Source organism: Rana temporaria, chromosome 12 (genome assembly GCF_905171775.1).
Source record: "Rana temporaria chromosome 12, aRanTem1.1, whole genome shotgun sequence".
Classification (NCBI taxonomy): domain Eukaryota; kingdom Metazoa; phylum Chordata; class Amphibia; order Anura; family Ranidae; genus Rana; species Rana temporaria.
Window position 1 is genome coordinate 10,382,836 of NC_053500.1, and position 129,258 is coordinate 10,512,093.

General features: G+C 45.0%; 3 protein-coding genes across 5 annotated transcripts in view; all 3 read left to right on the forward strand.

The window, feature by feature from the left end:
* The first annotated feature begins 377 nt into the window (after nt 1-377).
* Nucleotides 378-54,997, forward strand: KCNG1 (potassium voltage-gated channel modifier subfamily G member 1). The gene is made up of 3 exons (XM_040330160.1): nt 378-642; nt 41,924-42,725; nt 53,745-54,997. Exons 2-3 carry the CDS (start codon nt 41,967-41,969, stop codon nt 54,513-54,515), a joined length of 1,530 nt encoding a protein of 509 aa, XP_040186094.1. The 5' UTR covers nt 378-642; nt 41,924-41,966; the 3' UTR covers nt 54,516-54,997.
* Nucleotides 54,998-82,138: 27,141 nt separating this feature from the next.
* Nucleotides 82,139-103,411, forward strand: DPM1 (dolichyl-phosphate mannosyltransferase subunit 1, catalytic). The gene is made up of 9 exons (XM_040329777.1): nt 82,139-82,352; nt 84,204-84,303; nt 87,037-87,070; nt 87,225-87,301; nt 88,594-88,619; nt 90,882-90,977; nt 93,801-93,869; nt 95,484-95,598; nt 103,171-103,411. Exons 1-9 carry the CDS (start codon nt 82,228-82,230, stop codon nt 103,273-103,275), a joined length of 747 nt encoding a protein of 248 aa, XP_040185711.1. The 5' UTR covers nt 82,139-82,227; the 3' UTR covers nt 103,276-103,411.
* A 22,279-nt stretch (nt 103,412-125,690) lies between these two features.
* LOC120919053 (activity dependent neuroprotector homeobox) overlaps nt 125,691-129,258 on the forward strand; it is a 41,240-nt gene continuing 37,672 nt past the window's right edge. For 2 of the 3 annotated variants that reach the window (XM_040331015.1, XM_040331018.1), the window contains exon 1: nt 125,691-126,132. The gene's annotated coding sequence lies outside the window, so the exon portion shown is untranslated. The remainder of the gene's footprint in view (nt 126,133-129,258) is intronic. The other variant, XM_040331016.1, reaches the window with a different exon arrangement.

Consider the following 129,258-nt stretch of genomic DNA (forward strand, 5'->3'; position numbering starts at 1 on the left):
AAAGGGCATCAATTTTGTTTGTGTACAGCATCGCACGACCGCGCAATTTACAGTTAAAGTGACGCAGTGCCGTATCGCAGAAAATGGCCTGGTTATTAAGGGGGTAAATCCCTCCGGGGCTCAAGTGGTTAAAGGTTGAGTTTGGGACACTTCAGCCCTGAACAGCAATGATCGTGTTTCTTGAAATAAATGGAAGGGCTGCACCAAGACTGCTGCAGCACCTCTTAGGAAATCTTCCTGCAGCCTGGCTGCTGAATGTTGTGAAAAAAAAAGATTTTACTTTTCTAATATAAATGAAAATAAGATACACATACATTTTATGCATGTCATTTTAAATCTGCTGCAGCACCTCTTAGGAAATCCCAGCTGTCAGTCAGGATGGTGGTGGGAGGCAGCAGTGTGCTTGTCACACAGGGAAATAATCATCAGCTCCCCATCCAGGCTCAGCCCCTCTCCAGTGATGGAGCCTCCTCCTCTCCATTCAGCACACTCAGATGCCTGTGTGCTCTGCTAGCAGCGCTCCTCTTCCCTGGGTACCCGGGCTGCCCTCTCTGGAGCCTGGCATGGGCACACAAATGGACAATGCAGGAGGATTACCGGAGGAGATAGGACTGCACCCTGACAGCTCACCCTCCAGAGCAGGTGAATCTTTTTCCATCACTTCTCATGCAGGAACTTTCCTTGGGACATGGCAGATCTGTGATTTACAGACATTGTCCTGTAGCTGGTTACTATGTACTTTTCTTCTACATTGTTGCTGTGTACTTTATTACACACCCTATATGTTGTTGTCGTGTACTTTATTATACATTGTTGCTGTGTGTGCGGATTGAATGATGTCAGCAGTCACATTGCAGTGTGTTGGAATACTAGGTGTGTGTGTGTGTTATTTAGTTGATTTGTGTTTATTTGGACATGTGTGACAGGTGATTGGCAGCTAACTGAAAACACATGAGAGAAATTATGATAAATAGGAATTGTTCTGATGATAAAAGAAAAAAGCTTTCCCAGTTACCTCTCCCTCCAGCAGATAGAGAAGTGTGCGGGATCCGCAAAATGCAACATGTGTTGTGTGATTGTCAGCGCTGATTAATTCTCCATCACACAGCTGAGCCTACAGGAAGGGAGGGGGGGATCCTGATACACCAACCCTGCATGGATCTGCTGGATCACCCACACAGCTCACTGGGATCTGTCTAGGATTGTATCATCTCTATATCCCACCGAATGATATCAATAAGAAGATCGCTTTACAAACAATGTAGCCAAAACTTTCTCCCAGAGAAACAATAAGCGGTGTGGAGTTTGTTTCTGTCTCCTGCTGTCTTTTTTCCCCTGATGACATTCGCACGTGGTGAAAGGTTCGCTCACTTTTCATGCAGGGAAAAATCTCTGCCTGCCACAAAGTTATTCAGCTGCTTGGAAAGCTGTGCGGCTCCCAGGCATTGCTCGGGTCTGTTGTCTGGCTTGTATGGATTCGGCTGTACATGTTCACCTTTTGCAGCTGAATTGATCTGAACTCAATAGTGTACTTCCTTCTCAATCAGTCAAGTGTTTCTTTTTTTCTTGGGGGGCTAATTTTATTATGGCTTGTCTAAAAGGGATTTTTTTTTTTATTTGTTTTACAGCATTCTTGTAAAAATGGCAATTTGTGAATGTAAGGCATATGCCATAGGCGTGCATCCCAAAGCTCAAACACACATGCACAGTAGAGCAGTGGACATGTCAGTCGTTTTTATTATTATTATATCATTTTTTTTCCAAATAAATAAAAAAAAAAAATATATATATATATATATATATATATATATATATATATATATATATATATATATATATATATATATATATATATAATCGCTATGACCAAGCACTGACATTACAGTGCGAAACGCGTCAGCTTTACACCCCACTGTCTGCTGTGTTTTGTAGTGCTCCATGTCTTTTACCATTAAAGGCCACCTTTTTAAGGATTTCGTGGAAGTGTGGCTGTCCAATCTTTTCTTTTTAAGTGTATATATGTGTATATATATATATATATATATATATATATATATATATATATATATATATATATATAAAAAAGATAAAATGTATATAATAATAATTAATATATATATATATATATATATATATAATTTTTTTTTTTTTTTCAATTTGTTAGGAGCCACATTGAGGGGCTTTGGTGAAATGAAATAGCAGAGCAAGGGACTGAGGACAGAGATTCCCCAGTCCCTTGCTATGTAGCCTCAGCTGCCACGAGGTAGTAAGGGTGTTCAGCAGAGGAAATCTGCATTTCAAAGGGTGATTGGGGGGGGGTGTGCCCAGGTACACCCCGTGCGTGCCCATGCCACAGACACGGATTTAGAAACAGTGGGGTTGATTTAAGCTGGGTTCACACTTATGAGAATTGGATGCAAGTTTTCTGCCGCATCCAATTCGCATGACAGGAGAGTGTAACCAGCTCTCAAATGGAGCCAATTCACACATCTCTGGGGCGGCCGCTGTTTGCATTTGGAAAGGGTCTTGCGCATCTTTGGCTTCAGAATCGAATATGAATTCAGGCAGAAATTCGGACCCGAATCTGTGAACAGGGATGCACGGGAATCCCTGCTGTGAGACATGGCCGCAGCAGGTGTGAACCCAGCCTTACCAAAGCTGGAGTGTGCAAAATCACGGTAGCCAATCAGCTTCTAACTTGAGCTTGTTTAATTCCACTTTGGCAAAAAAAATACCGGAAAGCTGGTTTTTATGCAGCGCTGCACCAGATTTTGCACTCTTTAGTGTGTTGCTTTATCTGAAGAAAATGCACACTAAATGTGATTGTAAGACATTGAAATCTAGCCAAGGTCAATAGAAAGAGCTGGTACAAATGAGGGCAACAGGACACAAGGTGTGTATGGAGGAGCTCCCAGAATCTAACTCTGTAGACTTGGAGGAAGAATTGAATATCTTTTATCAAATCTTGAGTATACGCCGTGTAAGTTGGTACTGAGATAGTCCTTCAAAATGTCCTTTTTATGGGTGACTGGGTAGAGAAACCGATCTCCCTGTCTCTTTCCCTCTGTAGAGGAAGGATGATTTTTACCATTGGGATAGCAAGGATTCTTTATAGTAAGAGCAGTAAAGTTGCATGATGAAGCGTAGATAGAAAAATTATAGCAGACAAAATACTAAGTGGTCCATCCAGTCTGCCTTTTTTTTTATTTTATTTTTTTACAGGATCTTAAATGAATTCCTTTTTGTTAACTCTTCATAGTTGTTGTTACTTGAAGCAAACTATGGGAATATGTTGGTCAATCTGACTACCTTTGCATGCTTAATAAGTGAAGTATTCCCTCTGATTACTGATGCTGCATCCATACTGCTGGAGTTTGTGAGACGTTGAACTTGGTAAACAAGGGAGTCACTTGGTTTTGGTTGGGTGGACCACACGTACCCCAGTCCCTGCCTGGAGCCAGGGTCCTTTCTCTTGTGAGGAGGACCATGGGTACCCCCTGTGCTCTTTTATGAGTGCATTACTTTTTGTGCGACCACTTTTTTTTTTCTTTATGCGTCTGTTGTTAAATTGTGTTTGCTTAGCACTTCGGCCTGGCAGCACCGGGATCATTGGTTTGAATCCCAACCATGGCACTGCCTGCCTGGAGTTTGCCTGTTCTCCCTGTGCCTGTGTGGGTTTCCTTAGGGTACTCCCGTTTTCTCCTACACTATAAGGACTTGCTGCTAGGTTAATTGACTCCTGTCTAAATTGGCCCTAGTATGTGTGTGTGTGTATTAGCCTACGTTCACAATGGGCCACTTCAACATGTCAAATCGGTGGCTATTGCCAGTGTTCTGATGAAAAATGCCCCGTCGAGAAATGCCCGCCCAGTACTGCGCATGTGCAGTATGGAGCCGCCGAACATTGGAATTTACGATCAGCTTTAGACGGCGCCGGCGCACAATATCCGATGCTCATGCAACTCTTCAAGGGGGGATGGCACAATGTTGGCCATTGTGCGCAGGCACCTGTCTACAGCTGATCGTAAATTTCGAAGTTTGGAGGCTCTGTATTTCTCATGCGCTGTGCATGCGCAGTACCGGGCGGTCATTTCTCGTCAGGACACCGGCACCATTGCCAACGGTATGATGCCAACTTTGCGGCGCCGCACTGATTCCCAAAAGTAGTTTCTGCACTACTTTTGGCGACTCCAGGGGGGGGCATTTGAATAGACATCTGTGCATGAACCCGTCCTCAATGTGAACCTGAGCTGCATGCGACTGCGAGTCAGGGACCAAAGATTGTGAGCTCCCTTAGGGGCAAGGACTGATGTGAATGTACAATGTAAAGCACCGCGTAAATTGATGGCACTACTACTATTACAGTACCGTAGTACTGTACGTAGTAATAAATAAATCGTTTTGAGTATGTTCACTGCACCATGGAGCTTAAAATAAAAATAAAAAATCTAAACCAGTTAACAAAATATTAGTAACAAGCAGTGTGCGGTGTCCCATAGAAATCATCATTTTACTGGTGTGATCCACTGAAGTGGAATCTGGTTGCTGCGCTTTGTTTTATGACACCTGTACGTGGGTTATAATCTTTGTTCTACCACTAGGGAAAACCAACTATTTCCACCTCATTTGACTGGATGATGTGAACCATGCAGAGAGACCATGACTTGCTTTGCATAAGTGTGAATAATTTTCCTGTAGAGAAGCCAGGTGCGGGAGTAATAAGGACAGGGGGGGGGGATGCAATGTCACTGAGGACTTCTCTCCTGTCCCCCCTGTGTGTGCAGTATGTATGTTATCAGATTGACTTCATCCGCTTACAGTGTAGAGATCTCTGCTCCCCCAAGCTCTGAGGGTTTAGAAGTGACAATGGGTTTTGACCACAAAAAGGACCTGTGTGTACTGAGGCCAGAGATGGACAAATCCCAGGAGCTGGGTAAAAGCTTTTCACAAATCTGCTGGCTTTAATATTTAGCTATGTGGTGTGATAGCGCTGGGGTCCTGGATCCATTTCCTACCACAATTGGCAGGTATTCCCTGAGCATATGTGCCTTGTGTATGAAAAACATAGGTGTGGGTTGATCATCTTCTGCCCACCTTGGGCCCCAATGTGTGACGGTGAATGTGTAGAGCAATATAAATATATACATGCATGTGACTATGGTGGGGACATTAGAGTGTAAGCTCACCTGGTGCAGAGAATGGTGTGAATGGCTGTGTTTTTTTTTACAGCCCTACAGAATATATCAGAGCTATATAAATGTATGATGGTGTGCCTGAAGTGGACATAAATGTATAATAATAATGTGTGGCTGTGTGTAAGCTCCTGGTGTGACCGGCTCAATGTTCTCTGTACAGCACTGTGGTATATGTCAGAGCTATATGAATGTATAATAATAATAGTGTGACTGAGGGGGGATATTAGAGTGTAAGCTCCTTTTGGTACAGAGACTGATGTGACTGGCGCAGTGTTCTCTATACAGCACTGTGGTATATGTCAGAGCTATATAAATGTATAATAGTGAGGGAGGGCATTAGAGTGTAAGCTCCTATGGAAACTGATGTGGCTGGCTTAGTATTCCGTGCACAGCTCCGTGGTATGTGTCAGAGCTATAAAAATGCATTATAACAGTGTGCACAGAGGTTGTGTAAGCTCCTTTTTGCAGCAGAGGAATAGGCGTCTAATTTGAAAGTTCTCGTCATTGGCTGTTTTTTTTTTTTTTTTTAACCAGGACTGTCAAACAGCACAGAGTTACTAGTGTATATAACTTTCCAAACCCGTTACTGTTCAGTGCTGGTTTACACCAGTGCAAGATTGCATGTGATTCGCACCGCACTGCAGTGCAAATCACATGCGATTTCAGCCAAACAAATAGTATGGCTGAATTCACATTGCATTCGGACCAAACTAGCACAGGACCCTTTTTTTTTGGTCCGCACCAGAATCGGATCGCAAAAGGGGTTCACACCCATGTGATCCGATTCATGTCCGAACTGTCAGTTTTCAGTGCGATGTGCAAGCTGAAATGGGGGGGTCAATGACATTGTATTGACACTCCCGGCAGTTCACATATGGCAGTGTGAACTGCCTTGCAAGTCGGGTGCTGATGCGGGAACCTGCAGTGCGATGCGGGAACCTTGCGAATCCACAAGTGTGAACCGGCACTTAATGAATGTCCCAGAGGCTGGACTAGGCCTTTGTGGCACAGTACAGCCCACACTGGCAACTGCTGGGACATTTGGGGGGGGGACAATCATGGTTGCCGAGTGGTGCAGCCCAAGAGCTGTTTGCCAGTGCTTATTGGTCAAAGATTAATGGCAGTTGGGAAGGGGGCGAGTGTACTGGTTTCCCACTAAAAGCTTAAACACAACTGTATTTTCGCATCTGCAACAAAAAGGATCATCATCTCAGTTTAGAGAAATGTCTCTCTTTGATAGAAAACTGGATGACTAAGAGTTATCTTAAACTCAACAGTTCCAAAACAGAACTTCTCATGTTTCACGCCAGCCGTAAGAGTCAACTGGCAACAACTTGGACACCGCCGCCCATTCTGGGCCAAATCATCACCCCTAGCTCCAAAGTCAAAAGTCTCGGGGTCATCTTCGACACCTACATGACAATGGATGCACAAATAGGGTCAGTAGTCAGCGGATCTCACCATCTGCTGCGCCTACTACGCAGACTTATTCCATTTATCCCCAAAGAAGACGTAGCAGTCGTGGTGGGAACAATTGTAAATTTCAGACTGGACTATGCAAATGCCCTTTACCTCGGACTCCCAAAGTACCAAATCTCTCGTCTGCAAGTCGTTCAGAATACGGCCGCCAGACTTGTGACTGGGGAAAAAACATGGGAATCAATCTCACCTTCGCTGAGAACCCTTCACTGGTTGCCAGTAAAAGACAGAATTGCATTTAAAGCACTCTGTCTGACCCATAAGTGCATCCATGGGAAGGCTCCGCAATATCTTTGCGACAAGATAGAACCCCACAATTCCAATTGCGTTCTGCGATCCACCGACCAAAATCTGGTCAAGGTACCCAAAGCAAGATACAAGTCCAAAGGAGAAAGAAGGTTTGCTTTCCAAGGTCCTAGACTATGGAACGCTTTACCAACCAGCATTCGGTTGGAGGAAAACCACCTGGCCTTCAGAAGACAGATTAAAACTCTGCTCTTTTGATGTCAAGAGACAGGAACAACAAGCGCCCAGAGGCGATTCAGTTTACATGTGCCGCGCTATATACGTTTTTCATTCATTCATTCATTCACACTATAAGAAAATCATTCGAATATTTTCATCCGAGGAACGATTGTAACATTTTTCTGATAGTGTTGTACAGAATTTTTTCGAAAGCCGATTCTGACCTTCCGAATAAAAATTTCCAAAGGGACAAATTTTTCGAGAACAGAATGATCAATTTTTATTTAATGTGTACCATTTTCAATAGAGAAAAATCAGAAATAAAAGACTCTACATGATCAGAAACCATAAAAAAACAAAAAAGTAGCCTTTGTCTGAGAATTTTCATACATTATTTGCTTCCTCGGTACCGACTTGCTGTGAAACAATGAGGAAAATAGGACGATCATTCACTCGATAATTTTTTTTATTATAGTATGTACCCCACTATAGTGTGCATGGAGCTCTCCACACACCAGATTTTGCACATTTCGCCCAGGTTCACACTGGGCTGCGGGAGTGAAGCCGTGCGAGTTCAGCTGAACTCGCACGATTTCACTCCCGCTGGCAGTCCTGATTTCGTCCACGATTTAAGAGACACAGATGCCACAGATGTCAATGTAAATTGTGGCCCAAAATCGCAAAAAGTAGTACAGGAACTACTTTTTGAAATCGGTGCAGCGCCGCAGATGCGGCGTCGCACCGATTAGGACGGTGTCATTGCCGGCAAATGCCGCCGATTTGACATGCGATTAGACATGTGAAATCGCATCTCAAATCGTACCCAGTGTGAACCTGGGCTCCCAGTCAGTTGCAAGGCAGTGGAGGCTGTAAGTGTACACAGGCATCAGACACAGAAGCAAGTAAGATTCACGTGCAGTAATACCTGCATTGAGACATTTTCAGCCAAAAATTGATTTGTCTGTGACGCATTTGTGTTACATTTATGACGTTTTTTTCTATTGATTTCCATTTAGGGAAATTAATTTGACAGACGTATAAACAAATTAAATTGAAAACAACACTGTGTATGCGTCATAAATTACATTGTTCTATCTTACATCAAGATCAGACTTCAAACACTACACTAAAGATTCCACCATATCTCTTCACAAATACATGAAAGGAGCAAAACCTAAAACACCCGTTTATGAAAAGCCAAAAAAGCTAAACTGACTGTCTTCTATATCGCAGAGTCTCTATTGGTGAGAGCCCTGTGCAAGTTACTATATCTGCACACCTGCTGTGTCCATTATGAGGGGTTCCCACCATCCCTGTGCAAGTTACTATATCTGCACACCTGCTGTGCCCATTATGAGGGGTTCACACCATCCCTGTGCTGAGCTCTCAGGTCTATACACCTGCTATGCCCATTATGAGGGGTTCCTATTATCCCTCTGCTGAGTTCCTGGGTCTGTACACCTGCTGTGCCCATTATAAGGGGTTCCCACCATCCCTGTGCTGAGTTCCCAGGTCTGTACACCTGCTGTGCTTATTATGAGGGGTTCCCACTATCCCTGTGCTGAGTTCCCAGGTCTGTACACCTGCTGTGCTTATTATGAGGGGTTCCCACTATCCCTGTGCTGAGTTCCCGGGTCTGTAAACCTGCTGTGCCCATTATGAGGGGTTCCCACCATCCCTGTGCTGAGTCCCCGGGTCTGTACACCTGCTGTGCCCATTATGAGGGGTTGTCACCATCCCTGTGATGAGTTTCCGGGGCTGTACACCTGCTATTATGAGGGGTTTTCCACCATTAATGTGCCAAGGTGAACTGTAGGCAACTTCACTAGGTGAAAATAAAGGAAAAAAAACCTAAACAGAAAACGTGCAGCCATAAAATCTAATGCCGCGTACACACGACCGTTTTTCGGGTTGTAAAAAATACATTTTTAATGGTCTAGAAAAAAGTTTTTTTTAACCCGATCGTTAAAATGGCCTTGCCTACACACGATCGTGAAGAAAAAAATGCTCCAGCAAAGCACGGTGACGTACGACGGCACTATAAAGGGGAAGTTCCATTCGGATGGCGCCACCCTTTGGGCTGCTTTAGCTGATTTAGTGTTCGTAAAAGCCGATTAGCGCTTTTCTGTCTGTTACAAACGTTAGTTTTACCAGAACGAGGGCTCCCGTCTCATAACTTGCTTCTGAGCATGCACGTTTTTTTCACGTTGTTAAAGCCCATACACGACCATTTTTTACGATGTTAAAAACGACGTGAAAAATTAGAGCATGTACGAAATTTTTAATGCCCATTTTTTACATCGTGAAAAATGCTCTGGAGCCCACACACAATCGTTTTTAATGACATAAAAAAACCCGTAATTTTTTACAACCCGAAAAACGGTCGTGTGTATGCGGTATAAGAATTGGTATGCTGCAATATATTAAATTTTTGCTTTTGCTTTTAATACTACTTTTAATGGCTGTAGCTCCACCCTTACAAACATTCTTTTAATTCCTACTGGTTAGTTAGGCTGCCATGACATCGATGTGCTAATAGGAAAGCTCAGGAGCAGGTTGCTCTTTGTATATAAATGCACCATGACCCGTTTTCCAAGATCCTGGCGTTTCAAGAGAAAATTAAGGTGACCTTCAGGAACTTGGAGTAAGTCTTCTGTTGGACCTCTTTTCACACTGAGGCGCTTTACAGGCGCTAAAAATGGCGCCTGCAAAACGCCCTAGAAGAGCCGCTCATTTGACTCCAGTGTAAAAGCCCCAAGGGCTTTCACACTGGAGTGGTGTGCTGGCAGGACGTTAAAAAAAAATGTCCTGCAAGCAGCATCTTTGGAGCGATGTGAAGGAGTGGTGTGTGTGTGTGTATACCGCTCCTGCCCATTGAAATGAATATGCACTGCAGCGGCACTTTGCGGGTGGTTTTAACCCTTTACCGGCCGCTAGTGGGGGTTAAAAGCGCCCCGCTAGTGGCCGAATACCTCCACAAACATGACAGTAAAGCGCCACTAAAATTAGCAGCGCTTTACTGCAGACGCCCCAGTGTGAAAGGGGCCTTAGTGGTAGTTTCTTACATTAATTCACCACCCAGGTTCACCTTAAAGCAAAATCCAAACAACATAACCCCACTATCCTTTCTGAAAAAAGGGTACAGGCTCTTGGCTATATAAAATTACTGCAACTAGTATGTAAGATCCTGCTGGCAGCTTTGTACACATATAGCATTTGAGAAATGTTTATCAGCCTCTGTTGCTAGGAAATGGGTAGCCACAAGCCTGAATCTAGTGGGGGAGCCCCCCAGATTTTAGTTGTAACCCCACCCCTGCCCAGACCCAGGTCTCAGAGTCAGTGCTGAGACAAGGTCACCTAGGGCAAAGATGCCAAACTGCGACCCCCCCCCCCCCCCTTCATGATGTACAAGTTTAGGGAAACCTACGCCCAGCAGTTGCTTGCTTTTCAAAATTGCTGCCGCCGTTGCAGCCTTGTAACAGAAGGAGGGCGTCCCTACAGCAAACCAGGTCAGTTGCCCCTCCCACCCGCCCCATGTCCCAGCCCTGTTCAGAGTGCATTCACTGATTCACGGGCCAATCTGGTAGGGATAATTGATATAAGGTGGCACTCTGATGGGTACAATTGATGTAAGGGGGCACTCTGTTGGAGACACCTGATGTATGGCTGCACTCTTATGGGGACCATTATGTAAAGGGAGACGATTATGTAAAGGGGGACTCTGAAAGGGACCCTGACGTAAAAGGGGACTTTGATAAGGATACTTGATATAATGGACCACAGGTTCTATTTATTCATCACCCTAATCTAATGATAGCCTGATACATGATCGTGTTCCCTGTTTGCCCCTGCATTGCCTCTGCACTACCAGGCAGACACTACTTCCAGATCATGACTCGTGATACAGAAGTGTGCCGAGTGAACAACTAAATACTGGCTTCCTGCACTTGTGACAGACTGTGTCGACGGTATGCCCCCATACATTTTTTTTTTTTTTTTTTTTTTTTTTTTTTTTCTGCACCACCAGATCAGATTGGCTAGATCTGGCCCTGGTTGGCTATTGCCTCCTAGTAGCATCTTCCGTTGCTAGGATGCAGGTGGCTTCTGAAGGAAGGATCCTTCTGTTACTAGGTCGCAGATGGGTTTTCTATTTTTTTTTTATCCCTTTTCTGATCATTATGCGGCTGTGTGCATTGGGCCTATAGATAGAAAAAACATATGTGCATTCAGACCTGTAAAGTAAAAAAATGGTATTGCCACATTTGTAAGTTATTTAGGAAACGCAAATCCACTTTGCACTACAAGTGCAAACTACACTTGAAATTGCACTGAAAATGCACTTGGAAGTGCAGTCGCTGTAAATCTGAGGGGTAGATCTGAAATGAGGGGAAGCTCTGCTGATTTCATTATCCAATCATGTGTTTGCTAAAATGCTGTTTTTTTTTTTTCCCTTGCATCCCTCTCGGATCTACAGCGACTGCACTTCCAAGTGAAATTTTAAGTGCACTTCGCCTTTCGTAAATAACCCCCTCTGTCTCTGTGTGTGGCCATTTCTTCATCCCCCCTCACCTCATAGCAAGCAAGCTGAATCAGGATAAGTTCAGCTGGTAGCCAGAGGTTCTTTAACCACTTAAGGACCCCTTCGCCGATATACGTCGGCAGAATGGCCCGCGACCTGGTCCGAAGCTCCGTGACCGCGGGACTCGCGGACCTGATCGCCGCTGGAGTCCCGCGATCGGTCCCCGGAGCTAAAGAACGGGGAGAGCCGCGTGTAAACACGGCTTCCCCGTTCTTCACTGTGGCGGCGTCATCGATTGTGTGATCCCTTTTATAGGGGGACACAATCGAAGACGTCACACCTACAGCCACACCCCCCTACAGTTGTAAACACACTTCAGGTCACACATAACCCCATCAGCGCCCCCTAGTGGTTAACTCCCAAACGGCAACTGTAATTTTCACAATAAACAATGCATTTTTTGCTGTGAAAATGACAATGGTCCCAAAAATTTGTCAAAATTGTCCAAAGTGTCCGCCATAATGTCGCAGTCACGAAAAAAATCGCTGATCGCCGCCATTAGTAGTAAAAAAATAAATGAATAAAAATGCAATAAAACTATCCCCTATTTTGTAAACGCTACAAATTTGGCGCAAACCATTCGATAAACGCTTATAGGTAGAAGAATACGTATCGGCCTAAACTGATGAAAAACATTTTTTTTTATATATTTTTGGGGGATATTTATTACAGCAAAAAGTAAAAAATAGTTTTTTTCCTCAAAATTGTCGCTCTATTTTGGTTTATAGCGCAAAAAATAAAAACCGCAGAGGTGATCAAATACCACCAAAAGAAAGCTCTATCTGTGGGGAAAAAAAGGACGCCAATTTTGTTTGGGAGCCACGTCGCACGACCGCGCAATTGTCAGTTAAATTGAAGCAGTGCCGAATCGCAAAAAGGGGCAAGGTCCTTTAGCTGCATTTTGGTCCGGGTCTTAAGTGGTTAATCAATTCTCTCTACCTACAGCCATCTCTTCAGCTGTCCCTGTGCGCCTTCTCTTGTTTATCTTTTCCATACTTGTTTAATAATGTCATTTGCCTAAAGAGTGAACAAAAAAAAGAAGAAGAAGAGTTGGTTTTTGAGTCTCCTCCGTTAATCTTCACGGCTGCTGTGCGCTCTGTTTAAACACTCTTGTCCTATCTGCTCTCTTCATCTTGAAGCTGTCTTCCAGTTTATAATAATTCACCACTGTACTTGAGATCCAGTAAACACGGCCGGGCCATGATGACTGCACGCTGCAGTCAAATTCTAGGGTGGCTGTTCATGGGAATCATCACCTTTCCGGATGACGTGATTCCAATAAAGCAAAAATGAAACGACAATCTTTTTCTTTCAACCAACTAGCTGAAGAAACCCGACACTGACCAGAAGGTAGCGGCGTGGGATCCATGAGGCCATCGGATAAACCATAATGCCCTGTACACACGATCGGTTCGTCTGATGAAAACGGTCCGATGGACCTTTTTCATGATCGTGTGTGGGCCCCATCGTTTTTTTTCCCCATCGGTGAAAAAACTTAGGACCTGTTTTAAAATTATCTGATGGTAAAAAAAAAAACGATAGAAAAAAACGGTCGTCTGTGGGGAAATCCATTGGTCAAAAAACCATGCATGCTCAGAATCAAGTCGACGCATGCTCGGAAGCATTGAACTTCATTTTTCTCAGCACGTCGTAGTGTTTTACGTCACCGCGTTGGACACGATCGGATTTTTAACTGATGGTGTGTAGGCAAGACTGATGAAGGTCAGCCTCATCGGATATCTGATAAAAAAATCCATCGGTCCGTTTTCATCGGATGAACCGATCGTGTGTACAGGGCATCACAGATCCTTGTTGTATGTAAGTATAGAATATAGAATTTTTATATAATTATTTTTCCCACAAATAGAGCTTTCTTTTGGTGGTATTTGATCACCTCTGTTTTTTATTTTTTGTGCTATAAAAAAAAAAATGCCAACAATTTTGAAAAAAACAAAACGATTTTTTTAATTTTATTTTTTAAATCAAATTTCTTCATAAATTTAGGCCAATATGTATTCTTCTATATGTTTTTGGTACAAAAAATCCCAATAAGCGTATATTAATTGGTTTACGCAAAAGTTTTATAGCGTCTCCAAACTGTGGTGTGTGTGTGTGTGTGTGTGTGTGTGTGTGTGTGTGTATATACTAGAGTTTTTATTTTTTTATATTGGTAATGGGGGTGATCAGCCACTTTAAAGCAAGACTGTGATATTGCGGCAGAATAAAGATTCTCTATGGGGTTTAGGTCAAGCGAGTTTTGCTGGCCAATCAAACACAGTGATCCCATGATCATTAAACCAGATATTGGTACTTTTGGCAGTGTGGGAGGTGCCAAGTCCTGCTGGAAAATGAAATCACCGTCTCCATAAAGCTGGTCAGCAGAGGGAAGCGTGAAGTGCTCTAGAATCTCCTGATAGAGGGCTGCGCTGACTTTGGACTTGATAAAACACAAGCAGATGACACGGCTCCCCAAATCATCACTGAAAACTTCACACTGGACCTCATGCAGGATTCTGTGCCTCTCCACTCTTCCTCCAGACTCTGGAACCTTTTATTTCCAAATGCAATGCAAAATGTACCTTCATCTGAAAAGAGGACTTTAGACCACTCAACAGCCCAGTCCCTTTTCTCCTTAGTCCAGTTAAGACGCTTCTGATATTGTATTTGGTTCAGGAGTGGCTTGTTGCAAGGAATGCGACGGTTGTAGCCCATGTCCTGGATACGTCTGTGTGTGGTGACTCTTAAAGCACTGACACCAGCCTCAGTCCACTCCATGTAAATCTTCCCCCGAATTCTTGAATGGCCTTTGCTTCACAATCCTCTCAAGGCTGTGGTTATCACTGTTGCTTGTGCACCTTTTTTTTACCAAACTTTTTCCTTCCACTCAACCTTACATTAATGTGCTTGGATACAGCACTCTGTGAACAGCCAGCTTCTTTAGCAATGACCTTGTGTGACTTACCCTCCTTGTGGAGGGTGTCAATGACTGTCTTCTGGAACTCTATCAAGTCAGCAGTCTTCCCCCATGATTGTGTAACCTACTGAACCCGACCAAGAGACCATTTAAAGCAGTGGTTCTCAACCTGGGGGTCGGGACCCCCTCGGGGGTCGAATGATGATTTGCCAGGGGTCACCAAATCCTGGGCTGTTCCTGAAGCCCGCAGCGCTCTCCTGGCCTTTTTGCGACCGCTCAGCAGGGCTGTCCCTTGAGCCTGTGGCTGCCCAGCTGGGCTGTTCCTGGAGCCCCGCAGCCGCCCACTCAAGCTTTTTTGCAGCCGCCCATTCAGTCCATGGCATGGCTGTGACTAGAGGTCAGCTGACTGGTGAGGAATGTGAAGTGGGAGGGGCTGGAGGAGACCCTATCTCCTGATTTCGGGCATAGGTGACACAACAAAGTCAGAGACGCAGAGTGTAAAATTACCTGTGATTATAGTTGCCATTAAAAGTCCCCACTACAGTTCTCAGATCAGCAAATGATCTTCATCAAGAACACCTAAGTTGGCCGATCAGAACTCCCCCCAGCACATCATTCCATGGCTTAGGGGCGCAAATTACTTTTCTTACCTTGGGTGCTGACAACCCATGCTACAAAAATAATTTTACTGTTGGGGGTCCCCACAACTTGGGAAATGTTATCAAGGGGTCACGGCACTAATAAGGTTGAGAACCACTGATTTAAAGGCTCAGGAAAGCTTTACAGGTGTTTTGCGTTAATTGGCTGATTAGAGTGTGACACCACGAGTCTACAATATTCAACTTTTTCACAATATTCAAATTTTCTGAGATACCGAATTTTGGGTTTTTTCACTAGCTGTAAGCCATAATTGTCAAAATTAAAATAAATAAATGCAAACATGCACTCCTGGGTGGCAGGATAGCGGAAGCCTCTAGGGCCCAAAGGCGACTCCTTACATTTATTTTTATTTCAGCAAAGATAACGATTGCCAGAAACTGGAGGTCTGCTGCCCTGCCATTCAATCAGCTTAAACACAAATTGTCGTGGCTAATGCTAAACGAACGGTTAACTGCATTAGTACAAGACAAGATGAAGTTCTTTCACAAAATATGGGATCCATGGATTAATTACCTGACAAACGACCCCAGGACGCTCGCTGTTTAGATTTTATTGACTAGAGATGGGTCGTCAAGCACAGAGTCGCACTCTAGTTCTAGTTCTTTTTCTTTCTTTTTTTTTTTACCCGATGGAAACATTTTAGAGTTTTTTTATTTTTGACTAGGGAAGTATTTTAGGCACCAATATTGTACAAAGCCTTAGATCAATCCGACACAGAATTATTATACACAGTATGCGTTAATAAAACCACTTGGAAGAACACCTAAGGTAAGTGATAATCATAATCGCTGAATAACACATCCAGTCCCTGAATATTTTCAAGCCTCTTTGTCTTCGGAATGAGGCTGATTATTATTATTATTATTATTATTATTATTATTCAGCAATGGAATCCAGGCATGAAAAGGCTTGTGCCTTTTCATGCCTGGATTCCATTGCTGAATAATAGGCACACTTTTAGCGATTTCTAAACACTATTGTGTTTTTTTAGTCATCACACTGTGTTCTAGAATTTGGGAATCAGTCTTCTTTCAATCCTGTGTATTATTTAAAGATTCAGATAAAGAGGAGGAAGCAAATATCCTGTAGCTGCTGACTTTTAATAAAAGGACACTTACCTGTCCAGAGATCCAGCTCCACCTTCACCCGGGCCAGTTCTTCACTAGGCTTCGGGTTCCCGGCGCTGATTATAACTGTGGGCTATGCTGGATTTTGGCTTCACATCCGGTTGCCTGCTGCACATTAGCGAGACGGGCTGTGCTTTTGAGAATGGTCCCACAGTCTTCTGGAACATGTGACCCAGGAGACTGTGGGGAGGGAGGGGCAGAGGAGAATGTCCGCTGGGATCGCCTAGGCAATCCGAGCAGAAGTGGGCCTGGGTACTTGTCAAAACTAGGTACCCCCCAATAGAAATGACATGTTAAATGTGGCATGAGAGGAGGCGAAGGGGACGTAAACCACAACTTCCCCTTCTGGGTGGAGTCCGGCTTTAAATTAATAATCAAGCCTTATCTTTGGCAGCACTGTAAGGGCTCATGCACACCATGTGGTGCACTGCACAAAAACGCTCTGCACTTTTGCGGACAAGTGTGGGTGCCGTTAATTCCTAATGGCACCCCTACGCATCGACCAAATATGTAAATGCAAAGCCAAGGAAAGTTCTTGCTTCCTCATGTGTCCTATTACCTTGCCAAGGGGACACCTGGGAGGACTTCTCTCACTCTTTCAGGTGAATGGCATCTGAGCTCTGGGGAGTTAATTTTCACAGAGAGAGTGGAGGATTTGTGCTGTGCTACTGACCCCTGCACTCTGTGTTATATACTGCTAATGCCTGCACTCTGTGTTACTACAACTTTTTACACATTGCATTACTTACTCCCAGGCCCGGACTGGGACAAAAAATAGGCCCGGGCATTTTAGACTGAGCAGCATGGGGGGGCGTGGTGGCAGCGATTCGCGGCTGCGGTTAATGATGGGATGTGGGGTTCCAGCATCTTGTACCTCTGGACCCCTTTACATTACACAGCACCTTGCACCTCTGGGCCCCTTTACATTACACAGCACCTTGCACCTCTGGGCCCCTTTACATTACACAGGACCTTGCACCTCTGGGCCCCTTTACATTACACAGCACCCTGCACCTCTGGGCCCCTTTACATTACACAGCACCTTGCACCTCTGGGCCCCTTTACATTACACAGGACCTTGCACCTCTGGGCCCCTTTACATTACACGGCACCTTGCACCTCTGGGCCCCTTTACATTACACAGCACCTCTGGACCCGTTTACATTACACAGCACCCTGCACCTCTGGACCCTTTTACATTACACAGCACCCTGCACTTCTGGACTTTTTTACATTACACAGCACCCTGCACCTCTGGACCCTTTTACATTACACAGCACCCTGCACCTCTGGATCACTTTACATTACACAGCACCTTGCACATTTGGACCCCTTTACATTACAAAGCTCCACACCTCTGGACCCCTTTACATTACACAGCCCCCCACAGTTTGTTACACAGACACCCCCCTAACAGTTTTGGACCCCCTGCATGTAACACTGGGGGAGACGTGACATGCGGCCCGCGGGCCGTCGCGGCCAACCAGGCATATGCCCAGTATGCCCTATGGCCAGTCCGGGCCTGCTTACTCCTGACCCCTGAACTTTGCGTTGCATACTTCAGACCTAAAAACTCTGCCTTACTTACCACTGACCTCTGTTTTACTTACTATTGACCTCTACACTCTGCAATACATACTACTGACTCATGCACTCTGCAATACTACTGATCCCTGCACTCTGCAATACATACCACTGACCCGGGGCCGCCATCAGGGGGGTACAAGCAGTACACCTGTTAGGGGCCCGGTGGTTCCCAGGGGCCCGGATGGCATCCCCCCTTTTTTTTTTTTACATAAAAAAAAATAAATACAATTCTCATCAGCACCCAAAGCCCCGGTGGTCCCCAGGGCCCGAATGGCATTTTTTGCTTGTCTACACCCAAAGCCCACCCCACCCTTAATATCCCTCTGAAGCTGTGTAAGGGGCCCCAAAATTCCTGATGGTGGCCCTGCACTCTGTGTGTGTTACTGGCTATTAATTTGTACACTCTGCGTTACTTACTGCTGACCCCTGTACTCTGCATTACATGCTACAGATCTCTCAACTCTATTATTTACCACTGAACTCTGCACTACTTACCACTGACCTCTAAACTCTGCATTACTTACTCCTGACCTCTGCAATTCATACTATTGACCCCTGCCATATGCGTAACTTGCTACTGACCTCAGCGCTGTGAATGAAAGTGAATACCAAGTTTCTCACTGAAGCTAAAAAGGTAGGCTATGCAAGTTCAGAAAGAACTGGATTCAAAATATTAGTATAACAGGAAAATAAACAACATTTGGGAAAAAAAGATCACCAAGATAATTATAGTCTCCATCGTGTGAACAGAAAGATTGGATGTTTTTGCCCATTCAGAGCCTGGTGTAATAGTGATGTCGTGTTGAGCACATTTAAATGAACGGGTTGGCAAAGCACCGTAACAGTCAAAAAAAAAAAGAATACGCGAAACGCACAAATGCTTGCCAATGTAGCATTGTCTTAGTGGGTTGATGTGACATTCAAAATGAACGGGACTGCAATGAGCAAACGTGTGTAACCCGTATTAACATGTGTTATCGAATCACATCAGGGAGGTGTGAACAGGCCTGGGTTATCCTGGGTGACTAGTAAAGTCAGGGTAAAAATATTTTAGGTGCTTCGGCTACTTCTCTGCTGGGTTTATCACCCTCTCTAGTCTAACTGACCTCTTCTTGCGATGTGCGGAATGCTCCCAACAGTAAATAATGGGCGTTGTATTCCCAACATAAGAGCATAAGGACGATCCTGACATGAAAGGGTAAAATCTGAGTATTAATTTTGCTTGTGATGAAGATAGTTGCCATGGAGACAAGAAAAACACTGACAAGAAAATCAGAACATGCTATTAAGTATCTGCCTATGTAACAGAGTAGCATTATCTTTCAGAATAGTTTTTTTTTTGTGTTTGTCACACCCAGTCAGCAAAACCTTCCCCACAATAAGGGGGAGAGTTACTAAAATGGGTGCACACAGAATCTGGTGCAGCTGTGTATAGTAACTAAATGGCTGCCAGGTTTTAGCCCCCCCGTTCACATCGACGCGGTTCGACATGCGTCAAATTGGAACCTATTGCCGGCAATAGGATTGTCCCAATTGGTGTGACGCAGACTTTGCGGCGGCGCACCTATTTCCAGAAGTAGTTCCTGCACTCCTTTTGGCGACTTTAGGGGCGATTTCAAAAGACACCTGTGCATGAACCGGCAGAAATATCTCTCAAATTGCGCCCCCAAAGTCAGACTGAAATGCCGGTTTCAAATTGTGTGCGTTCAGCTGAACTTCAAACCTGCATTCGGTGTGAACCTAGGCTTATTGTCAGAGCTTAAAGCGGTTGTAAACCGCATAAACATTTATTTTTTTTCAAACCTGCAAGGCAAAAGGCATAATCAGCCAGTATGCACCGCATACTGGCTGAATATGAAATACTTACCTCGGAACGAGGTGAAGAACACTTACCTGGTCCACACCGAGCGAGATGTCATCTTGCTCCAGCGTGTCTTCCGGGTATTGCCGCTCCAGCGCTGTGATTGGCTGGAGCGGCAATGACGTCACTCCCGTGCGTGCGCGCGGGAGATTTAAATTCGGCAAGGTCCGGCGGCTGCAAAGATCGCCGCAAAGATCCTTGGCGCTACCATCTTCACCCGGCCTTCCTTAAGGGTTTATGGCCTTCAGAGGGGGAGTGGTGGGGGTTGGTAAATGTTTACCAGCCCCCTCCCTTTCCTTGAATGGACAAAGTCAGCGATCACTACCGATTGCTCCATTGATAACTGAGCATAGTGAACACGGTTTACTATGTGTCAGCTTATGAATGAATAGGAGTCTATATACAGACTCCTTATTCATTCATGTAATGTGCAGCTCAGGCTGTAGAGAAAGTGACTGTCCTCCGTTCTTTTCTCTGTCTCAAAAAAAGAGATATCAGGGATCTATTTTGATGTCTGATATCTCACAAAAGCCCCCCCCCAACCCAGGAAAAAAAAAAATATAAAATAATAAAAAAGATGTAAAAAAAAAAACAACATCGTAAGGCCATGTTCACACAGGGGCCATACACACCCCTGCAGGGCTGTGTTTACCTGTGCAGGTATTCAGTGCATCCCTGTGCAGTCAGTCCCATTGATGTAATTTGGGATGTAGCGACGAATTTGACATCCACGTGGGTCCGGAGGTAGCACCAGGGCTTTTTTTCAGGGGGAACTTGGGGGAACTGAGTTTCACCACCTCTGGCTCAGACCTGGTGCCTGCTCACCACAATCACTTGTAAACACAGAAGTCCGGTTTCTGTCACAGCTCTGAACTCTGTGTGTAAAGCAATCCTGGTATTTAATGCCCCTTTAAGACCCTTCTACTGTTTGTGAAATCTGAAAGGGGTTGTGGTTGAGTTCCTGCACCTATTTTCTGAGAAAAAAAGCTCTGGGTAGCACCTTCCTGTTATTATACTGGTCCTATGCTTTTAGAAAATGTATGGTTTGGGGGGGTCTTTTACAAACTCTGAAAGCTGTAAGAGAAAACCAAAGGGTTCTTTTAGACAGATGGTAAAGCAGCTTACCATTCTCTGAAAAGTGATCCAGGGTGGTTCACTTTTTCAGAAAGAACAGCAGCAACAGTAGCTGACAGGCCTTCAGATGCAAAGCAACAAATTGAGGCGACAACATGTGTACAGCACTGTAAGACCCCATTCACACCTAAGCGACAAAACGCGGGACGCTTCTGTCGCTAGAGGGGAGAATTCACATTGCCGTCTATGGAGATGGTTCACATCTCATAGACGCGCAACGCCTGTCGCCTGAAAAAAAGTCCCGGACCCTTTTTTTCACGCGACAGGCGCGTTTTCCCATAGACAGCAATGGGAATACTTTAGAAAAAAAAAAAAATAAACATTTGTAATCGCGGCAAATCTGCCGCTACACGCGAACGCGGCTGTCGCTTAGGTGTGAATGCAGCCTTAGCCTGTAATGTTAGAATTCAGGTTGGTGGCTGGGTGGTCTAAAAAAAATATGGTAAATAATGTTTTTATCAATCGATCAAAAAAATTTAAGATTAATCGATTAATTAAAAGTTAATTTGCACAGCCCTAATATATATATATATATATATATATATATATATATATATATATATATATATAATATAATCATGAAGTTAAAGCAGAGTTCCAGCTGCAATCAAACGCTGTAGCTACTGACTTTTTATAAGGACACTTACCTGTCCACGGAGCCCACGATGTCCATCGGATCGGATCCAAGCGCTGCCATTCCAACTAAGGGAAACTGGCAGTGGAGCCTTCAGGAAGCGAGCCGCACGGCACTTCCTGAATGGCCCTGTCATCTTCTGGGACACACAAAGATCCCAGAAGGCATTGGAGGAGAAGAGGACATGACGCACTGGGCCGCAGCGAAGCCGGGGCAGAAGTACACAAGGTACTTTATAAAAGGTAAGTAAGGAGGAGGAAAAAAAAAATATATATATATATATATATATATATATATATATATATATTTTTTTTTTTAAATCGAGTGGTGGAGGGGTTGTCATTTCTTTAAGATAAATTTGTAACCGTGGGTGGAACTCCACTTTGAATAAATATGAACTTATTTACGATTATTGGCATCATTTTGGCTGATAATTTTCGGCAGCCATTATTGCCACTTTTTTTTTTATATCGGCAAAACGCAAATAACCCAATTTTCGGGCAATCATTTTCGTCGACTGATATATCGGTGCATCCCTACTTGAAACTGATGAATGGGTAATATGGCTGCAGCTATGTCTTTGTTTGCATTGTGCCTCCGGTTAGGAGCAGTGCTTCTCTATCTTGGTGCCTTTTAAAAGACAGCTTATATGTACACAACCCATAGAATAGACAGGACGGGAGTGCCAACTATGCAGCATTCATATGTCGTGTGAGAGATTATACAAACCATATGGGGAAAATTCTTCTACCATGCTGCAATACAAGCTATTAAAAAGTGTATTTAAACAGTGGCAGCTGGACAGACCGACTTTCTGAGGTTGCAATATTTATGATGGGGAAACCTCCTGTATGCCAGTAGATATACATTGTAAGTCATCTGTCTGGACTAAGTTGGTGTCATTAGTGGTTTAGATTCACTTCTGTTCGCCATTTATTGTGCTCAGATAAGCTATATTACCAAAAGTATTGGGACGCCTGCCTTTACACGCAGTAGAAGAAGGAAAATCACCGCTCAAGGTGGGTCTGCTATAGGGTCATGCACAGGTGTAGGATTCCAAGGGTGCTGGCAGTGCACTAGGCAAGCATGGGCGTAAAATGAAGGATGGATGGCCGCACTCCAAACCAAACAGGTTGTCTTTATTGAAACGAACAGCAAAACATACCAGATCACAGCAACAGAAACAGGAGGATAACCGACGTTTCGCACTGACTTAGTGCTTATTCATGGCTAAGTCAGTGCGAAACGTCGGTTATCCTCCTGTTTCTGTTGCTGTGATCTGGTATGTTTTGCTGTTCGTTTCAATAAAGACAACCTGTTTGGTTTGGAGTGCGGCCATCCATCCTTCATTTTACGCCCATGCTTGCCTTTACACGCACATGAACTTTAATGGATCCCAGTCTTAGTCCGTAGGGTTCAATATTGAGTTGGCCCCGCCCTTTGCAGCTATAACAGCTTCAACTCTTCTGGGGAGGCCGTCCACAAGGTTTCGGAGTGTGTCTATGGGAATGTCTGACCATTCTTCCAGAAGAGCATTTGTGAGGTCAGGCACTGATGTTGGATCTGGCTCTATTTCATCCCAAAGGTGTTGTTTCAAGTTGAGCTCAGGACTCTGTGCAGACCAGTCAAGTTCCTCCACCCCAAACTCACTCGTCCATCGGGGCGCAATTTTTAGTACGATTGTCGTCTGACAAGGTAAAATCGCGCAAGCAGAATCGCGGGACTCGTGTCGCCCCAAAAGAAGTACGAAAGTACGAGAACTTCTTTTGGAGTGACAGGCGTCCAGTACCTCACTCGCCTGACGAAGAGGTCCTGCGTGGCCTCGAAACATTGCACTTTTGTGATGCTTCTTTTGCAATTCATTTTTGGACGTAATCTACGATCCATGGTGTGCTGGCGAATATGTTCATGAGGCGTCCAGTAAATCCTGTTTCTCTTATCGTCCATGGACGGACACAGCTCCTTAAATCTTGACAAGTGGGTTATGTTCCCTGTTTACAGGAGAGGACTAGGCAGAAACATGTTAAATAGTTAAATACATGTTACATTAACAGAGTTGAACAGCCCCGCCCAGGGGGCGGTCCCTCCAGACATAACCCTCCTCACTGCAGCTTGCAGCCTCAGTTTCGTTCTGCCTAGCAAAGGAGAAGGACGTATGGCTCCCTTTGGGCCCAGCGCCCTGAGGAGAAATTTTATTTTATTTTACTTTTTCTTGAAGAATCTTCTTTCAACTGTTGGCTGAGAGACAGGCTGGATAATATAGATCCTTGTAGTCTACTCAGTCCGACCAGCAAGCGTGGGCACACCTTTGCAAAGAGGCTTGGTCTGCCACGCCATACCTCATGACTCCTGAGGTGGCCGGTGAGCTTTGCTCCGAGGTCCACATATGACTGGGCTGTGGTGTTGTCTCACTCACAGTGGACCGGGCCGACAGCTACCTCCATTTCGGTTGTAGTTCTGTCAGGAATGCGTCAGCGAGTCCTCGCTTGGACGGGTAAGTACAGTCCCTCCTGCTTCGGTGGGTTGGCACGGCTGGGCATTCCTGGGGTTCGGGGGTCCCTTCCCCTTACTTCCCTGCTCCTTTCCCTTGCTGCATTGCTAACATTGCCGCTGTCAGGGGGGAGGGGGCCTTCCTGAGGGGACTGTTATCTGGCCTGTGTTTTTTCTTTTTTGTATTGGGCTTTCCTGTGAGGGATTTTTCACTGTCAAAAAGCCCTGTGATGAGCACAGGTGTTTATGATTATACTTCAGCAGACGCTGACTGATTGGTGACACCTGTAATGGTTTTGCTTTTTATGATGTATCTGTGTCTTATCCTTTAATAAAACAGCCCTAGGGGGCTTTTCCTGTTAAAACACAGGTCCCTGCAAAAGTTACCTCACGGTTCTTTTCCTCACAGGCAGCGCTGTGCAGTCTCCTCCTGAGGGAGTCCCCTGGTTACCCCTGGTCAGCGCAGCAAGTGGGTGAGAGGCTCTGAATAGGGCTCTAGGAGCTTTTGTCTATTTGTATGGACAGGTGTGCATATTATAATACACACTATATGTAAATATTGGAGTCAGTATCTGGGTCCTTCCCCACATGCTGGTGGTGGCAGCAGGTGTTAGCACCTGGGATTCCCACAGAGTTTTTATTGTTAGTCCTGGACACAGTTTGTGCCAGGGTGGGGGTGGACTGCGGGCGGGCGGTAAAAGAGTGCCCCCTTCCCCGTTATCCCCTGGGGAATGCTCTGTTATGGAGCCATGGACCAGGTACCTAGTTAAAAAAAAAAAAAAAGGCAGAATAAGGCATTTATGGGTGCGCTTTTTACTGCTGCAAGGGACTCTCCTAAGCTGCATAGTGCAGATGGGTTTCCACCGAGGGCTCGGTCTTTTTTGGATCACACAAATCAGACCGCTGTGTAGGTTTTTTCCTTCTGTGCCCTTCTTTGATAATTTCTGAGATGCGGAATGAGAAAAGCCACTGAGAGCTTTTGTAGTCCCTCACCGCCGGGCGGGAACCCCCGCTTGTATGGATCTGACTGATAGAAGATCCGAAGTACTGACCCGTTCCATGTTTACCATGCTGGGGTCTGGCTTGCGGCCTATTGTGGCCACTACACTGGGGTCTCAGTGGTCGCTGGCGCTATTTTTTTTGGGAGGTTTTTCAATTACATTGAAAACTCCCATTGGTGCCCATTTTGTCGTAGCCACGCTATGGCGCAGCTTACATTGTGCTGGCCATTTTCCTGTGGCCGCGTTCTGAACGCTCGGCGGCCATCTTGGAGTAGTCCTGACCCCTAGTGCTGTATACAACTCACAGAGTGAGCATTTTGCACCAGACAGTGGAGGAGCACCGACTCTCTCCTGAGGTTATTAGCCTAGCGGACCAGCTGGTCCAGGGCCTCATATAGGTCTGTGATGCTTCATTGAATGCTGCGCCCTTGTTATCCAGGGCGTCTGTTTCAGAATGGTTTTATGCACACGGTGGTGTAGTGCTTAACTCCATTACTTGGCAGCAAAAGAGTCATTGGTTCGAATCTGCACACTGACGCCAATCTGCCTGGAGCTTGCATTGTCGCTCCCTGTGTCTGCGTGGGTTTCCTCCGGGTACTCCGGTTTCCTCCAAAGACATGTGTGCATACACCTACATAATATACATACACACGATGTGTGTGTATTATTTAGGGGCAACCCTCCCAGGCCGTCAAAGGCCCAGCTGGGGGACTAATCTGTCCCTGGGTGCATAAGCCGATCACGCCGGCACCCAAATCCTGCCAATGTATATAGCCTTCCCTCCCTGTCTCTAGGTGGGAGGGGCGGCTTGCAGGTTCACAATTCAGTGAAACCTCCCTGCTCTCCGACTAGTGGGTCTGCGAGGTGGTCTCTTCGGAGTACTAGATAGGGTTTCCTCCTATCCACAGAACAAAGTTCTGTCCTTGTGTCTTCCCCTCCCGGCCCGTCGGTCTGCCTTGGGCAGTGTGGGATTTGCTAAGCTGCAAGGTAATTTTACCTTTCCTGCAGGACGAGAGTTTTGGGGTTTTCTATGGGCCTCAGGCCCTAAATACCTTTGTGAACGTCGGGTAGTTCCGCATGGAATCCATTTGTTCGGTGGTAGCTGCGCTTCATCCGGGGGATGTCCTGACGTCCTCGGACATCAGGGACGCATACATGCATGTCCCGTTTTGCACATGTCACAGTGTTTTTTTCTGTGCTTCGTGATGAGAGAAGGGTCTCTGTCAGCCTGTGGCCCTCCCTTTTGATCTGGCGTCGGCACCATGGGTTTTCAGCTAGGAGCTCGCACTTATTTGAATTTTGTTGGGACAGCGAGGCTTTGCCTCATTGGCTACTTTGACGACTTTCTTCTGAGAGCAGCTTCTGTCTCCGACCTAGTGGATGGGTTATTCCCATTCAGACCCTCAGAAGATTCGGGTGGATGTTAAACGTTTAGGCCAGAAAGTGTAGCTCAGTGGCAGCAAGCCTGCCCTCCATGTGTGCGACCCAGGGTTCAAATTATGGGCATGCTGGGTTCCGACTCAGCGTTGGAGTATCTAGTGTTGATCCAGACTCCTCAGTGGCAAAGGTCCTTCTTCCCCTGGAGAAATTGCAGACTCTTCAGTCTGCGGAGAAGGAATTGGCATCACGCAATCGGTCTTCTCTCCGGGCGCCTGCTGGTTCGCGGTCTGTGGGTAGCCTCCTTCAAGGTGGTACTGTATGCCCAGTTCCACACCCTGGTTTTCCAGTGGAACTACTGTCCAGGTGGTAAAAATCTCTTGTCTCTGAAATCATTAGATTCCTGTGCGCCACCTAGTCAGAGTCTCTCTGAGTTGGTGACAGAGATTCCCGACTCTTCGGTCCGGGAAGTTGTTCCTTCCTTCCAGTGGTCGGTGTTTACGACGGATGCCAGCTCACGGGTTGTGAACCTGGAGGTTCACAAAACTGGGGGGTCCAGTCGGCCCTGAGTCGCTGCACTTGCGTGAACCTATGACCACACCTCCTTGAATGTGTCTGGTCTCGGTAGCTACCCAGGGTCGGGCCTGGCTAGTGCCTGGTGGGAGACCGCCTGGAAATACCAGGTGCTGTCTACTGTTCATTGTCCTACTATTTTAGGCGATCAGGCTATGCTTCTCCTTGTGGTCGACCGATCTGGTTTCAGCCGGACAACGCCACGGCCGTGGCTTCAGTCTACCATCAGGTATGCCGGCAGGCGGACTACTGGAGTCGCCAGATGCTGGACCAGGGCGACTGGTCTTTGTGCTTGGGGTGTTTCGGCTCCCTTGCAGGAGGTGAGCCTCACATGGCATGGATCTCCTGGCAGCTTGTCTCCGCCGCAAGGGTGTCAGTTAGTGGCCAGGTCTAGTGATCTTGTACAGACGCGTCAGTCGCGCTGGTGGCCCTGTGTTGTCTGTATCAGTGATTTTTTGCCATTCCTCCATGGTAGTTGCTTCCTCGGCCGCTCCACAGAGTGGATGCTGAGGAGATCCCGATGATTCTAATCGCTCCAGATTAATCTTGGCGTCCTTGGTACGCTGATATCGGGCGCCTGGTAGCGGAGGCACCCTGGCGATTGCCAGGGCAGGAGGTTCCTGTCTCAAGGTCCCATACTTCCTCCTGTTGTACAGTCACTGACTTGCTTAACATGGTTATTGGAAGCCAGACTTTAGGTGACCAGGGTCTGTCTGACTCGGTCATCTCAACAGGGCACCGTAGTCTTCTTCCGGAGGATCTACCGTCGCACCTCTCTTGGTGCGAAGGGATGGAGTGACGTCCACGGGCGTACTCTCGGTGTCCAGGGTCCTGCTGTTTTTAAAGCTTGGATTGGATCTAAAAATTGCTTAAAGCACCGTTTGGGGGGCAGATTTCAGCCTTGGCTGTGTTCTTTTAGTGGCCTTTTTGCGGCCCGTTCCCTGGTGGGTCCCCTTTTTTTGTGTGCAAGGGGTTTGTCATATACTTTCCCCTCTTGGCCCATCTCTTCCTCCATGAGTTTTGACTCTGGTGCTCTCGGTTCTTTAGGAACCTTCCTTTTGGAAACATCAGAGAGATTTTCTCTTGACACTATCTCAGAAGGTGGCCCCTTTAGTGGCCTTTACCTCTGTTAGAAGAGTTTCTGAGTTGGCGGTCTTGTCTTGCAAGCCGCCATGCTTGATCCCCCATAAGGATTAGGTGATGGTGCGCCCGCAAACTTCCCTTCTTCCGAAGGAGGTTTCGGCCTTTTATACTTTAGGCGTGGTACGCGCTTTGCGGGTATACCAGCCTACTACGGCTCCATTTCGGAGCTTCTGACTCTCTTTTGTGTCGGTGTCTGGTCCACAAAAGGGCCTGGCGGTCTCGTCGACCACCATTTCTCGGTGGATCGGTCAGGCCGTCATACAGGCCTATGCTCCTAAGGGCGGGCCCCCCTTTCCGGTCACGGCACTTTCGACCAGGGCAATTGGTGCTTCCTGGGTTTTTTTTTTTTTTTTTTTTTGTTTTTTTGTTTTTTTCGACATCATGCGTCGGTCTCACAGGTGTGCGAGGCGGCGATTTGCTTGTCCGTTCACGCTTTTTCCAGAATTTACATGGTTGCTGTGAGTGCATCTTATGATGTTTTTTTCAGCCGCTAGTTTTTGCCGGCGGCTGTTTAAAGTTGCACCTCCTCCGTTGAGGAGCTCTGCTTGTTTTGGGGTGAAGTTAAAATTGTTTTTACTGATATATTTCCCACCCCTCGTTTTTTGACACTGCTTGGGGACGTCCCACTTGTCAAGATTTAAGGAGCTGTGTCCGTCCATGGACGATAAGAGAAAATAGGATTTTTTGTACTCACCGTAAAATCCTTTTCTCTGAAGTCCATGGACGGACACAGCTCCCACCCCTCCTTTTTAGGTTTGTACTGCTTGTTACGAACTGAGGCTGCAAGCTGCAGTGAGGAGGGTTATGTCTGGAGGGACCGCCCCCTGGGCGGGGCTGTTCAACTCTGTTAATGTAACATGTATTTAACTATTTAACATGTTTCTGCCTAGTCCTCTCCTGTAAACAGGGAACATAACCCACTTGTCAAGATTTAAGGAGCTGTGTCCGTCCATGGACTTCAGAGAAAAGGATTTTACGGTGAGTACAAAAAATCCTATTTTACACAGTTTTACCACAATTGTCACTCGCCGAATCGCGGTAAAATATCGCCGCGATTGGGGTGCCGTTGGAAGTGACGGGGATCGCAAGGGCGTCCCACGATTTGCCCATGATTCGGAATAGCGACGATTCTGCCCACGATCCGAAAACACCAAGATGTGAACAGAGCCTTGGTAAAAGGACAACACAGTACACATAAACACTGGTACACAGTTAACCCTTTGATCACCCTAGATGTTAACCCCTTCGCTGCCAGTGTCATTAGTACAGTGAAAGTGCATATTTTTAGCACCGAACGTTGTATTGGTGTCACTGGTCCCCACAAAGTGTCGATTGGTGTCAGACTGCCAGCTGCAATATCGCAGTCCTGCTATAAGTTGCTGAATTGCTATTAAAAAAATAAAATAATTTAAATTCCAATATAACTACCATAGTATGTAGACGCTGTAAATTTCACGCAAAATCAATCAATATACGCTTATACTGATCTTGTTTTTACGAAGTAGGAACACTGATCTCTCTTCCCCTAGTCAGTCCCATCCCCCCTACAGTTGGAACACACCCAAGGAACACAGTTAACGCCTTTATCCCCTTCCCTGCCAGTGACATTTATACAGTAATCAGTGCATTTTTACAGCACTGATCGCTGCATAATTGTTAATGGTCTCAGAAATGTGTCAAAAGTGTCTGATCTGTACAACGCAATATCGCAGTCCCGAAAGAAATCGCAGAACACCTCCAGGTGGCCATATTGCATTCTCAGAAAATTACAGCGGCTGCAGATTGAAAAGGAAAGGTAATTTTTCATAACATATAATTACAATTTGACTTGTGTCGCAATTGTATGTTATTTTTTTCTTTTATTTGCAATTCCCCCCCCCCCCCCTCACAAAAGTGGAGTTACCCTTCAAATGTAATGCAGCTCCCTGGTGTTCTTTATATTTGTTATATTCCAGGTCTTTTGTGAATCATAGCAGAGCAAATCTGTGGTACAGCCATCTACGTACACATATCCCACACACTGGACTAACGTGTCTTACTATACAGATACAAAATGTATCCTATTAGCCATACAAACAGGGCCGCCATCAGGGGGGGGTACAGGCAGTACACCTGTAAGGGGTCTGGAGGTTTCCAGGGGCCCGGAGGCCCATAAAAAAAAATATATTTTTTTAATATATTTTTATTTTATTTTTTATGAAAGGGACATTTTTTTTAGGGGTCCGGAGGTTCCCAGGGGCCCCCAGGGCCCTGGATGACAACCCCCCTTTTTTTATAAAAAAAAATATCTTTTTTTTAATATATCTTTTTATTTCTTTTATTTTTGATTTTATATATATATATATATATATATATATATATATATATATATATATATATATATATATATATATATATATATATATATATATATATATATATATATATATATATATATATATATATTATTTTTTTTTTTATCAAAGGGCCCAGAGGTTTCTTTTTTTTTTAATTAAAGGACCCAGAGGTCCCCAGGGCCCCAGATGGCAACCCCCCTTTTAAAAAAAAAAGAATATATATATATATTTTTTACATTTATTTTGTTCTTTTTATTAAAGAGCCCAGAGGTCCCCCGCTTGTCAATTCACAGCAGCACCCCCCCCCCCCGCTTCTTAATTTCAGGTGGCAGCACCCTCCCCCAGGTTCTCTGCTCCAGGAGGGCTCATGCCTGAAGCTGTGTAAGGGGCCCCATAATTCCTGATGGTGGCCCTGCATACAAATAATAGATAATAAAAGGGGAGAAGTCGGTGTCCTTTTAAGCAGAAAGCTTTTTGAATGTTGTCTTTTTAGCTTCTTACAGAAGATGTGATTTGTTACAGATGTGTCTTGTGTTGAAATAATCTATATATATATATATATATATATATATATATATATATATATATATATATATATATATATATATATATATATATATATATATATATATATATATATAATCTTGCTTTCCCTGCCAAGGGTTAATATACTGTGTTATATACCTGCTATTGTGAGTGGTCTGTATTATAAATCAAGCTATTCTTGAAAGCATGGCCATCATCACCTCTTGCCCATTTCCATTAACTAAGTCCATTGTGAGGAGCCAGGCAATCAGACCGGCCTGCAGAGAACTCAATTTACTGCTGGTGTGGTGGGGACAAAGCGTCCCACACAGAGCCCCATTCTTCTTCTCCTCTTTGGCTCTCACTTGATTGCGCCGCATCCTTCATTTCCCCACATCTCCGATCATCGTCGGCTTCTTTTTGTAATCTTGACATTCTGTGTCAAGGACAGAGAAGGTCTGCCATTTTTTTTAAAGTGTCTTTTCGGCCTCCAGAATTACTTTAGCTTCTTGGATTCCCTTCCCCGTCTGCAGTGTAAATTAATTCTTTTTTATGTTCTTGTTTACTTTTTTTTTTTTTTGTTGTTGTCTAGCCCCGTCCCAGGGCTGTCTTTAACACACAAAAGAAAAGAGAAGAAAAAGGTGCACCAGCCTAGTGTGTTACCGTTGACAATTTAATAGAATAAAAATAGAATAAAAAACTACTCACAAGGAGAGCAACATAGTAGGCTTATCGACAACGCTGTGATGGATACCCCTCAAACCACACTCCAAATAGGGGGGATAAAGGCGTGTCACTGCCAGCTGACGCGTTTCGAGGCTACAAAGACCTCTTCATCAGAGCCCAGCAGTGTAAACCCTGCCAAAGGCTCCCCTTATATACACATGAGCACTCATGCAAATACAACCCAACTGCAGGCCGCGGAGGACCTTCCAGAGGCCACCCAGGCACCTCCCACCTAAGTGGGTGGTCCTAGAAACCTCCCACTAATCAAAAGAAAAGGTGAGAGTGGTGGTAAAAATATTGATGGTAATAAAAATGTTCAATATAGGAATGGAAGTGGATATAAAAATGGGATTAAAAAAAAAAAATGAAAATAAAATGAGAATAAGATGACTAATATAATAGAATATACGGTAATATAGTGTGATGCAATATAGTATAATATAATATGAAATAAAAAAAAAACTCAAAATCAGTAGATGACAGCGGTATAGACAGTTGCCACTGTTTTATATATATATCACTGCTAGAACCAGATGAATGAATATATATATATATATATATATATATATATATATATATATATATATACACAATTACAAATGAAAAATGGCAAAAACAAATGAATGTCTTTAACACAGGACGAAAGGGGAAGTTGTCCTGGGCCCAGTCATTGTGTTGTGGGGACCAAAGCATCCGCCCCTTGAGCCCGCACTACCCACAAACAGTTGAAAAGTAGATTCAGGAGGGCCCAAGAAAATGTTTGCCCAGGGTCCAATCAATATTAAAGCCCCTTGCCACCTTTCTCGCCTAGGCAAGTATGACTTGTCCCTGCTCCTGCATTCTCCTGGGATTACTCCATAACATATATCCCAGGAAGCTGCAGGAGCAGGGACTGACGGCCGCCATAGAGTGGAGTAGACATGTGCTGTTCGTTTCGCAAATTTTTCGTTATTTAGAGATTCGGATATATCCAAATTTACAATATAAACAAATTTTACCTAAATGCTCCGAATAACGAAACAAAATCCGGACTGAAATTTTAAATTGAATTTTACATTGAACTCCATTCGAATTCTAACTGTACACATTGCTAAAATCAAAGACTGGGGAGGGTATTTACTAAAGGCAAATCCACTTTGCACTACAAGTGCACTTGAAATTACACTGAAAGTGCACTTGGAAGTGCAGTTGCTGTAGATCTGAAATGAGGGGGAGGCTCTGCTGATTTTATTATCCAATCATGTGCAAGCTAAAATGCTGTTTTTTATTTTCCTTGCGTGTCCCCCTCGGATCTACAGCACTTCAAGTACAATTTCAGTGCAATTTTAAGTGCAGTTTGCACTTGTAGTGCAAAGTGGATTTGCCTTTAGTAAATAAGCCCCTTTGTGTGTTATTGGAGTACTATAATTACATTTTTTGTTAAGCCAAAGGTGATTTAAAAAGTCATTATTCACTTTGCCACATTCGAATAGAAAATAAATAAATCAATAAAGTATTCAATTTGACTAATTCAAAATCTATTGATTCAAACATTTCAAATAGAAAAAAAAAATTGTAAAATCGAAAAAGACATAAAAAGAATTGCGAATACTAATTGAACTAATCAACTGAATTTAACAAAACAAAATAACTAGATTAACAAATCGGAACATATTTTTTTCATTGTGCACATGTCTAGGGTGGAGCTGGCGAGCATTTTCAGGGGTCAGCTTGTAGGCAGGTGCAGTGCAGCCTCCCTGCAAGGGTGGCGCTATCTGTGCAGAGAGAGTGAAAGACAAGGAGGAACCAGGTCCCTCCTAGGTCTCTTCAGGGAAGCCAAAGGAGAAAGGACAAGTGCCTTTAAAGTGGTTGTAAACCCCCCAAAAATTAGCTAGTATTACTTACCTCAGATCGAAGCCCCCACAGCTGTCCTCGTCTCCCCCTCCGGCCACCGACATCTCTCCCGGGGGTTACTCCAGGTATCGTGGCTCCAGCCGGAGCCGCGATACCCGGAAGTAAGCCCCAGGAGAGATGTCGTGGGAGACGCCGGTAATGACACATACATGCCATTGCTTCAGTTTGTCCCAGTGCGCATGTGCCGATCACATTGGCACATGCAGGGGACATCTAAACCGTGAAGGTTTAGGAGATATCCTGGGTAGCCTTAATCTAGGCTTACCTGTAGGATAAAGTGGTTGTAAAGGGTTTACAACCACTTTAAGTGTAGTTTCTTTAATACATGAGATAAAGGCAATACAATTATCCACTTACAGGCGTGCAATGGTTAACAACCATTTTAGGAAATGGAGGATATCCGTGAGGGCACAAGACCCCCTGAATGCCAAACGTAATCTCTACATGCCATTCACCAAAGGAAGGCTGGTAAATTGGGAAGCAGCTGTCCGATTGGACGCTTCACATCATAGAAAGTCTGTGATTTGGCCACTCAGGACAAAACCATTGCAAGTTTTTATCGATTTTTTTTATTTTTTACGAAAAAAAAAAATGTGTAAACATCTATTATAACTTTCCTGACTGGCATTCAGTTGGTGGTTAAACTGAAGGAGCGAAATGTCTCCGCATCGAATAATAACCACCTGCGGCAATGCAGACATGGATACGCTCATAATTGTTTTCCATGGTAATACTCCACTATTTGCAATTACTTTGTAAAAGGAGCCAATGATTTCGGGAACAGATGAAAGCTTTAAATCAACCGATGTGAAGATCTTTAATCCCAAAGCCTGCATCTCTTCACAGTCAGGAGCCAATTTGCTGGCTGTACAGTGCAGCGTCCGTTCCCTGCTGCACGAGACTTCGGATTAGAATAATAAGAGTTTTGGCGGAATCGGTTATGTAGCCTCATTAAACATTACATTCTAACAATGGAGCGCTGACAGTGGGATCTGAGTCTGTTGACATCCTAGGTGGTAAATTAAGGATCTGCATGGCATGCAATTCCGGACACAGTGTAGATCAGGGGTACCCAACCTTTTGAAGAGCCGGGGCCACTTAAACGACTTGGTAACCGGTCGCGGGCCACAATGAGCGAAGCAGGTGGATGGCAGCCCACTCTACTGAAACTCGCAGGTAATAGAGGTCTATGGCTGAGTCCAGGTAATCAGTTTAAAAGCAGCCCAGTAACCACTGCAGAACAGATATGCCCAGAAACTTACCTTTAACTACTTGCCTACTGGGCACATACACCCCCTTCCTGCCCAGACGAAATTTTAGCTTTCGGCACTGCGTCTCTTTAACTGACAATTGCGCAGTCGTGCGAAGTGGCATCCAAACAAAATTGACGTCCTTTTTTTTTTCCCACAAATAGAGCTTTATTTTGGTGGTATTTGATCGTGTGTGCGGTTTTTATTTTTTGGGCTATAAACAAAAAGAGTGTACATTTTGAAAAAAACACAATATTTTTTACTTTTTGCTATAATAAATATCCAATTTAAAAAAATAAAATAAAAAAAATGTATCTCAGTTTAGGCCGATACGTATTCTTCTACATATTTTTGGTAAAAAAATAAATAAATCGCAATAACCGTATAGTGACTGGTTTGCGCAAAAGTTATATTGTCTACAAAATACGGGACATAATTTTTATTTTATTTTTTACTAGGAATGGCGGCGATCTGCGATTTTTTTTTTTCGGGACTGCAACATTATAGCGGACACATCGGACACTTTTGACACATTTTTGGGACCATTCACATTTATACAGTGAACAGTGCTATAAATATGCATTGATTACTGTATAAATGTGACTGGCAGGGAAGGGGTTAACCACTAGGGGGCGGGGAAGGGGTTAAATGTGTAGCCTAGTGAGTGGTCTAACTGTAGGTGGAGGTGACCGATCTGTGTCCCTATGTACAAGGGACACAGCATCGGTCTCCTCTCCCTGACCGGACATGGATCTCTGTTTACACACAGAGATCCACGGTCCTGCTCAGTTACTGGGCAATCGCAGGTGCCTGGCGGCCGCCGGGCACGCGCATTGTGTTCCCAGTAACGCGACGGGTGTGCGCACGCGCCCCCTAGCGGCTTTAAATGACAGGACGTCATATGACGTCTTGTCAGAATAACTCAGCTACTTTGCCGCCATCATTTGACGGCGGCTGGTAGTAGAGCGGTTAATAACAGTGCTCTATTCTATTGTATTCCATCCCAGAGCAGGAGGTCGCGGGTCACATCAGAGGGCTCCACGGGTCACAGGTTGGGCACCCCTGGTGTAGATGCTGGAGATCATCTCACAGTCTGCAATACCCCCAGCTGATCAGTCAAACATGGTATTATAAGAACAGTTATCCAACAGGAGAAAGCAATGAACCTAAAAGGATGCATTAGGGAAAGTTGATGATATCTAAAGAGAAAGCATTTGTTTTGCTTCCCCATAGGCATACCTGTAGCAAAAAGTGGTTTGTAAGGGTTTACAACCACTTTAATTTACATTCATCTGTCTATCCAGGCTGCCCCAAAGTCCAGATCTGCCTGGGAGGGCAGGAGACCTGATTTTTGTCTACTATAATTAAGTAATGCAGTTAGGTCTTGTCCCTCCCCAATCCCTGGAAAGGGAAAGGAGAAGCAGCAGACAGATGAGCACATCTTTCTGACTCTTTGGCCCAGATTCTCATAGGACTTATGACGGTGCAGCGCCATGTGCGCCGTCGTAATTCCTAATCTGAGCCGTCGTATCTATGCGACTGATTCTTAGAATCAGTTACGCATAGCTATCCATTAGATCCGACAGGCGTAAGTCTCTTACGCCGTCGGATCTAAACTGCAAAACATTTTTGACCGCTAGGTGGCGCTTCCGTCGGATTCCCCGTCGAGTATTCAAATTAGCTAGATACGTGAATTCCCGAACATACGTGCGGCCGACGCAGTAAAGTTCCGACGTTTACGTTAGGCTTTTCACGGCGTAAAGTTGCCCCTGCTATATGAGGCGCAGCCAATGTTAAGTATGGCCGTCGTTCCCGCGTCAAAATTTTAAAAAGTTACGTCGTTTGTGTAAGTCGTCCGTGAATGGGGCTGGACGTCATTTACGTTCACGTCGAAACCAATGACGTTCTTGCGACGTCATTTGGAGCAGTGCACACTGGGATATTTTACGGACGGCGCATGCGCAGTTCGTTCAGCGCGGGGACGCACTTAATTTAAATGATACACGCCCCCTACCCGCCGAATTTGAATTCCGCCGCGTGATTTACGCTACGCCGCCACAACTTTACAGGTAAGTGCTTTGTGAATAAAGCACTTGCCTGAAAAACTTGCTGCGGCATAACGTAAATCGGATACGTTACGCCGCTGCATAGATATGCCATTCTACGAGAATCTGGCCCTTTGCTTTCTTTCTATTGTTTTTTGTTGGCATATGAGCAATTCAGCACAACTGATAGCTCCCTTTTTCTTTTTCTCCCTCTAATACCTCATACACACTATACAACTTTTGTTGTCTGATTTCCTTTAGATTTACGAAAACCATGTAGTGCAAGGGCCTGCCTGATTGCATACAAATAAAAAAACGCTTAAGGTTTGACCTCAGATTTACCAAAACGATATAATATGAAGACAAAAATCTGCAGAAAATTGAATATTGTGTAGGGGGCTTTGGTCTGCGCTGTGATGCATGTGAACTACACAAGGCTGCTACCTGGTACAATTAGGTAATTGCTAGGGATGCATCGATATCAGTGCCAATACCAATCATTTGCATGAGTACCGTTACTCTCCCAAATGCTCCCTATACCAATACCAATACTTTACTATGCGATTTGTGTCAATACAAAACGAATGGGCGCAAAACGCACTGAAAAAGATTTGCATGCAATTTTTCCTCCACTGATCCTGTGTGTGTGTGTATAGAAAGAGATTAAAGTGCCATCTAGTGGACAGTTTAATTTTTTTTTAAACTCACAGTACATAGAGCCTGCATGCACATCATCAGCGAGTACTTGACCAAAAACTAACAATACACGTACTCGCCGATAAAAAAGTGGTATTGGTGCAATCCTAGTACTTGTATTTAAAAATTACATTTTATTGGGGTATTGCATGATTACAGAACTGTATCAAGTTGTGTATTTATTTTTATATTTTTTTGTTATCTCCTAAATGCATTTATTATAAAAAAAAAATTCAGGTAATTATATAGCGACATCATTTTACGCAGCGCTTTTACATATATATTATAGATTCACATCAGCGCTCGCCCTCAGGGAGCTTACAATCTAAGGTTCCTAATGCATATTCATTATGGCCAATTTATTAGACAGGAGCCAATAAACCTACCAGCATGTTTGTGGATTATGGGAGGAAACCGGAGTACCCAGAGGAAACCCACACAGGCACAGGGAGGACATGCAAACTCCATGCAGGTAGTGCTGTTGTTCGAATTCGAACCGACAACCCTAGTGGTGCTCAGGGGAAGTGCTAACCACTTAGCCACTGTGTTGAACATACAGGCAGTCCCCGAGTTACGAACGCAATAAGGCTTGTAGGTTTGTTCGTAAGTCGAAGCTGTTTGTAAGTCTCAACACTGCCATTGTAAGGGTAACTTCCGGTTGGAACACTGCATTCGTAAGTGTAACTGCCGCCTGTGCATGGATGTGGGATGTTCCAGGCAATTGTTATTTTAGCTGGGGCGTAGTACCGCAGTGTGGGATGTGTCTCTGGAGGTGCTCAAAAGGTATCCAGGACCAGCCTGGAGCACAAGTGGCCGTCATTTGAGGCTGTTCATAAGTAGGAGTCGTTCGTAACTCGGGTGTTCGTAACTTGAGGACTGCCTTTAATAGGCTGGCAAATTAAGATACTACATTGGACTTCCAAGCTGGTAAGGCAATTTAAAGCCCTCGCCCCCCACCCGAAAAAAAAAAACCTCTGGGGACCCATTGAGGGTTTGGATCCATGATGTGGGAAGATATTTGATAAAGAGCATAGTCTGTTCTTTATTACAGGCCGTATGTTCCTCTGCTGATGTATGCAGCCTACCCATAATGTCTTGGGTTTAGTGGCTATCGCCCAAAATTTCTTGGCTTACTTTATAGGTATAATAAACAGATTCATCTCTGGACTGTAATACTTTGTGCTCAATTTGAGCATTTCCTTTTATCTGTATAATTAGAGTGCTTTATCAACAAGGCTTTTACATCTCCTGCTTGGCAATAATTTACTTTTATGACCTGCAGCTATCTCCATCTCTTTTGCGTCACTGTTTTGGTCAATAAACGGTCAGAATCCTCGCCCCTGGCCTGGTGCTGCAGTGTTTGTGCTGCTTTCTTTGATGTTATTGATGGCGAGAAACTTCTCCAGCCATAGACAGAGGATAAATGAGATTACATTATATTTCCCAAAGTAGCAAAGGAGTAAAATATATATTTTCCTTTTTATATAGGTGGTGCTGGTATGTTGACTCACAAGCTGGCCTCTAACTAAGAGTGACAATAACGACAGCCACACTTTCCATAATGCTATGCATACTTGTGTAGCACTACCCCCGAAGGAGCTGCTGATTAGTTTTGGGTGGCATGTTACCTCTATTCCTCCGCCGTCTAGGGTGTATGATGAGAGCTGAGAAGAACTGCAATGTCCACACTTTAGGTGCCTTTTTCTGTGCTTTATTACCCAACGGGGTAAAATAATAAAAGTAGTAGTAGAAGAGGTAGGAAGAATAGTAAGTAGTAGGTTTAGGCGTAATTATTATTGTTCGTAAACAGTCCTGCTTCCAGCGATAAACTTTCGTCGCCACTCTAGCCAGAGTGGGTATTGTGCACCTGGATAGGCCTCTCTCACCAACCTGGCAGCCAGAGTGTCACACGGAACTTTAGAAAAGTCTCTGCCACAGACCTTCCCAAAGATGGAGATATTTTCGGTCCAGAATCCTTCTCAACTCAGGATTAAGCACCCGGATCTCTCTTGAATAAACTTTGGTCAATTCAGAACTGACAGGCGAACATCATCCAGCCTCTCAGTAATGGTGTGTCCTTCGATGAAGTCTAAGGCCTCTCCTGAGATACCAGCCTCGTGCTCGGTATTCCCCCAGACAGGTTCTTTATTGGGCGGCTTCCTCCCTCAGGATGCACAGCACAGGACCACTCTGCAACTGCAGACCCAGTCTGACTACTGGGCCTACAAGGTAGATTACAACCCCGGACCAACGTTGTCCCGGAGCCAGGAACACTTGAACACGCACTTCTTCCTGTGCAAAATGATCTCCGTTGTCGCTGCTGCTCTCCTTTCCACTGCTTCTTGATTATATCATTTCTGTGCACTCCTGGTAGAGTTGCACCTTCTGTACACCTGGTTCCATTCTTGGTATTCTACAGATCCTGGGAGCCTGGAGGGTACACTGCACTGCATATATATAGGAAGCACACACCAAAATAAACAATAGAAAACAGAGGGATGTTCTATCAAACAAAAAAAAAATCTTCTTCCTAGAAGTTTTACTTTATTTTTCTAGCAAAGTATACTGTATATATGTAGCATCCTCCCAGTTTGCCTGCTAGGATTTGGTTAGGCAAGTTTTAGTTCTGTGAATCGGCAGGGCAGCATGTGATTGCTTTAGGCTCTGCAGGCTGCAAGTTTGATTGCTTCAACCTGTTTTCTGAAGATTTCCAGAACATAGTGGGTGGGAGAGTCAAATGGGCAATCTGAATATTTATGCAGTTCCAGCCAATCCTTGGGGAGGTGTGCCCTGATGTTGGTTGGGGAGTTCATAAATTAGTTTGGAGCAGGGTTCTTTTCCCAGGAGGAGAGGTTGCCAGCCATAAGGGTTGGGTGGCTGTCCTGCTACATGTCTTTTGGGAGCCAAAAGAGGTGCCACCGAGGATCTGATCTGGGAGGTCTACAGAGAAGCTTGCCTGCCTGCCTGAGTTTGAAGGAGACATTGAAGCCCTGGGGATACTGTGAGTACAGACTTAAAGCGGAGGTTCACCCTCAAAATGAACTTTCCAGCATCCTTAAAGCGGAAGTAAACCCATCAATTTAACAGTTTGAAAAAGCAGTTACATTCCTGGCATGCCGGAAATGCTAACTGTCACATTGGTTGTGCTCTCAACCAAACTGTCAAACCATCCAATAGCTGGTGTCATAACTGATCACATGTGCAGCATCATGGCAGTTGAAGATTAAACAGAGGCCAAGACGCCCCTTAGCAGCCGTCAATCAACTCCTCTTCGCTTAGAAACACCCATTCCCCGCAGGATTCCCCGCTCGGAGCCGGAAAACAAGGGCTCATATAACGATAAGTACAAGTAAAAAAAAAAAAACGGCATACTGCAGATGTTAGCAGTATGCTACAGCTAATGTCAAAAAGTGGATTTTTGGGTGAACCTCTGCTTTAAGGGAGGAAAGATCTCAGTGACTGTTGCTAACCCTTGATATACTGAGTTTAAAGTTTGTTAACGCAAATGTTATTTTCACTGCCAGCCCCTTTAATTAGAGGCTGGCATACCACACTATGCAAGCAAATGAGCATTCTAAATACCTCTTTAGAGCTGTCTTAAGGCCGGTCACATGACTCGTGGCCGCTTTACAACCACGAGACATTGCTGCTGCGGGAGGGGATGTGATCTGCCTCTGATGTCACCTACCACAGAAGCAATGTCTCGGAGCTGTAAAGTGGCCACGAGTCAGGTGACCAGCCTGAAGACAGCTCTAATGAGGTATTTAGAAGGCTCATTTTTACAAAGGACTTGCATAGTGTGATATGCCAGCGTCTAATAGAGGGGCTGGCAGTGACCATTGTAGGGTTTTTATTTTTAATAGTAGCAGCAGGGCAGAGTCAGGGACACAGCTGACAGGCAAGAAGAAGGGGGTGAGGGGGAGAGAGGAGAGGAGAGGAGAGCAGAGCAGGGCAGCGTATAACGGAGGGACGCGCTTTGACCTTGGTGATCAGGGTTGAGCAGCCCTGGTTATTGTGGTCTGTACAGAGAGGGCATACAGGAAGTGTGCTACATACAATATATTATCAAAGTGTTGTGAACTCCTCTGAGGCAGGGATTGTGAAATCCAGAATCCTCTGGGGCTGGGACTAATGTGAATGTCGGTCTATATGTTCTATAAAGCATTGCTGAGTATTTTGGCTCTGTACAAATATCCAACGCAACATTAACTGTGTTTCTATTTTCTGTTTCAGAATTCTCCCCAAAAAATCTCCACAGGATGTGATTCTCGGCATTATGACTCTTCTTGGAGGGGAAAATTCGGACTATGACTACAGTGCGCTGAGTTGCGCCTCTGACGCTTCGTTCAACCAAAACTTCTTTACCGAGACTGAATCCTTGAAAGGGATATTTTACAAAAGGGCTAAGCTCATACAGCCAGGGGAGGACCTCTTTAATAGCATACACCCGGAGGACCGCAAGCACCATGCCATTATTAATGTCGGTGGCATTAGGTATCTGCTCCCATGGACCACTTTGGAGGAGTTCCCGTTGACGCGGCTGGGACAGCTAAAGTTGTGCAACAACTTTGATGAGATCCTGAGCATATGTGATGATTATGACGTTACTTGCAATGAGTTTTTTTTCGATCGGAACCCTGGAGCCTTCAGGACTATTTTGACATTCCTGCGTGTAGGAAAACTGCGTCTCTTGCGCGAGATGTGCGCACTTTCCTTCCAGGAGGAGCTCCTCTATTGGGGGATTGAAGAGAACAGCCTGGAATGGTGCTGTAAAAGACGGTATATTCAAAAGATGGAAGAGTTTGCTGAGCTCAACCTCCAGGAGGATGAGTTGATTGAAAGTGAAAATGTTTCTGAGCCAGAGGATGAGAGCCGGTCAGACAAGTGCATGCGTCATCTCAGGGACATGGTGGAGAAACCGCAGTCCGGACTTCCGGGGAAAATCTTTGCTTGCTTGTCAGTCTTATTTGTGACAATCACAGCGGTGAATCTCTCTATCAGCACCATGCCCGAGTTGAGGGAAGAAGAGGAAAAAGTAAGAACTCCTGGGTTTGGTCATAATTCAACAATTTCATAAAAAAAAATCACTGCTTGAAAGAAATTTGGTGTAATCCTGCTTCACGTTCCAAGACTTGAGTGACTTTCAGTTGGATTACTAAAAACCTAACCCATCCTCAGTAATACCTGGTCAGAGCCAGCGTTTAAAGGAATAAGGCAAAAAAAAATTTGGGGTAAAATAACAAACATGTTATACTTACCTCCACTGTGCAGCTCGTTTTGCACAGAGTGTCCCCGAACCCGGTCTTCTGGGGTCCCTCAGCGGCTCCTCCTCGCAAGAGCTTTCCACCTTCATGCGAGCTCCCTCGCATGGTGGAAAGCTCTTCCGAGCGTGCTCCCGTGATACAGCGGCGGCCATGGCCGCCGAATGTATAACTCGGCCCCGCCCCCCGGCACGCCACGTCATTGGATGTGATTGACAGCAGCGCCAGCCAATGGCTGCGCTGCTGTCAATCTGTCCAACCTAGCCAATCAATGGCCAGGCTGGGAAACGAACAGGATGACGGGAACGCACGCGGGACTTTCGAGGGGTGACGCAAGTAAAACGGGGGCTCGGGGGACGGTGCTGTAGGATGTTTTTTCACCTTAATGCATAGGATACATTAAGGTGAAAAAACATTTACCTTTACAACCCCTTTAATATCATTAACAAAATTTAACATTGGTACTGGAGGTTTTAGTCTACTAACATAGGACTAAAACTAAAATGGCATTTTAATCAAAAAAGACTATGACTAATACTAAATCGAAAATTTGATGTAAAATGCTGCTCTGCTGGCCTTTTCTAGATCGGCAACACAATTTCATCCCCAGCCTATAATAATAGCGCATAAAATTGTAACCGCTTGCCGACCAGCTGCCGCAGTTATACTCTTTCAGGTTGACTCGGTTGCACAATTTGCCGTAGGTTTACGTTTTTTTTTAAATAAATAAAAATGGCATAAATCTATCCCCTATTTTGTAGACGCTATTATTTTTGTGCAAACCAATTAAGATGCGCTTATAGTTTTTTTTTTTTTACCAAAAATATGTAGCAGAATACAAATTGGCCTCAATTGTTTGGGTACAATGTCGCACGACTGCACAAATGTCAGTTAAAGCCATGCAGTGCGTATCACAAAAAATGGCCTGGTCATTAAGGGTAAATCCTTTCGGGGCTCAAGTGGTTAAAGAGGAACTGCAGTCATTTGTAATAAAAACATCTGTGCTATTCTGAAAATTCTAGGTGCAAAGTGTGGGCCAACTCAATATTGAACCCTACGGACTAATACTGGGATGCCATTAAAGAGTGTGTGTGTAAAGGCAGGCGTCCCGATACTTTTGGTAATATAGCGTAACTGATACCCAGAACCTGTACTATAAAGATGACATGGCAGGTGCCAAAGTAATTGTACTATGGGCAGGGCCCTCCGATTCCTCCTGTATTGAATTGTATTGTAATTGTACTGTCTGCCCTCACGTTGTAAAGTGCTGCCCAAACCGTTGGCACTATATAAATCCTGTATAGCAGTGGTTCTCAACCTTGCTAGTGCCGTGACCCCTTGATAAAATTTCCCATGCTGTGGGGACCCCTAACAGTAAAATTTTGTAGCGTGACTTTTCGGGCAAGACAAGTAATTTGCGCCCCTAACCCACGGACATTTAGCGCTCTGAATCCCTTTCACTTGTACAGTATTAACCACTTAAGCCCCGGACCATATTGCTGCCTAAAGACCCAAGGTGTTTTTACAGTTTGGGACTGCGTCGCTTTAACAGACAATTGCGCGGTCGTGCGACGTGGCTCCCAAACAAAATTGGCGTCCTTTTTTCCCCACAAATAGAGCTTTCTTTTGGTGGTATTTGATCACCTCGGCGGTTTTTATTTTTTGCGCTATAAACAAAAATAGAGCGACAATAGACAATAGAGCGATCGCGACGGAGCGGCTAGAAACAAATAGCCACGCCGTCGTCCCGGATCGCTCCCCGAGGGAACCCGACCGCCGCAAGTCGCGGGGGGGGGGGGTCCCGATCGGACCCCCAACCCACGTCTAGGCAGGGACGTACAGGTACGCCAATGTGCCTGTACGTGCCATTCTGCTGACGTATATGTACATGCGGCGGTCGGGAAGGGGTTAAAACCACTTATGGTACATTTTAGGATGTACCACTCTCTCTTTGTTCTCCTTTCTTTCCCTTTTATCTCTCTCTATCGGCTGCGAAAAGGCTGGGAAAGCGGTGCAGGCTTCAGGAACAGCCCAGGATTCGGTGACCCCTGGCAAATTGTTATTCGACTCCCAAGGGGGTCCCGACCCCGAGGTTGAGAACCACTGCTGTATAGTATTAATAAGAATACTATTTGATCAGTTCCTGTTCAGGCTCCAAGGGAAGTCGGAGTGCACACGCTGCAAACAAACAATGCTGTTGGGCTAGCTCATGGGAAACCAGTATGATCGCTACCCCCTTCCCAGAGTGCAGTAGTACATAGGCTTTTACTTTTCCATTTTTTGCTGACTGGGTGTTTTTAAGGTTTTATATTATGTCAATTATAGGGCTGACATGTTCCACAATGCATTCCATGAAACAAGCAACTGATTTCATCAGACCCTGCCACTTTATACAGATGGTGACAGTAATAAATAGAGCCACGGCTATGCTTTGTACTGTGGGAGTAAACCGCAACACCCGCATGACATTCACACCAGCAAGAAGAGCTAAAAAAAAAAAAAAAAATCCATAATGTTCACTGTAGGGATGAAACCCCAGATCTCATTAACCACCCGCTTGCCGACCGCCGCACTCCGATGTACGTCGGCAGAATGGCACGGCTGCGCATATTGGCGTACAGGTATGTCCCCTTTAATATGCACAGCCGTGGGTCGCACGCGCACTGCCAGCGGAGCTCTTGCGACCTGGTCGGGTACTCCGTGACCGCGGACCTGACCTCACCTGATACTGCTCCCTGTCATCGGGAGCAGTGATCGCTGTCATGTCACAGGTAGCCCAGTGTCACTATCTAGGACACACTTAACCCCTTCATTGTCCCCTAGTGTTTAACCCCTTTCCCGCCAGTGTATTTTTCACAGTAATCAGTGCATTTTTATAGCACTGCTCGCTGTATAAATGACAATGGTCCCAAAATAGTGTTAAAAGTGTCCGATGTGTCCGCCATAATGTCGCAGTCACGATAAAAATCGCTGATCGCCGCCATTACTAAAAAAAAAAAATCATTAATAAAAATGCCATAAAACTATCCCCTATTTTGTAGACGCTATGGGCTAGATTCTCAAAGAGATACGACGGTGTATCTCCTGATACACCGTCGTATCTCTGAGTTAGGACGGTCGTATCTATGCGACTGATTCATAGAATCAGTTACGCATAGATATCCCTAAGATCCGACAGGTGTAACTGTGTTACACCGTCGGATCTTAACTGCAATTTAAAAATGGCCGCTGGGGGCGTTCTCGCTGATTTACGCCGAGAATATGTAAATCAGCGAGATACGCCAATTCACAAACGTACGCAGGCCCGACGCAGTGATTTTACGACGTTTACGTAAGGGTTTTCCCGTCGCATAGTTACCCCTGCTTCTATGAGGCGCAGCCAATGTTAAGTATGGCCGTCGTTCCCGCGACAAAATTTGAATTTTTTACGTCATTTGCGTAAGTCGTTCGCGAATACGGATGGACGTCATTTACGTAAGCGTCGAAACCAATGACGTCGTTGCGACGTCATTTGGAGCAATGCACGCTGGGAAAATTTCCGGACGGCGCATGTGTTATTCGATCGGCGCGGGGACGCGCCTGATTTGAATAGTACACTCCCCCTAGCCGCAGAATTTGAATTCCGCCGGAGAAGTTACGATCCGCAAGTTTGGAGGTAAGTGTTTTGTGAATTACCCACTTGCCTCTAAAACTTGCGGCGGCGGATCATAAATCAGATAGATTACGCGGATCTAAAGATCCGCTGATCTATCTGAATCTGGCCTTATAACTTTTGTGCAAACCAATCAATAAGCGGTCATTGCGATTTTTTTTTTTTTTTTTTTTTTTTTTTTAACAAAAATATGTAGAAGAATACGTATCGGCCTAAACTGAGGAAAAAAATATTTTTTTATATACTTTTTGGGGGATATTTATTATAGCAAAAAGAAAAAAATATTGCATTTTTTTTTCAAAATTGTCGCTCCTATTTTTGTTTTATAGCGCAAAAAATTAAAACCGCAGAGGTGACCAAATACCACCAAAATAAAGCTCTATTTGTGGGAAAAAGGACATAATTTTTTGTGTGGGAGCCACGTCGCACGACCGCGCAATTGTCACTTAAAGCGACGCAGTGACGAACCGCAAAAAGGGGCCTGGTCCTTTAGCAACAAAATGGTCCGGGGCTTAAGTGGTTAATGTGGATTACTGGGCTTTTGTACGTTGCTTTTTTTGTCTTGCTCCCACTAGCGTGAATACGTTGGTCTCAGATCAGTTATGCTATATTTTCCAAACACACCAAATAAATGTTCAAATATTTTTATAATCACTCCCCACAAATTGTATAGCATGAGCATTTTCGATGCCAACGCTTGATTGGGGTTATTGGCAGGTCTAAGCTGTGGATAATGGCTGTAGCTCGGCGGATGTTCCCATTCCTCTCTGGCTCAACCAGGCAATGACAATTAATCACACTGTACAGAGTACAGAGAAAAAAAACATCATTTATTGCCTGTACATAAACTGCAGCCATCTGTCTTTAATTAATTGAAATAACAAAGCCGTGAAAGCCAATATTATACCAGCATACAGTTACCTGGAATGGGAGAGTACATCAGTGCCCAACGTCATCGTCAGGCTGAAGATTCGCCTTTTTGTTCCTTTTTGTTCATTGTTCAGTCTTCTGCACATGTTAAATGTGTGAAAACTGAGCTACGAGAATCAGACTAAAAATTCTAAATGCACTTTGCTACACTGCCCTAATCGCAATCTCGATTGAAGCCCCCTCACAATCTTTATTGCAGAGTTTCCCGATTCTTTCATGTAACAAGTGTAGAGACTTCTCTGCTCACTCTGGCAGTCTGCCAAGTTTTTAACAACATTGTCTGTGTTAGTAGATAAGTAGAAACATTGTAACTCTTCCTTCTTAGATCAATAGATCAGGGATAAAACTTCTGTGTCTAAATAGCTGTAAGTTTAACCGCTTGCCGACCAGCAGCCACAGTTTTACGGCGGCAGGTCGGCTCTGCTGGGCGAGATCATGTAATATTAAGTCATCTCGCCGAGCAGCCAATAGGGGCGCGCGCCCCCCTGACGCCGACGCGCGTGCCCGGTGGGCGCGAACACCGCCGGGCACCTGCAATCACTCGTTACAGAGCGAGAACCGGGAGCCCGGTCCTGTCAGGGGGAGAAATGCCTGATTGTCTGTTCATACAATGTATGAACAGCGATCAGTCATTTCCCCTAGTCAGTCCACCCCCCCCCCCTTTAGTTAGAACACACCCAGGGAACATACTTAACCCCTTCCTCGTCCCCTAGTGTTAACCCCTTCCCTGCCAGTGGCATTTTTATAGTAATCAATGCATTTTTATAGCACTGATCGCTATAAAAATGTCAATGGTCCCAAAAAATGTGTCAAAAGTGTCCGCCATATTGTCGCAGTACCGATAAAAATCGCTGATCGCCGCCATTACTAGAAAAAAAAAATATTAATAAAAATGCCATAAAACTATCCCCTATTTTGTAAACGCTATAACTTTTGCGCAAACCAATCAATAAACGCTTATTGCGATTTTTTTTATTTTTTTTACGAAAAATATGTAGAAGAATACGTATCGGCCTAAACTGAGGAAAAAAATATATATTTTTTATATATTTTTGGGGGATATTTATTACAGCAAAAAGTAAAAAATATAAAAAAAAATCAAAATTGTCGCTCTATTTTTGTTTATAGCGCAAAAAATAAAAACCGCAGAGGTGATCAAATACCACCAAAAGAAAGCTCTATTTGTGGGGAAAAAAGGACGCCAATTTTGTTTGGGAGCCACGTCGCACGACCGCGCAATTGTCAGTTAAAGCGACGCAGTGCCGAATCGCAAAAAGTGGCCTGGTCTTTGACCAGCATTATGGTCCGGGGCTAAAGTGATTAACCACTTGCTTACTGGGCACATAAACCCCCTTCGTTCCCAGGCGAAATTTCAGCTTACGGCACTGCGTCGCTTTAACTGACATTTGCGCAGTCGTGCTACGTGGCTCCCAAACAAAATTGACATCCTTTCTTCCCCACAAATAGAGCTTTATTTTGGTGGTATTTGATCACCTCTGCGGTTTTTATTTTTTGCGCTATAAACAAAAAAAGAGCGACAATTTTAAAAAAATATATATATTTTTTACTTGTTGCTATAATAAATATCCCAATTTATTTTTTAAATGACGTCCAAAGACGTCCAGTTGGCACTTGAGAGCCGCGCTGTTGACGTTTTTTGTCAATAGCGCGGGTCTCAAGTGGTTAAAGGGGTTGTAAAGGTTCCTCTTTTTTTCTTAACATAACAAACATGTTATACTTACCTCCACTCTGCGCTTTGCACAAAGTGGCCCCGATACTCGTCTTCTGGGGTCCCTCGGCGGCTGTCTCAGCTCCTCCCTGCATCAGCTAACCCCCTTTATGGTAAGCGGTCGCCCAAGGGGGTTCGCTTTTGGGTGCGTTCCCGTGATGCAGTCGGCGACCACAGACGCCAACTGTACCACTCGGCCCCGCCCTCCGGCGCAGTGCGTCATTAACTTGATTGACAGCAGCGGGAGCCAATGGCTGCGCTGCTATCGATCATCCAATATATGAGCCGAGAAGCCAGCGCGTTCACGACGCGGGACTTTTAAGGGCTCAGGTAAGTAAACGGGGGGGGGGCACTAATCGTCGGATGTTTTTTCAACTTGATGCATAGAATGCATTAAAGCGGGGGTTCACCCAAAAAAAATAATTGTAACATTACATTCAGGCGAGTTGTTAGAATGACAATCGGCTGTTTTTTTTTAAAATCCTTGCCGCACATACCGTTATATATATATATATATATATATATATAAATATGTTCACCGCGGCTTCCGGGTATAATCTGCGGGACTGGGCATTCCTAATTGATTGACATGCTTCCGAATGGCGCATACAGCGCGTCACGAGTTACTGAAAGAAGCCGAACATCGGTGCGCAGGCGCCGTATAGAGCCGACTCGCAGTCCGGCTTCTTTCGGCAACTCGTGACGTGCTGTTGGAAGCATGTGAATCAATTAGGAACGCCCAGTCCCGCAGATTATACCCGAAAGCCGCGGTGAACATATATATATAAAACGGTATGTACGGCAAGGATTTAAAAAAAAAAACAGCCGATTGTCATTCCAACAACTCGCCTGAATGTATGAAAATTTGGGGTGAACCCCCGATTTAAGGTGAATAAACATGTACCTTTACAACCCCTTTTTACCACTTAAATTCTAAAAAAAATTCTGACACTTTTATTTCTTACAAAATTAAAATCGGAATCTTTTTCTAGAAAATTACTTGGAACTCCCAAACATTTACATTTAATTTATTTAGCAGAGACCCTATGGAATAAAATAGCATTTGTTGCAATGTTTTATGTCACACTGTATTTGCCCAGTGGTCTCTTAAACGCAATTATTTGGGAAAAAATACACTTGAATGAATGAATGAGTAACTTATATTGCGCTACAAGTGCGAACTTAATTCGCCTTAAGATTAAGATTAAAAATTCTTTTGATGTTTTTTAATTTTTGCGGTATAAACAAAAACAGCCTTTCAATTTAGAAAAAAAAAAAAAAAAGTTTTTCACTTAATTTAAAAATATCATGCTGTCTATTGAGAGAGCCGTGCCGTGGGCGTAACTCCGGCGCACATGCGCGGGAGTTATGTCTTTGCGGCTAGGCCATTCAAACAGCCGAAGCCCGCAAACCTGTAAGGAAGATCGGGTGAAGATGGAAGCCCTGTCAGCAGTGACAGTACACCGCTGGAGAGCTTCATTTCAAGGTAAGTCCTTTATATTGTGCTAGTATGCGATGCATACTAGCACATGATGCTATTATGCTGCAGGGGATAAGTTTTTTTTTTTTTTTATTGTGGTTTACTACCGCTTTAAGATGCCTCCCCTTCCTCAGCACACAGCAGGTTAATGTAAGCCTTAGCAGTGCATATTTCCCTATGAGACAGTGTAGAGGGGGTGTGTCCTTTTCCTCCACTCAGGTCTCAGATTACAATCAGCTCTCTACTTGTATGCTGTTCACTGTGTGATGTCAGATCCCTGCCCCTTGCTCGTTGAAACTGTGAAATAGCCTTTGATATGCGTGTTTTAGAAGACTGTAGAGAAGAGAAGGCTGCACATAAACCGGTACATCTTATGTAGGAGGATTTGTTTCATCTCTGTGGCTTGAGGCTTGCCACTTTAGTAGGTATGTGTAAGGGTTTACAACCACTTTAATGGCAAAATACATATTTAAATGAATAAATACAGCTCTTTTTTTTTCCCTACTGGCTTGGCTCTGTGGAGAAAATTCTTGGTTTAATAAACATTTTTAAAAGTTTGAAGGCCTGCCAGTCTGGCTCAGATGTCTGAAAACAGTCCTGGGTAGTTTAGTACCCGTGGTGACAGTCTTGTTTTGAAAATCTTGAGCTGGACAACCTTAGCATTTTAGTACATGAGGTAGAGAGTCGCTACCCATTTGGCAAAGGCCATCACATATTTACAATGTGAATGTGGAAGTATATGACACATTTCTGGCTGACTAGGTTCCCCGACCTTTATCGCTACGGGTCTTGGTTTTAATTATTTTTTCACACACTGACAAGAACATTATTCATAAATGGGGAACTTGATCCTTTAATGTGTTTCACCCGGTGTGCTATTCAGGAGTCAGTGGGGCAAGACTGCCTTCCACAGGGTCAACTGATGCTTCATGATGAGGGCTTATTTTATATTCTGTGTGTGAGATAGATATACATACACACACACACACACAAACATATATATATATATGTGTGTGTGTGTGTGTGTGTGTGTGTGTGTGTGTATATATTATAATTTTTGGTGTGTATATGTGTATATATCAGTACAGACCAAAAGTTTGGACACACCTTCTCATTCAAAGAGTTTTCTTTATTTTCATGACTATGAAAATTGTAGATTCACACTGAAGGCATGAAAACTATGAATGAACACATGTGGAATTATACATAACAAAAAAGTGTGAAACAACTGAAAATATATTTCAGATTCTAGGTTCTTCAAAGTAGCCACCTTTTGCTTTGATTACTGCTTGGCACACTCTTGGCATTCTCTTGATGAGCTTCAAGAGGTAGTCACCTGGCGCAGCACCCCATCACTCTCCTTCTTGGTCAAATAGCCCTTACACAGCCTGGAGGTGTGTTTGGGGTCATTGTCCTGTTGAAAAATAAATGATGGTCCAACTAAACGCAAACCGGATGGAATAGCATGCCGCTGCAAGATGCTGTGGTAGCCATGCTGGTTCAGTATGCCTTCATTTTTGAATAAATCCCCAACAGTGTCACCAGCAAAGCACCCCCACACCATCACACCTCCTCCTCCATGCTTCATGGTGGGAACCAGGCATGTAGAGTCCATCCGTTCACCTTTTCTGCGTCGCACAAAGACACGGTGTTTGGAACCAAAGATCTCAAGTTTGGACTCATCAGACCAAAGCACAGATTTCCATTGGTCTAATGTCCATCCCTTGTGTTCTTTAGCCCAAACAAGTCTCTTCTGCTTGTTGCCTTTCTTTAGCAGTGGTTTCCTAGCAGATATTCTACCATGAAGGCCGGATTCACACAGTCTCCTCTTACCACTTCTAGAGATGTGTCTGCTGCAAAAGGTGGAAGAACCTAGAATATGAAATATATTTTCAGTTGTTTCACACTTTTTTGTTATGTATAATTCCACATGTGGTAATTCTTAGTTTTGATGCCTTCAGTGTGAATCTACAATTTTCATAGTCATGAAAATAAAGAAAACTCTTTGAATGAGAAGGTGTGTCCAAACTTTTGGTCTGTACTGTATATACTATAATGTTTTCTTTCTTCTTTCCTTTCCTTCCTCTTTCCTTTCCTTCCTCTTTCCTTCATCTTTCCTTTCCTTTCCTTTCCTTCCTCTTTCCTTTCCTTTCCTTTCTCTTTCCTTCCTCTTTCCTTTCCTTTCCTTCCTTTTTCCTTTCCTTTCCTTCCTCTTTCCTTTCCTTTCCTCTCCTTTCCTTTCTCTTTCCTTCCTCTTTCCTTTCCTTTCCTTCCTCTATCCTTTCCTTTCCTTCCTCTTTCCTTTCCTTCCTCTTTCCTTTCCTTTCCTCTTTCCTTTCCTCTTTCCTTTCCTTTCCTTTCCTTTCCTTTCCTCTTTCCTTTCCTCTTTCCTTTCCTCTTTCCTTTCCTCTTTCCTTTCCTCTTTCCTTTCCTCTTTCCTTTCCTCTGTCCTTTCCTTTCCTCTTTCCTTTCCTTTCCTCTTTCCTTTCCTCTTTCCTTTCCTTTCCTCTGTCCTTTCCTTTCCTCTGTCCTTTCCTTTCCTCTGTCCTTTCCTTTCCTCTGTCCTTTCCTTTCCTCTTTCCTTTCCTCTTTCCTTCCCTTTCCTCTTTCCTTTCCTTTCCTCTGTCCTTTCCTTTCCTCTTTCCTTTCCTCTTTCCTTTCCTTTCCTCTTTTTCCTTTCCTCTTTTTCCTTTCCTCTTTTTCCTTTCCTCTTTCCTTTCCTCTTTCCTTTCCTTCCTCTTTCCTTTCCTTCCTCTTTCCTTTCCTTCCTCTTTCCTTTCCTTCCTCTTTCCTTTCCTTCCTCTTTCCTTTCCTTCCTCTTTCCTTTCCTTCCTCTTTCCTTTCCTTCCTCTTTCCTTTCCTTCCTTTTTTCTTTTCCTTCCTCTTTCCTTCATTCATTCTTTCCTTTTTATATTTACCCAGTTTTCTTCACAATACAGCTTGACATTGAAATGTAATATTTGAAAATCTGTTTCTGACCTAGTCATATATTTCTTTTCCAGGGGGAATGCTCCACCATGTGCTACAACATCTTTATTGTGGAGTCGGTCTGCGTGGGTTGGTTCTCTCTGGAATTTGTCTTGCGCTTCATCCAGGCGCCCAGTAAGTTTGCATTCTTGCGGCAGCCACTGAACCTAATAGACGTGGTGGCCATCCTGCCCTACTATATCGCGCTGGTCGTGGACAACACTTCAGGGGGGCAGAAGAAATCAGGAACTGGGAACATCTACCTGGATAAAGTGGGCCTTGTGCTGCGCATACTTCGTGCCTTGAGGATCCTGTATGTCATGCGTCTGGCTAGGCACTCCCTAGGGCTACAGACATTGGGCCTCACTGCCCGCCGTTGCACCCGCGAGTTTGGCCTGCTGCTCCTCTTCCTATGTGTAGCCATTGCCCTTTTTGCCCCGCTGCTTTACTTGATTGAGAACGAGATGGCGGACTCGCAGGAGTTCACAAGCATCCCTGCTTGCTATTGGTGGGCTGTTATCACCATGACGACGGTAGGGTATGGTGACATGGTGCCTAGGAGCATACCAGGCCAGGTAGTAGCCCTCAGCAGCATCCTAAGTGGAATTTTACTGATGGCTTTCCCTGTGACCTCAATCTTCCATACTTTTTCCCGGTCCTACATCGAGCTAAAGCAGGAACAAGAGAGACTCATCTGCAGGAGGGCGCAGCTGCTGATGAAGACCAAGTCGGAGCTAATCAATAACTTGCACGGAAGTGACATACTTTTTGAGAGCATGTCTTCTGAGTCAAAAGACAATGACTGAGAGGGGGACATGGCACTGGTAAATGGGCTTGTCTGACCATTGGGTAGAATGGTCTCGTCTGCCTCCACCCTCCAAAAAAAAGTGCTACCCCCCAATAATAATAATACTGAGTATTGCCATACATATCCAGCTCACATAAATCAACTGGCCAAGTTAAAAAATGGTTTTCCTCTAGTGCAGAACTGATGGCGCATTAGAAGTGTAAATCTTTAGCAGAAACCCATTCTCTAGAGACGGCAGGAAGAACATCAGCAGAGTGATCATCCAACAGCCTTGATGTATGGGCTCCAGGGTATTTTTGGAAATGGGGTATACTTTTTGGACACCAACTCTCAGAATGTAGGGATGAAAATGAAGGCTTGTAAGGAAAATCGGGAAGATGTGAGTTATCCACAAGCTCACACTCTTGCCGCGTACACACGGTCGGAATTTCCGACAAGAAAAATTTGATGTGAGCTTTTGGTCGGAAATTACGACCGTGTGTAGGCCCCATCGGACTTTTTCTGTCTGAATATTTGACAACAAAAATTTGAGAGTTCGTTCTCAAATTTTCAGACGGGAAAAGTTCTTGTCGGAAATTCCGATCGTCTGTATGCACAAAAAAACACGCATGCTCGGAATCATTGAACTTCCCTTTTCTTGGCTCGTTGTAGTGTTGTACATCACCATGTTCTTGACGGTCGGAAATTTTGTGACTGTGTGTATGCAACACAAGTTTGAGCCAAAATTCCATCGGAAAAAAATCCAGTATTGTTGTCGGAATTTCCAGTTTGTCTTCAAACTGTTAAATTGTGAAGTAACATCTACTAAAGATGAAGTATGGGTGTAGAGGTGTAGATGGGTAATTTTTAATAGGTGGTGGCTTCAGTTTTTGCTCCTAGATTGTAAATCATTTTGCTCAGTGGCAGAATTTTATGGTACTGTACCACCAAGTCTCTCCATAAAAAGATACAGCTTCAAATTAAATGCCATTTTTACACGGTTGTACGATAAGTCGGATGTCGAAAGCAGCCTCTCTTAGCTTTTTACTCTGGAGGAACCCTTGAAATAGTTTTCGGGTTTCAGGGGACCCCTGCTAAATATTATTTCTACCTACATCTCATGACATGTTGGCCGGATCAGTAAGTTGTGTAATGTTTTAAATAAAAGAATAAGGAATGTGGCATAGCTACAGAATTGGCACCCAGAGCAGGGCTCTTTACAACATTCCCTGCTCTTTAACACAATATAAATCTTACTATAAAACAAATAATAATGGCTAAAAATAAAATGCAGACCTCCAAAGGTGTATTATCTCCTTACACTAGTGATCAGTAGATAAGTGCCTCTTGAATTGGTGGTGATTAAGAAAGCCCCTTTACATTGGCAGTCAGTGTAGAGTAGGGGGTCTGTCAGCCAGTGATTGCGATCTACCCGTCGACCGCTGGCAGCTGATGGGTAGATCGCGAACACGTCCCCGTTTTCACCTATCCTTTCTTTCTGCGTCCACCGCTCTCGTCTTCACTGCAGAGTGGACAGCGGGTGACCTAGCAACCAATCACCAGCTTGTTACTATGAAGAGTTAACTCCGTCCGTTTCTCTGCTCACCATTATTCCAGTACTGTGCTGCCTTCAGCTCTCCACTCTGCTGTACATCCGCTGTAAGGTAGGAAAGTGCTACCAACACACGGCAATGTGGTTGTGAAGGGTGCAAAGGACACTGCTGGGGGACAGCGGACACTACTGTAGGGGCAAAGAAAACTGCAATAGGGCCAGAGGACATTAGTGGGCGAGGGTAAGGGGCACAGGACACTATGGAAAGGTTGATTCGAAGGGGGCAGAGGACACTGCTATGGGGGTGGCAGAGGACACTGCTATGGGGGGACAGGCGACACTACAGTGGAGGGTGGGTGATGTGAAGGGGGACATGGGACATTACTGTTGGGGGGGGTTAGAGGATACTGCTATGGGGGGGAAGAGGCAGAGAACACTACAGTGGAGGGGGGGGCAGAGGACACTGCTAGGGAGCACCACACCCCCCACGGATCTTTGATTTCCTCCATGTTGTCCAGCATAAGAAAGGTGGCCTACACCTGGTGTAGAGGCATTGGTTTACATAGTATGTCAGTGGAACATTGCCCCCTTACATTGGTGGTCACTGTTAAAAGGAGATGTATCTGTCACTACCTGAAGCACCCCTAGAAACCCCTCAAGAAACCCTAGAGGTCTACAGAACCCTGGTAAAGAAAGCCTGGTCTAGAGTATTGCACTGCATTTTTTTGAACCAGCCTCATCTCCAGACTGCAATAAGTGATGCTCCAAACACCAAAGTAAAGCAATCCGTTGCCATATAAAAGCAGTTTGTTCAGAAGACGTCCATTCTCCCTTGGAGCAGCTCACTTGCATACATTTGCCAAATTGCCATGAAACATTTCTTGAACCCCGTCTACCTGTACTATTGTACTTTATTGATCTAGTGATTTCGTGGCTGCTTGTAGCACCCCTAGCCACAGATGCCTCCTGAATAAACATGTCACAAGAAGAGCTGTGTTTTCCTTCGCAACCAGGTTGTTACTTTCATTATTTAAATCGGCCCTTAAATGAATTCTCTAGGGACTTACCCAAGCAGACATTCTTTTTCTTTATGTCTGTAGTGTTCAGATACTGTATGTACGGTATAGAGGACCAGAGCTGGATTTCTACATAGGCATTACCAAAGGTAGCAAGACTGCCACAACCACCCACTTATGCTGCCAAGCCATGAGGACATTCCTGCGTGTAATAAAAGGTACCGGCCTCCTTCTAATGTATGGGTCATCGCTGCTGCCGTTCTTCTACAGTTTGAACATTATTTTGGTAGAATATTGTACTGTGTAATAAGGCATCACCCGTTCTGGGTCTATATACACAGAACCTAGAACCAATGACTAGAAGAGTAGGACAAATTGTTGCTCCACTCTGCTAGCAATTTGGTTCCAATTCCATGACCAGACTGTCTTTTTTCACAGCCTTGGCATGACCCTGTGTGACTATAACAACTAGTTTTAGTAGAGTAATACTCGGGATAGCCAGCTAATATGGATAAGTGGGGGGGGGGGTGACACAAGGATGTGTCCCTAGGGCAGTGATGGCGAACCTTGGCACCCCAGATGTTTTGGAACTACATTTCCCATGATACTCATGCACTCTGCAGTGTAGATGAGCATCATGGGAAATGTAGTTCCAAAACATCTGGGGTGCCAAGGTTCGCCATCACTGCCCTAGGGGGACAGAAAGTACACTATATTAACAAAAGTATTGGGACGCCTGCCTTTACACATGCATTACCTTTAATAGCATCCCAGTCTTAGTCCATAGGGTTCAGTATTGAGTTGGCCCGCCCTTTGCAGCTATAACAGCTTCAACTCTTCTGGGAAGGCTGTCCACAAGGTTTAGGAGTAAGTGAACCAACAATGCACTACCTTAAGAGCTGGTTCACACAGGGGCGACCAGTCGGCGACTCAGCTGCCTGACAAGTCGCGGTCTGTAGTAGTCAATGGAACCATTCAAATAGGAGCGACGCAAGAAAAAGGTTCCTGTATGACTTTGGGGGCGACTTGCATTGACTTCAATACAGAAGTCATTTTGCAAGTTGCCTCTCAAGTCGCCTTGAGATCGCTTTGCCGAGTCGCCCCCAAAGTCATGCCGCCTGTGTGTGAACCAGCTCTTAAGGAACCTATTTAGAAAATAAAAAATTAACTTTTACAACCCCTTTAGTTAGCCAGAGCACTGACTACTCTACACACCATCTATACTATATAGCGGTAGAGCTTGGGTGAGTTTTCCTCTTGCCAGTTGTATGAAGTTTTGCAGAACTTGTTGCTTCTTCCTCAGGAGTATGGAACAGGCTGCCTCTCATTTCTGACTAGTCAAGGTTATCCTGCAGCATGTAATCCCTCAGGGCTGGAGCCCAAATTTCCATAGCTAAGCATGGTAAATTAAGCTGATCTCCTGTAAGGGTTTCATTTATATATCCCTACAATGAACCGCCCAGAAGAACTCATTTACCGCTGCAATGAAATGCTGTTCTGCGGATGGAAGAATTTAAAGACTACCGTTAATCCTTTGTCCACAATTTTTTGCTAAAGAAGAAAACCTGATCAATCAGAGTCTGGTCTCTGAGAAGTCAATAGCTTTAATATAGCCTATTTTTTTTTTTGCTTCAGGACATAAAGAATCCTACTGCGTTGAAAAAAAAACCCAACATATTTTTGCCATAAATACTTTTATTTATAAGAGATTATTTGTAAATAGATGTACATATGTGGAAACACGAACCATGTTCAAATAAAATGGTAAAAATGAAGGTATTCCTGTGTTGTGTGTGTAAATAATCCACCCTGGGCAGTCAGAATGCAGCGTTGGACTGCAGTGCAGTTTCCCTTTGAAGATCCTGCGGTGCGTTCTTCAGTACACAGGCCTCCATATGGAGAATTAGAAGCCAGAGTGAGTCATTTGAAAACACAGATGTTCACTAACTGGTTAGCAGGGGGATTGGAATGTTTGTGACAGTTGCGACAATAAGTGGAATGTTTGTTTCACCAGATTGAAAGGGGCTTTGTGCTATAAGAAATGGTTTTCAAACCTTCCATGAATTACTGTCAGCAATATTAAAGAGGAACTGCAGCCAACACTTTTTTTTTATTTTTATTTTTTTCGAGAGAGCGGAGAAGGGTTCAAGTTTTTATTTCAGTCTCTGTTTAGGAGGTTTCCCCTTACCAATGGTTCTCGCCATTCTATACTGCTTAAAGCGGGGGTTCACCCAAAAAAAATGTTTTAACATTACATTCAGCCGAGTTGTCATAATGACAATCGGCTGTTTGTTTTAATGTTATCCCCGTACAAACCGTATTTTCACCGCCGCTTCCGGGTATGTCTTCTGCGGGACTGGGTTTGCCTTATTGAGTGACAGGCTTCCGACCGTCGCATACAGCACGTCACGAGTTGCCGAAAGAACCTGAACGTCGGTGCGGCTCTATACGGCCCCTGCGCACCGACGTTCGGCTTCTTTCGGCAACTTGTGACGCGCAGTATGCCACGGTCGGAAGCCTGTCAATCAATTAGGAACGCCCAGTCCCGCAGAAGACGTACCCGGAAGCGGCGGTGAAAATACGGTATGTACGGGGATAAAATAAAAAAAAACAGCCGAATGTCATTATGACAACTCGACTGAATGTGTAATGTTAAAAATTTATTTTTTGGGTGAACCATTGCTTTAACCTCTTCAACACCTTTTCCCCCCTATCTGCCCAGGCCAATTTTCAGCTTTCAGGCGCTGTCACACTTTGACAAGTGCGCTGTCATGTAACACTGTAGTACTGTATGACATTCACACGCAAATAGAGCTTTCTTTTGGTGGTATTTAACCCCCTTCATACCTAAGCGTAAAACAAATCTAAAAACCTAAGCTCAATTTTGCAACTTTGACATAGGTTAGTAAAACTCTACATATCGTCACAACCAATGCCGATCCTGACCTCCCTGGGGACCTAAGCAAAACGATGGGTGTTCTGCTGTCGGAAATGACATCTTACATTATTAAGGCAGAACATTTCTAAATACATTGTTTTCAATGAGGCTGGTTCACATATGTGCGATGCATTCGCACTGCGCATTGCCGAAAAAACGTGTGTGTATTTTAGGCATTGCGGTGCGGCTCAGGTGAGAATTCAGGCCCATTATCTTCTATGGGTACGCAGCTGACTCGCAGATGTGTTCATTTCTCTTCAGGATTTGTCTCATTCAGCTCAATACACTTCCCCCTTCCCCTCTCCCAGGTCTCCAAATTCGCACCTGATCCGCAGCTAAAACGCAGTTGATCCGCAGAACACCTTATAGAGAAATTCGCAAAGACAACGGAGCTCCAAAACGCAACGCACTAGTGTGATTCCGGCCTAAAGTGAGAAGCGGGGGGTGCTGACTTCTTACCGCTTCTCCTATGCAGACAGCGAGTTGAGAAGCGAGGTGAGGGGCGAAAATTACTTCTCACCAGGCGGGGCCTCTAGTAATTTGTGGGGCCCTCCTAAGCGGCTTGCATAATGAGCCTATAGGGCGGATCGGCCCTGGTCACAACTACTTAGTGTATCCAGGTGAATTATACCGGACAAATTGGGATTTTTGTAATAGAAAAAAAGCATGACAGGACCTCTTAAATATGAGATCAAAAAGACCTCAGATCTCATATTTACACTAAAATGCAATAATAAATTAATAAAAAATAAAAATCCCTTTAAGAGCTATGGGCGGAAGTGATGTTTTGACCTTGCTGCTGCCGTGCAATTGTATGAAGCCGAGCGGGGGCCATCTTCCCCTCACTCAGCTCCATGCCAAGCAGGGCAGAGGACACGGCAGAGGATCCCCCCCTCTCCTGCCACTGTTGAAGTGATATCACGGCGAATCCGCCGCTGAGACCACTTTTATCTTGAAGCAGAGAGCCCGCTGAAGAAGTGGATACCGAGGTTATGGCAGCTAGCTGCTGCCATAACAACGGTATTACACTTCAAAGTGCCGCCCGTATAATGACGGCGGGCGGTCCGTAAGTGGTTAATTTACATTGTCCCTTCTATTTCTGTATGTGGATGATGGCACTGAAATTATTTTAATAAAAAAATGTAAAATCTAAGTACCGTGATGGACCGCCTGGCACCCCGCCTGAGTGCTTCCACCAAACTGTGGTTCCTGCCGTCCAATCCCTTTCAGCAGACCGATAGCGGAAGGAATGACTATTGAACAGAAATACAGGGTTTTAGACACTTCAAAAATAGAGGCAGTCACCAAATGAACAAAATAGTACACATTGGGGTAAACATCCTGCAATGGTTAGGTAACGAGGTAAAACTGACACAAGACTAATCACATCTCTAAAGCCCTGTACGCACGATCGGATATCTGATGGAATCTAATCCGATGGATTTTTTTCGGATATCCGATGAAGCGGACTTTCATTAGTCTTGCATACACGCCATCAGACTAAATTTCGACCGTGCCAAAACACGGTGACGTACAACACTACGACGAGCTGAAAAAAATGAAGTTCAATGCTTCTGAGGATGCGTCGACTTGATCCTGAGCATGCGTGGTTTTTTCTCTGATGGAGTTCCACACAGACGATCTGATTTTTCTATCGTTTTTTTTATCCATAGGAAAAATTTAAAACATGTTCTATTTTTAACACCGATGGGAAAAAAAGACCGATGGGGCCCACACACGATCGGTTTGTTCGATGAAAACAGTCCATCGGTCTGTTTTCATTGGACAAACCGATCGTGTGTATAGGGATTAAGAGGATTAGCAGACAGATAAACACTAGGTGACTGAATTAACCCAATTAAAAAATGGGATTGTACACCTCGGAGGCACACATTGGGAGAAAGACACTTAACAGTAATCACATAACACCTTAATAAACAGATTACAGCAGGAGACCCCAGCATCAGGTTGTTTTGAGCTGAATGTAATCATCCGCTTTGAGTCCCTCCCAAAGAATAGAGCCCCCCCCCCCCCCCAAACACCAGGGCCCATAGTCAGTAGGCAAGAGGCCTAGCCTAAACTCCCCTTCAAAAGCCCCTGTCCTGGTTGGGTTTGTCACAAGTACCTTTTTCCTAATTGATATACAGCTGTCACATGACTCAGCTCTCTCCCAGCCTGTCTGCAGGGAAACATAAGCAGGAGGGGCTTCTAGTCCTCTGCTGCTGGTCACATGTTAAAAAAAAACAGCCGTTGGGATACAGATTAAAAATGTATAATTTGAATTAATACACTATTTTAAATTGTCATATAAAAATATATTTGTAATGAAATCTGCAGTATTTTTTTGGGCAATAGCATGGTGTGGGCAGGATTTCTGCCAGTCACAGGCTGTGTCACGCCTCTCCAGCCAAGGGAGGTGAAGCCTCCATCAATCGAGATGAAATATCCCACCCCAATTGTGTTTAACTGGTTAGTGGGCATGGAGAAGGAGGAAGGAGAGAGTGGGCTGCCATTTACCACTGTGTATACTCCCATATGTGTGACTCTATAGTCACATGGGCTGCTCAGATTTGACTTGCAGGGATGTAGTTCCAAGGGAGGGGGCGAGCACGCTGACTAACCCCCAGCCAGAACGGCTTGGATGATGGGGGCAAGCTTACTGAGGGGAAACAAGAAGTGAGAAATTCAGACAAAGAAAAAAAACATTTAGAAGGGAAATCAAAGGAAAGGGTAAGCGAATTAACAATGCACAAGCTTAAAGGAACCTATTTAGAAAATAAAAAAACAAACCTTTACAACCCCTTTAAGCGACTTTGTACTATTATCCCATAATGAATTGCATTCTGTGAATGGACAGTTGAGAACCTGTCTTTCCCCCACTCCTTTGTTCACAGAATGTGATGCATCGTGTGATAATAGTAATACAAGGTCTCTGAATGATGGAGAGGGCAGAAGGGAGTAGGCCAGCAGTGGCTGCTGCTAACCCATACAGCACCAGAAAACAGCCACTCAGGGCAATATTTGACGGCATTAAGGAAAACTTTGTACAGGAAGCAGCAGCCTACAAGTAATGTGCTGTATGCCAAAAAATAATTACTAAACTTCAAGTTTAATTCTGTTCTGGAGCCAAATAATAATTAAAGAAGAGCGTTGAGTGATTCATGTGAACATATTGGATTCACGTTACATGACTTGGAGCCAAAAGCCTATGGCACTTGCTGGATCCATCAGACAGCTAAAAATCTTGAGTTTTAAAGGGGTTGTAAAGTCTTAAGCCCTGTACACACGATCAGTTCATCTGATGAGAACGTTGGACTTTGTTTTCAAATCCTGGATCCAAATGTCAAACACAAATGCAAATATGAAGCTTTTTCAAATTTGATCTTATTGCACTCCCAAAAGAAAAGACTAAGCCTTTTGGATGCAGGATTTGAAAGCAATGTTCCAAGGTAGGAAATGTTGACGCTTTTCAGCCTATAAGGCCTGGTTATGACTAAGGCCTTATAGGCTGAAACGCGTCAATCTTTACTATTTGCGTTTGTCTACTGTGGCTTGTCAATTCCCTGTGATACTGGTATCACAGGGAATCATGTGACTGGACCGGAGCGGGCTGAAAATAGTTAAGTATATATATCTTCCTTACATAGGTTAGTTAGCATAGGTGTTAGGGGGGAAGAGGGAGCGTTTTTAAGACTAGTTAGGTTTTCCGCGGAGTATTTTTGTTTGCTGAAATTAAGTATGTGGCCCACAGTACCTCAAAGTCAATGGATCCAAGACAGACGTTCTCCTCCTCCACGCAAACCAATAGACAAAAGCTGAGACTTCATGGACACCACCCACCATCCTCGGACAGATGATCACCCCAAGCACCAAAGTCAAAAGTCTCAGAGTCATCTTTGACTCTGAAATGACGATGGATGCACAAATAGGATCAGTAGTCAGCAGATCCCTCCAACTGCTGCGTAAACTCATCCCCTTCACCCCAGAAGAAGACATAGCAGTAGTAGTTGAAACTATCATCAATTCCAGACTCAACTACGCAAACCCCCCCTATATTGGACTACCTAAATATCAGATTTCGCGTCTACAAGTCGTCCAGAACACGGCAGCCAGACTGGTAACAGGGAAAAAACCCTGGGAATCCATCACCCCATTCACTGAGAAACCTTCATTGGCTAACCGTAAAGGATAGGGTCACATTCAAGACCCTCTGTCTTACCCACAAATGCACACCAGGAAACGATCCTCAATACTTGTGCGAGAAAATAAAGCATTACAACACCAATCGCATTCTCCAATCAACCAATCAAAACCTCCTCCACATTCCCAAGTCCCGCTACAAATCAAAGGGAGAACTAAGATTTGCAGTCCAAGGAACAGGGCTATGGAACGCTCTGCCCATAAACCATCGGGACTTCAGGAAAAAACTTAAGACCCATCTCTTCTGAAGGATCAGGACGACACTGGATGGAAATAAGCGCCTTGAGGCGATTCAGTTCGCATTTGTAGCGCTTCACAAGTTATTCAATCACTTACTAATTTCTGTCTCCTGTATTGAATTTTACATGTTTAAAGTAGATACAGTTAGGTCCATATATATTTGGACACAGGCACAATTTTCATACTTTTGGGTCTGTATGTCACCAGAATAAAATTTCAACAATGGGCATGTGTAGAGGTGCCCATTTTCCTTCCACTTCACAATTATGTGCCACTTTGTGTTGGTCTATCACATAAAATCCCAATAAAATACATTTATGTTTTTGGTTGTAACATGACAAAATGTGGAAAATGTAAAAGGGTATGAATACTTTTTCAAGGCACTGTATATGGACCTAACTGTATACTCCTGGAATATAGGGAGCAATAAAATGTGACTTCCCTGTTAGGTATGTATGCAGCTTTCAGATCTGCTGCTGGGCTTAAACAATAGATTTCTAAGGCTTCAGATGTAGTAGAACATCCAAAGAATGTTACAGTTTATTATTGAATTCTTTCTGCAAAGACACTGATGTACAATAGAAGACAATGCATGAAATCAAATTGCATAAAAAAAAGAGCACTTTATAAATCTGTCTATGGGGTATTTCCATTAATGCTGCCAAAAAGAACAAAAACAAAATTTTGCAACATTTCGGAGATAAATTATTACCAGATGTAACACGTTCAAGGAAGCTCCATGTTACAGGCAGCTTTGGTTAAACTCTGAGGAGGTGGTCATAACCCCATAGAGCTGATTATTATGTGATTGGCCACTGGCAAAGTCGCCTGTCCTGGAGGTGACTTGAAGTCGCTCCAAGTAGCGCTGAAGTCGCGCTCAAGTCGTCTCCTAGTTGCCTTGTAAAGTCGCGCTGGAAGTCGTGTTGCCCCAGTGTGAACCGGCACTTAGCGAAAGATCAGAGCACAAAGGAGCTCTTCCTACCAGCATGATTATATTGAGACTCACAGCATGAATATTCTTCACTGAATTGATGATCTCTGCATCATCTCAGTGTGGAAGTCAATGGGAAGCACTCTGATGCGGACAGGTACAATCTATTTTTTGGGGGGAAAGGTTCTCTCATCTGACAGGGCAACAAACACATTGATACCCATTGGAGTTTGTGGACTGCAGTGCTGCCTGCATTGAATTTTCATGGTCAGAGAATTTGTAAAAAAAAAAAAAAAAAAAAAGTAACATGTATTTTATCAGCATATAAAATAAATTGTTAGGGTTATGGCTTCTTCATGTTCTTCTTTTATGAGCGATAAAGGAGATTGCTGCCATCTTGTGGTGATTACAAGAACTGCACACAGTATGTAAACTACACAAACACACGTACAAGATTTGACATAAGTACAAAAGGGGTCAATTTACTAGAACTGGAGAGTGCAAAATCTGGTGCAGCTGTACATGGTGGCCAATCAGCTTCTAACTTTAGCTTGACAAATAAGAAACACAAAAAAATCCACTTTGCACTACAAGTGCAAAGTGCACTTGGAATTGCACTAAAAGAAAACTTGGAAGTCCAATTGCTGTAGATCCGCGGGGGACATGCAAGGAAAATAAAAAACAGCATTTTAGCTTGCACATGATTGGATGATAAAATCAGCAGAGTTTCCCCTCATTTCAGATCTACCCCTCAGATTTACAGAGACTGCACTTCTAAGTGCACTTTCAGTGCAATTTCAAGTGCACTTTGCACTTGTAGGGCCAGATTCACGTACTTGCGCTGCGGCGTAACGTATGTCATTTACGTTACACCGCCGCAAGTTTTAAGTGTAAGTGCTTGATTCACAAAGCACTTGCCTGTAAACTTGCGGCGGCGTAACGTAAATCAGTCCGGCGCAAGCCCGCCTAATTCAAATATGGCGTGTGTCATTTAAATGAGGCGCGCTCCCGCGCCGAACGTTCTGCGCATGCTCCGTGTGAAAATTTCCCACCGCGCTTTGCGCGAAATTACGGTGCCCCGACGTGTTTTTTGAACCGCGACGTGTGTTACGTACTTTTGTATTCCCGGACGTCTTACGCAAAAAAAAAAATGTAAAACTCGACGCGGGAACGACGCCCATACTTTAACATGGCTGGTCTAAATCTAAGCCATGAAATAGCACTCGTAACTTTACAACGGGAAAAGCCGACTAGCAACGACGTAAGAAAAAATCCGGCGAACGCGCGTACCTTTGTGGATCGCCGTAAACAGCTAATTTGCATACCCGACACAGGAAAACGATGCGAACTCCACCCAGCGGCCGCCGGAGAATTACAGCCGTACGCCTGTCGGATCGAAGCCTAAAGCCGTCGTAAATTGTTTTGAGGATTCAAAACAACGCTACGACGCGGCAAATTTGATACGCCGGCGTATTTCAACTGTGAATCTGGCCCGTAGTTTGCACTTGTAGTGCAAAGTGGATTTGCCTTTCGTAAATAACCCCCAAAGTGTTTATAATTATTTTCTTTTCCTATTATTGCAGATCAATTAAAGAGGAGCTCCGAGCTCCTTCAGAAAGAAGTAAAAGTCAGCAGCTACAAAAAGTATAGGTTGCTGATCACCGCCATTACTAGTAAAAAAAAGAATTTAAAAAAGTTCAATAAAACTATCCCCTATTTTGTAGACGTTATAACCAATCAATAAACGCTTATTGGGATTATTTTTTTACCAAAATACATATTGGCATATTGGCCTAAATTAACCGCTTAACCACTTAAGGACCACCTCCTGCACATATACGTCGGCAGAATGTCACGGCTGGGCACAGGCACGTACCTGTACATCGCCTTTAAGAGCCCAGCCGTGGGTCCGAAGCTCCGTGACCATGCCTGCGGGACCCGATCGCCGCCGATGTCCCGCGATCGGGTCACAGGAGCTGAAGAACGGGGAGAGGTGAGTGTAAACACACCTTCCCCGTTCTTCTGTGTGGCAGTGTCACTGATCGTCTGTTCCCTGTTATAGGGAACGCCGATCAGTGACGTCATACCTACAGCCACGCCCCCCTACAGTAAGAATCACTCCCTTAGGGCACACTTAACCCCTTAGCGCCACCTAGTGGTTAACCCCTTCACTGCCATTGTCATTTTCACAGTAATCAGTGCATTTTTATAGCACTTTTTGCTGTGAAAATGACAATGGTCCCAAAAATGTGTCAAAAGTGTTCGAAGTGTCCGCCATAATGTCTCAGTCACGAAAAAAAAATCACTGATCGCCGCCATTACTAGTAAAAAAAACGGACTTGATCGCAGCGGGGATCCCCGCGATCGTCTCACGGAGGTATAGAGCAGGGAAATGCTTGTGTAAACATGTGTCCGCCATATTGTCGCAGTGAAAAAAAAAATCACTGATCGCCGCCATTTTACTAGTAAAAAAAAAAAAAATGTATAAAAATGCCATAAAAAACTATCCCCTATTTTGGAAACGCTATAACTTTTGCGCAAACCAATCAATAAACGCTTAATGCGATTTTTTTTTAAACCAAAAATATGTAGACGAATACGTTTCGGCCTAAATTGAGGAAAAATACATTTTTATATATTTGAGGATATTTATTATAGCAAAAAAATTAAATATAGAATTTTTTTCAAAATTGTCGCTCTATTTTTGTTTATAGCGCAAAAAATAAAAACCGCAGAGGTGATCAAATACCACCAAAGGAAATCTCTATTTGTAGGAAAAAAAGGACGTCAATTTTGTTTGGGAGCCGCCCAGAGGCGATTCAGTTTGCATGTGTTGCGCTTTACAAGTCTCTCTCTCTCTCTCACGTCACACAACCGCGCAATTGTCATTTAAAGCGACGCAGTGCCGAATCGAATAAAGTGGCCTGGTCTTTGATCACCCAAATGGTATGGGGCTGAAGTGGTTAAAAAAGAAATGTTTTTTTTTATTGGATATGTTTTATAGCAGAAAGTAAGAAATATTTTTTTTTTTTCTTTTTCAAAAGTTTCAGTCTTTTTTTTCTTTATAGCGCAAAAAAAACAAAAACGCAGAGGTGATCAAATACCACCAAAAGAAAGGTATATTTGTGGGGGGGAAAGGACATACATTTTATTTGGGTACAGGGTCGCACGACAGCGCAATTGTCAGTTGAAGTAACGCAGTGACGTAAAAAATGTACCTGTTCGGGGGGGGGGGGGGGTAAATCTTTCGGAGTTGAAGAGGATAGAGATTTGCCCGAGTTTGTTTGTGCGATTGGTCTTGTTGGATAAATATCCTCGGTGGTCACTGAGCGGAGAAAGCATGCGGTTCTCTGCTGTGTCCTGAGAGCAGAGGACAAATGCAGCCAAAGACGGGACAACGTATAGAAAACGGCCTCAAACAGCACAGACTGCAGAGAAGCAAAAAAAAAAAACTTCTCTAAAAGAGTTTCTGCAGCTCAGGTTTTTCGGCGGAGGGTAGACGTGGAACTGTGAATGTATTATTTATGGCATAAGCACAGAACAAGCTGTGAAATAAATCTCTCTTGTAGGAAGGAGTCGGACACGGCGTGTACTCTTACAGGAACAGCGAGATGTTCTGACAGCCATATAAATGATCCATTTTTCTCTCTTCGCATTTTCAGTAAACTGCTGGCACGTGCACAACGCTAGGGCACAATTCTCAGCTTTTTTTACAATTTCCAGGCCCCTCAGCAAAAAAGGCTTAAAGGTAAACTGCAGTCAGATGTGAGGATACCGAAGGGCAATTGTCCACTTTGCATTCTAGAATTTATCTTCGTCAAATCTGCCGACTCACCGAATTCTTATGTAGCACCCTTCCTAGAATAGGTTGCTAGAGAGGTTCGGGTAAATCTAGTTCTTTGGCTCCTCTGTAAACATTGGAGCGGTGTGTGATTGTTTTTGGCTGTATGGGTTTCACAGGATGCATTCTTCGGCTGGGGGGAGAATGTCCAGTAGGTGGTTGAGGGACATATAAATAGTTTAAGGCCTAAAGAAGCAGTTTTCTTGTCAGAGACGTAACTAGATCCCCAGTGCAAGAACCCATTAAGGGCCCCTCTTCCCTCCGAGCCCAGGGCCCTTCCCATTGATTTGGTGGCCCTTTACTCCCATTTCGGGACCTTTTATTATGGTCCCACAGCAGACCCCCTTTTTCTGCTATCTTGGGTAGGGTTTACATAGTTACATAGTAGGTAGTGGTGCAATGGATCACAGTTGATCCGTGAGCCGAAGGGGTCACCCCATTCGGATCGGCACACACTGTGACCCGCGGATTGCCGCGGCTCCGGAGCTAGGCCGAAGCCGCGGCCTTTCCTAATGTTATGGCCGCGGCTCCGGAGCTAGGCCGAGGCCGCACCCTTTCCTAATGTTATGGCCGCGTCTCCGGAGCTAGGCCGAAGCCGCGGCCTTTCCTAATGTTATGGCCGTGGCTTCCGGAGCTAGGCCGAGGCCGCACCCTTTCCTAATGTTATGGCCGCGGCTCCGGAGCTAGGCCGAAGCCGCGGCCTTTCCTAATGTTATGGCCGCGGCTCCGGAGCTAGGCCGAAGCAGCGACCTTTCCTAATGTTATGGCCGTGGCTCCGGAGCTAGGCCGAAGCCGCGGCCATAACATTAGGAAAGGCTTCGGCCTAGCTCCGGAGCCGCGGCCATCTTGGTACACCCGGCGGAGGCCCTCCTCTCTGTTTACACCCACAGGAGCCAGCACTCGTGGGACACACCGCTGGGAGTCATACTACCTGGGGGGGGGGGTCTGTCTGCCTGTTACTACCCGGGGGGTGTCTGTCTGCCTGTTACTACCTGGGGGGTGTCTGGCTGCCTGTTACTACCTGGGGGGTGTCTGGCTGCCTGTTACTACCTGGGGGATGTCTGGCTGCCTGTTACTACCTGGGGGGTGTCTGGCTGCCTGTTACTACCTGGGGGATGTCTGGCTGCCTGTTACGACCTGGGAGTTGTCTGCCTGTTACTACCTGGGGGGGGTGTCTGCACCGAGGGGGTTCTTTACTACCTGGGGGGTGTCTGCCTGCCTGTCACTACCTGGGGGGTGTCTGCCTGCCTGTTACTACCTGGGGGGGGGGTCTGCACTGAGGGGGCTCTTTACTGAGGGGGGACTATAGTTGGTGGGAGTGACACAATTTTTTTCTTCACTGGGTGACACCAACCCTAGTGACGCCACTGCAGTGGAGGAGATGTGGATATTACAGTTGGGGGGATGTGGATAATACAGTGGGGGAGAGGAGATGTGGATATTACAGTGGGGGATAATTTTTTTTTTTTTTTTTGTCGATCCGAAAAATTATCCGATCCGTGACTCCTGATCCGAGGAATGATCCGAACCGTGAGTTTTTTGATCCGTTGCACCCCTAATAGTAGGTGAGGTAGAAAAAAGACACAAGTCCATCAACTCCAACGAATGTGTGTGTGATTATAGGTCAGTATTACCTTGTATATCCCTCTATGTTGCGGTTGTTCAGGTGCTTCTCGTTTTATCCCAATTGTGGGGTCACCAGTACGGTATTTGTAAATTGAAACCATATCCCCTCTCAAGCGTCTCTTCTCCAGAGAGAATAAGTTCAGTGCTCGCAACCTTTCCTCATAACAAATATCCTCCAGACCCTTTATTATCTTTGTTGCCCTTCTTTGTACTCGCTCCATTTCCAGTACATCTTTCCTGAGGGCTGGTGCCCAGAACTGGACGGCATACTCCAGGTGCGGCCGGACCAGAGTCTTGTGGTTCGGAAGAATTATCTCTGCATGCCAATATTCTGTTTGCTTTGTTAGCAGCATCTTGGCATTGCATGTCATTGCTGAGCCTGTCATCTACTAGGACCCCTAGTTCCTTTTCCATCCTAGATTCCCCCAGAGGCTCTCCCCCCAGTGTATAGATTACATTTGTATTTTTGCCACCCAAATGCATTATTTTAAAATGTTTCTACATTGAACCTAATTTGCCATGTATTTTCCCACCCCATTAATTTATTCAGAACTTTTTGCAAGGTTTTCACATCCTGCAGAGAAGTTATTGTCCTGCTTAGCTTAGTATTGTCCGCAAATACAGAGATTGAACTGCTTACCCCATCCTCCAGGTCGTTTATGACCAAATTAAACAGGATTGGTCCCAGCACAGAACCCTGCCACATTTCTTCAAGCCAAACTAAAACACTTTCGCTGACCATGGCAATTTTGTTTCTGTATATACACTATACATACACTTTTTGATTAAATAAAATCATATCCAATCATATGGATTTAACCACTTAAGGACCAAAAGATTTCCCCCTTCCTGACCAGGCCATTGTTTGCGATACGGCACTGCATCATTTTAACTGACAATTGCGCGGTCGTGTGACGCTGTACCCAAACAAAATTGACGTCCTCCTTTTCCCACTAATAGAGCTTTCTTTTGGTGGTATTTGCTCACCTCTGCGGTTTTTATTTTTTGAGCTTTGTACAAAAAAGGGCGACAATTTTGAAAAAAAAAAGCAATATTTTTTACTGTTTGCTATAATAAATATCCCCCCAAAAATAAAAAATAAATGAATTTCTTCCTCAGTTAAGGCCGATATATATCCTACATATTTTTGTAAAAATAAAAAAACGCAATAAGCGTGTATATATATATATATATATGATTGTTTTTATGTATTATGAATTGTTATGAATTATATTCATGATTTTATTGGCGCCACATACTTGGCTTCTCAGGCCGCGTACACACGATCAGTCAAAACTGATGAAAACGGACTGAAGGACCGTTTCATTGGTCCAAACCGTTTGTGTGTGGGCCCCACCGGTCAATTATCCTACGCTGAAAAAAAGGAGAACTTGCTTTAAAATTTGACCAATGGACGCATAACCAATGGGTCAAAACCGATCGTTAGTATGCAAAAGCATCGGTCAAAAGGCCGCGCATGCTCAGAATCAAGTCGACGCATGCTTGGAAGCATTGAACTTCGTTTTCTTTTAGCACGTCGTGTGTTTTACGTCACCGCGTTCTGACACGGTTGGTTTTTTAACCGATGATGTGTAGGCACATCAGACCATCAGTCAGCTTCATCGGTTAACCGATGAAATGGTCCTTCAGTCCGTTTTCATCGGTTTTGACTGATCGTGTGTACGCGGCCTTAGACATTTATACGATAATTAAACCTTTTTCAACATTATCATCTTTGTTATTTTTGCCTTTAAAGCCCCAACCCCTTGTCAGGGGGACACCCTTCTTTTTTGTTCTTGATCACCTCTGCGGTTTTCATTTTTTGCGCTATAAACAAAAAAAAAAGAGCGACAATTTTGAAAAAATATATAATATTTTGTACTTTTTGCTATAATAAATATCCCCATTTTTCTTTTTTTTTAAAAGCAATTTTTTTCCTCAGTTTGGGCCGATATGTATTCTTCTACATATTTTTGTTAATAAAAAACAATAAGCGTTTATTGATTGCTTTGCGCAAAAGTTATAGCGTCTACAAACTATGGGAAAGATTTATGGCATTTTAATTATTATTATTATTTTCTTTTTTACTAGTTATGGCGGTGATCTGCATTTTTTTATCGGGACTGCGACATTATGGCGGACAGATCGGAAAACTCTTTTGACACATTGACTTTTATACAGCGATCAGTGCTATAAAAATGCACTGATTACCGTGTAAATGTCACTGGCAAGGAAGGGGTTAATACTAGGGGCCGATCAAGGGGTTAACTGTGTCCCCCCAGTGTGTTCTAACTGTAGGGGGGATGGAATGGACTAGAGGAGTTGACAGATCGTTGTTCCTAGCTAGTAGAAATAAACGATCTGTCTCTCCTCTCCTCACAGAACAGGGATTTGTGTGTTTATACGCGTCCCTGTTCTGGCTCTCGCGCCGCCGGCCACACGCATCAGCACCCCCGCAGTGCAGCTATCCCCGTTTAAAGGGCAGATGTACAGCTACGACAGCTCGTGGGAAAATACCGACCTGCCGCAGAAATTTATATATTCATATATTCCAGTCACTAGTTGCCACTATAAGCCCTGGATAACCAATATCCAGAGAGGGCAATGTATCAGGATAAAAAGGAATTCAACTACAACTGAGGAATTTGAAAAGCAATCAGAAAGACTAACCAACATGTTTAAAGATAAGGGGTATCAGGAGGGATTTCTGGAAGGAGAGAAATAAAATAAGAGATGTGGAAAGGGACATGTTATTGGTGGATAAAGGAAAATGGGATATAAATGAGGATATGGGTATTAGCATGGCTTTAAACTATAATCTACAGTTTAGGGATGTGGAAAAACATTGTCACTAAATATTGGCAAGACGAACAATTATAGCCGGTTCACACAGGGGGCGACCTGTCAGGCGACTCAGCCGCCTGACAAGTCGCGGTCTGCTCTATTCTACTTAGAAAAAGGTTCCTGTACGACTTTGGGGGCGACTCGGGCGACTTGCATTGACTTCAATACAGAAGTCCTTTTGCAAGTTGCCTCTCAAGTCGTCTTGAGATCGCCTTGCCGAGTCGCCCCCAAAGTCGTAACGCCTGTGTGTGAACCGGCTCTTAGGAGGAACTTTACCTGAGGTTTGTACTAGAGGTCGACCGATATATCGGCCGATATTTGGTGTTTTTAAATTAATCGGCATCGGCCGATTTTGCTGGGAAAGACAGCCGATTTTAACTTTAGCGCGACTTGCTAAAAAGCTTCTGTAATAGAAGTCAATGCAAGTTGCCTGAGAAGTTTCCCCTGGAAGCGACTGCCAAGTCCGAGATAAGAATACAATTAGGTAGATTCAGAGAGATTGGATTAAATTTAGGGCGGCGTAGCCTAGCCTGTTTAGGCTACACCGCCGTAAATTAGCTAGGCTAGTAGTGATTTTCAATCTACTTACCTGCTAATCTACGGCGGCGTTGCCTCAAACAAGCGGGCGTAGGGGCGCCTAATTCAAATTGGTTGGAGGGGGGCGTGTTGTATGGAAATGAGGCTTGACCTCATGTTTTTTGACGTTATTTGCTACTGCGCATGCGCCTACATTTCCCAGTGCGCATTGCGGCTAAGTATGCCGTACGGGCCTATTGATTTTGACGTGTACGTAAACTACGTAACTCCCAATTCGCGGACGACTTGCGCAAACGACGTAAAAAATTCGAACCTCGCGGCGGGAACGGCGGCCATACTTTAACATTGTTATTCCACTTCATAGGTGGAATAACTTTAGGCCGCCTAAGGCCTTACGGAAACAACGTAATTCGACTACGGCGGCCGCGCGTACATTCGTGAATCGGCGTACAAGCTCATTTACATAATCTACGCCGGCCGCAATGGAAGCGCCACCTAGCGGTCAGCCAAAACATTGCAATCTAAGATAGGACGGCGCAAGCCGTCCTATCTTAGATATGTTTAAGTGTATCTCTGTTAGAGAATACACTTAAACATAGGTCGGTGCAGATTCAGAGTTAGGTCGGCTTATCTGTAGATAAGCCGGCCTAACTCTTTCTGAATCTACCTAAAAATATTTCAACTTCAATGAACTAAACTCTGTGTAGAAGAAGTTCTCAGTTTAACCATTTAAAGACTAGGGGGTAGATTCAAAAAGGAGATACGACGGCATATCTCCAGATACGCTGTCGTATCTCTGAGTCTGGCCGGTCGTATCTATGCGCCTGATTCATAAAATCAGTTACGCATAGATTTCTATTAGATCCGTCCGGCGTAAGTCTCTTACGCCGTCGGATCTTAACTGCATATTTACGCTGGCCACTAGGGGCGTGTACGCTGATTTACACCTAGAATATGTAAATCAGCTAGATACGCGAATTCACGAACGTATGCCCGGCCGACGCAGTACAGTTACGCCGTTTACGTTAGGCTTTTCTCGGCTTAAAGTTACCCCTGCTATATGAGGCGTATATGCGGCTTACCAATGTTAAGTATGGCCGTCGTTCCTGCCACCAAATTTGAAAAATTTACGTTGTTTGCGTAAGTCGTCCGTGAATGGGGCTGGACGTCATTTACGTTCACGTCGAAACCACTGACGTCCTTGCGGAGTACTTTGCAGCAATGCACACTGGAAAATTCCACGGACGGCGCATGCGCCGTTTGTGAAAAACGTCAATCACGTTGGGTCAGGGTTAATCACGCGATCGGTCCCCGGAGCTGAAGAATGGGGAGAGCTGTGTGTAAACCCGGCTTCCCCGTTCTTCACTGTGGCGCTGTCATCGATCGTGTGATCCCTTTTATAGGGATACACAATCGATGACGTCACACCTACAGCCACACCCCCCTACAGTTAGAAACACATATTAGGCCACCCTTCAGCGCCCCCTTGTGGTTATCTCCCAAACTGCAATTGTCATTTTCACAGTAAAACAATGCATTTTAAATTAATAAAAAGGCAATAAAACTATCCCCTATTTTGTAAACGCTATAAATTTTGCGCAAACCAACCGATAAACACTTATTGCGATTTCTTTTACCAAAAATAGGTAGAAGAATACGTATCGGCCTAAACTGAGGGGGGAAAAAATTATTTATTTTTTGGGGATATTTATTATAGAAAAAAGTAAAAAATATTGCATTTTGTTCAAAATTGTCGCTCTATTTTTGTTTATAGCGCAAAAAATAAAAACCGCAGAGGTGATCAAATACCACCAAAAGAAAGCTCTATTTGTGGGGAAAAAAGAACGCCAATTTTGTTTGGGAGCCACGTCGCACGACCGCGCAATTGTCTGTTAAAGCGACGCAGTGCCGAATCGCAAAACCTGGCCGGGTCCTTTAGCTGCCTAAAGGTCCGGGTTTTAAGTGGTTAATTGAGCCAAGGAGAGGCTCTCCAGTGCTGTTTGATCAAACTTAATTCTTAGGTCACACTCCCTGAGGTCAGGATAACACCATTGGTGGGAGGGGGGGGGGGGGTATGTTACGAGTCTGGTGGCACATGGTTTTTGATTTTGGAGCATGATCGTATAGATTAATCAGATCAAGAAGCCTTTATGGGATTTGATTTGCTGATAAACTCGCGTTTTTAGACACATATGAACCGCACCCCGGTTGGATTTTCATTTATTGCGTGGAAAACATTTTTCACACACACACATACATTTAATATATTATAGGAGTTGATCTTTATTGTTTAAATATATTTCACATTTATTTTTTGGATGGAGGGCAGAGAGCGGCACTTAGGCTACTTTCACACTGGGGCTCCGCTATTTTTACCGTAATTTTTGCGGCGCTATTCGGCCGCTAGGGGAGCACTTTTAACCCCCGCCAGAAACCTGTATAACAGGGAAGGTAAGCGATACTCTCTATTACAGCTTTGGAGAGATTCTTCTTCATTACCTGGTCTGGCAGCGTCACCTGGAGAGGAAGTGAGGTGAGACTTCAGCAAATTGAAAGAGATGCTAACCCTTCTCCATGCTACAGAAAAAAAAAATTGGACCAAGGTTGGGGTTTAAACTGCAATCAAGTGTTCAAATATAACTGAAAGTGTAGTTTTAGTTACACTATTCCTGTGTATTTGCCGCCCTCAAGTGTTCAGTTTCTTGAATTACAAGCAATAGACAACTCTAAGTAAACCAACACTTGTTATACTGCCACCAGGTGGTTGCTTTTTGCTAATGCAGTACATATATAATATCCATTGCAAGCTAATACCATGTATTATACTGCCACCAAGTGTTTTTTTTTTTTTTTTTTTTTTTTAACCACTTCAGCCCTGGACCATTTGGATGGTCAAAGACCGGAGCACTTTTTGCGATTCGGCACAGCGTCGCTTCAACTGACAATTGCAAAGTCGTGCGACGTGGCTCCCAAACAAAATTGACGTTCTTTTTTTCCCACAAATAGAGCTTTCTTTTGTGGGTATTTGATCACTTCTGCACTTTTGCGCTATAATCAAATATAGAGCGACAATTTGGGGGAAAAAAACAATATTTTATACTTTTTGCTATAATAAATATCCCTAAAAAATATATAAAAAAACATTTTTTTTCCCTCGGTTTAGGCCGATACGTATTCTTCTACATATTTGTGGTAAAAAAAAAATCGCAATAAGCATTTTGTATGCGCAAAAGTTATAGCGTTTATAAAATAGGGGATAGTTTTATGGCATTTTTATAATTTTTTTTTTTTTACTAGTAATGGCAACGATCAGCGATTTTTTTCCTGACTGCGACAATATGGCGGACACATCGGACACTTCTGACACATTTTTGGGACCGTTGTCATTTTCACAGCGATCAGTGCTATAATAATGCACTGATTACTGTGAAAATTACACTGGCAGTGAAAGGGTTAACCACTAGGTGGCGCTGTAGGGGTTAAGTGTTCCCCGCATTGTGTTTCTAACTGTAGGGGGGATGGGCTCTGTGTCACATGCCACTGATCTCCGCTCCGAGTACACGGAGCCAAGATCAGTGTCATTGTCACTAGGCAGAGCAAAGAGATGCTTGTTTACACAAACATCTCCCCGCTCTATACCTCCGTGACACGATCGCAGGGATCCCTGCGGCGATCGAGTCCGTGGGACTCGCGGTCCGACTCACAAGGAAGGCGGCAGGGTCGCAAGCTCACGACAGGCATTTAAAGGGCCACGTACAGGTACGTTATAATGCCTGTCCGTGCCATTCTGCCACCGTACATATGGCGTGGGCGGTCCTTAAGCGGTTAAATAATGCATTGAACACGTCATTTCTATTGTAAACTAATTTAATTGAATATACTACCACCATGTGGTTGCTTTTTATTAACCACTTCAGCAACTCCAGAAGATTTACACAATCCCCCCCCCCCCCCGACCAGGAAATTTATTGCGATACGCCACTACGTTATTTTAACTGACAATTGCACCGTTGTGCGGTTCTGTACCCAAGCAAAATGTATGTCCTTTTTTTCCCCCACAAATACAGCTTTCTTTTTGTGGTGTCTGATCGTCTCTGCAGTTTTTATTTTTTGCGCAATAAACAAAACAAAACGAAAATTTTGCAAAAAATAAATAAAGAAAAAAAAATACTTTCTGCTATAAAACATCCAGTAAAAAAAAAAAAATCGAATTTCTTCATCTTCTTAGGCCAATTTGTATTCTGCTACATGTTTTTGATTTTAAAAAAATCCGAATACATCTATATTGATTGGTTTGTTCAAAAGTTATAACGTCTACAAACTATGGGATATTTTTATGGATTTTTTATTTATTTTTTAATTGTTTTTTACTTGTAATTGTGGTGACCAGCGATTTTTAGTGGGACTGCGACACTGCGGTGGACAGATCTGACGCTAATGCCGCGTTCAACCGATGAGAATGGTCTGATGGACTGTTTTCATTGGTCAAAACCGATCGTGTGTGGGCGCCATCGGTTATTTAACCATCGGTTAAAAAAAAAAGGCAACTTGTTTTAAATTTAACCGATGGATTCCTAACCGATAGGACAAAACCGATCGTTAGTAGGTACAACCATCGGTTAAAAATCCACGCATGCTCAGAATCAAGTCGACGCATGCTTGGAAGCATTGAACTTCGTTTTTTTACAGCACGTCGTGTGTTTTACGTCACCGCGTTCTGACACGATCGGTTTTTTAACCGATGGTGTGTAGGCGCGACGGACCATCAGTCAGCTTCATCGGTTAACCGATGAAAGCGGTCCATCGGTACGCGGCATCAGTGGCACTTTTTGGGGACCACTGACACCAATACAGTGATCAGTGCTAAAAAATGCACTGTCACTGTATAAATGACACTGGCAGGGAAGGGGTTAACATCATGGTCGATCAAGGGGTTAAGTGTGCTCCTAGGGAGTGCTTTCTAACTGTGGGAGGGTGGATGCACTGGAGGAATAGAGAGATCCGTGTTTCTGATTAGCAGGAACACAAACTTTCTCTTTTACTCCCTAACAGACCGCCGTTCTGCCTTTCCGCCGAACGATTTTCAGTCAGTTTGTGGCTCTATAGCAGGGATGGACTACACGTAAATGAAAAGGGTAAAGCTGTGTTGGAAGAGAGGATAGCCAGAAAGTTGGATAAAATGTTAAATCCACCACTATGTGATGTTCGCATTGAGACTCCAGAAGAATGTGACATACACACTGAGACTCTACCAGAATGTAGTGTTCACAGTAAGACCCCTCCAGAATGTGACATTCATTTTGAGACTCCACCAGAATGTGAAGCTCACGTTCAGACTCCACCAGAATGTGGCACTCACATTGAGACCCCAATCGAGTGTGACGTTCACATGGAGACTCCACCAGAATGTGACATTCATGCTGAGACATCCTCAAAATGCCAGGGGAACCAGTGAAGATGGGGCCAAGGTTACAAGAAAGGATAGGCAAATATTGGTAGGGGATTTATTATAAAAATAATAGAGAGAAATCTGTCAAAAAGCCAGTTATCGCTGAACAGTATGTTGTTTACCAGGCACTCGAGTTCGGGACATTACAGATTGCATGGACAAATTGTTGGATGGGTTTGGGGGGTACTTAAAAGGGCAGGGTGCTGCTCTACTGGGAGAGAAGATGACTGAAAAGCTGGAAGAAATTCAGGTTGACATTCCATCAAAATGTGAAGTTCATATTGAGAACCCACCAGAATGTGACTCTTGCGCTTTCATGGGAGTGGGAAAATGGCCAAAGCGTTGGAAGAGATTTTTAACTAAGTGGTAAGAGGAAGGATCAGAAGGTGATTTGTTAGTAAATATAAGGGAGCCACGCCCATTTAAGCCATGCCCACAATTCGCGTAAACCACGCCCTTTTTTCTTTTTCCTCTTACACTATGCCATGCCTGCAAATGGATGCCCCGCCCCTAAATTATAGCAAGGCTCCACCTACATCCAAAAATGTGCCAAATTTTTTTCTTTTGCAATGTTGGCAACTATGCAAGGCCAGGATAAACATCACTGTGGTTGGCTAAATTGTGGATTTGTTTTTAAGATTATTTTATCTTTAATAAAATTGTTATATTTTTATATAAACGTTATGAGTCTGTGTCTAATACATACAAGGAGGTACATTTAAAGTCCCAAACATTTTTGGGTTCTAGTAAGTATTTTTTCTGCAGGCATACATCAAACAGGCTATGAAGGGAGGTTGGAGGCGGGTTGGGGGCCAGTATTTTTTCAGGTGTGTGGTGGACAGGTTATGAGGGGAGGTTGGAGGCCAATATTTTTTTCAGGGTGTGTGGTGGACTAGCTATGAGGGGAGGTTGGAGGCCGGTATTTTTTCCCCGGTGTGTGGTGGACCGGCTATGAGTGGAGGTTGGGGGCCGGTATTTTTCCCGGTGTGTGGTGGACCGGTTATGAGTGGAGGTTGGGGGTCGGTATTTTTTTCAGGTGTGTGTTGGACCAGTTATGAGTGGAGGTTGGGGGCCGGTATTTTTTCAGGTGTGTGTTGGACCGGCTATGGGGGGAGGTTGGAGGCCGGTATTTTTTCAGGTGTGTGTTGGACCGGCTATGAATGGAGGTTGGGGCTGGTATTTTTTTCAGGTGCGTGTTGGGTCGGCTATGAGTGGAGGTTGGGGCCGGTATTTTTTTCCCGGTGTGGTGGACCGGCTATGAGTGGAGGTTAGGGGCCAATATTTTTTTCCTGGTGTGTGGTGGACCGGCTATGAGTGGAGGTTGGGGGCGGGTATTTTTGTTCAGGTGTGTGTTGGACCGGCTATGAGTGGAGGTTGGGGGGGGGGTATTTTTGTTCAGGTGTGTGTTGGACCGGCTATGAATAGAGGTTGGGGGCCGGTATTTTTTTCAGGTGTGTGGTGGACCGGCTATGAGGGGAGGTTGGGGGCCGGTATTTTTTTCCCGGTGTGTGGTGGACCGGCTATGAGTGGAGGTTGGAGGCCAGGATTTTTTTCCCGATGTGTGGTGGACCGGTTATGAGTGGAAGTTGGAGGCCGGGATTTTTCCCCCGGTGTGTGGTGGACCGGCTATGAGTGGAGGTTGGGGGCCGGTATTTTTTTCAGGTGTGTGTTGGACCGGCTATGGTCCAGGTGTGCAGGATGAGGGGCGTGACATCTTCCGCTTCTTCTCGTGTGTGCGCAGTGTGACAGAATCGTGATGTGAATTTTCAAAATGGCGGCACCAGACAGCCTGGAAACTGAGCCACCCCCACTTCCTGTTTTGTCTGCACCCTATTTCCTGTACGGGTGTCACCAGGACAGGAAGTGGCAGGAAATCTCCTTCGACTGACTCTTTCCAAACTAAAAAACAAACAGTTGGCATTGTGAATGTCGCCCTCTTCTGTAGAAATCTCCTCAGGGTGAATGTTCTCCGTCTTAGTAAATAAGGTGAAAATGCGTTCACTCCTGAGCAGCAATATTCCTTTGCCTTGCAGAATATTTGTCTGATAAGTTTTATCTTATTTACTAACATTCAGTTTTCTATGCATACACCCAGCACAGGCCTGACAATGGGGTACCTACTGAACTATTCCAATGCAATAATGTAAACAGAACACAATTACCTTCTTCTTCCAGTGTGTCCCTCCCTATAGAACTCTCATACACTACACTGGGCATACAAGAGGCATTGGTGGTCAATCATCAGGCTATTGACTGACTCAATCACGTGACAGGAACACAGCGACCCCCGCCTCCACGTGTTCTCCTCAGCTGTTGTGTGAGGAGATCTGACTGATTTTCCCGCCCGCCAAAGCAGGAAGCCACGCTGGACACACCCCCCACTCACTGGCGAGCGCAGCCAATAGGCGCCCGTTCTAGGCTCTACATTTACATCCCGGGTTCGATTGGCTGAGCCGTCGCTCTTCTCCCCGGGAGGTGACAGCGCGTTGTGATTGGTGGAGGGAGAGGGGGAAATGACGTATTGGTTGTTTGATGAGTTGTCACTTCCGTGTTAGCCATGGCGGCTGTCAGAGAGAGAAGGGAGCGAGGAGGAGACGTGTATTCGGTGCTGCTTCCCACCTATAACGAGAGGGAGAATCTACCAATCATCGTCTGGCTGCTGGTCAAGTACTTCGGAGAAAGGTGACTGGCTGTCAGAGGAGGACCTATCACCTCAACCAGTGCTGGAGACATGTGATTGGATATGATCAGTACAGGAGACATGTGATTGGGTATGATCAATACAGGAGACGTGATTGGATATGATCAGTACAGCAGACATGTGATTGGATATGATCAGTACAGGAGACATGTGATTGGATATGATTAGTACAAATTACCTCGCTTTCCTTTTGTCGCACACGTAAAAAAACAAAACAACCTATAGAATAAAAATATTAGTGCACACAAACACAATGTATAAATGTTTTTGGTGAATCGTATGTCTCCTGCACTGATCATATGTCTCCTGTACTGATCATATCTAATCATAAGTCTCCTGCACTGATCATAAGTCTCCTGCACTGATCATATCTAATCATAAGTCTCCTGCACTGATCATATCTAATCATAAGTCTCCTGCACTGATCATATCCAATCATAAGTCTCCTGCACTGATCATATCCAATCATATGTCTCCTGCACTGATCACATGTCTCCTGTACTGATCATATCCAATCATATGTCTCCTGTACTGATCATATCCAATCATATGTCTCCTGTACTGATCATATCCAATCATATGTCTCCTGTACTGATCATATGTCTCCTGCACGGATCATATGTCCCCTATACTGATCATATGTCTCCTGCACTGATCATATCCAATCATATGTCTCCTGCACTGATCATATGTCTCCTGTACTGATCATATCCAATCATATGTCTCCTGCACTGATCATATGTCTCCTGTACTGATGATATCCAATCATATGTCTCCTGCACGGATCATATGTCCCCTATACTGATCATATGTCTCCTGTACTGATCATATCCAATCATAAGTCTCCTGCACTGATCATAAGTCTCCTGCACTGATCATATCCAATCATATGTCCCCTGTACTGATCATATCCCCTCGTATGTCTCCTGTACTGATCATATCCCCTCGTATGTCTCCTGTACTGATCATATCCCCTCGTATGTCTCCTGTACTGATCATATCCCCTCGTATGTCTCCTGTACTGATCATATCCCCTCGTATGTCTCCTGTACTGATCATATCCCCTCGTATGTCTCCTGTACTGATCATATCCCCTCGTATGTCTCCTGTACTGATCATATCCCCTCGTATGTCTCCTGTACTGATCATATCCCCTCGTATGTCTCCTGCACTGATCATATCCCCTCGTATGTCTCCTGCACTGATCATATCCCCTCTTGTGTCTCCTGCACTGATCATATCCCCTCTTGTGTCTCCTGCACTGATCATATCCCCTCTTGTGTCTCCTGCACTGATCATATGTCTCCTGCACTGATCATATCCAATCATATGTCCCCTGTACTGATCATATGTCTCCTGTACTGATCATATCCCCTCGTATGTCTCCTGCACTGATCATATCCGATCATATGTCTCCTGCACTGATCGTATCCCCCTCGTATGTCTCCTGCACTGATCAGGGATCTATTAGACACCAGTGTCTCCCATGCACTCCACAGATCATGCTTTACTAGCTGCTCCCAGCTACAGTAGCCGGCGGGGTAGTACAACTCTGAACCTGGAAGTGATGTAATACTTGTCACTCCTGGGTTCATTAGTCTCCCGGGGGGTAGATACTCTGTGTTAGTTTATTGTGGTTCAGGAAGCCAGAGGATCAGGAGAGCCCAGGAGCCACCTTGTGCAGGAGGCCACAACTTCAGAGCTGCCGGGAATACTTTTACCTGAAAGGCCATCGGAGGCTCTAAACATCCATACCAGGCTCCTATAACCCACCACAACTCCTATTCAGTCGCTTGCTATTTTACTAAATAAAACGTATTTTGTCTCTTCAGTGGCTATAAATATGAGATTATCATCATTGACGATGGAAGCCCAGATGGGACATTGGAGGTAGCCAAGCAGTTGCAGAAGATCTATGGGGGCGACAAAATAGTAAGTGATCTCATATTATCCCTGAGGTTGTTATAAACCTGTCTGGTTGTGCTGAGTGGGTATGAATGTATGGTTTACTCTCCTTTTAGGCTACTTTCACACTGGGGCGGGGAGCATAAGCGGTAAAGCGCCGGTGGTTTTAACGGTGCCTTTTGGCTGCTGGCGGTGGGGCTTTTAACCCCCGCTAGTGGCTGAAAAAGGGTTCAAATGGCCGTGGTGTTTAGGAGTGGTGTATTCACCGCTCCCCCAATGCCCCAAAGATGCTGCTTGCAGGACTTTTTTGTTTCCCGTCCTGCAAGCAGCACCACCCCAGTGTGAAAACATATTAATTGTGCCCCTTTGTTGGGGGTCTGTGGGAGGATTGAGTGCCCCCCTCGTTGGGGGTCTGTGGGAGGATTGAGTGCCCCCCTCGTTGGGGGTCTGTGGGAGGATTAAGTGCCCCCCTCGTTGGGGGTCTGTGGGAGGATTAAGTGCCCCCCTCGTTGGGGGTCTGTGGGAGGATTAAGTGCCCCCCTCGTTGGGGGTCTGTGGGAGGATTAAGTGCCCCCCTCGTTGGGGGTCTGTGGGAGGATTAAGTGCCCCCCTCGTTGGGGGTCTGTGGGAGGATTAAGTGCCCCCCTCGTTGGGGGTCTGTGGGAGGATTAAGTGCCCCCCTCGTTGGGGGTCTGTGGGAGGATTAAGTGCCCCCCTCGTTGGGGGTCTGTGGGAGGATTAAGTGCCCCCCTCGTTGGGGGTCTGTGGGAGGATTAAGTGCCCCCCTCGTTGGGGGTCTGTGGGAGGATTAAGTGCCCCCCTCGTTGGGGGTCTGTGGGAGGATTAAGTGCCCCCCTCGTTGGGGGTCTGTGGGAGGATTAAGTGCCCCCCTCGTTGGGGGTCTGTGGGAGGATTAAGTGCCCCCCTCGTTGGGGGTCTGTGGGAGGATTAAGTGCCCCCCTCGTTGGGGGTCTGTGGGAGGATTAAGTGCCCCCCTCGTTGGGGGTCTGTGGGAGGATTAAGTGCCCCCCTCGTTGGGGGTCTGTGGGAGGATTAAGTGCCCCCCTCGTTGGGGGTCTGTGGGAGGATTAAGTGCCCCCCTCGTTGGGGGTCTGTGGGAGGATTAAGTGCCCCCCTCGTTGGGGGTCTGTGGGAGGATTAAGTGCCCCCCTCGTTGGGGGTCTGTGGGAGGATTAAGTGCCCCCCTCGTTGGGGGTCTGTGGGAGGATTAAGTGCCCCCCTCGTTGGGGGTCTGTGGGAGGATTAAGTGCCCCCCTCGTTGGGGGTCTGTGGGAGGATTAAGTGCCCCCCTCGTTGGGGGTCTGTGGGAGGATTAAGTGCCCCCCTCGTTGGGGGTCTGTGGGAGGATTAAGTGCCCCCCTCGTTGGGGGTCTGTGGGAGGATTAAGTGCCCCCCTCGTTGGGGGTCTGTGGGAGGATTAAGTGCCCCCCTCGTTGGGGGTCTGTGGGAGGATTAAGTGCCCCCCTCGTTGGGGGTCTGTGGGAGGATTAAGTGCCCCCCTCGTTGGGGGTCTGTGGGAGGATTAAGTGCCCCCCTCGTTGGGGGTCTGTGGGAGGATTAAGTGCCCCCCTCGTTGGGGGTCTGTGGGAGGATTAAGTGCCCCCCTCGTTGGGGGTCTGTGGGAGGATTAAGTGCCCCCCTCGTTGGGGGTCTGTGGGAGGATTAAGTGCCCCCCTCGTTGGGGGTCTGTGGGAGGATTAAGTGCCCCCCTCGTTGGGGGTCTGTGGGAGGATTAAGTGCCCCCCTCGTTGGGGGTCTGTGGGAGGATTAAGTGCCCCCCTCGTTGGGGGTCTGTGGGAGGATTAAGTGCCCCCCTCGTTGGGGGTCTGTGGGAGGATTAAGTGCCCCCCTCGTTGGGGGTCTGTGGGAGGATTAAGTGCCCCCCTCGTTGGGGGTCTGTGGGAGGATTAAGTGCCCCCCTCGTTGGGGGTCTGTGGGAGGATTAAGTGCCCCCCTCGTTGGGGGTCTGTGGGAGGATTAAGTGCCCCCCTCGTTGGGGGTCTGTGGGAGGATTAAGTGCCCCCTCGTTGGGGGTCTGTGGGAGGATTAAGTGCCCCCCTCGTTGGGGGTCTGTGGGAGGATTAAGTGCCCCAAGGGTGGGAGTAGAAGTAAGCAATAGACTGCAGTTTAAAGTGGAGTTCCACCCAAAAGTGGAACTTCCCCTTAAACCACTCCTTGCCCCCTTACATACCACATTTGGCATGTAATTTTTTGGGGAGGGGGGGCTTCGTTAGGAGTGGGACTTCCACCCAGGGACCGTTAGGTGGCCCCTCCCTGTAGGCGTTCACCAGGGACACGTCACAGGTCCCAGGCGTTCGCCTGTCCACTCCTAGTGCGCAGTGCCGCTCGTGCAGGGATTGCCCGGGGCCGTGAAGCCGAAAGCTGCCGCAGCCGGGTGCCCACAGTCTAAATGGAGGCGCTTACGAAGTGGGGGGGTTGAGAGACGCTCCGTGCGGCTGTGTCGCTGGACAGTGGAGCAGGTAAGTGTTTATTAAATTCCAGCAGCTACACTTTTTGTAGCTGCTGACTTTTAATAAACAAAGGCTGGAACTCCCCTTTTTAAAGAACATCGGATTAAAGTGGCATATGGGACCCTCCCAATAACTCTGAATGGATGATACAGCTGTGTAAGTCTTGTCAGTGTTTTTGTCTGTGTCCAAGTTGAATGCATGACAGGGAGATGTATCTTCATCTATTTTGAAATGTTGTCATCAGTCTTTATTTTTATTTTTTTCTCAGCTACTCCGACCCAGGGAAAAGAAACTGGGACTAGGTAAGTCTGTATTTGTAGGTCATGTCGAAACCCACGGACCTCTAACACCCGATCACAGTTGGCTATGATCTGTGTTGGTCCTGTAGATGTGGGATTTGCCGCCTTACTCTGGTTATGTTGCATAATTTTTTGTTTTTAAACGTTTGTTTTGCAGGAACAGCCTATGTACACGGTATGCAGCACGCATCGGGAAACTTTATCATCATTATGGATGCAGATCTCTCCCACCACGTATGTGTCTCCAAATATTTGGTTTGCCATATCACAAAAATAAATGTTAATGCAGGGTGACCTAAAGCCTAAGAAAAAAAATGTATTTTATTGCAGCCTATCAATCCTTAGATGTGGTGGCTGCATTTTGGGTTTTATTTTTTGCACCTAGTGATCCTCACAGTAGCACACTTCCTGTACAAGGGTGAGGGCACTCACTCGGCATTGTCACCTGGGGATAGGATGTGTCATCACAGAACCTCCTTTATCAGCAGGGCTGATAATAGTGCTTAGTTATGCCAATGGGTGCTATGTAAATTAGGGCTGCGGAAATTAACGATTAATTCCTTGATTAATCGTTAATTTGTTTTGGATCGGTACTACTGGTGCAACGGATCGTAAATGATCTGTGATCCGAACGGGTCACCATAAGCGGATCAGCACACCACGTGATCCGCGGAGCTCCGCTGCTGCCTTGGCCATTGCAAAGGCCGCGGCTTTGTCCTAGCTCCCAGAGCGGTGGCCTAGGTGAGCCTAGAGCAGCGCGCTGACATCACCCAGCCCCAGCTGCTCGTGTTCGGCCAGCTTCTCTGGTAAGACTAAGCTAGCACTAATCTTCCTATACAGTGGGGGAGATGTCTGTGGACCATATTTCAGTGGGGGAGATGTGTCTGGACCATATTTCAGTGGGGAATATGTCTGTGGACCATATTGCAGTGGGGACTATATATGGTGGTGGTCCGAAAAATGTATGTGCATTATAAGCGAAATTAGTCGATTAATCGAACACGGAACTTTTAATCAGTAACGGCCCTAATGTAAATCCAATGCTATGTGGCACAGGGATGGTGGGAACCCCCTCATAATGGGCACAGCAGGTGTACAGACCCAGGAACTCAGCACAGTTTAAAAAAAATAATAATAATTAAACTGCGTGAAGTAAAAAAAAGACCTATTTGCGTAGAGGGTGATGGCATCTCCTGACAATTTTCCACCCCCAAAGTATAACTCGCCAATCCATGCACCCTCATCGCCTCCCATGGGTAGGAGTCGGTTAATGGTATTCAAGCCTGGAGATTGGCTGCTAAGGCTCGCAAACTGTTACTTTTGGTCTGTCGCAAGCTTCATTATGTTTGGAAGCAATGTAGCAGGGAAGAGGCAATAGAGCTCAGATGTGATGGTGGTGGGGATTTAATATAGTTGCTGGGAATAGTGGGGTATCGGGATGAACTGTCGTTGTACTCTTAATGGACCTAAGTAACGGCTTCTTTAGATTGTTGTTTTAATTAACTTCTGTTTTCTTCTTTTTGTAGCCCAAATTCATCCCAGAGTTTATAAAGTAAGTATTCTAATCTATCATGCTGGATCAAATTATTATTTTCATACTAGTAATAAGTGTTCCCTTAAAAAAAAAAAGGATGTATGAGATTAAGCGGTGTCTGCAGAATGATAGGTGTCTCCTCCAGTAGAGTTCCAATGAGGGGGGATATTGCATTGTTTGAGAGATTTGTGTCTCTGGCACAGGGAGTGAAGGGTAATCGTTCCATTGGAACACAGAGGAAAGAAGTCCTGACAGGCTTTGGAAGAGGAGACGCAAACGATGTAGTTTTTATAGCTGAAAATTACAATCTCTACTTTCTGGCGCCCAACCTGCAGTTCTTTAGCCCCTGCAGACGTTGGTCTGTTTTAGTGCTTACTTAACTAGTTCCAGATTCTGGGCGTGCTACACATGCCCAAAAAAGTCATCATTGTACAGCGGATGTCTGTCGCACGTCCAGTTTCTCTGCCCTTCTGGGACCCCTAGTATGCAATAATTGCCAGCTTTGATTAATCAAAGCTGGAATCACTGTATAGTTGAAGGTTTCTACTGCTTCAGCTGTCAGTCTGACTATTTACGAATGACATTTGCTTAGACAAATCTGGAAAGATGCAATGTAATGTATTGACCTTGGGTTGTAAGCTCCTTGAGGGTAGGGGTCTGATGTGAATGTACAATGTATATGTAAAGCACTGCGTAAATTGACGACGCAATATAAGTACCCTTAAATAAATTGAATAATATTGTCACTTTTTGTATCTTTCTGTTCATCTGCAGATCAATGTGCTGAACTTAAATCTGCAGATGTCAGTTAAAGCGGGGGTTCACCCAAAAAAAACATTTTTAACTTTACAATCAGCAGGGTTGTCAGAATGACAATCGGCTGTTTTTTTTGTTTTTTTTTTATTTTATCCCCGTACACACCGTATTTTCACAGCCGCTTGCGGGTATGTCTTCTGCGGGACTGGGCGTTCCTAATTGATTGACGGGCTTCCGACGTCGCATACTGCGCGTCACGAGTCGTGCCGAAAGAAGCCGAACGTCGGTGCGCAGGCGCCGTATAGAGCCGACTCGCAGTCCGGCTTCTTTCGGCAACTCGTGATGCGCTGTATGCTCCGGTCGGAAGCCTGTCAATCAGTTGGGAACGCCCAGAAGACATACCCGGAAGGGGCGGTGAAAATATGGTATGTACAGGGATTTTTTTTGTTTTTGGGTGAACCCTCGCTTTAAAGTGAACTGACAAGTCCAAATAATTTTTTTTCTAATCATAGCTAAAAACTCCTTATTCTACTTCTCTAATTATTTTATTTTTCTGTTTTGTTAACTATTCATATTTAAACTTAATTTGTTTGTTAATATTTTTACATATTTAACTTTAAAAAAAGCGCTAAATTAAAATAAAAAATAAACACGATTTTGTTTATAATTAACTTTGCAATGTTTAGTACCAGAATCCTAACTTTATTGTCATTTTAAACAAAACAAAGTACAGAATAAAATGCACACTTTGTGTGTATTAGTGCACTATACATTTTTTAACAAGCCCTGTTTAAAAAAAATTGTTGCAATACATAATCATTAAAAGTAAATATGTATTACCATGTGCAGTTTGTTCTGCACTCCTGTGACCAGTTTTCAGCAGACCGTGTGCTAAAGCCCGCTGTCGGCTGACATTGGGGCCGGTACAGGCTCAGGCAAGATCGCGGCAATGAAGTCTGGATGCACACACATGCCTGGACCGACAACCGGCTCAGCCTCTCAGCAAGCCGCTAAGAGCCTAAGCCGGCTGCGGTTGTCAGAGCAGAGAGCCCCATACTTCTTTGTAATTCACCTTCCATATATAACTTTTTGCCCTGGGGTGTTTGTTTGTTTTTCTTTCTCTTTTACAATTGATCACGCTGAAAGAAAAGTAAATCGAACATTGATATTATAATGGGGCTGTTGATTTCTTGCGGTCTCTGTAGGTTAAGATGGTCTCCTGAAGCATGTACCCAGTCTCCAACCAATCCCATGGCATATCCCAACTCTCTGACCATCTCTTGTTGCATGTATCCGACAGTTTTCTTTAGCAATATAACAATTAAAAATGAAATGCAGCGTGGATCATGGTCAGGGCTGCACTTGGGGTGGCGGTGTGTATCAAATGGGTTGAAAATCACTGCTCTACGTTTTTTGTACTTGTACCATAAAAATGTCTTCCTCTTTTGTGTTATTTAGATTGATGGCAGCACGATACCTGTAGTTTTTGGTATGTTTTTCAATTTTTTTTTTTTCCTATCACAGTAAACAGAAAGAAGGGGACTTTGATGTGGTTTCTGGCACTCGCTACGCTGGAAATGGTGGTGTTTATGGCTGGGATTTAAAAAGGAAATTAATCAGGTTTGTAATAAAAAAAAAAAAAAATGGTTTTAAGGTGTGTGTTCCTCTACTTTCCATACAAAGATCTGTGTGAATTCTTATTCGTCCGCCAGCCCAAAACTGGCCATACACTGCAGGATTTCTCTCTTAAGCTCTGTACACATGGCCGGGAATCCCGTCAGGAAAAAAACGTCAGTTTTAGGCTGTGGAGTCGGTAGATAAATGTTCCGACTCCTCAGTTTTTTTGTGACTCCGACTCCTCTGTATTAATATGCGAATGTATTTTTCATACATTCCTTGAAGGAAAGAAAGGCAACATGCATGTCATTACCACAGGAGTTTTTATAGCCTTAGCTGAATGACAGCAGTTTTTTCTGCACTCCTGTGACCAGTTTTCAGCAGACCGTGTGCTTCAGTCTTGAACTATTGACCCTCCATTCCCTTCACGTATACAAGTGTCTCTAGTCCTGCAAAAAACATATTTATTTAATCCCTTATAAGTGAGAGGCTAGGTTACCCATGGGCGCTGCGTTCCCTGTAACAGCAGAACACAACACTATGGAAAGTATAAGTATTGCCGCTCCTAATTGTGCGTTGCGTGCCATATAGTGAAGCACATGAAAAGCATGCTTTTTCACGGTCACTTAACGTGTTTGTTTTGCGTTTACGTGAGGCACTGCATGCATTGGTCTTCTTACAGTAGAGAAGTCATTAATTATAACTTTTTGTGGGAGCTGCGGTGGCTCAACGCGATTGGCACTGCGCTGACAAGCCATTCACCTCTGCAGCTAGGGGTTCGGATCCCGGTCTCGGCTGCATGTGAATTGAGTTTGGTGGTCTCAGCCCGGCTCCCAGTGGGTGTGCTATGCGAGGTAAGCCTGCGCTTAGTACACCCACCCCCCTCCCACAAAAACCACCACACTTACACGCACTCGAAATTGGGTTACATGCACGCACTTTGACCACGCGGTCTCTAAAAAGAGGCGGAGGACTAACGGGGCTGGTTGAGCGGGCTAGGTCCTCTCACTCCCTTGTAGGGAGTCCCTCTGCCCCGTTGGGCTTCAAAGCGGAGCAGGTAGGGTGGGCTGTGTGGGAGGACCCCCTCACACACCCGCCATTGCCACCCAGGGCATGGAGAAAGGTGGCAGATTGCCTCTGGGGGAGGCCTGCCTACTCCCAACTCCTGCAGTCCGGCTCCTCTCTCTCGAGTACACGCACAAAATACACTTTTAAAAAAAAAAAAAAAAAATTCTAACTTTTTGTGAATTGGGACATTTAAACTTGCTTTTTTAATTCCAATCTAAATTTAGTAGGAGTCGGTGCATTGTTTGCCGACTCCGACTTCCTGATGGTATTCCTGGCAAGAACGCGGTGACGTCATAAACTACGACGAGCCAGCGCTCGTCACATTGTTTCCTGCCGGGAATCCTGACGAGAAAATGGAGAGCCAGGTTCTCTTATTTTCCCGTCGGTATTCCCGGCTGTTTTCCTGATGGGAAAACTAATAGGGAGCATACACGGCCGGGTATTTCCGGCCAAATGCTCTCCTGGCAGTTTTCCTGCTGGGAAAACCAGTCGTGTGTACGAGGCTTTAGCCCCACAAGCTAAATAGGAAGAAATCTTTGCTTCCCATATCTTTGCTAGACAGCGTGGATGGATGAATCTGCAGTGCCGGTGATTCAATTCTTGACAGTTGAAATCCTCAGCTGTCAGAATACCTAAACAGTTACTGCATCCGATTTGTATATAGCTGCTGTCCAGCCGACCATTTTCCAGTAAACACCTTTTTTGATTTTCAGATTGCAGAATATTAGGTAGACGACTATGCCATAGGACCACCCACAGTGAATTTTAGTAGATTCACTGGGAACAGGACAACATTTTCTGTGTATGGGCTGCTTTATAGCGACCGTCTTCTCCTGCTCAGATTCTGGTCATTGGTTCTTACTGATTGACAGCATCAATGTCTGTTTCCTTTGGGGAAATATCCCTTTATATCCTATTGTGTCATTGAGACAGGCAACCAGAATCTCTAGCAGAGGACACAGTAAAAAAAAAAAAGCATTTGAATTGGGGGTGTGGGGAAGGGCTTGACCCACTGCAATGTATTTTACTTCCTGTCGTGTCACCAAGACAGGAAATGCATGGAAGTGTCTACAGTCTGGCAGCTTTCTGTAGTATTAAAGTGATTGTAAACCCAGATTTTTTTTTTTTTTATAAAAATCTGCAAGACAAAGGCATAATGAGCTAGAATGACTAGCATACTTGCTCAATATGAATTACTTGCCTTGGATTGAAGCCGTCCTCGTCTCCCCCTCCGGCCACAGACATCTCTCCGGAAGGTTAATTCCGGGTATTGCCGCTCCGGCGCTGTGATTGGCCAGAGAGGCGATGACGTCGCTCTGCGCATGCATTATCGATTCATAAAGCCGACATTTTCAGTGCGCCTGCGCCGATGTCTATGGCGCGCATGCGCCGTAGACACTGGTGTATTCTTTTTGGCAAATATCTCCTAAACCGTGTACAGGTAAGCCTTAATCTAGGCTTACCTGTAGGTGTAACTTCCCTCTGAGGGTTTACAACCACTTTAAGGCCCGTACACACGATCGGATTTTCTGACGGGAATTGTGTGGTGGCTTTTGTCTGAAAATCCGACTGTATGCTCCATCGGACAATTGTCGGATTTGTCTGTATGGTGTTTATATGCCTACATAAACTGTGAAATAAGCCGAGGCTGCTGGATATGAGGGTTTCATAACAAGTGACGGTTGTGTGATTATTGGTGACACTAACCTGCCTTTGTGTGTGTTTTTTATTTTATTTTTTTATTTATTTTTTTGACAGCCGAGGTGCAAACTATCTGAGCCAGGTATTGCTGCGTCCCGGGGCTTCTGACTTAACAGGAAGTTTCAGGTGAGTCAAACCTCCCCAATTCTCTTCCTGTGAATATAGGTGGAACAGCTTGGATAAGTGCAGGTTATACCTCGACTCCTGGATTGCCGAGCAGGGATGCCATTTTATATATGTGCGTGAGGGGTGTGTTTTTTTTATTTTAATTTATTTTTTTGTGAGGGAGGGGTGTCCGCATCCACTATAATTGCCTAATCCTTTGTGGTTGGTTAGGAAAGTGGTAGACCCTCCCCCTTTTATATACCAATTTCCTCTTTTACTGTTGTGGTTGTGTTTTATTTTTTCTCTCCTTCCTGTACTACCACGCTCCTATCGCACTCCTACCTAGATATACCTATGGAGCTGCATCCTATGCTTATGCACCATTTTTGTGGGTCTGGGTTTGTAGTATGTAAAAGGGTTTTGCTCACTGATACACTTTTACAACTCCATGCCACCCGGACAAGGCCCCGTACTTTTGTGTAAAAGCTAAAAAAAAGACCGACAATTTTGGGGGAAGAGAGAATTTTTTGCTTTCTGCTATAAAACCTATCAACTTTCTTTATCAATTCAGCTCTTATGTATTCTGCTAGATATTTTTGGTAAAAAAAAATCCCAATAAGCGTATATGGGTTTGCACAATAGTTATAGCGTTTTATAATGTATGTGATAAGTAATGGGGGCGATCAGCGACTTAAAGTGGGACTGCGATATTTCTTCAGAAATATCGGACACTGACGCTTTTTGGAGACCAGTGACTCTAATATAGTGATCTGTGATTAAAATCTGCACTATCACTGTACTAATGAAGATGGACTTCACGGCTGTGCATAGAAACCATCGGCTTTCAGGGTTTTGTGTATTTTTTTTTTCTTTTTTTTTGTCAAAGCTTAATTGAACAAGCTGATGTTAGAAGCTGATTGGCTAATAAGCACAGCTGCACCATATTTTTGCCCCCCCCATGTTGGTGAGGGTGTCCTGTTCACAGTACTCTGGTGATTCATAGGTGACACCAGACGAAGGAAAATGTCCTCCAGATTACTGCTTAATCCTTCAATGACGGGTAAAGTCCTCCTTCAGCCAAAACCTTTTGGAGTTTGATTGTTTTAGGAAAGCCTAGAGCAGGGATCCTCAAACTACGGCCCTCCAGCTGTTGTAGAACTACACGTCCCATGAGGCATTGTAATACTCTGACATTCACAGACATGACTAGGCATGGTGGGAATTGTAGTTCCTGAACAACTGGAGGGCCGTAGTTTGAAGACTTATGACCTAGAGCCTCTGTCAGGGTTTTACTGTCTGGTTCCTGTAGGGAAGGTTTCCTCACGTCCCGTCTATTTTTATGGATGTATGAACAAGAATTGGAGGAAGTCTCCCACATGGGTATAGACGGCAAAAAAAAATTTAAAATATTTTTCTAGCAGAGGAAGGAAGAATTGGAACCTTAATGCTGCCATTTCCATTAGGAGGATTTCCCACCCAGGTGACAGAACAGGAAGTGAGGGAGATCTGTCCAAAGGAGACAATGTAGTTCTTTGGATTTGATGTCATCCTATTGGCACCACATTCATATTACTGGAAAATGGTAAACTGAACTTGTAATTGAAGGCAGTGTGTTATGTATTTTCTGTCGCTCAGGTTATACAAGAGATCTGTCCTGCAGAAACTGGTGGAGAACTGCGTATCCAAAGGCTATGTCTTCCAGATGGAGATGATCGTCAGAGCCCGACAGTTTAATTACACTATCGGAGAGGTAAAATTATTCCTGAAATCTAAGAGATCTCCACCAAGGCGCCTATTTAACTTTTTCATATTATCGGTGGCCTGCTCCGGTCTTTACTCCTCCGCCCTTGGCCTAAAATCTTCTCCAGCGCTGGAATGTATGTGTAGTGAGTCCCCATTGAGTTGAATGGGGCTGTTCCCCTATCATTTATATTATAGGGGTGCTACTGTATTTAACCACTTGCCCCCCCCCCTTCATGACCAGGCCATTTTTTGCGGTACAGCACTGCATTATTTTAACTGATAATTGCGCGGTCGTGTGACACTGTGCCCACATTTTATGTTTTTATTTTTTTTTCCCACAAATACTAGATGGACATTTTATTTATTTATTTATTTATTTATTTATTTATTATATCTATCGTATTTTCCGGCGTATCAGACGACCCCCTATTTTTCCAGTGAAAACTTGGGTTTTGGGCTATACTCGCCGTATAAGACTACCCCCTTCTGAGACAACACCACCATTTAAAAAAAAAAATCGGAAACCTAAAACATCAGATTTGATTTAAAGGTACCATAAAACTTTTGATGTAGGACTTTATACTTGTAGTAGAAGACTGCAGTATATGATAATACGGTGTGTGTGTGTGTGTGTATATATACATACATACATACATACATACATACATACATACATACATACATACATACATACATACATACATACATTTATTTTAATTTTTATGTATATAATTTTTTTTTTTTTTTTTTTTTTTTAAACCTAATTATATAAATAAAGCTTTCCTTTGGTGGTGGTTCGATCACCACTGCGATCCCACTTCAGAAAAGGTTCCTGTCCTACTTCAAGGTGACTTCTAGACCACTTGTACCCATTGATCGGATCAGTGTCTTAACTGAAGCAACTTTACAGGAAGAGAAAATTTGTTTTCTCAGGCAAGCCCCTCCCTCCCACAGAGCTGATTATTGTTTGCTTGGCCACTGGCAAACTTGCCTGTTCTGGAGGCGACCTGAAGTTTGCCTCGCAACGTCGTGACGACTTTCATGTCGCTGTAGTGTGAACCGGCACTGAAAGAAAAAAACTAAATTTTTATTACTTTCTGCTATAAAACGTATCTGAAAAATAACGCCTTCATAAATTTAGGCCAATATGTATTCTGCTACATGTCTTTGTAAACAAAAAATAAATTTTAAACGTACAGTACAGACCAAAAGTTTGGACACACCTTCTCATTTAAAGAGTTTTCTTTATTTTCATCAGACTTCCACTGGTCTAATGTCCATCCCTTGTGTTCTTTACCCAAACAAGTCTCTTCTGCTTGTTGCCTTTCTTTAGCAGTGGTTTCCTAGCAGATATTCTACCATGAAGGCCGGATTCACACAGTCTCCTCTTACCAGTCCTAGAGATGTGTCTGCTGCAAAAGGTGGAAGAACCTAGAATATGAAATATATTTTCAGTTGTTTCACACTTTTTTGTTATGTATAATTCCACATGTGTTACTTCATAGTTTTCATGCCTTCAGTGTGAATCTACAGTTTTCATAGTCATGAAAATAAAGAAAACTCTTTGAGAAGGTGTGTCCAAACTTTTGGTCTGTACTGTATATAGATTTGTTTGCGCAAAAATTGGTGTCTACAAACCTATGGGATATTTTTATTTGGTTACTAGTAATGGAGGCGATTAGCGACTTGTAGAGGGATACTGTGATATTGCGGCAGACAAATCGGACCCAAACTCGCCACTTTTTACACTTTGTGGGGACCAGTGACACTAAGGGCCTTTTCACACGGGGCGGATTAGTAATGATCCGCCTCCGTGTGTCCGTAAGCTCAGCGGGGATCGCTCCGTATATCCCCGCTGAGCCGGGGGCTGACAGGGCGGTCCCGGGCAACACTGTGCAGAGACCGCCCTGTCTTTTTTCCGCTCTCCTCAATGGGGGATCAGATGAACCACGGACCGTGTGTCAGTGTTCATTCGATGCGCAGACGGAAGAAAAAATAGGGTTTTCTTCCATCCGCAAAATGTTTATCCGCTGACACCCGCAATCACATAGGGACCAATGTATGTCCCTTTTTTATTCGCAAACGGATAGATGAAAAAGCTGGCCGCACGTCTGAAAGGGCCTTAATAGTTATAAGTGCTAAAAATATGCACTCTCACTGTACTAATGACACTGGCTGAGAAGGAGTTGACATCAGGGGCGAGCAAAGGGTTAACTGTGTGCCTAGCCTGTGTGTTTTATTTTTTTCTTACCATGGGAGGGGGGTGCTTGTACTAGGGGAAGGGCATTGATCAGTGCCCCTGCTTTGCAGGAACACAGGATCCATTCCTTGACTGACAGAATGGCGATTCTGCCTTGTTTACATAGACACATCGTCACTCTCCCTCTGCACCAAAGAGTCGGCGGACATCAAGTCCGTGTAACCTGCAGATCAGTGGGCCGGTGGCACGGGCACGCCCTAGACCTGGAAGTATCAGATCACATACTGGGTATGTGATCCGGCGCAGCTGTGCCACTTTCCTGCCGTATATCTAAGTTGTACGGTTGGCAATTGGGTTAAAGTGTAACTACAGGCTAAACTTATTTTTTTTGTTTTAAGTTCTGGACAGAGTGGAGATGGGATTAGAACCCCCGTCAGGTTTTTATTGCTGTCTGTGCCCCCGTTAAGGAGATTCACCCTCTCTATTTGTCCTGTTTACCATTATCATTGAAAGTAAAAAAAAAAAAGGTTGTCCCCAGAAAAGTAAGAGGGGAAATCTTACAATGGGGACACTAGTTCTGGTGACCTGGGGGGTCCCAAGGAATTCCCATATTTTGCAGGGATTTCCTCACTTCCTGTTTTGGTTATGGGAAAGGAAGTGAAGGGAAATTTCATCAATAGGACACAGATGCCAAAAAAGACAGGGGGTTATAACCCTCCCTTGCTCTATCCAAAATTAAAGTGGAGGTTCACCCTCCAAAAAAATTCTGACATCACACGGAGTCGCGCCATCCTACCGACAGAATGCCGGTGTTTTTTTTTTTTCTCAGCACATACCTCTTAATCCCGATTTTCACCTCACGGCAATCCTGCGGGAGTGGGCGTTCCCAAGCAATCCTGCGGGAGTGGGCGTTCCCAAGCACTGCCTGTGATTGACAGGCTTCCGAACGGCGCATACTGGGCGTCACAGGTTGCCGAAAAAACCCGAACGTCGGTGCGGCTCTATACGGCGCCTGCGCACCGACGTTCGGGTTCTGTCGGCAACCTGTGACGCTCAGTATGCGCCGTTCGGAAGCCTGTTAATCACAGGCAGTGCTTGGGAACGCCCACTCCCGCGGGATTGCCGTGAGGTGAAAATCGGGATTAAGAGGTATGTGCTGAGAAAAAAAAAAAAAACACCGGCATTCTGTCGGTAGGATAGCGCGACTCCGTGTGATGTCAGAACCTCCACTTTAAGAAAGGTTTTGCCCGTAGTTACACTTTAAAGCGGTGGTTCACCCTGCTGAACAACATTTCAGCATACAATTCGGCATCATAGCGCGAGCTACAGTATGCCGGTCTTACATTTTTTTTAACCCCGTACTCACTGTTTAATCGTACATAGACGATTCCGTCTGCTGCGGGGAATGGGCGTTCCTAGCAAGAGGGAGGGTGATTGACGGCCGGCTCTGGCACGTCACGCTCCCCGAAGACAGCCGGAGTAGGTCTCTGCTCTTCACGGCGCCTGCGCGCAGGCGCCGTGAAGAGCCAAGCCTATTTCGGCTATTTCCGGAGAAGCGTGACGCTCCAGAGCCGGCCGTCAATCACTTTCCGTCTGGATTGGAACGCCCATTCCCCGTGGGCAGACGGAATCGTCTAGGTCGGATTAAACAGTGAGTACGGGGATAAAAAATGTAAGACCGGCATACTGTAGCTCGCGCTACGATGCCGAATTTTATGATAGAATAAAAAAAAAAATTTTTTTTTGTTTTTTAATAGGGTGAACCCCCGCTTTAAGTCTACGGGGGGCTTGCATTACACAGGAGGAGCAGAAGTAGGCAGGGGGTGTTTGTTATATTAGCTTAGGGGGAAGGTGGGTTGGTAGGGGTTTTGTGAAAACCCCAACTTGTCCTTTAGTGCCATAGGTCTGCTTAAATGAGGCTGTTATAAAGATGATCTCCATCCAAAAATTTTTTTTGAAGTAGGTGAGGGTCAGAACCTCTGCCATGTTTTTTTATTGTTATTGCCCCCAGTGGGGTGATGAGCTGCACTATCTGTACAGGAAGTGAAGAGATCGATGAGGAAGAATGGAGCCTTTTCTAGAAGGTGATCCCACCCACAATGTTGCAGTATTGGTCTAGGCCTGCTCCGGTGCATTACTATGTACAGCCTGCAGGTGGCAGCATTCAGATCATAAATCAAATCTTGCACAGACGCAACGGCCATGTTTTTTTTCTAGTCATACACAGAAAGATTTGTCAGATAAATAGTTTCTTCCCTCCTCCATATTAGCTGCTGCAGATATGGATGGTACAGTTTTGGATTGAGTCAGTGGGACAAATTGAGATATTTATACTTCTGACGCTTCCTGTGTGCCCTGCGCCCACCACTCCATTCTGGGAATTCCCCTCTCAGTGGGAGGTGATTTGAATGTATTATGTGAAATGGTGCTACCAAATGGTTACAGCAACAGGCTGCCTTGTGTCAACCGCTGCATGCTTCCCAAGAGGCTCGTGTTACATTTTAGCATGTTAATAAGCTTTGTATACGGGACAAAGTGACAGGTTTACTGAATAGTCAGCTCATAGGGGAGTGAGGACTGAGTGGCCGATCAGCAGACCTGAGGCCGTCCACAAGGTTTAGGAGTGTGTCTATGGGAATGTTTGACCATTCTTCCAGAAGTGCATTTGTGAGGTCAGGCGCTGATGTTGGACGAGAAGGCCTGGCTTGCAGTACCCATTCTAATTCATCTCAAAGGTGTTCTATTGGGTTGTGGTCAGGCGTCTGTGCAGGCCAGTCAAGTTCCTCCACCCCAAACTCGCTCATCCATGTCTTTATGGACCTTGCTTTGTGCTCACATGTAACAGTAATGGGGCCGTCCCCCAAACTGTTCCCACAAAGTTGGGAGCATGAAATTGTCCAAGATTTCTTGGTATGCTGATGCCTTAAAGCCTCGTAAACACGATCTGATTTCCATCGGACAAATCGGTGGAATTTTGTGTAAAGGACGTTGGCCGTGAACTTGTTCTGTGTACAGACGGCAGAACCTTTTCAGCCAACATACACGAGACTACGTGGTTTTTCTTCTCTTTAGCACCACTAGGGTGACCACATTTCCAAACTACCATTCAGGGACACCCTCCCTTCTCAAAAAATAAGCTTGTGCTGTAACGAATCACAGCACAGTGATTGGACACAAGAGGCAGGATTTATGATTTCTCCAATCACAAGCAGGGGGCGGGGATTGTGCTCTTCCAGGCATCCCCGGCCAGGGCAAGTACTGTCAGTGAGTAAAGCGGTGATGTGGTGGCCTTTTTTGGGGGCATCAGATTGGCCCGGGGGGGGGGGGGGGGGGTGGCTGTGTCAGGTTCATTTCGGGACACTGTATTGTCCTGGAATGAAGGTGCCCGGGACAGACCTGCAAAATGCGGGACTATCCCGGGCAATCCGGGACTCGTGGTCGCCCTAAGCACCACCCTTTTGGGCAACTTCTGCTAATGTCTTATGGTTATGGCTTCTGAGCATGCTTGTTTGTACTTTGGATTTTTTTTTTTTTCGACAGACTTGCACACGATCTGATAATCTGAGAAGATACATTTGTTGTCGGACAGTTTTATACATGCTATCCCATAATTGTCCGATGGAGCTTCCAAAGGTCGGATTATCTGACAAAACCCTTCCATTGCACAATTGTTGTCGGAAAATCTGATCGTGTGTACAAGCTTTTGGAGTTCCCTTCACTGGAGCTCAAGCCTCGTACACAGGATCAGATTGTTGGCAGGGAATTGTCTGACAGACTGTTGTCCTAAAATCAGACCGTTGGTACGCTCCTTTTGACAATTGTTGTTCAACTATTAGCCAACAAATGTTGACAGGCTAGTACATTTTCGGCAGGAAACGTTTTGTCAGATTTTCTGATAGTGCACAAATCCATCACACAAGTCGAAAGGTATTAATGCTCACCAAACATGAAATTAGCAGAAGGGGCCCAAAGGGTGGCGCTCAAGAGCTGAAATTCTTTGTAGTACGTCACTACGTTCGTATTTGTGGCATGACAATTGTGTGTCATTCGTATGCAAGACAAGATCCAGGCACATGTCCTATTGACAAAAATCAGACACTCGGTTGGCCGCCATAATCCCCCCTCTACCAAATGATTTGGATCAGTGCACAAAGCAAAGTACATAAAGACATTGAGCGAGTTTGGGGTGGAGGAACTTGACTGGCCTACACAGAGTCCTGACCTCAACCCAATAGTAGACCGTTGGGATGAATTGGAGCGGAGACTGTGAGCCAAGCCTTCAATGCTTGACCTTACAAATGTGCTTCTGGAAGAATGGTCAAACATTCCCATAGACACACTCCTAAACCTTGTGGACGGCCTTCCCAGAAGAGTTGAAGCTGTTATAGCTGCAAAGGGCGGGGCCAACTCAATATTGAACCCTACGGACTAATAGGTGGATTCAGAGAGAGTTAGGCCGGTGTAGATCAGTAGATACGCTGACCTAACTCGGAATCTGCGCCGTCCTAAGTTTAAGTGTATTCTCAAACTGAGATACACTTAAACCTAGCTAAGATACGACAGCCTGCGCCGTCGTATCTTGGGGTGCAATATTTAGGATGGCCGCTAGGTGGCGCTTCCATTGAGTTCGGCGTAGAATATGTAAAGGACTAGATACGCCTATTCATGAACTTGCGTGCGCACGTCGCAGTAAAGATACGCCGTTTACGTAAGGTGTTTTTAGGCGTAAAGTTATTCCATCAAATAGCTGGACTAGTCGGTGTTAAGTATGGCCGTCGTTCCTGCGTCGAAATTTGAAAATTTAACGTAGTTTGCGTAAGTCGACCGTGAATGGGGCTGGACGTAATTTACGTTCACGTCGAAACCAATACGTCCTTGCGGCGTACTTTGGCGCAATGCACACTGGGATATGTACACGGACGGCGCATGCGCCGTTCGTAAAAAAAACAGTCAATCACGTCGGGTCACACCACATTAACATAAAACATGCCCCCTCATCCTAATTTGAATTGGGCGCGTAGGCCGGCCCTTTTTACGCTACACCGCCGTAAGTTAGGAGGCAAGTACTTTGTGAATACAGTATTTGCCTCTCTGACTTAAGGCGGCGTAGCGTAAATACGATACGCTGCCTTAAAGTTGTGCGCCTCTACCTGAATCTAGCTATGTGACTGGGATGTCGTTAAAGTTCAAGTGAGTGTGAAGGCAGGTGTCCCAATACTTTTGGTAATATAGTGTATCCGTAAATGTGACTTTTACTAAGCAATCAATGCTGGTGAACCAATCACATGCACCCAGAAAGATTGGAAGATTGACCTGCATTATAAGTCCAGTTCTGTGCAGAGTAGCCTAACATTCCTGATCTGCTTAATTCCCCAACAGGTTCCGATCTCGTTTGTAGACCGTGTGTATGGAGAGTCCAAGCTGGGAGGAAATGAGATCGTCTCCTTCTTGAAGGGCCTGTTAACGCTATTCGCAACCACATGACCCCCGGAGCGTGACACCCACCCAATCATCAATCGGTTCCTCCCTCCCTGCAATGATATCCGACGTTCAAACAATTGTTATGGTTTTGTAGAAAAGGACTACAGAAGTAATAAACTTTTTTTTGTATATAAGTTTAGTCGGTTCTTGCGCCTTTTTATTACACTAATACAAAAAGTGTTACAAGAAATCTTCAGAGATGCTGAGATTTCCACATGGGGGGGGGCCATTTCCCTGCGCACGGCTCACTTCCTGTCATTTTTCCATTGAAGAATATTGGTATCCTGGTAAGTCTTTTAAATGTTTTGGTTGTCTCCAGAAATGTAAGAGGGGAAATCTTCCAATGGGGTCACTAGTTCTGGTGTTTTGGAGGTCGCCGACGGACATTTCTGGCTGCTTTTATCTGATATGTCTGAGAATTTGCCAGGAGTGATCAAGCTGATAACAGAGGAACGGTTCAGGAGAGAGCTATGGGACTTGGCTCATTGAAGAGAGATAAAATACTGTGGGGTGGATTCAGGTAGATTTGCGCCCTCTTACGGAGGCGCAGCGTACCGTTTACGCTACGCCTCCGTAAATTACGTGCGCTACGCTTCATTCACGAAGCAGTAGCTCCGTAATTTGCGCGGGCGCTCCATAAAACTGCCCGGCGTAAGCGCGCGTAATTTAAATGATCCCGTAGGGATCATTTAAATTGGGCGCGTTCCCGCACCGAACGTAGTGCGCATGCTCCGTCGGGAAACTTTCCCGACGTGCATTGCGGTAAATGACGTCGCAAGGACGTCATTTGCTTCAACGTGAACGTAAATGGCGTCCAGCGCCATTCACGATTCACTTAGGCAAACGACGTAATTTTTGAACGACGGGTATACTTGGCATTGGCTGCCCCTGCTAATAGCAGGAGCAGCCTTACGCAGAAACCGACGAACGCAAACAATGTAAAATGCGAACGCAGGGCGCGCGTACGGTTGTGAATCGGCGTGAGTATGCAATTTGCATACTCTATGCTGACCACTACGGGAACGCCACCTAGCGGCCATCGTAAGAATGCAGCCTACGATACGACGGCATAAGAGCCTTATGCCAGTCATATCTTAGGCTGCAGTCGGCGTATCGAGCTTTCTGAATACAGAAAAGTCGATACGCCGGCGCAACTAAGCAATTGCGCTGCGTATCTATGGATACGCAGACGCAATTTCTTACTGAATCTACCCCTGTAGGTATATGTGCCCAGCTCAAATTTCATGAATCGGGTTTACATCCACTTTAAAGTCGAGTTCCACCCATTTCTGTGTTAAAAGTTAGTAGCTGCAAAAAGCGTAGCTGCTGACTCTCAAACACAACTCGCCTGTCCCACGTTCAAGCGATGCGGCCGCCCGAAGCCTCTGTTTTCTCCCACGCTGGCATCACTAGTGTGGGCACTGGGCTTTGACAGCTTGCGGCTTCACAGCCGGGGTGCGCACTGTGCATGCGTGAGTCCTGAATGGTGGAGCAAGCTTTTGGGACCTGTGATGTGTCCCAGAAGATGGCAGGGATTGTATTGTTTTCAATAGGGCTTCCTGACGGCGCCTCGCTGGATCCCCTGTATCTAATCGCAGGGAACCTCGCTGGGTCTCCTGTATGTAATCGCAGGGAACCTCGCTGGGTCTCCTGTATGTAATCGCAGGGAACCTCGCTGGGTCTCCTGTATGTAATCGCAGGGAACCTCGCTGGGTCTCCTGTATGTAATCGCAGGGAACCTCGCTGGGCCTCCTGTATGTAATCGCAGGGAACCTCGCTGGGTCTCCTGTATGTAATCGCAGGGAACCTCGCTGGGTCTCCTGTATGTAATCGCAGGGAACCTCGCTGGGTCTCCTGTATCTAATTGCAGGGAACCTCGCTGGGCCTCCTGTATCTAATTGCAGGGAACCTCGCTGGGCCTCCTGTATCTAATTGCAGGGAACCTCGCTGGGCCTCCTGTATCTAATTGCAGGGAACCTCGCTGGGCCTCCTGTATCTAATTGCAGGGAACCTCGCTGGGCCTCCTGTATCTAATTGCAGGGAACCTCGCTGGGCCTCCTGTATCTAATTGCAGGGAACCTCGCTGGGCCTCCTGTATCTAATTGCAGGGAACCTCGCTGGGCCTCCTGTATCTAATTGCAGGGAACCTCGCTGGGCCTCCTGTATCTAATTGCAGGGAACCTTGCTGGGTCTCCTGTATCTAATTGCAGGGAACCTCGCTGGGTCTCCTGTATGTAATCGCAGGGAACCTCGCTGGGCCTCCTGTATGTAATGGCAGGGAACCTCGCTGGGCCTCCTGTATCTAATTGCAGGGAACCCCGCTGGGCCTCCTGTATCTAATCGCAGGGAACCTCGCTGGGTCTCCTGTATCTAATCGCAGGGAACCTCGCTGCGTCTCCTGTATCTTAATCGCAAGCTGTCTTATTCGCAAGTGTGAATGTGGACTAAACTAATGTTTGTTTTTGTTGGTTCCAAACATGAATGCTGCTCATCCAAACCCCTAATGTATTGTAGCTAGCTGTTTCGTAGAGTATAAGAGCACCCCAACTATAATTATTTTTAAAATGGTTCCTCCCCCCTACCTATCCTGCCTACCCTGTTTGAAAATGGGTAAAATCACAGATATACTCTGGTCCACTCATATCATCCAGCAGCTCAGTGTAAAGGGAGCTCTTGAATTCCGGCAGTTGTGACATCACCCATAGGCTCCTATGGCCCAGCCTCTCCCCTGCAGCAGCTGCTTACTCACACAAAGGAGCTGGAGTTGCAGGATCATGTGACTGGACCAGCGTGGCCTAAAAATAGGTGTGTACACATCTTTAAACAGGTTGGGCAGGATAGGTGAGAGGAGGGAAAAGAATAGGTAAAGCTAGGCTTTTCTTCCACTTGCCTAGTCACACGCCTGTTTTATTGCAGCAAAATTTGCATATAAAAAATATCAAGTAGAAATCCTATTTCTTAAATTGATAAAGGCAAATGTTTTTTTTTTTTTTTAAAACAAACATGTCATTGTCATACTTGCCTTCTCTGTGCAGTGGTTTTGCACAGAGTAGCCTCAATTTTCTTCCGGTGCTCCTCCCTCCTGCAAAGTGCCCCCAGAGCAAACGGCTTGCTGTGGGGGCACCAAAGTCACTGCTCTGCCTGTCCATTCTCACACACAGCCACGACTATCCCTCCCCCCCCCACCTCTCTCCTTTTCTCCCCCTCTCTCCGCACATCAACATTGCTAAACCAGTCCTTCATTTGTTTTAACACGCCCTGCTAAGACGTGTGCTTTGTTGCTAAACTCACCCCCGCCCCTTGCAGAGTAGCACTGGCATCATGAGCGTCCGGCATGTGTCATAGTCCTTCTGCATGTGCCATGTAGAGCTGACTTTCAGCTCTACATGTTCGGCTATTTTCGGAGGCTCGTTTGAGGTTCTTACTGTGCAGGCGCCATGCTTGCGCAGTACAGGGGGGTCCTTATCGGCCGGGCGGAACTTATTCAGCAGAACACTGGGTCATCTGCTGAGCAGAAGGGTCAGCTTTACTGTTTTATTGCAGACACCAATCATCTTCTGCCTTCCCCCTGCCAGCTTCTCTTCTTTCTCCCTCCCGCTGCACTGCATGTGGGGATTGGTTCTAGCACATGCGCCACTTCCATCTCTTGTCCACGATCCCCTGTGTGCAACTCCCCCCCCCCCCCCCCCCCCCCAGCGTGCTGCCGACTTACCACCTCTCCCAATGGCAGCTGCTGCGGGCACGCAAGGGGATGTTTCAGGATGGAGAGCGGGGCAAGGAGATGGTAAATGTGTCATTTTCTGGCCCCTTCCTTTACTGAATGAACACAGTGAACGATGATTGATACCAATCACTCCTGTGTACATTCATCACTGACGCATAGTAAACTGTATTTACTGTGCTTCAGTTTGTGAATGAACAAGAAGCACCAGAGTGCTTCCTAATCATTCATCTGTGCAGTTGGGGTTGCAGAGGAAGCGACTGAAAAATGGATGCCCTCAGTCTCTTCGGGCTGGGGGGGGGGGGGGGGGACCCCATCAGGTAGGCTGAACAAGGCCCTGTGATTTCTAACAGCAGCCCTGACTGTCAGTGTTGAATCGAACGGGTCATGTGACCAACTCAAACCAATCAAAACATTTGTATCCTTTTAAACAGATTAAATGCGTTTTTTGCTGCGTCTTTCAATTGAAGGGTTCTGGAAATCTGTCTATTTTTTTTACAAAAACATTTAAAAAGGTTTAGCCATGGTGCTGTGGTGGGTTTGCTGATCCTCTCATAGACCCTAAGAAGGATCTGCCCTGCTGTAAAGTAATTTGGAGTCAGAAGGAGGAGTTCGTGTCTGTGTCGTCCTCCGTTATGATATAATTGGGAGGATGAGTGGGATGCATTTTTGTTACATTTGTTGAAATGTTACTTTAGCTTTTATGAGATGACCCCAAGGTCACATCATAGGGCAGATTTACATGCAATCATTGGTTATCATAATGTAAATAATGCCATGGTGCTATTAACGTACACCTGGGTGATTCCACCCTTCTAACGTTCCTCTGCTGTTCCCGCAGGAGCGCTCCCACTAGGGGGGGGTCATGCTATCCCTGCAGGCCCATACAGTAAGTGTGCACAGGGGGAGGGGCTTTGCTATAACGGAAGGTGGGAATTGGGACGTGTCCTATTTTCTATGCTCCCATCTCCGAGCAACTGTCTCTAGGAGCTCAGGAAGCAAAACACGGCTCAGCCATGATGGAGTGTATAGAAGCATAACATCTCATTAGTGTCTCATTAAAGGGAGGATGCACCGGGGTCCTGGATTTGCTTCTGGGGCCCTACACTATCCGCATGAAGTTTGCATGTTCTCCCTGTGTATATGTGGGTTTCCTTTGTATACTCCATTCTCATCCCACACCCCATTATTATTCAGGATTTATATAGCGCCAACAATTTATCCATCACTTTACAACATGATCCCAGAAATTACAATACAACTTAATACAGGAGGAATCAGAGGGCCCTGCTCGTTAGAGCTTACAACAGTGGCGGTGCGTCCATAGAGGGCACAGGAGCGCCGTCCCCTCTCGCTCCTGCACCGCCACTGAAAACAATACATTGATTCATGCATTGTCGCCGCTGCCGCCCTCTGTTCAGATGGCCGGCCCCCTGGCGAGCGCCGGCCATCTGAATAATGGCAGCTGGTTGGCCTTTGGAAGTGTCTATCAGAGCCAGTGGCTCTGCTGTAATCGGCTCCCAAATCGTTAACCAGGGGACGCACAGGGTGTGCGTTCCCTGGTTAACACTGACACGCATCTCGGGCAATTGGGTTCATCGGATCTGGTTACCGGTAACCTGATTGGCTGAAGCGACATCGAGGGATCATGGAGGAGGATCTGAGGATGGCTGACCGAGAAACGTAAGGGCCGGGCGGCAATCTGGCGGCATTTTAGGGACAAACTGGCGGCAATTGATGGGCACAGTGGCGACAATGGCATAGCACAGTGGCGACAATTGATGAAGGTGCCGCATACCCCAATTAATCATAAATAGGAAAAGATTCCCAGGGGGTTTTAATTTGTAGCCAGGAATAAATACTATATATTGTATCAAAAAGTATTTTTATTGAAAAAAGTTCCACACAGAGAACTGTTTAGAACTTTAGATCAAAACATGAGCTCTGGAATTTGAATTAAAGAGGAAGTAAACCCTCTTGGGAAAAAAAGGCATAATGAGCTAGAATGCCCTAGAGCTAGAAAGAGGCGGAGACCAAAGACACAAAGCCAACCTAGGCGCACATAGCTGTTAAAATGTATAATAGTAAAGAGATTAAGACCCCTTTCACACTGAGGCGTTTTTAAGGCCCTATAACGGTAAAAATAGCGCCTGCAAAGCGCCCTGAAAGAGCCGCTGCTGTCTCTCCAATGTGAAAGCCCTGAGGGCTTTCACACTGGAGCGGTGCGCTGGCAGGACAGTAAAAAAAAAGTCCTGCTAGAAGCATCTTGGGAGCGGTGAAGGAACGGTGTGTATACTGCTCCTCCACCACTAGCAGGGGTTAAAAATGCCCCGCTAGCGTCCGAATAGCGCAGCGGAATTGACGGTAAAGTGCCGCTAAAAATAGCAGCACTTTACTGCTGACGCACCCACCGCCCCAGTGTGAAAGGGACCTTAGGCAATACTCATATGTTCTTAATGATTTTACAGTGAAATAAGTAAATGGTGTAATTGTAATGAAATGAAGTGCAAAAGATGAAAATAAATAAAAATGCTAATAAATAAAAAATATATGGAAATAAATTTAAATAAAGTGATGAAAATGAAAAATGCTGGTGTAGGGTAAATGATGAGTAATGAAGGGGAGTGCGTGGGAAAATGATAAATGGATATGTAGTGAACGTGTATAAGGACAAAAAGGGGAAAAAGTGAAGGGAAATAAAACACTGAAGAATTTTATGTATATTTGTTCGTGTAGAATGAAAAAAATATTAATACATTATATGTGCAAAAATTATAAGTGCTGAACCATGGGACTAAACTCATGGGGGCAGATCCACATACATCCGCGCCGGGCGCAGCGTATGTAAGATACGCTACGCCGCTGTAACTTACTTTGAGTTGGTTTGAATCCTCAACGAATTTGCGACGTAAGTAATCTCTCGTGGCGAAAGGGCAGGGAATTCAAATGCGGCGGGTAGGGGTGTGTTTCATTTAAATGAAGCACGTCCCCGCACCGAACGAACTGCGCATGCGCTGTCCCTAAAATTTCCCGCCGTGCATTGCGCTAAATGACGTCGCAAGGACGTCATCGGTTTTGACGTGAACAGCGTCCAGCCCCATTCACGGACGACTTACGCAAACGACGTAAAATTTTCAAATTTATACGCGGGAACGATGGCCATACTTAACATTGAGTACGCCACCATATAGCAGCTTTAACTATACGCCGGAAAAAGCCGAACGGAAACGATGCAACAAAATGCGCCGGCCGCTCGTACGTTCGTGGATCGTCGGAAATAGCTAATTTGTATACTCTACGTGGATTACGACGGGAACGCCACCTAGCGGCCGCCGAAACATTGCATCTAAGATACGCCGGCGTCATTTCTTTGTGGATCTACCCCATGGTAAGGCTAGTTAGATGCTACCACTAGGAAAACTAGGCGGCCGCTGGTTTCCCTACTCTCCGTCTGTGCTATGTAAGTTTTTCGGTGCTGTATTATAAATATCTCTGTAATCAATGTTATGACCTCTAGTGGGCGCTGCTGGGATAAAGCGTGCACATCTAGGGGGGTGCAGGGGATGCCTCTGCTGCATGGTACTCAGACAGCCGCTCTGTAGTGTCATTATAGAGGCACAGCACTGGAGGACATGTCCTGATGGTACGGAAGCAAATATCCCCTGCGCACCTCTATGATCAGTGCTCTCTACTGCAGCCACATGCTTCCTCTAGTGTGCGCTCCTGTCACACTGATTATCGGGGGCAAACGGGATGGATTTAGGGGCAGACCCGGGGGGCAAAATAAGGTTTCGCCTGGGGTGTCAAAAATTCTTGCCCCAGCCCTGGAAGAGAGAGGTTTTCAGGAATCGTCTCAAAGTGGACAGATTGTGGTTGGGAGTTCCAGGGGTATAGGAGGGGTTTGGGAGAAGTCCTGGAGGTAACAAGGGGACTAGAGAACAGGAGGTCTTGGGAGGAACAAAGAGAACGATTCTGTTGTTATTTTGAGACTAGGTTGGTGATGTAGCTGGGGTCAGAGTTGTGGATGGCATTGTAAGTTGCTAATATTTTGAATTTAGGTTAATTGGCTCCTATCTACATATGTAGGCTGCCTCCCCAGCTGCCCCAGCAGAAGATAAAAGATTTTTAATGCCTAAGGCCATAGATGATTATTTATTTTGATTTTTTTTTCGATCAGCCCTGTGGATTGCATAGATTCCCCCATCCACATAAGGAGATGGGTGGAGGAATCCCTGTTGTGCTTTTGTTTTCTGACAGTGGGGATTCCTCCGCTATCAGTATATACTAACTAGTGCTGCAGCTGCTGATCGAATGAAAGATTTCCAACAAGCCCATTTTGCAAAAAAGGATTGTTCGATCAGCCAGAGAAAGATCAAAACTCCCTGCTGACCCGGCCAAACTTTGATCTATCTATGGCGGAAGCGGAACTCCTGCTCTTCCTTCCTCATCATATCAAATCATATCCCTCTATAGTGAGCACTTGTCTCAGTCCAGAGCACTAAGGGCTTGATTTACTAAAACTAGACAGTACAAAATCCGTGTGAGCCCGGCCTAATGCCCCCGTACACGCGATTCGAAAATCGGACGACTTTTTTCACTTACTAGTCGCAAGTAAAAATTGAATATCACGGGGGGCGCGTCCGCAAGCTAACCCCCTTGGGAGAGCGCTTCCCAGAAGGGGGTTAGCTCTTGTGGGGAGGAGCCGAGACAGTCGCAGGGGGACCCCAGAAGACTTGGATCGGGGCCACTCTGTGCAAAACTAACTGTACAGTGGAGGTAAGTATAACATGTTTGTGATTTAAAAAAAAAAAAAACTTTACAGCCCCTTTTAACCACTTCATTACTGGGCACTTAAGCCCCCTTCCTGCCCAGACCAATTTTCAGCTTTCAGCGCTGACGCATTTTGAATGACAATTGCGCGGTCATACAACACTGTACCCAAATTATATTTTTATAATTTTTTTCCCACAAATAGAGCTTTCTTTTAGTGGTATTTGATCATCTCTGCAATTTTTATTTTTTGCGCTATAAACAAAAAAAGACAGAATTTTTTTTAAAAAAACGCAATATTTTTTACTTTTTGCTATAATAATATCCCATTTTTTTTTCGTCGGTTTAGGCCGATACGTATTCTTTTACATATTTTTGTTAAAAAAAAAAAAAACGCAATAAGCGTATATTGATTGGTTTGCGCAAAAGTTATAGCTCCTACAAAATAGGGGATAGATTTATGATATTTTTTTTTTTTACTAGTAATGGCGGCTATCTATTTTTTTTTGTCAGGCCTGCGATATTGCGGCGGACATATCGGACACCTTTGACACAATTTTGGGACCATTCACATTTATACAGCGACCAGTGCTATACAAATGCACTAATTACTGTATAAATGTCACTGGCAGGGAAGGGGTTAACACTAGGGGTGAGGAAGGGGTTAAATGTATTCCCTGAGTGTGTTCTAACTGTGGGGGGAGGGGGACTGACTGGGGGAGGTGACCAATGCTGTGTCCCTATGTACAAGGGACACAGCATCGGTCTCCTCTCTCCCTGACAGGACGTGGAGCTCTGTGTTTACACCCCATCATTACACACAGAGCTGCACGTCCCTGCTGTCACCGCCGATCGTGGGTACTTGGAGGACATCGCGGCCGCCAGGCGGCACGCGCAGGGAATGCACATAAAAGGAAGTCCAGGGACGTCCACCTGGCAGTTGAGAGCCGCGCTGTGGACGTCTTTCGTCTATAGCGCGGTTAAGTATCAAGTGGTTAAGTATATTGTATTTACTTGTTTTAACCGTTTTTTTTTTTTTTTTTTTACATTTTTTCACTTACTTCCTGGTTTCAATTTCTAGGCAAACGATGTCATACATCCCAGGAGGGGGATGAGGGTCTTTCTCAGCTAAGCACACCCTCCTGCCTTTTTGCCTGAGCTAAGGGCAGGTGGATTCCAGGAAATAAATTCTATATGAATCATTTGCGCTTACTCAAGATGGCCACAGCCAGAGGTGCCAGGGGTTGTTTTTAAATGTAATTTCTCTATAAAATAAAGCACGGAGACATGGGTGGACGGGGGAGTTCGGTCTGAATATTAAATATGAATTAAAAAGCCTTTGTGGTGCAGTGTACTTCAAAATGCATCCGCCAACCTAATGCTTGAAATATGTGATGTAACCTGTCAATAAGCTCAATAAAAAAACTTGTTAAAAAAAAAGAAAAAAGAAATGCATTACCATGCAGGAAAGAAAGTGTGCAAGTATAAATAGGCTCAGGGGGCCAGATTCTTGTATAATGGCCTAAAGTTGCGGCGGCGTAACGTATCTCATTTACGTTACGCCGCTGCAAGTTTTACGGGCAAGTGCTTGATTCACAAAGAACTTGCCTGTAAAGTTGCGGCGGCGTAGCGTAAATCCTCTGGCGCAAGCCCGCCTAATTCAAATGATCCGGGTAGGGGGCGTGGATCATTTAAATTAGGCGCGTTCCCGCGCCGAACGTACTGCGCATGTGCCGTCCCTAAAATTTCCCGACGTGCATTGCACTAAATGACGTCGCAAGGACGTCATTGGTTTCGACGTGAACGTAAATGGCGTCCAGCCCTATTCACGGACAACTTACGCAAACAACGTAAATTTTTAAATTTCGACGCGGGAACGACGGCCATACTTAACATTGGCTGCGCCTCATATAGCAGGGGCAACTTTACGCGTCGCAAATCTTACGTCAACGTCGTAACTTCACTGCGTTGGTCGGGCGTACGTTCGAGAATTTGCGTATTTTGCTAATTTGCATACTCGATCGGGAAAACGACGTCGGCGACACCTAGCGGCGAAAAAAATAATTGCATTTAAGATCCGACAGCGTAAGAGCCTTACGCCTGTCGGATCTAGTGGTTATCTATGTGTAACTGATTCTAAGAATTAGACGCATAGATACGACGGCGGGCTCAGACAAACGACGGCGTATCAGGCGATACGCCGGCGTATCTCTTTTGAGAATCTGGCCCTAAATGTTCAGCTTTATTATAAATGATATCCTAACAATTAATGCTTTTTTTTCAATTCTATTATAAAAAGTGGCAGCGGAATATATTTGTTTTCTTCTGCGATTCTCACATGATGAACAGGGAAGATGTAATATGAAATATGTAAATACACATGATGTCTGCCATGTAAAGGTCTGGAGTTAAATAAAAAAGAAAGCTTGTGACAAATATTTGAGCAGTAATTTTCTTTCCTCCTTGGCACAGAGTGTAAAATAAAACATTTTGATCCATTTTATTGGCTGCTTCCCAAACGTTTTAATTTGGACTTCTAGGAACGGCGACGGAGCAGTTGTACTCCAGTGTCAGGATGGCAGAAAGATTGTGATTAATACGGCGGGAAGAGTACTGTGAGACTTGTATCAGGCTATTTCTCTTCCTATTTAGTAGGCACTTGATAGCATGCAGTTGCTTTCAAACACCTTTTTTTTGTTGTATGGTATCAATGTCTTAGCTATGCTCTATAGCAGTTGTGAGTCAACTATTTAAAGCGGAGGTCCCATGAAAAAAAAAATATATATATATATATTAAAAGCCAGCAGCTACAAATACTGCAGCTGCTGACTTTTAATAAATGGACACTTACCTGTCACTTACCTGTCGGCAGCAGAAGACGAGCAATCTCTCGTCTCTTGGCTGCCCCCACCACCATCCTCGGTGAGGGAATCAGGAAGTGAAGCCTTGAGGCCTCACTGCCCGGTTCCCTACTGTGCATGCGCAAGTAGCGCAGCGCGTTCTCAGTGGTCCCTGCTGTCTCCTGGGACCAGTGTGTTTCCCAGAAGGCCTCTGGGGGGGGGGGGGGAGTGGGTGCAAATACCTGTATTATAAAGGTATCTGCACCCCCCTGAAAGGTGCCAGATGTGACCCCCGGAGGGAGGGAGGGTTCTGGAAAGCGGAAGTTCCATTTTTGGGTGGAACTCCGCTTTAATATAGAGCAGGGGTCTCCAAACTTTCTGAACAAAGGGCCTGTTTGCTGACTTTCAGACTTTAGGGGGGCCGGACTGTGGCCATTGGGGGTAGAAAAGGTCCTGACGTCCATGGGGGAAAAATAATGCCCCATCGTTTGTTTCAGTGGGAGAAAATTGTGCCACATCATTGGTGTCATTGGGAGGAATTGTGCCCCATTATTAATGTCATTGGGCTTCATTCTTGGTGTCATTGGGAGAAATTGTTCCCCATCGTTGGTGTTAGTGGTAGGAAAAGTGCCCCATTGTTGGTGTCATTGGGAGGAACTGTCCCCCATTGTTGGTGTCATTGGGAGGAACTGTCCCCCATTGTTAGTGTCATTGGGAGGAACTGTCCCTCATTGTTGGTGTCATTGGGAGGAACTGTCCCCCATTGTTGGTGTCATTGGGAGGAACTGTCCCCCATTGTTAGTGTCATTGGGAGGAACTGTCCCTCATTGTTGGTGTCATTGGGAGGAACTGTCCCCCATTGTTGGTGTCATTGGGAGGAACTGTCCCTCATTGTTGGTGTCATTGGGAGGAACTGTCCCCCATTGTTGGTGTCATTGGGAGGAACTGTCCCCCATTGTTGGTGTCATTGGGAGGAACTGTCCCCCATTGTTGGTGTCATTGGGAGGAATAGGTGTCCCATCATTGGTGTCATTGGGTGGAATCGTGTCCCTTCAGCGGATGAAACAGTGCCCCAAGGGACGGATAAAAGCAAGCGATGGGCTGCATCTGCCCCCTGGCCCGCAGTTTGGAGACCACTTATATAAAAGGCCTCAAGTGTGGCCCCTGACATCACCAAAGGGCCACACACAGAAAGTTGACAGACACTTTGGACATTCAACAAGAGATGGCCAGAGACTGCAAACATGATAAAGGAGTTGTTGCAGACTGGAGAATTTTTTTTTTTTTTTTTTTTAGGAGATGGGGGGGAGGGGGTTGTTGAAGAGGAGGACTGAGAAGGTGTTGTGTATTTACCAAAAAGATGTAGAAGAATACATAGTGGCCTGAACTGATGAATACATTTATATTTATTTTATATTTATCTGGGATATGTATTATAACAAAAAGTTAAATACGGTATATTGTTTTGTTTTTTTCAAAATTGTCACATAAAAAACGCAGAGGTGATCAAATGCCACCAAAAGAAAGCTCTATTTGTGGGAAAAAAAGGACATCAATTTTGTTTGGGTACAACGTCGCACGACCGCGCAATCGTCAGTTAAAGTAACGCAGTGCCGAATCACAGAAAATGGCCTGGTCAGAAAATGGGTAAAACCTCCTGGGGCTGAAGTGGTTAAGTGAATACTCTCTGGATTAAGAACCAAAACATACCACAGTCTGCAGAGGGTCAAATGCCAAATGTTAGCCTAGTCTAGGCTTTTACAAGCCATGGGCCAGATTCAGATAGATCAGCGTATCTTTAGATCCGCGTAATCTATCTGCTTTAAGATCCGCCGCCGCAAGTTTTAGAGGCAAGTGGGTAATTCACAAAACACTTACCTCCAAACTTGTGGCGGCGGATCGTAAATCCCCCGGCGGAATTCAAATTCCGCGGCTAGGGGGAGTGTAGTATTTAAATCAGGCACGTCCCAGCGCCAATTTAAATGCGCATGCGCCATCCGCAAATTTTCCCGGCATGCATTGCTCCCAATGACGTCGCTAGGACGTCATTGGTTTCGGCGTGAGCGTAACTTGCGTCCAGCGCTTTTGTGAATCGACGTACGCAAACGACGTAAAAAGAAAATCGACGCAGGAACGACGGCCATACTTAACATTGGCTGCGCCTCATAGAAGCAGTGGTAACTATACGTAAACGTCATAAAAGCACTGCGTCGGGCCCGCGTACGTTCGTGAATTGGCGTATCTCGCTGATTTACGGCGAGAATATGTAAATCAGCGAGATACGCCAATTCACGAACGTACGCGGGCCCGACGCAGTGCTTTTATGACGTTTACGTATAGTTACCACTGCTTCTATGAGGCGCAGCCAATGTTAAGTATGGCCGTCGTTCCTGCGTCGATTTTCTTTTTACGTCGTTTGCGTACGTCGATTCACAAAAGCGCTGGACGCAAGTTACGCTCACGCCGAAACCAATGACGTCCTAGCCCCCAGCGGCCATTTTTAAATTGCAGTTAAGATCCGACGGTGTAACACAGTTACACCTGTCGGATCTTAGGCATATCTATGCGTAACTGATTCTATGAATCAGTCGCATAGATACGACAGGCCTAACTCAGAGATACGACGGCGTATCAGGAGATACACCGTCGTATCTCTTTGAGAATCTGGCCCCATGTGTCTTTGAAATTACACAACAGAGCCTGGATTGATACATTTCATATACAGTAAAACCTTGGTTTGAGAGTGTTTTGCAAGACAAGCAAAATGTTTTAATAAATGTTATCCTTGATATACAAGCGATGTCTTGATATAAGAGTAGCGTCATGTCACAGCTGAGTATAAAAGAGAAGAGAGGAGCCTCTAAGTGTAGCAATATGGTTACATTTAATGAAGGTACAACATTTAACAACTTATTACTACACTTCGAGGTGCCTCTCTTCTCTTTTATACCCTGTAAAAAAAATAATGCTTTGATATACAAGTGCTTTGGATTACAAGCATGTTTCTGGAACAAATTATGCTCGCAAACCAAGGTTTTACTGTAGTTGATTACTAAAAAATAAAATTAACACGTGAAATGGAGAAAAAATAAAACCCTGGTGACCAATCAGATTCCTCCTATCTCTTTTTCTAAAAATAAAAGGTGTGACCCTACTTTATTAAGTGCAAAACTTGTGACTCCACCCCCTTTTTTTATAACCCCCTAAATTTCTTATTTTACCTTATTCAGATGAGTTATGAACAATTGTAGATTTAGTGGATGTTGTTGTAAGGTATTTCCACATCAGTTCTAAAAGAAAAGTGCAGACCACCTAGTAATATGTGTAAAAGGAAAAAAAAAAAAGATTTTGCATTAGATTTTGTGAAAAGTCATCTCAAAGGAAGTACAATGCAAAGACACCTTTGTTCAAATATCCATGCCAAGCTATCGGCCTTTATCTTTTTTTTTTTCAGTGCCTTATTTTTCTATAAAATTTGGTTTACACATCTGACGTTTGTCCTAACTGCAACCTGCAAGGCACTTCCGCTTGTGCTCTCCACTGCTTTTACTCTTTGTTTACAGCCATACTCCTGTGTTGTTTTGTTTTTTTCCTATACTGCATTACCTCGTCTCACCACTAGAGAGAAGAAGGAAGTTGTGTATGTAACATGATTCGCCCCTGTCCAAGAACTTTATTTGTGAGATCCCTTCTGATATCTACAGACTGCTGGGTTCAGGACATGTAACTTCCACGGATAATGTTTGTGTAGCAAAAATATTATTTTACAAGTAACAAAAGTAGTATGCAAGTAACAAAGATACAAAATTCTAGAAAGACATAGAAAGTTATAGAAGGATACAAAAGTTACAGAAAGATACAAAACAACTTGGCAACAATTATTTGTAATTTAACTACTTTAGCCCCGGAAGGTTTTACCCCTTTTAATGACCAGGCCATTATTTGCAATACAGCGCTGCGCTACTTTTGCAGTTGCGTAGTACGACGCTGTACCCAAATAAAATGTATGTCCTTTTTTTCCCCACAAATTATAGCTTTGAGATTTCCTACCCTAACATAAATAGAGGGCCAGAGAGGTCTTTATACAATCCAAGAAGTTTCCAAAAGATTGCAGTTCAGATCTGTTCAGCCAATCGATGTTGTTGCTTTAATCCTAAATTTGTGGCGCTGGTCTTTCTGGAACCTTTAATCAGAATCTACCGCCATCTACCTTTTATTTCCATTCTTTTCCGTTATGCGTGGCTGGGTGCGATGTCAGGGTTAAGACACAGATGTCTTCCAAGAGGCTTTCATCAACAACAGTCCAATCTTAATCATTAACAATGATGGGCTGACCTTATAACCAACAAGTGGAGGAGGACACCTTCCGACATGGGCAAAGATGGCATTTTATAGCAGTTAATAGATGGTTTTGTGATTCTTGAAAATCATCAAGCAGAACTTTTTAATTTGCCTTGAAAGGTGACACAAGAGCATGCGCTCTAGAAATTCCCTCTTAATTGATGACTCCGTTTAATTTTAAGGGTCAACTGATTAGTAGGACACTAGGGCCCAGATTCTGAAAGGACTTACGACGGCGCAGCGCTATGTACGCCTTGGTAAGTCCTAATCTGAGCCGTCGTATCTATGTGCCTGATTCCTAGAATCAGTTACGCATAGATATCCATTAGATCCAACAGGCGTAAGTCTCTTACGCTCGTCGGATCGTAACTGCATTTTTCCGCTGGCCGCTAGGGGCGTGTAAGCTGATTTACGCGTCAAAATATGTAAATCAGCTAGATACGCAAATTCACGAACGTACGCCCGACCGACGCAGTAAAGTTACGACGCTTACGTTAGGCTTTTCCCGGCGTATAGTTGCCCCTGCTATATGAGGCATAAGTGCGGCGTACCAATGTTAAGTATGGCCGTCGTTCCCGCGTCGAAATTTTAAAAAGTTACGTTGTTTGCGTAAGTCGTCCGTGAATGGGGCTTGCGGCGTACTTTGGAGCAATGCACACTGGGAAATTCCACGGACGGCGCATGCGCCGTTCAGGAAAAACGTCAATCACGTCGGGTTACAGTAGATTTACATAAAACACGCCCCCCTGATCCAAATTTGAAGTAGGCGGGCTTACGCCGGCCGATTTACGCTACGCCGCCGCAACTTACGGAGCAAGTGATACCGCCGTAATACCGCCGGCAATGCACCTCTGCAGAGGCGCATTGCCTGGCGGTATTAACCCTTTTTTGTCCGTTAGCGGGGGTTAATACCGCACCGCTAGCAGCCGAATACTGCGGTAATTCGGTATAGCGCCGCTAAAAATATACTGCCACCGCACCTCCCGCCCCAGTGTGAAAGGGGCCTAAACAAAGGCCAAGATGGGCGCTTCCTTGGCTGAAAACAATAGGAGGGTTACTTACACTTTCACAAGCGTGAAAAGTTTTTGAAGAACCCCAATTTAATACTGACCAGAAATTATTGTGATAAGATTATTGACAATAAAGTAAGTTGTAAAGATGAGAAAATAACTGTAAATGCTTTGATGAAGGCTTCTTAGCCGAAACGCATCAGCGTATAGCTTGTACCCGTGTACCCATGTACAGGGCCGCCATCAGGAATTATGGGGCCCCTTACACAGCTTCAGGCATGGGCCCCCTGTAGCAGAGAACCGGGGGGGGGGGGGGCCTGAAATTGAGAAGCGGGGGGGCCCTTTATAAAAAAAAGAAGAAATAAAGAGAAATATATATTAAAAAAGGGGGTAGCCATCCGGGGCCTTCTGGGCCCTTTAACCACTTGACCACCGCCCCATGTCAAAAAGACGTCCTGTTTTTAAAGTTGAATATCTCGATAACGGCAGCAGCTGCTGCCACAATCGAGATATTCATCTTTTCAGGGGGCGGTGGTGTACACGATAACGGCGGTCTCCGCCGCGAGATCGCCGTTATCGGTGGCGGGAGAGGGGCCCTCCCGCCGCTCTCCCGCGCCCTCCGCCGCTTACCGGAGCCGTCGGTAGCGGCGGAGGGGATCGGATGTGTCCGGCAGCTGAGCGGGGACGGGACTGAAGGAGAAATCTCCTTCACCCGTCCTCATAGCTCTGCTGGGCGGAAGTGACGTCAAAACGTCAGTCCCGCCCAGCCTCTTAAAGAAACATTTTTTTTTTTTGTCATTTGAAAAAATGACATTTTTTTTTATTTTTTTGCATTTAAGTCTAAGTATGAGATCTGAGGTCTTTTTGACCCCAGATCTCATATTTAAGAGGACCTGTCATGCTTTTTTCTATTACAAGGGATGTTTACATTCCTTGTAATAGGAATAAAAGTGATAAAAAAAAATTATTTTTTTTATTTCAGTGTAAAAAATTATAAAAATAAATAAAAATAAATAAGAAAACAAAAAAAAAATTTTTTAAAGCGCCCCATCCCGACGAGCTCGCGCGCAGAAGCAAACGCATACGCGAGTAGCGCCCGCATATGAAAACGGTATTCAAACCACACAAGTGAGGTATCGCCGCGATCGTTAGAGTGAGAGCAATAATTCTAGCCCTAGACCTACTCTGCAACTCAAAAAATGCAACCTGTAGAATTTTTTAAACGTCGCCTATCGAGATTTTTAAGGGTAAAAGTTTGACGCCATGCCACGAGCGGGCGCAATTTTTAAGCGTGACATGTTGGGTATCATTTTACTCGGCGTAACATTATCTTTCACAATATATAAAAAAATTGGGCAAAATGTATTGTTGTCTTATTTTTTTATTCAAAAAAGTGATTTTTATCCAAAAAAAGTGCGCTTGTAAGACCGCTGCGCAAATACGGTGTGACAAAAAGTATTGCAATGACTGCCATTTTATTCCCTAGGATGTCTGCTAAAAAAAAATATATAATGTTTGGGGGTTCTGATTAATTTTCTAGCAAAAAAATTGTGATTTTCACATGAAGGAGAGAAGTGCCAGAATAGGCCTGGTGGTCAAGTGGTTAATAATAAAAAAAATTATATATAGACTTTCTTTTCAAAAAGGACGGTTGCCATCTGGGGCCCTAGGGACCTCTGGGCCATATATATATATATATATATATATATATATATATATATATATATATATAAATTATTATTATTTTTTATAAAAATAAATTACAAAAAAAGGGGGGTTGCCATCTGGGACCTCTGGGCCCTTTAATAATAAAAAAAAGAACCCTCTGGGCCCTTTAATAATAAATAAATAAAAACAAATATATAAAAAATGAAATAAACATTTATTTAAAAAAAAGGGGAGTTTCCATCCAGGGCCCTGGGGACCTCTGGGCCCTTTAAAAAAAAATCTATATATATATATATATATTAAAAAAAAAATCAAAAGAAACATTTATAAAAAAAAAATCAAAAAAGGGGGTTTGCCACATGGGGCCCTGGGGACCTCTGAGCCCTTTAATAATAATCATAATAATAATAATAATATATATATAAAAATAAAAGAAATAAAAAAATATATAAAAAAGGGGGTTGTCATCCGGGGCCCTGGGGGTCTCCGAACCCCTAAAAAAATAAATTGGCCCTTTAATAAAAAATTAAATTAAAATATATATTAAAAAAATATATATTTTTTTAATAAAAAATAAATAAAAAAAAGGGGGTTGCCATCCGGGCCCCTTACAGGTGTACTGCCTGTACCCCCCTGATGGCGGCCCTGCCCATGTAACCAATAAAGTACTTTTATTTAAAAGCATCGAGTTGCCAGCCCTTTTTTGATTCAAATACTGACCAGAAATGATTGTTTGTGATAAGCTTATTGACAATGAATTAATTTGTAAAGATGAGAAAATAACTGTCATTTCCTACATGTATCTATTATTTTGACATTTCTTTTGAAATTTGGATCTTTGTTGAACTCCTTCAAGGTCAACTCTCCACTCTTTGACTTTGTATTATTTGTGATCCCATTAAATTTTTTAGGAAGTCCTTTTTAACTAAATGCCTCCAAAGCTACTAGTTTAAAATGAACACTAATATCGGAGATCTGGTCTCGTAAGCTGTGAGAAGGTGGACACAGGAGTGTGAGGAGACTCTCGTTATATCTCTAGACTCCCACGTTTGTTATCCAAGGCCACGAGTAACAGTTTATGTTTAGCAAAATTCTTCTTTTATTAGGGTCGGGGGAGGTTAGAAGGTCAGTTCGATTTTTAGCATAGGTGTCCACACTGGATATCTCCCCGTACTTTCCGCCCGGGTGAGAATGGTTTTTACTGCGACAAAAAGTGAATAAACAGACCTGAGAGAACTGAAATAATCTCTGTTCCATCCAAACCATTGAAACGTTACATTGTTATTATTTAGCCAGTAAATTGTATCATTATTTACATTACAAATCTTTATCTTGAATAATAAAAGACAGATGATTCAGTGTGGGATGCACATCATCTGCCCAGTTAATCTTGAAGAGTAAATTAATTATTGTAAATTAGACTGATTATTTTGATTTAAATCTTATTTTTATTTATTGCATCAATTCTGTATTTCTGGTGGCCCCCAGAAACATATGTCAGCTCATAAAAAAGGCTCTAAAAATGCTTTAGTGTACCTGAGGCTGTGACTATGAAGTTCCTCTAGTTCTGATGGATGTTGGACATGGAGTTCCACTGAAAGTGATCCGTGTCCCTACAATGATTCCCACATGATCTCTAATGGCCCAATCCCAAGCTTCCATGCTGGTTCATCCCTCCATTAGGCCTTTTGGTTGCCTGATGCCCTTACAGCTAATCAATATTGATCTTGTGCCATAAGCAACCAGGTCCAGTGGTATGATGGCACGACTCCCTGAGAGACAAAGCAAGGTGCAGATCAAGACCTGTAGACCGTTAACACCACTGGTGATGACTCGATATGTTTAACAGTCATTAGTCAGTAGGCCCTAATCTCTCAGATAAGGTTGCATTGCTGAACCTTTTCTGGGCAAGATTGGTTTTACAACGGTGGTACCAAAACATGGACTTGCTCTCCTAGACCAGTGCCCATAGTTCCACCAACTGGCCAATGAAATCAGATGACCAGATTTGTGCACCCATCTATTGGCCCTTCATTGCTTGATGGTTTCCAGTTGACCATGCCTGTTCATCCATCCATTAACCTGTCATTGGTCAACAAAGCCCAGCCAATCAAACTCTCCTAGACCAGTGCCCATAGTTCCACCAACTTGCCAATGAACTGAGATGCCCCGATATGTGCACCCATCTATTGGCCCTTTATTACTTGATGGTTTCCAGTTGACCATCCATGTTCACCTTTCCATTAACCTGTCATTGGCCAACAAAGTCCAGCTAATCAAACTCTCCTAGACCAGTGCCCATAGTTCCACCAACTTGCCAATGAACTGAGATGCCCCGATATGTGCACCCATCTATTGGCTCCTCATTGCTTGATGGTTTCCAGTTGACCATGCCTGTTCACCTCTCCATTAACCTGTCATTGGTCAACAATGTCCAGCCAATCAAGCTCTCCTAGACCAGTGCCCATAGTTCCACCAACTGGCCAATGAACTGAGATGACCAGATATGTGCACCCATCTATTGGCTCCTCATTGCTTGATGGTTTCCAGTTGACCATTCATGTTCACCTCTCCATTAACCTGTCATTGGTCAACAATGTCCAGCCAATCAAGCGCTCCTAGACCAGTGCCCATAGTTCTTCCAATTGCCCAATGAACTTGGATGACCAGATATGTGCACCCATCTATTGGCCCCTCATTGCTTGATGGTTTCCAGTTGACCATGCCTGTTCACCTCTCCATTAACCTGTCATTGGTCAACAATGTCCAGCCAATCAAGCTCTCCTAGACCAATGCCCATAGTTCCACCAACTGGCCAATGAACTGAGATGCACAGGCTTGGTTGGCTGGGCTTTGTTGATTATTGACAAGTTAATGGAGGGGTGAACAGGCATGGTCAACTGGTACCCATCAGATGATGAGGGGCCAATAGATGGACACACAGGCCTATGCATCTCAGTTCATTGGCCAGTTGGTGGAGCTATGGGCACTGGTCTAGGAGAGCAGGCTGATGTTTTGGCACCACCCTTGAAAAAACATTTTTGTCCAGACAAGCTTCAACAATGCAACTTATCTGAGTGCGTGGGGCCTACTGAATAATGACCATTGAACAGATCGGGTCACCAGGGGTGGTAATGGCCTATATTGGTTACTCATGAGCCAACCAGGCCTGTGCCCCTCACCACTGGTTCCTCATCAGCCAGCCAGGTCTGTGCAACACTCCATAGGTCAATAAAGCCCAGTCAAACCTAATCACTTCTCCCCTGGTCATTCACTAGCCAATGGGACTTGGCCAATGAGACCATTGCTCCTCTCCATTGGCTCCTCATTAGCCAATGGTCGTCAGCCAACTAGACCTATGCAACTCTTCATTGGCCTGTCATTGGTCAATAAAGCCCAGCCAGTCAACCCTAATCTTTTCTCCAAAGAACAAGAAAAGCATGGACGGCCGCACTCCAATGCAACACCTTTATTAAAGTCCAATAAAATCTATACAGTCACGGAGGAACAAGATAGCTAACGCGTTTCACACCACCAGTGGGTGCTAAATCATCTCAATCTTTTCTCCACTGATAACTCACTAGCCAATGGGCATTGGCCAACTGGGCCTTGTGCAACTCTCATTGGCTTATGTGAATATGGGCCTATGGAGGCTGCACAGGGCTGGTTGGCTGTAGTGTTGTGCAGTTGTACGGCCCCAACCTTGTGGTTAATGCTGACTGGTTGGATAAAAATGGTTTTCCAGTGATGGCGTCCAAGGACAGGACAGTTGGGTCAATGGAGGCCCCCTCCCCCTCTCCCAGAGACACTTACGCCCTATTTACGGCGATGATAAGTTACCCTGTGGCCCCCTAACCACCCTAATAGGCCCTCCATTTGGCTAATGGCTGGGCCCCTAGGGCCATTGTGCTCCTCCATGAGGCAGACATTCCAGGCACAGAGTCCCTCCCCCCCTCCACCCCTCACCACATGGCTGCAGCACTGAGCCCATCTCCCCCACGTGACCAGAAAAGAGTCCCGGCCGGCGGAGTGATCCGTATTCCTTTTTTCCGAGGAGGCGCCCCCTGGCGGAGACAAGTCCGCCCCGCTTCTCCGGTACCCGAGGACAGAGCCGAGTTCCCGGTGTGCTCCGTCTGGGGTGTGTCCTCCGTGTCACCACCTCCCCCCCCCCTCTTCCCTCCATACCGGAGAGGTGAACCCCGGTGCTCGGTGTAGGGACCCCCCTACCCCCGGACAATGAGTCCCCCCTTCATGCTAATGAGCCGCTGACGACACATCCGATCTTTCTCCTCCGCCATATTGGTCAGCGGGAGGGAGACAGCGCCGGGTATTGTCTGCCCCGCCACCGAGCGACACACCGACCGACCCCACCGGAGGAGGAGGAGGGGTGAGTCACCTCACAATACTTACTGGATACCTACCTCATCCAAGGCGGGAACACTCCGCGTCACCTACCGGACATACACCGGGGCGGGGAGATCCCTCATCACCCACCGACCGGGATCTATAGGTACTTATATCTCCTTCTATAGGGGCACCTCCTATTGGGGGAGGAGAGACCCGACACACCGGGGGCTATACAGGACGTCACCTCACATAATACACTTCTATAGGGGACACCATACTCACATCATATACACTCCTTCTATAGGGGAGGCCACTGACTGGAGGATCACCTCACATAATACACTTCTATAGGGGACACCTCACATAACACACTTCTACAGGGGACACCACACTCACATCATATACACCCCTCCTTCTATAGGGGACACCTCACATAACACACTTCTACAGGGGACACCTCGCATCATATACACTCCTATAGGGGATGCCACTGATTGGAGGGTCACATCACATACTACACTTCTATAGGGGACGCCACTGACTGGAGGGTCACCTCACATAATACACTTCTATAGGGGACGCCACTGACTGGAGGATCACCTCACATAACACACTTCTATGGGGGACACCATACTCCCATCATATACACTCCTCCTTCTATAGGGGAGGCCACTGACTGGAGGATCACCTCACATACTACCCTTCTATAGGGGACGCCACTGACTGGAGGATCACCTCACATACTACACTTCTATAGGAGACACCTCACATAACACACTTCTACAGGGGACACCTCGCATCATATACACTTCTATAGGGGACGCCACTGACTGGAGGGTCACCTCACATAATACACTTCTATAGGGGACGCCACTGACTGGAGGATCACCTCACATAACACACTTCTATGGGGGACACCATACTCCCATCATATACACTCCTCCTTCTATAGGGGAGGCCACTGACTGGAGGATCACCTCACATACTACCCTTCTATAGGGGACACCTCACATAACACCCTTCTACAGGGGACACCATACTCACATCATATACACTCCTTCTATAGGGGAGGCCACTGACTGGAGGATCACCTCACATACTACACTTCTATAGGGACACCACTGAGTGGATCACCTCACATACTACACTTCTATAGGGGACGCCACTGACTGGAGGATCACCTCACATACTACACTTCTATAGGGGACACCTCACTCACATCATATACACTCCTCCTTCTATAGGGGACACCTCTGACTGGAGGATATAGGATGAGAAACTCCTCACATAATACACTTCTATAAGGGGAGAGAACCGACACACTGGGATCTATACCCAGCTATAGGGGGGGAACTGACTGGCGGATCACTTCACATTATACACTTCTATAGGGGACACCTCACATCTCCTTCTGTAGAGGACACCTGGTACCTTCTCTAGGGGGAGCAACTATCGGACACACCGGGGGCTCTACTGGACATCACTAACTGATCACCTCACATAATACACTTCTATAGGGGACACCTCACATAATACACTTCTATAGGGGACACCACACTCACATCATATACACTCCTCCTCCTATAGGGGACACCACCCACTGGAGATATAGGATGAGAAACACCTCACATAATACACTTCTATAGGGGACACCTCACACCACCTTCTATGGGGGAGAACCAAAACACTGGGGGGTTATACACTTCTACAGGGGACACCTCACACCTATGGGGGAGAACCAAAACACTGGGAACTACACAGTTCTATAGGGGACACCATACTCACATTATATACAACTTCTATAGGGGACACCACTGACTGGAGGATAGGGGACACTTCCTACCTCCTATAGGGGAGAGAACGGACACACCAGGATCTATACCCTCCTATAGGGGAGAACTGACTGGAGGAACACCTCACATAATACACTTCTATAGGTGACACCTCACAATCCTATGGGGAGAAACACAACACTGGGGGGGCTATACACTTATATAGGGGACACCTCACACCTATGGGGAGAACAAAACACAGGGGACTATACACTTCTATGGGGGACACCACTGACTACCTCACATTACACTTCTATAGGGGACACCATACTCACATTATATACACACCTTCTATAGGGGACACCACTGACTGGAGGATATAGAATAGGGGACACTTCCTACCTCCTTTAGGGGGAGACAACGCACACACCGAGATCTATACCCTCCTATAGGGGGAGAACTGACTGGATCACCTCACATAATACTTCTATATGGGACCCCACTAGGCTCTATAGGACATCAGATACACCACCTTCTATATACCTCACACCTCCTTCTATAGGACATTAGATACACCACACGCCCCCTTCTATGGGGGACACCACTGACTGGGCTCTATAGGACATCAGACACACCACACATCTCCTTCTATAGGGGAGAACTGTCTGGGATGTATAGGACACTATACAGCACTGTGACTGGATCATATAGGATGAGGAACACCTCACACCCCTCCTATACACCCCTATGTACCTCACAACCCTCCTTCTATACACTCCTTGTATACACCCCTATATACCTCACACCCCTCCTTCTATAGGGGACACCACTGACTGGGATGTATAGGACACTACACCACACACCTATAGGGTAAGAACTAACTGGGATGTATAGGACACTGTATACAGCACTGTGACTGGAGCATATAGGATGAGGAACACCTCACATTGTAATCTATTGAGCTGCATATACACCACAGAGCATCTTCCATAGGGGAGAACTGACAGAGCTATATAGGACACTGTACACAACACACATCTGTTCTAGGATGCAAGGTACACCAGACATCCTTGTATAGGGGAGGAAAGCTGTGACTGGCTGTATAACCCCCACACACTTGAGATCTATAGGACATCCACTTCTATAGGGGACATCACTGACTGAGATGTATGGGATGGGGATGTATAGTTCTATACAGCACACACTGACAGGAATGTACATATCTCATCTCCCCCATACACTCTACATGTATACAACTATACAACACAGCTCTGTGTACATCTATAGGGAACCTCTGTATACTGGGGTAAGGGGACCTCAATAGAGAGCTCTGTGTACATCTGTAGGGGGACATCAGTACAGAGCTTGGTGTACATCTATGGGACATATACTGGACTGTGGCTACATCTATAGGCAGCAACTGTACAGAACTCATAGAGGGGACTCGCCCTACAGATCATTATGTGTACACATATAGGGGAACCCCTACAGATCATTGTTTACATATAGGGGGACCC

Coding starts and splice junctions, on each gene's coding strand:
- DPM1 (XM_040329777.1), top strand. CDS start 82,228: ATGGCGGCTGTCAGAGAGAGAAGGGAGCGAGGAGGAGACGTGTATTCG. Junction 88,620..90,881: donor TTCATCCCAGAGTTTATAAA/GTAAGTATTCTA, acceptor TTCCTATCACAG/TAAACAGAAAGAAGGGGACT. Junction 95,599..103,170: donor TTAATTACACTATCGGAGAG/GTAAAATTATTC, acceptor ATTCCCCAACAG/GTTCCGATCTCGTTTGTAGA.
- KCNG1 (XM_040330160.1), top strand. CDS start 41,967: ATGACTCTTCTTGGAGGGGAAAATTCGGACTATGACTACAGTGCGCTG. Junction 42,726..53,744: donor TGAGGGAAGAAGAGGAAAAA/GTAAGAACTCCT, acceptor TTTCTTTTCCAG/GGGGAATGCTCCACCATGTG.